This window comes from Lynx rufus, unplaced genomic scaffold, assembly GCF_022079265.1.
Source record: "Lynx rufus isolate CCGP_SWC_20201006 ecotype Redwood Valley unplaced genomic scaffold, mLynRuf1.p SCAF_15, whole genome shotgun sequence".
In the NCBI taxonomy this organism is placed as follows: Eukaryota; Metazoa; Chordata; class Mammalia; order Carnivora; family Felidae; genus Lynx; species Lynx rufus.
In genome coordinates this window covers 33,668,730-33,812,908 of record NW_025814829.1, presented here as the reverse complement: position 1 = coordinate 33,812,908, position 144,179 = coordinate 33,668,730, and the positions used below count along the sequence as shown (strand labels likewise).

Below are 144,179 nucleotides of genomic sequence, written 5' to 3'. Positions count from 1 at the left end.
ACTGACATCTCAATCCTCTCCTCGGCCAAAAGGGCTAAATGACCTTTCTCTCTGAGTGTCTGAGTGTTCTATTTGGAGCCCAGTTTTTGACTCTGAGGCCTGAGTTTTACAACTATCCCCATGCGTTCCCCCAAACCAAATGTGGTAGATAGGGGAGAGCTGGCTACGTCCGACTGCACTTTTAAGAATCTATTCATCATAAAAATCAAACTTGCTGAATTTAGCTCTGTACTTTCATTAAAAAATAAAACCATCCGGCTGTTTTGATTTGCTAGGGTGCTTTACCGTGGACGGACCTCTATTTAGGAAAACTTGGCATCTAAAAGCCCATAGTGACAAAATCGATATATTAAGGGTGAGTATTCACACGTTGTAAAAGGATTCGTTTCAATGTTCGTTTCAACTGCTCTTTCCTAAATTGGTTTCTTTTTCTCTTACTAAGTATTTGGCAGAGTGACTGGGGTGGGGAGAGGGAGGCAGAAAAAGTTCACATGGTACAGAAAGAGCAACCCGGAAAGTCTCTAAATGAGTCACTGGAAACACAGGATCACGTTTACCCAAAGAAATGATTATCTACAACTTGTCAGGAACACGACAGTTGCACAAAGTACACGTGAAGCTTCTTGATGTTTAATCGAAGGTTACAACTAAGACTCAAAGGGCTGGATTTGTGCCTAGTAAGTGAAAAACGGCACGAGATGTGAGTCAGTCGACATCCCTCTCGTGCTGAATGCTACCTTCTGAGTCCCAGTCTGGCTCTCCTGGTCCAGAGATCTGTTTCACAGGAACCTGAAAACCTGCCAAATCCATCACCGGTGATGAGCAGGTGAGCTGAGGAGCCCCTGATTTGTGTCAAAGCATCCTAGGGGCAGAGCTGCCTTGCAAAGGACTGTCAGAACTGATCAATGAATAAATGAAGTCACTGACCAGGGGGACAGCTCACTCTCTTCGTTTTTAGGGATTTTGTAATGAGAGAAATCACTAAGATTCATTTCGGGGCACGATGATATTAGCATACCCCCCCTTTTTTTTAATACTTTTCTTGGGGCTAGGGAGGAGAGAAAAGGGAAGGATGGAAGTCAAGGGATTTTTACCAAGGGAAAATCTATTCACCCAACTGGGGGGGGGGGGTGAGTTTGAGATGCTGCTCAGGGACTTTTTGAAGTTGTGAGGCCCTGATCTGCATGGGAAAAGACCAGACGTGTTGCACAGATACTCATTTGTCAACTTCCTCTGTGACTGGGCTCAAAATGGCTGTGTAAATAACTCAGCCGGGGAGGATGGCAGAGCAAAGCTCTGGCAGTTATTGTGCTATGAAATATGCATTAATTGCATTAAACATTCAGTCTGAAACTCAGCAGTGAGGCCCCTTTTGTCAGTTTTTATGGTGCACAGACAGAGACACCAGGATGCGGATGGCAATGGCCTTCTGTGTAGACCCCGATGCTGCAACAGCCCAAGCTTCTCCTCAGATGCTCCAGGAGAGGCGGGTGGCACCCCGCTCAGCAGCACGGTGCACACGAGGCCAGGGTCACCCGCTCTCACTCCCCAGGAGCCCCCCACCTCTGCTCTGCTCCCTAGACGCCACCCGCCACGTCTTGAATTCCAGCCAGTGAGTCATCTCCTACATGTCCGCCAGTGACAGAAGGGTTGGATGTGGAGGTGGAGGGCTCCGTGGCGTCTGTCCCCATGAGGGGTAAAGCGACTTCCCTCAAACAAGGGAAGGCAGTTCTCGTTTGCAGTTGATTACGACATTTGAAAATTCGAGGAGTGCTTTATCAGGGGGAGACATCATGTCAGAGCAAAAGAGCCGAAAGTGTAACAGATGCTTTTGAAGAGAGATATTGGAGACAGAGAGAGAGAGAGAGAGAGGGAGGGAGATTTAATGTGTGCTAGAGGAGTCAAGCCTTAGGATGTAAAGTGCCTTTGGTCTTACTACTTGCACAAAATGAAGCACAAGAATCTCACTGGGGCATTCAAGGCCCTCTTCAGTTAGGCCCAACGGAACCTCCCTGACCTTGCTGTCTACGGTCTCCCTACGCTGAAGCCACTCTCTAACCAAAGTGGATGACGTGTTTCTTAACTTTGCTTTTCTATCTTCCTGCCTTTGATTACACGATTCTGCCAAGCAACCAGTCAATCACGGTTTGCGGAGGACTGATAGGATTTTAACACCGAGAGGCCCAAGTTCCCGGAAACCCTTCAGTGCTAAGCACACCAGGTCAGTTGGTTCCCCCTGCTGTTCCCTCTGCCTGCAATCAGTGGCCTTCCACTCTGCATTTTCGCTCAGATAAATCCTTCAAAGTCATGTCAAATACCATCTCCTCCATAACCCATTCCATACTTTTCCACATTGACTTCTCTCCCACCACAGACCTCTAACAAACCTACCTCATTAACGCCTGTCGCTCTGTCAGAGCATTCAGTCCCCAACGTTTACAGAGAACCTCGTCCTCTTCCGCCCGCCCACTCGCCACGTCCTCTTCAGGCGCCTGCCCACAAGGAGCGCCCAGTCTGTGGAGGCCACAGAGAGGTCAGCACTCGTAACACGGTGAAATAAACCTTTAACAAGTGGATGTGCAAATTTCATGGTCTAAGGATGAAACAGTTGTCAAGACTGCCAAAGATCAGAGATTCAGGACTAGGGAAATTGCTAAAAAGAGATACAAAGTTCTGAAAATTCTGCAGACTCCCTTCCAGAACAGTTAATTCCTGGGAGATCTAAGGTCTTTGTTAATTTTTTCCCTTCACCAGAATTCTTGGTGCAGTGAGTGGGGATTCTTTTGCGTTTATACATCTAATCTTTATGGGGTGGGGGAATAGAATCTCCTAATTCTATATTTAAAGAAAAAATAACATGTTTTTAAAAAAATTTTTTTAAGTGTTTATTTTTGAGAGAGAGAGAGACAGAGAGACAGACAGCGAGCAGGGTAGGGGCAGAGAAAGAGGGAGACACAGAATCCAAAGCAGGCTCCACGCCCTGTGCACAGAGCCTGACATGGGGCTGGAACTCATGAACGGTGAAATCATGAGCCGAAGTCAGACGCTTAACCAACTGAGCCACCCGGGAACTCAACATATTTTTTTTAAGTGCAATAAAATCAATGGTCATTTTGTTATACACACGCACACACACACACACACACAATGTGTGTGTGTGTATGTGTGTATTTGTGTTTATCCTATGTCATCATCCAAGGATAACCACCATTCACTTTTTGACATAGAATCTTCTAGACTTTGTATAGAAGTGAAGATAGACATTTTAAAGCAGAATGAGATTTTACTACACATACTGTTTTCCACCCCAGTTTTAACAACAAAATACTTCTCCACATATTTGTGTATGTGCATGTGTGTGAATGTATACACACATCGGCCACATCATTGCTACTAGTCGTATATATTGTATTGGGTAGATGTGCCTTCATTTATTTAAACAATCCTGTAATAGGATCTAGTAAGATCATTTTTTATTTTTACCATTATGAATAATACTGTAATAAACCTCCTTAAAAATGCACATTTTCATAATTATCCAATATGATCAGACAGATAAAACCCTCCCAGTGGAATTACTGGGGCAAAGGATGGACATAATTTAAGGCGTTTGACGCATATTGCCGTTTACGCATCTAACTTACATTTCGTAAAAATCTGTTTTTCTGTACATTTTTGCCAGCCAACATATATTTTGTCGAGCTACAATAGCTAGAGATCCCAAAGAGCATTTTTTCTAAGCGAATGCCAACTTCCGTGATCGCCACCACACAAAATAAAGGAGAAATAAATCCAGGGGTGGCGTAAGTGAAGGAAAACCCCAAACAAGCCTACTCGCAAGGCAAAGTAGTTAAGCTGTCTTCTTAAGCTCACTCTATCAGAGTTATTGCCACTTATTCATAAGGGCATCCAGCAACAGCTGTTCACCTGGCCAAGCAACCTCTCCAAAGAAAGATCCCCATATGTTGCAGGGAGATGCACGTGAGCTGGTTCTTAGAGAGAAAATGACCTTGTTTCCTGGTTCTGTGTGATGATGCTTCAATCAGAGAGAAGGGGCGGGGGGGGGGGGGGGGCGGGGGAAGAGCCCAAATTCAAGGCTTGTGGAGGAGAAACTTGTCATCTTCATTATTTTATTGGGTTCAAAGGGCTCACCCGTGCTTTGTTTCATCTGGAGGTGGACAAACAAAGCAGGTCTGTTAGTGACACTTTTATCACTGGGCTTGCCCAGAGCCCACAGGCAGCAAGTGGCAGAACCAGGCCTGGAACCCAGGGCTTCTCGAACAATCTTGTCACTGTAAATCTCAAAAAAAAAAAAAAAAAAAAAAAAAAAAAAAAAAAAAAAAGTTCCGTGAAGTTACAACAGAGAGAAAACAGGAGTAGAATTCTGACATTTTTGCAAATATTTATATACGTAATCACAATATGTTTGGGCTACTTTTAATTTCTTTTTTAAATGTCAAAGGTGGTGCGGGACCTCTGCTGCAAGGGACAGGTGGGTATGGAAGTTGTACAATCGTGGTTGTGTAAGGACTATGGGGAAAGGATTGGTCATGTACTTAGCCCCACCTTGTGTTGCTAGATAGGTCTCAGTTTGGTCATCTGAAAAATGGGGATCTACCTCCCAGGGTTTCTGTGAACATGAAAATGCCTCAGAGCCAGTAAGTACCCAATGACACTCTATCCTGTGCTTTTTATTCTTTGAAGCAATTTCATCCCCTCTCCTGGACTCTAAGCTCTTTAAGAGCAGGAATAACGTCTTGTGGCTCCACTGCTGAGACCAGGGTCCTGGATGACATTCCTCCTACACACCCACAGACGTATGCAGACTACATGCTATCTTCTGAAATTGTACTGAAACATTATTTTATGTTATACACAAGGTTTAATGGATATTAAGTAACATTTCATAGTAATATATGGAAGTTTTTAAATACATGGGTTCATAATATGGATTTTTTTTCTTTAACTTTTTTTTTCCCATTTAACACTACAATTTGGACATCTTTTTATGTAGGTGCATGTAAATCTTCCTTATTCTTTGTATTGGCTACATAATATTTCATCGAAATATTGGACTAAAATATCCAATGGACTAAAATATCATAAGTTTATTTTAACTTTTTTTTGGTAGATTGTTGGATATTTCAAATTTGTCACTTTCACAAATAATATTGTCATGAAACATTCCATATATATGCCATTGTCTACATACGTAAGTGCTTCTTGGAGTCAAACCTGGAAGTCAAAATTGAGGGTCAGAATTCTTGTATCTTTCACATTTTCATCAATATTGTCAAACTGACCTTCAAAAGGCTGCTCTGAAATATTCTCCTATGCATCTGAATATTCCTGTTTTCCTGGGTTTATAGACCAGCCCTGGGTTTTATCATCTTTGACAATTGGGAGAAAAATTCTATCTGTTGTCATTTTAATTTCTTTTTTAAATAGTGAAGCTGAACATTTTACTGGCAATTTGTACACTCTTTTGTGTTAATTGTCTGCTCCTGCTTGTCAATTTTTCTATTGATTTTTTTCCTTATTGATTTATTTGAATGCTTTGTGTATTAAGGATATTAACTCTTTTATCTACAAGTTTAGGTACTTTTGTTATATTTTTAAATTATTTTTAATTTTGACATAGAGATTGTCTCTTTACTCTTTCTGGCTTGGTATTACGCTATAATTGTCTGATTTTGTCCTGACCTAATTAATGCATTCTCCATTCGTAAAATAATAGGACTTGAACAAGGTCATTTTTAAAGATGTTCTATAGAGTCAGGATTTTACATGATCTAGAACTGCATTGATTCAGACAAATATATGGCAGCCAGTGTAACTTTCAGAAAACACTGTATTGAAAAGATATATCTTAATAAAACATTTAGTCCTTCCATATGTAAAATGTAACCATAATGTTGGCCAGAAAATATTGCACACGAGGGGCCTTCAATGGACATTTTTAATTTAAAAAATAAAATTAATTCATGCAAAATTCAACATATTTGACGAACTCCAAACTAACGATTCAATCATGACTTGCTTTCCGCAGCTCCACGACGGGGCATCCCAGGAGTCCACGTTTTATGCTGAGCGGCTGTGTCCACTAAAGCTCCAAATGATTGGACCCGAATGGACACCTGACCCAAAAGCAGCCAATCCATTGGCTGGACAGCAACCAATGACCTATGTGACTTATTTATTTATTTTTAATTTATTTTTGAGAGAGAGACACCCCCGCCCCCGGCACAAGTGGGGGAGGAGCAGAGGTGGGGGGGGACAGAGGATCTGAAACAGGTTCTGTGGGACAGCCCCAGAGCCCGATGTGGGGCTTGAACTCACTAACCCACTAGCTATGAGACAATGACCTCAGCCAAAGGCAGACCCTTAACCAACTGAGCCACCCAGGTGTTCTTATGTGATTTATTTTTTAAAAAAAAGAATAAAGAGAAACAGTGGGGCCAGTCAGATTTCTATTGCGGCAAATTAATTTTGGGAAACTGAAAGAATAAACCAGCTTGCGGTAGAAGGTGCAACCCCAAGAGTCGTCAGATAGAACTATGCTCTTCCGTATGTATGTTGACCCCTTTAAACTCCGAAAAGGGCCAGCTTCATGGACAGGCAGCCAGTGGTCAAACAGGGCCCCATGCTTGGATTTAGTGCTGAATTTTATTTTTTTGAGTTTGGGTTTTGTTGGTGAAGTGGATGGGACAATGGAACATGGACCAGGCACTCGGCTTCCCGAGGCTGCGTCCCAGCCCTGAGTTCTCAGACCTGCTCCGCCTCATCCGTCCCACCTTCTCCTTCCTTCCTCCTCCCCACACTGCCCAGCAGGGAGCCGAGTCTGGGCCGGGGAGTGCTGGACCCCTGTGCCCTGTGACATCTGGAAATGGGGTGCGGTGACAGCTGTCCTTGCCCCAGGCTGGCACACCAAGGTTCATTTGGCAGGTGATTCAGTGGAGCAATCTCTCAGCCTCCCCCAATCCAGGTACTTAGTGCATCATCACCAGCAGAGATTGGGCGTTGGGGATGGCCGTCTGCCTTGGGTTGGGGCAGTGGACTTGTGGGAAGGGGTGATGCCTGGCTCAACTTCTCCACTCCTCCCTTAAGCATGGTGCTCATCTGGTGGAGGGCAGGGAAGGGGAACCCAGCCGTGGGTGCCAAGTTTCAGACTTGGGCCCCTAGGCACCAGGAGAGTCTGCACTGCCCTGCCAGTGTCTTCGTGCCTGGGGAAGGTGGTGTTAAATAGCAAATATAAAACACCAAGGAGGTGGAGACAGAAAGAGAGAAGAGAAACAAAGGGCCGCTGAAGAAAGAAGTGTTACGTTTTAGTTTGCATTTTTTCCTCCGTTTTAAACAAGGGACCCCTCATTTATTTTGCAACGGACCTACCAAATTATGAATAGGTCCTGACTCTAAGTCAGCTGCAGAAGCCATTAGTGAGGAAGAGAGAACAAAATGGATGTAGAGAGAGGAGCTGACACATGGAGAACAAGAGCTACCTCTGGAATGTGATGAGGCTTCACTTCCAGTCTAGACACTTATCATCAACCCTCTTCTCCTGAGGTAACAGAGAAGAGCTCTGTGTCTTGCAAGTAAATAAAACTGATTAAAAGATGAAGGCAAAGACCCCCTGCAAGGTTCTAGAGAATCCCAGCCCTTGTCTCAAGGAGAACGAAATGAGATATAATAACACAATAAATAATAATAGTAAGGACAGTAACATATCACATTTAATCCCCACAACAACCCGACTACCCCATGAGGGAGGAACTATACGTTCACAGATGGGGGAACAGAGATGTAGACAGTCCAGAAGGAAGAGCCGGGACCTGACTTGCTGCCTAGGAGAAATTTTTCTCAGAGTGGTAGAAAACACCAAAATATCAGTGAGAGGGGAGCAGGCTGCTTCCAGCTGGGGAAATCAGGGGATGCTTTTTTCAGAGGCTGTGCCCAACATTTAGCATGTACTTGGTAAAGGTTTGCTAAAAGAACCGAATGAATGAATGAATGAACTTGGATTGGATTTAAGAGGAAAGCTTTGGGGATGGGGGACAAAAACAGAGGTGGGCAGATCATTAGCAAAGGGCTAGAACAGAAAATGGCAAAGTGAGCTTGCAGATGGGCAAGCAGGCCAGCTTGGCCGGAGTTTAGGGCACTTAAAGGGAGCAAGAAGGATGTTTGGACCAGTAGAGTCTCCAGGCCGAGAAGTGTGTGCTGTATTTGGTAGGTAATCTTGAACCACTGAACGTTTATAAGCAGAAGAGATATGATCAAAGTCATGCCGTAGGAAAGTTAATTAGTTGATAGTGAGTAGAATGAATCAGAGGAAACAGAAACCGAGAGCAAGGAGATATCAATAATCTGTGAGAATAGACCAGGCAGGAGGTAAGGAAGGCTCCAAGAAGATGGAGGGAAAGGATCTGATAAGATACTCGTCACAGGAACAGACAGGAGTTGTCATGTAGGTGTGTGAGCAGGGGTGATCAAAAAAGGTGGTTCTCGGGGTGCCTGAGTGGCTCAGTCGGTTAGGCGTCTGACTTCAGCTCAGGTCATGATCTCACAGTCTGTGAGTTCGAGCCCCGTGTCGGGCTCTGTGCCGATAGGTCAGAGCCCGGAGCCTGCTTCAGATTCTGTGTCTTCCTCTCTCTCTGCCCCTCCCCTGCTCATGTTCTGTCTCTCTCTGTCTCGAAAATAAATAAAAACATTAAAAAAAAATTTTTTTAAAAAAAGGTGGTTCTTGGGTGTGTAGCCTGTGTGCCTGGAAAAAAGGAAGCCATACCAGTAATCCCAAAGTCAGATGGTGGATCTATTTCTTATGTTGACAAGGAGGGAAGGGAATGAAAGGCCCTGAAAACACCGGGTTCTTCCTGCGTTTAACTTCACCCTGGGGATGGATATGGTAAGTGCTTTCTTCAAAATTTCAGTCCAGTTCCAATCACATGAACATGAATTCGGTCGGATCTATATTTCAGGGTTTTATGAATACAGATAGTTAGAATCTTAACATGAAAACAGTAATTCCAGCTCCACGAATTTAGAATTTGTGACTCTTCTAACTGGCGAGGCAAAACTTTACCTTCATTTAAGCCAATTCATGCTTCATAAACCAGGACACATGGCACGTTTAAATCTTTCAGGGGGGCAGCTACCACATTTGAGAGAGTCAAACGTTTTCATGTTATTCTCCCACACCCTGACGAGCATCGTTCACGTAAAATGGCGGAGGCGATGTTCTTTATAAATCCCTCTTTGTCGTTTCATTAAAGAGGATCCTTTGGCTCCTCAACAAGACCCGGTCCGGGTGCTTGAGCTACCATCTGCCCTCATAAGTAGTAAACGTGCATTTCTTAAACTCCTCCTCCATTTCAGGCTCCTTCCTGATTCAGGCTGACCTTTACCATACATCACTGCAAAGAAATCCCCGCGGGCTTGGTTATCACGGTGAGCTGCTAGTCATCTGAAAGGCGAGGTCACTGCCTCTTTGTAAGGTCTGCTCACACTGTGAAAAGGGCCATTGGAGGCATGACAAGGAGGCTCGCCCAGGCCGTTCCACTCCGCCGACTTCCAGATCTGGGCCGAGTCGATTGCTTTTCATTTCCCTGTACCTGAGATCCTGCCATCACATCGGCCTCCTTGACACTGGCCCCGGGTTTCCAGACGAGGACATGGCTCCAGCTCACCCAGTTCACGCGCCAGTAATTGGGTCAGTCCTGTAGTTATCGACTTATTTGTAATTTCAAAAAGGCTGCATGTCGGGGAAGGGAGTTCCCATTTGCCAGGGTAAAGAGAGGGGGGTGGCCTCAGCTCTGGGATCTGGAAGCGGGGACAAGATTAACCAGTCGTCTGAGCGACTTCAGCCGTACCTTAAAGCATTTCCCTTCAGACGAAAATGTTCCAGACTAGAAGAGGCTCCCGGAGAAGGCTGGGAAAACAGCCCTCAAGGTTCAAACTGACAGAATGGAGCCTGGCTGCTCAGAGTTGGTTTCTAAAGGCAGAATGACCTCTGAAATCTTGCCGCAGGACTTACAGGCTGCTAATTGGCACAATGGGTAAATATGCTGCATGACCGCAATCGATGAGAACGATTTCTCCAGACCCTGGATGAAGCCGGTGGTGTTAGTGCAGCGCCCTACTGTGCACGCTGTGGGGGAGGGAGAGGCCGGCCTGCACGGCTTACCCCCTAATTTCCTCGGGCCACAGAAGGAAGTGTGAACAAAGGGATACATAAACCACAATCAGAGGACATGATTCTTCATCCCGTCTCTTTTACTATAGTCACGATGCCACCCTTCTAAGCATTTGTGTTATTTGTATAGGCAACAGGCTTCCTAAGCTGCTTAAAATGAACCGCTGAGGGTCACCTGGGTGGCTCAGTCGGTTAAGCTACCGACTTGATTTTGGCTCGGGTCTGATCTCCCGGTTGATGGGATCCAGCCTCCGGTCTGGCTTCCAGCTGACAGCAGGGGTCTGCTTGGGATTCTTTTTCTTTCTCTCTCTGCCCCTCCCCCATGCGTGCTCTGTCTCTCTCAAAATAAATAAATAAATACACATCTAAAAAGAAATGAGCCACTTACAATCTTCTTTGCGGGTTGGCTTTGCCCACAGTAGGTACTCGATAAATGTGTGATTAATTAAATTGAGTCAGTGAGCAATGACTGCTTTTGTTTTGTTTTGTTTCCAAATGGGTCGCGTTTTTCTAAATGGAAATCCTGGGGCTGCCCTCGTAGGTGAAGATCACTTTCTTCCCTTCCGCATTCCAGACATGTGCCCAGAGGCCTTGGGCGGGTGAGGGAGAGGAGGGTCCAAAATGAGCTCACTGACATCAAAATCCTCTAAGGCTTCAGAACCTGGCACTTGACATTTTTCACATTCTCTAGAGATACTGGCTTACGTTTAAACTTCATTCCCTTTCCCGTTTCCTCTCCCTGTCCCCCCAACGAAATGAATTATCTTTGCCTGTCCCTTATACAGTCAACCATTTCAAAACAAACTCGCCTCCCGGACAGAGGGTAGCTTTAGGGACCCTTGTAACCAGGCTGAGGCACCCGGAGCTAATATTAAACCAGTGACCTCGGATCTCCCCGAGAGCACATGGGGGCCACCACACCTGAGAAGCTTGTTCTTTGACCCAAGACACACACCTGCTGTAGGAATAAAGTGGATTTCCCATGTGAAATTGTCCCTGACGCCCCAACTTGAATTGACCCCTTTGCAACCTGACCTTAAAGAAATCAGTTAAATGCTTAATTGGTGGACATATTATCAGGTGTAAACAAGGGATGGAGGAGATAGTTTCCCTGAAGTCAGATAAACTACTTCCCCTTTCCCTATCGTTTTCTTTTTTAAAACTTGATAGACTCCAAGGTATCCGAAGGTATTTATTTCTGAGAGATGTTGTGGACGATACGCCTTTACAGGCATTTATGTGCCTCTGGCATAGTCACAGGTAATAACCGTCTCCAGAATAAACGTTGAGAAAGCTTCATTGTAACAGACGGAAACTTGAACATTTGTGTCAGTGAGAAGTTAACCCCCCACCCCCCAAAGGAAGCAAGATTCTTAAATCAGTAACGTGATCTGTTTCTGTTCGAATTTAAAGATTGTAGCAACTTTCCTTCTGACCACTAGTAATATAATAATTGTACCCGATTATAACTCATTTCTTTCTGAGAGAATATTCTTTGGTACCTCGTAGTCATAGAAGACAGTCAGAGAAGCAGAAATGACTAATTGGTTTTTTGAATCTGTATTTTGTATTGTTGGAATGGGGTCTAAAGGAAGGATTCTCAGACAGCATAGGGCACGTCACCCCTAGCAAAGCTTGGAGGAGGACGAAAATGTTATGTTTCCCCACATCCCACTCCCACCCAGTCCTACTTGTCTATAAGAATATCATCTGGATGAACGACTGTTACTAATGCACCTTTGTTCTCGCCGCGTAGGGCCAGCAACAACATACAGAACCAAAGTCAAGGTGAAATGTGAACACAAGCAACGAGAAGAGCTGGGTGGAAAGAGACAGGGAATGGAGACATCCTAGCAGGTATCTCCCCCAGTTTCCTTGGTCAAACACCACCATTCCCTTTTATCGCTGAGTTAATCGCCTTTGACTTCTTCACAGTCCCTCTATTTATGCAATCCAGAATAACGTTTGATTTCTTTGCTTGCTCCAGATCCTGGTGCCAAAGGCATTAAAATTTTATCTTCCTCTGCCTTCGGATTCCTCCTCTCAAGTCTACTGCCTGTGGCCGTGGAGGGTCTGTTTGACCTCCGAATTTCTTGTCCCTAGTCTCGTTACCTTCTTTGTCACTACACTGAATTGGATAATCAAATTACCCATCTCTCCTGGTGGACCGCTTAGAGTTTTATTGTCCTTCCTGACCGCCTTTGTTCCTGCCTCAGACACTTCCGTGCTCTTCAGCTCCCGCCGGGGCTTCCCCCACTCTGTGTGCGGGACTGGGGGTCCCCTAGACGAGTATGCCCAGCTCAGCCCCTATACCTTTTCCCTGTGGGTCGAACACTCACCCCTGCTCTAGTCCCCAGGTTCAGCGACACAGTCATCACTCACCAGCCTCATCCGGGAATGGATTCCCCAAGCTTTTGCAGAAATTACCGCATATAATGTGATGGAAGGGGCTCCTCGAATATCTACCCCCGGATAACCCTTACCGCCAGCACCTGACTTCATGTGAAACCTTTCAAGTCTATACAAAACTAAACAAAACCCAACACTCTGGGGCCATTATTCTTTACTGTGATTCTAAGAAGTATTAATGTGATTCATTTCCTCCTTCAGGTGGAATTTGATGGCCTCAATCCAAAATGACCACCCAGCTCTCTTTTCCTACCCAAAATGACCACCCATAGTTCTGTGGCTTCTGTCTACATCCTACAGCTGCACACTGAGCATGTCCACTCCGCTGAAATGTACACTCCCTGAGGCAGGGACCACAGACATCTTATTCGTCTACGCACCTCCCCAAATAGAAAGCATAATGCCGAGCATGTAGCAAATCTTCAACATCTACGAAAGTTATATATATTCCAATATATATGGAATTCCAATATATATATTCCATATATATTCCAATATATATGGAAGGAACATAGGTAAGGAGAAGAGAGAGGACTCAAATATGAGGTGGGTCTAATGACGTAAGACAGCTAGGAGCCATCACTGACCATTTGCTGATGGGATTCCCCCCCTCCCCCACCAAAAAAAAAAAACCTTTTGCTTTTCAAACTCTCCCTTCTTACGTTCCTGTTATTTATTATTCAGGTGTGATAGTGTATGTTCTTCCTTGGACTGAAGTCTCTAATGGTTCTTTCCATTTTCCGTGCTTCATTTCTGAATCTGTCAAAGTGACATTTTCTCGCTAGTCTTCGATCTTTCTTTGGTTTCCCCTAGAAAATGTATGTCAGTTTCCAACGTTTGTTCCCCATCTCCCTGAAAGTTCCAGGGCAAAAAATTTATTTAAACCTTTTTAGTCACCTCTACCGCTTTTTTTTCTCCTTTCAATAAATTACCCTTCCCCGTGTCTTCGCCACCCAGCTGTCTAGCTCAATGACCCCTGTGTTCCTTACGCACTAGGGAAATTTTCCCATGATTTCTCTTAACCTTCAGTGCAATCTTTTTCATTCGCTCCCTTTGCCTTTCTTATCTTTTTTTACACTCTCTGGACTTTGTTCGGTAATCCTCCCCGGCCGCCTCTGTACCTGATGCTTAATGCCTCACATACGCCTCTTTCTTACCTTTGATTACTTTTTTTTAACTTGTTCATCCACATTGTGGATTCTCTTATTGCCGGGACTGCATGCAAGATGACCCCTGGGTTTATATTAATTTATATTTGAATACTTTTCATTTCCAACCGTGTTCTCCGTTTCTTCCCTCACCTCAGCCCCTGTGCCTTTACCTGGCCCCTCCGATGCTCCTCAGAAATGCAGGGGCGTCTTCATGAAATGGCATAGTGACAATGAACTCTGCTTCCAGTCTCAGCTACATCGCCCACTCCCGAAAAGTAACACGAGGGAGAGAAGAGGATGCTCCCAGGAAATGTGTCCGTGAGGAAATAATCCTTGTAGACGTAGGACAAAAATTCTCCTCCATGAGTCGTTGTCTACCCAGATGCCACCCGGGGAGCAAACATTTCATGAGAAGAACCACAGACAGAAGAAGGCTTCTTTGCACTGAGCTTCCTCCCGCTCCCTCAGTGATTTGGAGCCCACAAGGAGCCCACAAGGCTACTTTCAGAGGAGAGGGCCCCGGATCTAGAATCAGGGCAATGGCGCCCCGGTCCTGGTTTTGCCACTAAGCGGCTGTGAAGTCTCAGTACCTTCTTTTCCCTTGTCCTAAGTCTGTTCTCCCAGCCTCAGTTTTCCTTGGCTGTAAAATGAGGGATTGAACTCCACAATGAAGGGTCCTGCCTGCAGTTGCAAGGGCATCCACTGGGACAATTTTCTCTCAGCTGCTGCCATAATGAAGACATAGGCAGACTTTGTCCTCATTATTCACACCCTCCCTTTTGTTCTTTTTGCTCTCTTTTAGGCTTCCCTTCCTCCCCAGTGTACTTGGTGCACCTGTTTCCCCCCAGTGCTACCCTGTTCTGTAAGATGTAACTCCATTCATCCTCCCGGCCTTTCCCTAAGGAGGAAGCCTCCTGAAGCATGCAGACCAAGGGGCCAACGAGGCGGCAAGGTGCAGAAAGAAAGCCAGGAGTCAGACTTCCTGATTTCACACATGACCCTGGGGCTTCTGACGTCCTCATCTGCAAAATGGGGACGACATTCGCACTTAAGTCAGAAGGTTCCTGAGAGGATTCAGTAAATTACTCCTCATAAAGCCTTAGAAGAGTACCTACCAGGAAGTAAGCACCATATGAATGTTAGCCAAAGGGAAAAGAAGTATTTGTGTTACAGAAGTCTCCAAATCTTAAAACAAGAGACTGAATTCTAATGCACCAAGTTTCAAGAAACAGTAAACTAAATGAAAGGTTTGGAAGCTAGAGAGGACTATTGCGTTTCCCTAAAATCACAACACACAGGTTGGCGTCCCTAACACACACACACACACACACACACACACACACACGGCAGTATTCCAGGAACTGATTTTGGAGCTCAGATTTCAGATTTTAACCTAGCTGCATTACTTTATATCAAAACTTCAGTTTCCACAGAGATATTCAGTATATATTTTTTTATTTTGAATGTAACAAACCAATTAAAGAATGTTTCACAGTAGGCCCCTTTTGGGCTCCCAACCAAAGACCGCGTATGATCTCCGAGACCTTTTAGTTTCTGTTATAGATACAACTTGTAACCATGAGGTGACCTAATTTTAAATTTCTCTCTGCCACCAGAACCTGAAATGTATCTTCTCCAGCAGGTAAACTCAGTCAACTCATACAATCTAACACGTTTTAGAATATCCTTCTCTACGGGTAAGAGGATAATGGGTGAGGGAGATGCCTTCAAATAATAAAAAGCTCACGACTCCCAGCCACTTTATTGTCAGATGTCTGGACACAGGACGGATACAGCAACTGTTGGGGTCTCTGGTGCCATGATTCTAGATTTCAGGGACACTTGGGAAACATATCATCGTCCTCAAAGGCAAGTCACGCTATACTGCAAGACTGCAAGACTCAGGCAGTTTATTGGAGATCTAGCCCCATGAAAAGTGATTTTTTTGTAGGACTTGGCTCTAACGTACCCAGTGGGTGAAAACTGTCTCTTGAAATGAAGTTGATGTAAATGTCAAAGTCACAGTGGAGGCACCTCAATGACCTTGTTCTTCTAATATCTAAATACTAATGTGTGGAAAACTACAGACTGATAATTTGGAAGGAGAGAGCTCTTACTTGAGGAAATAATAATGAGAAAGATGAGAGAGGCAGCAAAGATTGAGGACACATTTTAAGGCTCACTGTTATTAGAAATATGACTTTTCTCAAATATTAAAAATAAACCTTTAATTCCCCTCATGCTATCCAGAGTCTTTTCTACAAACATCTGGATAAAGGAATCACATCAAATCCATGGCGTTTTGAGACATTCCTGGAGCATAGATGTTCTTGAGATTATGTTTTTGGATTACTTGACTAGAAATAATAAATACTTTCAGTACTTAAAGCTGTAATGCTTTGGGTTGGATTTGGATTTTTGTTTCATTTTAGTAAAAGGTGGAGATTCAAAGTCAGCTCCTTAACCAGAATGATATATTGGATGTGAATATAGTTTATTGCTTTCTGACCTACATTTCCCCCTTTTTTCATCATTTGAAAAGTTACTTGACAAGTTGAACGCCTGCAGCTCAGCATTTCCAAACATCTGCCTTGAAGGAAGCACTTTGCTTCAGATTTTCACATGATGATCAAAAGTGGGTTTAACTTTCTCAGGTTAAATGGGAACAAGGGGGATGGTCTGACGAGGATAGAAATATATTTGAGAGCAACATGAAAGAGAAAAAAAAAACACTTGGAGCTGGCAGAAGCTTAACCCTAGAGCCAGCTTGGACTCATGAAGACAGATTTCAGCTGAGAGATGAGTCATCTGTGGTCCGGCACTGGCTCTGGCCCAGTTTGCCCATCTGTACGATGGGGACTTCAGAGTCTACCCTTTGGAAGAATGTGAAGTCAGTGGATGACGACCATGTGACCTAATGTCCCGACTCTGCTGTAAACCAGCTGTGTGACCACGGGACATCCTGCTATCCTTGGAATGTCCTTTTCCTATAAAAAAAAAAAAGGCCCCCTGCCCCTGCTAGCATTCTGTAATTGAGAATTTGAAAAGGAAAGCTCAAACATGTAGATGAGGGCTTAATACCAGCCTAAGGAACCCGGAAGTTAGGATAAATTAAAATTCACATTTTTGGGGCGCCTGGGTGGTGCAGTCGGTTAGGCGTCCGACTTCAGCCAGGTCACGATCTCGTGGTCCGTGAGTTCGAGCCCCGCGTCGGGCTCTGGGCTGATGGCTCAGAGCCTGGAGCCTGTTTCCGATTCTGTGTCTCCCTCTCTCTCTGCCCCTCCCCCGTTCATGCTCTGTCTCTCTCTGTCCCAAAAATAAATAAACGTTGAAAAAAAAATTTTTTTAAATAAAAAATAAAAAATAAAATTCACATTTTTAATTCAGGCCATGGAATAGTACGTACTGGACTCCTGATATGAGCCAGAACAAGGGCTACAACCATGAGCAAAACGAGACGGGGTCCCTGACCTGTCTGAGTTCATAGGAAGACCCACATCAATCAAATAATCATACAAACAAATATAAAATGTCAAGGTATGGGTTGCAGAGCCTAAAAAAAGAAGAGAACACAAAGGATAAAAAGTTAAAATGTTGGGGCGCCTGGGTGGGTCAGTCGGTTAAGCGTCTGACTTTGGCTCAGGTCACGATCTCACAGCTTGTGGGTTCGAGCCCCATGTAGGGCTGTATGCTGACAGCTCAGAGCCTGGAGCCTGCTTCGGATCCTGTGTCTCCATTCCTCTCTGCTCCTTCCCTGCTCAAGCGCGCGCTGTCTCTCTCTCTCTCTCAAAAATAAATGAAAACATTAAAAAAAATTTTTTAAGTGTTAAAATGTCAACAAGTGACTTTATAACCTATTCTCAAACTGGGTCAATAAGGACTTGAAAACAAGGACAGAAAATTAAGAGTGCCAGTGTTTTGAAATGATCATCTGTTCTGGTATTCCACAGGGCATCACGTGGAATGGATTCCATAACGTATTGTATAGCCAGCCACCATCTTTCAGGGGTCTCCGTGGTTCAATCCCACTTCTGTTTATTCACTAAGTCGACACATTTTTGCCATGAAAGCACAATGGACCAGACATGTTGCCAGGCACGAGGCATACAATATGAGCAAGACGGTTCTTGCCCAGTTAGCCTTTGCTGTGCGACAGAACTTCTCAAAACTTAGTGGCTGAGCACAACCATGATTTATTAATTTGCATGATTCTGTGGGCCGGCTGGCTGGTTCCCCTGCTGACCGCCTGGCTGGGTCATGTGCTTGCCTTCAGCTGGAAGCTTGGCTGGGCCACAAGGTCCGAGATAGCCTCACTCTAGCGACAAGTCCAGCGGTGGGTGCAGGCTGTTGGCTGGAGTGTCTCTGTTCTCCTCCAGCTTCTTTATGCAGTAGTCCCAGGGCAGCATTCTGAGACACACACACACACACACACACACACACACACAGAGCAGAAGCTGCAAAGTCAAGCCCTAGCCTTGGAAGTCCTATAGCATCACTTTTATGGCATTTTGCTGGTCAAAGCAAATCACGTGAGCATCCCAGATTCGAGGTAGAGAAACAGAATTCACCTCCAAGGAGTGTACAGACCGAGATGGGAGGACTCTGTGGCCATCATCATGGTTAAGAACACTTGGGTGGCTCCCTTGGTTAAGCATCCAACTCTTGATTTCAGCTCACGTCATGATCTCACAGTGAGGTCATGAGATCAAGCCCCTCATGGGGCTCTGCACTGGCCATGGAACCTGCTTAAGATTCTCTCTCTCTTTCTCCTTCTCCCTCTGCCCCTTCCCTGCTTGCGTGCACATGTACACAGGCTCTCTATCTAAAAGAGAGAGAGAGAGAGAGAGCGTGCATGGATTCTGGAACCAAAGACCCCCTGAGTTCATATCCTGCTCTGTCACTCGCTCAAGTGCTAGTGAAGCAGCATCGGGCAAGTTCCTTTAGGTCTCATTTATCTGTAAAATGGGAACACTAACAGTTACTATTGCAGAGCCCTTGAGAAGATTAAATGAGTTAACATATGTAAAACCATTAAGAGAGTGCCAGGATTGTAGGAACCAGTGAATAGAGGTTAAGTATCGGTATTAGTATTAATCCAGTCTATGTGGGACACAGAGATTCATCAATAAATTGCACGTGAAGATTAGCATTGGTGCAAAGGGCTCTGAAGGAAGGATGGAAACTAACAAGAACAAATAGTACAGGGCGAGCCGGGGAGCTGCCCCATGAAGTGGCTGTTGGCTGAAGCCTGAATGGTATGCACACGAGTCCAGATGAAGGCAGGAAGGCATCTTCAGGAGGCAGGAGCTGTGTCAACACAAGTTAAGGTGGAAGGAGCACAGGACACAAGGAATTGAAACCCACTCTGTCCTACTTCTATTCCCTCGGCACTTAAAAGAGTTGAATATTAGTAACTCCACGTTTTGCTGACCCTTCCTTTAAAGTGCAGTAAAACCTTGGTTTGCGAGTGTCCTTCGTTCCGGAAACACGCTTGTAATCCCAAGCACTTGTGCATCGAAGTGAATTTTAAGAACCATTGGCTCGGTTGTGATCAGATGACATTCGGCGTCACCCGTATTGCAAGCCATCGCTCGTTTATCAAGTTAAATTTTTTTTAGAAACACTTGCTCGTCTTGTGGAGCACTCGCAGAACAAGTCACTTGCAATCCAAGGCTTTACTGTATTCTTAAAACTATCATGGACGCGGTGGAAATGAGCCAGAAATGGTTTGTCTTCAGAGTCAGACAGACCTAGTTCCCAATTCTGCCCCTACCACTTACCGGCTGGGTAAACTTGAGCAAGCTGCTTCACCTCTCTGAATCTCAGGCTCCTCACCTATAAGTGAAAACCAAAGTACTTTACCCGTAGATTGCCGTGCGTAGAGTACGATATGCAAAATATTGAGCCGTCAGAGCAGACAGCGGTGGGCTTGTGTACCTGTGCTCACCACAGCTCAGGCCTGGGTGGGAGGATGAAGTGATGGAGACTGGGAGCCTTCCGTGGTGCCTATAACTTAGGCACCAGTAAACAGTTGCTCTTATTATTATTATGGTCAGTGTTCCCTTTGTCTCCCAGCTCCCCAGTGGGGCTCTCTAAGCACCGTGTCCCCTCCCTTCTCCCAAGCCCCCTCGGTGTGACCAGCCCAGGGCTCTGCAGCCAACTGCTGGCTCCCCGAGTGGGGTTAGCATGCTGGGACTCAACCCGCTCCAGTGCCGTGGAGATGGCTAAAGATGAATCACACAGACCAGTGCTGAAAGGAGAGGGAGGTTTAAAGCTGGAAGGTTTTAAGGGGCTGGGGCTCCCCTTCCTGGGGGCTCCTCGGTGCGCCCTACCTTTCTCCCCTCTCTGTGCCCCTCACTCCCAGAGGCACCCCCTCCCAGGGCAGTGCAACTTCAAGGATGCAGCCAGCCTTTTTCTTTACCCCCTACCACTGTTCTCTCTCTCTCTTTCTCTCTCTGTCTCTCGCTCTCTCTTTCTCCCTCCCCCCCCTCTTTTTTTTTTAACATGCAAGTTGCCATGAAAAATTTGTTAATGAAATATTTGCTCAGAAGTCTGCTCTGGTCTAGACTGATAACCTATCTGTGTTTGAGTTTGGCTTCCCATATTCTAAATACTCATCTTCTGTCTGTTTAGCTTATTGATTGGTTTGGCAGGAAAAGAAGCCTTGTCATCAGTGACCAAGGTCAAACTAAACAAAAAGGGAAGGGTGGGGAGGAGGACGAGAGCTGAGGGGCTCTGAGGATCCAGGAGACTTCTCCAAGTTTCCCGGAAGGGCCGACCCCCTCCCGTCGCCCCACCCCAGCCCCGGGGTTCTGTTCCGCAGGCCACAGGGAAGCCCTGCAAATGCTTCAAGGTGGGAGGTCGGCAGCTGGTGTCCACGAAGGGGACTTCTTGGACTGTCCCAGGCAGGAGTGTTAAGAGGGATGTTCACGCATACCTTGGTGAACAGAGCTGAGGGCTTCTCAGGCTGCCATTGCTGATAGTTCTGGTAAAGTCTAATTTCTCAGTAAGGTGCACTTGTTAATTAAAGGAACGAGAGTTGCTAAATTAGCAAAAGTAAAGCACAAATTCATGCCCCCAAACACTGATAACCCACAGCACTTAGGACTCTCTTGGGATCTGAATGTACTACTTACCGGTTTTGCTTCTGCCCCGCCGTCTTAATCCTGTCTCTGGAGGCTGACGACTGAGGTGGCGGTCCAGGAGCCTAGACAGGCTGGGCCATGGAGGGGTGCCTGGGTGTGTGGAAAGGCGCCGGGGTGGGGCGGGAATCCTGCTTCCACCGCTATCAGCGGTGTGACCAGGGCAAGCTTACTTCGACTCCCTGCGCCTCAGTTTCTTCATCTGTCAAACATAGGTCATACTACCTACCTGAGAGTTGCTATGAGGAAGAATGAGATAGCTTCTAGAAAGTGCCACGCATGCTCAGAGATCTAGAGGAAACCCTCTGGGATCATGTATCTCCTACAGGGACGTCACGAGGCAGACCCTCCACCCCACCACTGCCGTGTGGGGAGACTGAGTTACCAAACCTCATTCATGGCTCGCTGCCTGGGGGTCATGGAGATGCACCAGGTATTCTGGGCACTGGAAATGCAGGTACAATTAAGGCACAATCCTAGCTCTCCAGGAGCTTCTGATATTTGCTGGGGGGGAAAAAAGCACAGAAACATGGAAAGTAAATGGTCACAGACACTGGGACTCGAAGGACAGCTGAAAACACAATGGAGGAGTGACCATTTCTCCCTGGTGGGCGGAGGAGGGAGGGAGAGTCCGGAAAGGCTTCTCAGAGGACGTTTTGAATTAAGTGGTGCTTACCAGGTGGACCAGGGAGAAAGTGAGCGTGGGGAACAATGACATCAAAAAGTGGCCTGCACAGCCTCTTCTGAGATGGCAGGTGGCTCCTGCGGCTGGAGGGCTGGGTGGGGACAAGTGAAGTGACAGGCTGAGGCTGGAGAGGGTAGTGAGGGACTGGGGCTGCCTGCAGGGAGCGCAGGAGTATGTGGGGGTCAAGAAATAGAGGCAGTGAGTACGGACTCCTCGCCAGAAATGCGTCTGCTACTGCAAGGAGGATGGTCAGGCACCAGTTATCGAAAGGATGTTGTCAGAGACTTTTTTTTTTTTCCAAGTATGAGACTTAAAACACACTCATAGGCTACATGGAAGGAACCGGCAGAGAAGGGGAAGTTGAAAACACCACAGGGAGAGGAACGACTCAGTGGAGCCAGATGCAGGGCCAGGAGTCACGGGAAGGGAGGGGATCAAGGCCCCAGAGCGAGGGTCTGGCGCGGGGGCGATACCTCTTCCTCGAGCCTGGAGGGACAAAATGAGAAGGTGGGTTGCAGGAGGGAAGGCCTCGTGGAGAAGGCCTCGCAGAGAGGCCGGAGATTTGGTGCTTGCTTCTCAGAGCTCTGCATTGCTCTGAGCTACAAGGTTATCTGCTGAGCAAGAGAGGCTGGGATGAGGGAGGAGAGTGGAGAAACCAGGCAGTGTCTTACTTGGGGGGCAGACAGGAAGGAGCTTATCTGGTTGCATTAAAATGTGCCCTGGAACCTAAGGGCCCAGCTGAGGCCACAGATCACCACCCGCCGTGGCCCCAAGGCACCCATTTGGGGGACTACTTCCTCTGAACTCAGTTGAGAGAAGGCGTGACGCAAATGATTCGTTGGACTGAAGCAAGGAGGAGCTTCTGCGGGATTGTAAGCCACCGAGGGCGCTGGGGAGAAGATGGCGGAAGGGATAGATCCTAGGGCTGGCCAGAGAAGTGAAGCCCCCTCAGGAGATTAACAAGAAAAAGTCAGGAGACAGCGGGTCTCCATGACTTCAAACAGCAAGTGGGCCGGGAGCAGGGACGGAGCCCAGTGGTGGGCAGGAAGATGGGACAGCAGAGTCATTTCCTGGGCTTTCAGAGGAGGGTGGAGAGTTCCAAGGGCTAACAAAGCCCAGCATGTGCCCTGGGAGCAAGCAGGGGCCACAGTGGAGTCAGAATGAAACTTGCCCATCTCTGGAATGTCAATGCCCAGCGCTGGGACACGGGGAAGATCACCCTGGGTGATTCATTATTTAACAGGGCAGAATTCAGAGAGGGAGTGCACTCAATTTTTGAAAAACATCTCATTCTGTGCTTAGCCCACGGATTTCAAAAATGTCTGCCACGGGGAGGTGCCCGTGGTACCACTGAAAATGGGAGGGAGACCTTGTACACGGATTAAGGCCATGGTTCCCAAACCGTGCACCCAGGCACCCCAGGGCGATGCCGCAAACTCGCCAGGGACTCTGGGAGATTTCTGATTTTCAAAGAAGCGCAGCAACATCTGCCAGACGCTACACAAACCATATAGTTTGAGGTTGTTCACAGTTTCAAGATAGATGGTGCTATGCTCCTTTCGGTGACATCATAGCTGTGAAAAGCTAGACTTTAGTGGTTGCTGCAATAAAAAGCAAATACTGAGTAAACAGCAATGCAGAACAGGAAATGACAGTGCTGTGGTCCAGTCTGCCTTGAAGATTTGAGAAGTTGGGCAGTAGTCGAAAGTCACAAGCACCTGCGAGTAAGTGTGGTTATGTAGGCGTGAAATAGCTTCCAATTCATGTCACTTCAACTCATGTGTATTATTTTTTCAAATGGCTACTAAATGATTAGGACATAGCTATTTATTGTTTGGACCATTGAACAGATGGAACTTTGGGGTATTTATTTCGACCTCAGGACACCATGAACCATATCACTGAGGCCCTAAGGATGCTGTGAACCTTCAGGTTAATGGATTATCCACACTTGGGTTTCCGATGCAACTTTCTTAAATCACAGAAAGTTAGAGTTGGAAGGAACCTGAGAGCTGATTTAGAACAATCTCCCACAGAGGACACGGCCAAGCAAGGATACGGAGTGTTGTCAAAGGTGATCAGTTTCGGGTATACGTAGAATAAGAACTCCAACGCAGGTCTCCTCCCTCCCTGTCTGACGTGCCCTCTGCTGAAAACAAGTAGCTTAATCCACTCATACCATTTGTGCAATAATAATCACTCATTCATTTTCTCTCGAAACCCGATTTATAGAAGTGAAAAATGCCAACTCAGGAACATGCAGATTGTTCCTCGCTGGTGTGAGCCATTACTGATACCCGTTCTTATTAACAGGGACACGTCTTCCCTTGATGACACCCTTCAGGACCCTGTAAGTTGAAAGCAACCTCTTTTGATGGAGTGAGACTGAATTCTGGAAATGAAATCGATGGACTCTGTAGATTCTAGAGGGCCACCTTCCCAAAACTTTTCTAATCTTCCCAGTTTGGGATATTGTTAAAAATAGAACCCGCCCAAGCACGTAGAGAACAATGAAGCTGCACAGGACACGAATGTAGGCAGTCAGCGGGGCTCAATCACTAGCTCCTGCACAGGAACTTCAATGGCTCTCGGATTCAAATTGTGCTTCAGAAATATTACGAATGTGTGGCTTGTGGGTGGCTCAGTAGGTTCAGCATTCGACTTGGGCTCAGGTCATGATCCCACGGTTCCTGGTTTCGAGCCCCTCAGTGGGCTCTCCCCTGTCAACACAGAGCCTGCTTTGGATTCTCTGTCCCCTTCTTTCTTACTCTGTTCTCTCCCCTGCTCATGCTCTCTCTCTCTCTCAAAAATAAATAAACATTTTTTTTAAAGAGGGGTGCCTGGGGGGCCCATTTGGTTAAGCATCTGACTCTTGGTTGCCCATTTGGTTAAGCATCTGACTCTTGGTTTTGTCTCAGGTCCTGATCTCAAGTTTGCGAGTTCAAGCCCCCCGTCAGGCTCCGCACTGATAGTGTGGAGCCTGCTTGGGATTCTCTCTCTCTCTCTCTCTCTCTCTCTCTCTGCTCCTCTCCTGCTCGTTCTCTCTCTCCCTGTCTCTCTGTGTCTCTCTGTCAAAAATGAATAAATAAACTTTTAAAAAATCTTAAAAAAAAAAAAGAAATACTATGAATGTGAACACATTACTCTGAGTCACATTGTCTAAGCCGATGAACTAGCTGAAGTCCCTCTCCCATGAACCGAGGGAGATTGGTTGCTCTCTCCAGGATCCCTGATGACTCCTGATGACTCGGTTTCCGTCCTCTCCCCCCTTCCTCCTGCCCGGGGCAAGGGTTGTGCGCCCGCTGCACCTTGCCTCCCCTCCTGCTTCTCTCTGTTGTGTCGTCGGCCTGATAGCCCCGTCTGGAAGACACCCCTTCTAATTAGCTCCCCAAGGCAATGCCTGCATCAGACCCAGACTAACAGTAAGGGGCCAGGGGCCCGCACAGAACAGGAACCAGCTGAAATGTGTATGTTCGGAATCACTGGCTGGAAAAGTCACCAGCCATTCCTCCCCACAAGGCTTTCTCGCTGGCCTGGTCCCCAGCCTCCAGCTTTCTACCACCTTCCACATCTTCCCCTGGTCTGCAGGCCCCTTCTGCTACCTTCTCGTCCCCAGTGCAGTCTCTCATCCCGCGCAGAAAATTCCACGTTGCTCTCACTCTGATAATTAGAGAATGTATTCCTTTTGTCACTAAAGTAGCTCGGGTGCCTGGGTTCCCCCAACCAAGTGGTTGCATCCAAACAAAGTAAGGTACCGACACCGCTTCTTGGAGTTGTTGTTGTTCTTCCTTTTTTCTTTAAATCTTTTAATATTTATTTATTTTTGAGAGAGAGAGAGAGAGACAGAGCGTGAGTGGGGGAGGGGCAGAGAGAGAGGGAGAGAGAGAGAGACACAGAATCCGAAGCAGGCTCCAGGCTCCGAACTGTCAGCACAGATCCCAATGCGGGACTTGAACTCACAGACCACGAGATCATGACCTGAGCCGAAGCCGGACGCTCAACCGACTGAGCCACCCAGGTGCCCCTGGAGTGGCTCTTCCTTAGCGTTTACCGCAAATCATGGAACAGGGTTGCTTTAAAATATTCAAAATTTCCCGGGTTAGAGGCTATACTTCGCAGGCTAAAAGCAGCTGTATGAGAAACAAAGGGATTTTCAAAACCCCAGCTTCCGGGGCCGCTGCCTTTGTTTCTCCCTCAAGCTACCGGAGCCCCTGTTTGCGAAGACTGACGGAGTCGTCTCTGACAGTCTCAGACCCAGAACCGACCCCCCGGAGTGTGGGCTCATTTCTTTCCAGTTCAAGATCGTGGGAGGTATGAACCGGAGGCTGCAGCGGCCGGCCAGGCATCTGGGAGCTTTATTTCGATAAGTCGGTGCTGCTGTTGACACATGAAGCTTCAGTGGCCTGGCCAAATTGCTCAAATATAAACCCAATTTCCGATTTGCAGGGTTGGGTGGGCTAACAAATTGTATCAGAGGCTTTGCACCGAAGCCTTTAAGAAAACGGAGCTATTGCCATGAACCCGTGACTCCCTACCCCTCCCTCTGCCTCTTCCACTTCCTTGCCGCTATTAATACACAACCTGGCGAGCAACAAACCTTACCCCAGGCAAGCGGATGACACAGAGGCGGGGCGACTACTCGGGGACAAAAGCTAATGATAGCAATACTGGATACATTTTGAGGATGCTCTCTCTTTGGTCCCGGCACCCTTCTGCACACGGTCTCAGTGAATTCTCACAACAGGCCTAAAAGGTAACTACTGTCATTATCCCTGTGTGTCAAGATAATTTTGTGAAATGCCATTTACCACTGGAGTTTTCGCCCGTTAATGGCTTTTGTTTAGCTGGTCAGCCTCCACTTGCTTCTAAAATACACCTTGCCGGGGCGCACGGTGGCTCAGTTGGTTAAGTGTCTGCCTTCGGCTCAAGTCATGATTTCGCAGTTCGTGAGTGAGTTCGAACCCCGTGTCGGGCTCTGTGCTGACAGCTCAGAGCCTGGGGCCTGCTTTGGATTCTGTGTCTCTCTCTGTCCCTCCCCCGTTCACGCTCTCTCCTCCTCTCTCTCTCTCAAAAATAAAATAAAAGTTAAAAAAATTTTAATACACTTTCCCATGCAGAGCACTTGGAATGAGATTGCTAGAGCAAAACAAAAACAAAAACAAAACAAAACAAAAGCAAAAGCAAACAAGAGAATGTTCTTAGGATCTGAACTTTATAACTTATGTCTACTCCGAACATAAGATTTGGAATTTAGATATGACTACTTTCCCTTGTAGTTTGAGAGGAACTCGGGACAGAGGGAAGTCTAAGGGACCAGAAGTGGCCTCACAGCTGGGTTGTGAAGGATGGAGAAGGGCAGGTGTAGACCGTCGACCAGTGAAGACTGTGGGTGTCCCTGCAGCTACCAGTAGGATGGATGCTAATGTGTTGGGTCCATGTATCTTCCTGGTTTACTAATCACCGGGTAAAATTTCAGTTTTTTTTTTTTTTATTTATTCTAAAATTTCCTTCACGAGCAAGCCCCTCCGCAGCCTTGCTACTCAAAGCGTGGTCCGGGTATCAGCATGGGCATCACCTTGTATTCCATTCAAAATGCCAAGTCTGTGGCCCAACCCCAGACCCACAGGACCAGAGTCTGCAATTTAACAGGCTCCCCGGGTAATTTCAAGTGCACATTCAAGTTGATGAGGCACCTCCACGGTTTTCAATTCTCCACCAGAAACAAAACCCAGTGTGCCAGCCTCAGCCCAAGAGACTCTGCTTAGTTAGTGGAAGAATGGGCTGGAGAATTCTGATGTGCCCTCAGATCTGAACACCGCCTCTCTTTTCTCTCTTTGCCCTTAGTCAGTTTAGTTATTATTCTTTGTGTTATGCTGGTTAAGAGAAGAAACTTGGAATAGAATACCGTTGAGTATGAATGTTGGCTAAAGTGGAATTTCTTGTTCTGACACTTTCTCTGCTTCTGGGCTCAGCACCCACCCTCTTCTTCTGGGGAGCTGTTCCTTGCCCCATTCACACCGTTTGCTTTCAGTGGAAGCTGCCAATCACAGTGCCATTCAAAGAAGATGGTATTAGTTCCTCTCTGAAAGCAAGGCTATGAGACGTAAGGCCTGAGCAACTGGCTGCCCCGAGCCCTGATAAGCAGAGAAAGCTGCTCTGAGAAATGAGGCTGACCCTCTGGAGGAGCAAGGAAACCTCCAAAGCAGTTTCTGCTTGTTCTGGAGGCCAGCCGCTTCTCTGCCTCCCCAAAGTTCTGCTGGCCTAACTACTGAATTCCCTGTCCAGTTGAAACTAAGTCTTTCGGGTTTCTACCACTTACAATCACGATAATACCCAGTCTGTGATCTTCAACAGTTAATGAGGTACAAGCCCCAGTTTCCCCATCTGCATAACATGGACACAGAGTATTCTCAAGATTAAGTAAGATATTTACATGAAATACTTTGAACAGAGGAGATACGCACAATTGTGAGCTTTTACTTTTCTCGGTTCTCCTTGAGATGTATTTCCAATGTAAGTTCTATGAGTTTACTAATGGAATAATGGATGCTTTTTCATTTGTTTTCAATTTTCTTCTTAATGTCCAGAATTTACATATGTAATATATATATATATATATATATATATATATATATATAAACATTTGGCCAAGAATATGGAGGGTATGGACTGTGGGAGGAGGTGAAGAGTATATCTTTCTTATGTTGCTTTGGTCTTGCACTATTGAATGGACCTCATCTGATAAGTTCATCATGTGACAAATAGAGGTTAGATTCTTGTCCTCTGAAAAGGCTTATGTATAATTGTTTATACTGGCACTCTCCTGTTTTTTCTGTGCCCCCCTCTCCTTCCTATAAACCCAGCTTCGTGAGACCTTTCTGAAAACTACCCGTCTAATCTTAGGGCTTGGGGCAAGGGAGTGAGCATTGGCTGTTTTAGTGACAGCACCGTTAAGACACCTCACGTTTCTAAATCTCAGTGGCCCCATCTGTCAAAGGGAGGCATTGGATTGGCTGAGCTTCACGGTTACTTCCTACTCGAACTTTCTGTGATCCGGCTACTTACTTGGTATCGGTGAGATCCCTTGTGCTTACGACGTCCTCCCTGCCACACTGAGTAATCATCTTCTCTTTCAGTTCAGTCATCTTAAGCATGTGCTCTTAAGCATCCAGATAGGAAAAGGGAAGAGGTTAAAGGTCTAAGAAAACAAAAAACAAAAAACAAAAAAACAAAACAAAACAAAACAAAAAAAGGGCAGTGGCTAGCTGAGTCTACACCCACCTCCCTCTTAAACTGCTTTGTTGGAAGCCATACTCCATGACTTGTTTTCACATCTCATTGACAGAAACACGTCACATTGTCACCCTTGTCCATAAGGGATTCTGGAAAACGTAACTAGTCACAATTCTCTTTGATAAGAAGACTACAAATGAAAATTGTAGTAAAGTACCTGTTTTCTCACCCATCAGAGTGCCAAAAATCAAAATGTTTGATAACACTGTGTTGGAAAACAGTGTGAGTAGAAAGGAAACCTCAAGAATTCTTGTGGGCATGTAAATTTGTACCATTTCTATGGAGGTCAATTTAGCAATATTTATCCAAATCACAAGTGTCTTTTTTTTTCTTTTAACATTTATTTATTTTTGAGACAGGGAGAGACAGCATGAACAGGGGAGAGTCAGAAAGAGAGGGAAACACAGAATCTGAAACAGGCTCCAGGCTCTGAGCTGTCAGCACAGAGCCTGACGCGGGGCTCGAACTCACGGACCATGAGATCATGACCTGAGCCAAAGTCGGATGCTTAACCGACTGAGCCATCCAGGCGCCCCATCACAAGTGTCTTTTGACCCACCTCTAAGAACTTATCCTACAGATATCCTCACCTGTATGTAAAATGATATATGTAAGTATTTACGCCTTATAGAAATACTTGCGGTTGTCCACCAGGAGTAGACTGATTAAATAAATTATGCTCATTCATACAATGGAGTATCATGAGGCCGTTTAAAAACTCCAAATGAGGGGTGCCCGGGTGGCTCAGTCAGTTGAACATCCAACTTCGGCTCAGGCTATGATCTCACCATTTGTGGGCTCAAGCCCCGCATTAGGCTCTGTGCTGACAGCTCAGAGCCTGGAGCCTGCTTCGGATTCTGTGTCTCCCTCTCCCTCTGCCCCTCCCCCACTTGTGCTTTGTCTCTCTCTGTCTCTCTCTCTGTCTCTGAAAAATAAATAAAAATGTTAAAAAAAATTTTTAAAAACTCACATGGAGGAAATTCTTTTTCTACTGAATATGAAATGCTCTGACAAATATATTTTAAGAAAAATCAGTAAATTAAGGCACGCATACATAGGAGACATGTATGTACACAGAATATGTAAGGGACATATATGCACACATATATACATCTGTTTATAAAAGCGGAGAAGATAAAATTATATGTGTGTGTGCATTTGCTTGTATATGCTTAAAGTATCTCTAGACAGATACATAAGAAACTGATAATATTTATTCCCTGTGGTAATAGAAATTTTGATATCGATACTAGACAAAAACACTTACAAGAAAAATTTTATAAGCAATTTCATTTATAAATATAGGTGTCAAACTTCTAAATAATTTATTAGCAAATTAACTCTTTGTTCAATTCAACATTTCTGTGTAAAAAGAAAAAAGATCACCACGACATAGTAACCTAAGAGAGCAAAGATGGTTCCATTTTAGAAAACAATTAATAGGTTTATGCAATCTGAATAAATGCTGAACAATCGTTTGATAAAATTCAATATCCATTTGTAATTAAAAAAAAAAATTATTACCCAGGGTACCTGGGTGGCTCAGTCAGTTGAGCGTCCTACTTTGGCTCAGGTCATGATCTCGCAGTCCATGGGTTCGAGCCTCGTGTCGGGCTCTGTGCTGACAGCTCAGAGCCTGGAACCTGCTTCAGATTCTGTGTCTCCCTCTCTCTTTGCCCCTCCCCTACTCTCTCTCTCTCTCTTTCAAAAATAAATAAACATTAAAAAATTTTTTTCTAATGTTTATTTATTTTTTTTTTTAATTTTTTTTTTTCAACGTTTATTTATTTTTGGGACAGAGAGAGACAGAGCATGAACGGGGGAGGAGCAGAGAGAGAGGGAGACACAGAATCGGAAACAGGCTCCAGGCTCTGAGCCATCAGCCCAGAGCCCGACGCGGGGCTCGAACTCCCGGACCGCGAGATCGTGACCTGGCTGAAGTCGGACGCCCAACCGACTGCGCCACCCAGGCGCCCCTAAAAAAATTTTTTCTAATTATTACCCAACATAAATAAAATCACCTTCCTGAACTTGACTAATACTATCTACTGGAAATCTATAGCAAGCACTACACTTGATGGTGAAACGTTAAAAGAATTCCTAATGAAATTGAAATAAAACAAAGATTGTTTCTCTCTTCTCTACATTTAACATTATACTGGGACTCCTAGTTAACACAAAACACACACACACATGCACTAAGGAGGAAAAGAGAGAGATGGAATAAAAGAAATAAAAAGTCATTATTTATGGAAAATATGATCACATACCCCATAAATATATAAAGGTTTAATTAAAAAACTGCTGGAGCTAATAAATACATTTAGTAAAACCCTGGATACAAGATAAGTATAAAAAACTCAATAGTATTCTCATATATCTACAATAATCAAGGATAAAATAAAAGTAGAGGGGCGCCTGGGTGACTCAGTCAGTTAAGCGTTGAACTCTTGGTTTCAGCTCATGTCATGATCTCACAGTTCATAAGATCGAGTCCCACATTGGGCTCTGTGCTAACAGCACAGAGCCTGCTTAAGATTCTCTCCCTCCCTCTCTCTCTGCCCCTCTCCCACTCATCCTCTCTCTCTCTCTCAAAATAAATAAACTTAAAAAAACTAAAAATATTGGAAACAATACCCTTTAAAATATCTATAAAATTATACAATATCTGGGAATATATTTCATAAAATGCCCACACATCTCCATGGAGAAAAAGCTATAAAGCTTTCCAGGAGAACATAAAAGGAGACTTGAATAAATGAAGGTATACACCATGTTCATAAATAAGATGACTCAAATACAGTATTTATAAAAATTCTCCCCAAGTTAACCTATAAATTTAATGCACTTCAATATCCCCCAAATTGGTTGATTCTATAATTTATATGAAAGAATATAAATGCCAGGAATATTAAGGGCAATTTTGAGAAAGAAAAATGGTTAGGAAAGTCACTGACCTATTACTTACTAAAGCATATTATAAAACCACATTCATTAAAATAATATAATATTTTGAAAGAACAAACGAATAGGTCAGTGGAACTGAATATAATTATAAAACAAAGCATTGCTGGGGGTGCCTGTGTGGCTCAGTCAGTTAAGTGTCGATTTTGACTTAGGTCATGATCTCCCAGTGAGTTCGAGCCCCACATCAGGCTCTGTGCTAACAGCTGAGAGCCTGGATCCTGCTTTAAATTCTGTGTTTCCCTCTCTCTGCCCTTCCCCCACTCGTGCTCTGTCTCTCTCTCTCAAAAATAAACATTAAAAAGTTTTTTAAACAAAGCATTGTGTATACAGAAACGTAGTAGTTGATAAAATCAGCAGATAAAATGAAGTATAATAAATGGTGTTGGAAAAAATGGCAACATATTTAGGAAAAAATACTAAGCTGCATCCCTAACATATATCATTCACAAAAATAATTCTAGTGAATAACATGTGTAAATATAAGAAAGCAAACATATGAGTATTAGAAATAATAGGTGAATATAATAGTGACCTTGGAGTTAAAAAGCCCATCCTAAAAAAAAAAAAAAAAAAAAAGTTACCAAAAACAGAAGTCAAAGGAAAAGGTTAATAAATTTGACTAATTTATCAAATTTATATTCTTGATTACATTAAGAACATTAGCTATGAACAATTTAAAACCAAAAGCAGGAGGAACTCAAGGGTAAAACGTATTTGTCACATAGAAAATAATCAAAGCCTTCCGATTCAGTATAAAAATCTCCTACGATTAATAAGGGGGAAAAACCTAGGAATTAAAATAGTCATAAGATATGAATATGATTCACAGAAGAAAATACGTGATGGGAATTGATAACGTGAAAAGGCACTCAATCTCACAAATAACCATAGAAATGTGCATTCAAACAACAGTGAGGGAGCCAGTTCCAGGTAAGATGAAGTGAGCACACACCATACTTTCGCTTCCATTGAATGCAAGTATAAAACCTGGACAGAATACATGGCCAACTACTAGAAGACTCTTAAAAAGTAAATAGCAGTCAACAGCCGAGGTGGAACACCAAAAATAAAGTATCTTCAATCTAACAGTCACCTTACTAATTTTTTCCCTTCTGTGTCCTTCTAGCCCAAGTTCGTTGGAAAACCTACACTGAGCACCGGGGTAGACAAGGAAAACTCTAGGAGAAACCCTCCAGTTCCGGTTTCAGAAGTGCTAAAGGGAAGTTCTAAAGCTCAGAGAGACTGGGGGAAATTATCCAGCTTTCCCTCATTCTCTTGCTCCCTCCCAGGCAATTCTGTGATGGTAGCCTTCAGGAGCCAAAATTCCAAGGGAGGAGAACTTTCCTCACCATTCTGTGAAGCCAGTGCTTCCATGGAGGTGTGGCCAAATCTCACTGCTGTTTTTTTGGTTTTTTTTCTTTCTTTCTGTCTTCCTACCACTTGGCCACAGACAAACTGCAATTATATGGGAGATGGAAAAAAAAAAAAGTGAGTCCTAGGGAGCGGAGAGGTACCGGGGAGATCACAGAGATGGCAGAGTGATGACCCAGTGAATTTCTGGGCTCACCCCCCAACCTGCATATGTGTGCACATGTGTAGATCTAATCCTAATGAGCATATCAAAGACATTAAGAACTATACTAACAAATATATTTCCACCCAGGTCCTGGAATGGCTACTTGGTGGTTACTCATGAGACAGATCTGGATAGTATTACAAAGACTGAAAGCGGAACTGACATTGTAGCCTCAGCCTACAGAAGGCAAGTAGAAACTTGGGTCTAAATATAATCATCAATTGTCCACTGAAACAAAAATATCAGCAATACTCATATGATTCAAGCAAGACCCAAAATCTCATAACCTAATAATCATAATGTCAAGAATACAATCCAACATTACTTCCTATGAAGAATCACAGAATTCTCAAGTCAAGTGGAAAAAAACAGGTAATAGACACCAACAAGGAAATGATGGAGATATTGCAATTACCTGACAAAGATCCTAAAGCATTAAAAAAAAAAAAAATCTTGAAAGGGCAATACAAATGCTCTCAAAATAAATCTTAAAGAGAAAGAATCAGGGGCGCCTGGGTGGCGCAGTCGGTTAAGCGTCCGACTTCAGCCAGGTCACGATCTCGCGGTCTGTGAGTTCGAGCCCCGCGTCGGGCTCTGGGCTGATGGCTCAGAGCCTGGAGCCTGTTTCCGATTCTGTGTCTCCCTCTCTCTCTGCCCCTCCCCCGTTCATGCTCTGTCTCTCTCTGTCCCAAAAATAAATAAACGTTGAAAAAAAAAATTAAAAAAAAAAAAAAAAAGAGAAAGAATCAGCAAAGAAATACAAGACAAAAAGAAGAACTAAATGGAAATTTTGGAACTGAAAAGTACCATAACTGAAATTTAAAAACCAACTGAGTGGAATTATTAGCAGATTGGAGACGACAGCGGAGTCCATGAACTTGAAGACAGGTCAACAGAAATATTCCAATGTGAACAACAGAAAGAAAAAAGATTGATAAACAACAACACAGCCTCATTGATCTGTAGGAGAGCAACAAAATGTCTACTGTTTGCGTTGTCACACTTCTAGAAAGGGATAGGAAAGAGGGAAGTTTTGAGGGGCACCTGAGTGGCTCAGTCAGTTAAGTGTCTGGCCTCGGTTCAGGTCGTGATCTCACAGTTCATAAGTTTGAGCCCTGCATCAGGCTCTGTGCTGACAGCTTAGAGCCTGGAGCCTGCTTCAGATTCTGTGTCTCCCCCTCTCTCTGCCTCTGCCCTTCTCACATTCTGCCTCTCTCTCTCTCTCTCTCAAAAATAAACAAACATTTAAAAATTTTTTAAAAAGAAAAAAGAAAAAGTACTTGAAGAAATAATGGCTGGAAACCTCTCAATTTTGGCAAAAGACAAAACCTAAAGTTTCAAGAAACGAAATGTATCCCAGACAGGATCAGTCTAAAAAAATCCATACCCAGACAAATCATATTCAAATTGCATGAACCAATTCCTATGATAAATTTCTTCTTAAATCTGTTTATATCCTATTGGTTCTATTTCTCTGGAGAGTCCTAAGAGATATAGTTATTGTCAGGATACAAATCTTTGATGGTAGCTGGACCGATGGCTTCACTTCCTTTTAGATTATTGGCTCAAGGACATCTCAGTTGTTTGTAATAAAACCTTTCCAACATAGCAACTTGCTTCATCAATGCTAGAAAGGGAGGGAGGCACTCTGGTAGCAAGACTAATCTTCTGTAATCTAATCATGAATATGACATCCCATCACCTTTGCTATGTTCTATTGGTTGGGAGCAAGTAACTAGGGTCAACCCATACTCAAGAGGAGGGAATTACATAAAGGCATGACCACCAGAAAGTGAACTTCACTGGGAGTCATTTTAGAGTTTGCTTAACCACAAAGGTTATATTAATATCAAAGTAGGTTTCAGAGCAAAGAAAGTTCTCAAAGGTAAAGAGAGATATTACATATTACTAAAAGTGTCGATTAACCCCAAAGGCATAATAATCTTAAATGTGTGTACACCTAAGGAACAGGCTTTGAAAATACATGAAACAGGGGCGCCTGGGTGGCTCATTCGGTTAAGCGTCCGACCTCAGCTCAGGTCACGATCTCACAGTCTGTGAGTCCAAGCCCCATGTCGGGTTCTGTGCTGACAGCTCAGAGCCTGGAGCCTGCTTCAGATTCTGTGACTCCTTCTCTCTCTGCCCCTCCGCCTCTCACACTCTGTCTCTCTCTGCCTCTCTCTCAAAAATAAGTAAACATTAAAAAAAGAAAATACATGAAATGAACATGGACCAAAATGAAAGAAAAAGTAGACAAACACATAATTATAGTTGCAAACTTGAACACCCTTCTCTCAGTAATAGTACTAGTGAGTAGAAAAAAATCAGCAAGAGTATACAAGAATTGATTGATATCATCAACCAACTGAACCTATTAACCCAAAACAGTAGAATACACATTTTTTTCCAAGTGAACAACAGGAAAGTCTCCAAACACTTGAAAATTCTAAAAACTTAAATATAATCCATGGATCAAGGAAAAAGTTTCCGTGAAACTGCACAAAAAAGAAAATGCGATATCTGAAAATCTGTGGGACACAGCTAAAGCAGTGCTTGGAGGGAAATTTATAGCACTAAAAACGCCTATACTAGAAAAGGAAAAAGGTATCAAATAAATAAGCTAAGCTTCTACCCTAAGAAACTAGAAAAAGGAGAGCAAAATAAGCATAAATCAAGAAGAAGAAAGTAGGGTGCCTGGGTGGCTCAGTCAGTTGGGCATCTGACCTTGGCTCAGATCATGACCTCACAGTTTGTGGATTTGAGTCCCGCATGGGGCTCTGTGCTGACAGCTCAGAGCCTGGAGCCTGCTTCAGCTTCTGTGTCTCCCTTTCTCTCTGCCCCTTCCCTGCTCACTCTGCTTCTCTCTCTCTCTCTCTCTCTCTCTCTGAAAAACAAATAAACATTAAAAAAAATTTTTTTAATAAAAAAAAGAAGAAAGTAAATAATAAAGGCAGATATCAATGAAATTGAAGAAAAAAACAATAAAGGAAAATCACTAAAACTAAAAGCTGGTTCTTAGAGAAAAAATCAATTAACTCGATAAGTCTCTAGAAAGACTGACAAAATAAGAAAGAAAACACAAATTACTGCTATCAGGAATAAAAGAGGCAGTATTATTGCAGAAGCCACAGACATTACAAGGACAGTAATAATAAAAAATACTACGAGCAACTCTGTGCACAGCTATCAATAACTTAGATTAAATAGACCAATTCCTTATAAACCACAAACTAGTAAATGTCATTCCAGGTAGAGTAGATAACTTGAATAATTCTATAACTATTAAAGAAATTAAATTTGTAGTTAAAATCTTCCCCAAAAAGAATCTCCAGTTCCAGATTGTAGCCTTTGTAAAATTCTACCAAACATATAAAGAAGAAGCAACACCAATTTCTACATACTTTCTTTCAGAAAACAGAGGGGAATAATTTTGAACTCATTTTATAAGGCCAACATTTTACTGCTACCAAGCCATAAAAATACAATATAGAAAAAAGAAAACTACAGATCAATATTTTTCATGACCATAAATGAAATAAAAATCCTCAACAAAATATTAGCAAATGAAATACAGCAATATACAAAAAGAAATAGTCACCATAATTAACAGAGATTCATCCCAAGAGTGCAAGGCTGATTCAATATTCAAAAATCAATAATATAATTTACCACGTTAATCGTCTAAAGATGGAAAACTAAGTGATCTTATCAAGACATGCAAAAAAGCATCTGACAAAATATAACATCGATTCATGATAAGCACTCATAGCAAGTTAGGAAGAGGGGAATTTTTTCCAAAACTTTCAGCTAACATTATACTTAATGGTAAAAGATTTCTCCCTAAAATGTTTTCATCCTAGGATCAGAAAGAGGGCTAGGATATCCATTATCAATGCTCTTAATTCCACATAATACTGGAAGTCTTAGCCAGTGCAATAGTGCAAGAAAAAGAAATTAAAAGCAATCAATTTTAAAGAAGAAATAAAACCATCCCTATTCACACATGACATGATCATCTATATAGAAGATTCCACAGCTCTACTAAAAACCTTCTAGAACAAAGCGTGGCTAGCAAAGTTGCAGGATCCAATGTTGACATACAAAAATTTATTGTATCTCTGTATACTAGTGATATGCAATTGGAAACTAAAATTACAAAAACCATTCCATTTATAACAGCTAAAAAGAATGAAATACTTACAAGGGCATAAATCTTAGAAAACATGGACATGTTACAAATGCATGCATAAATCTTATAAAACATGCTAAAAGCTATAAAATGATGATTAAAAAGTCAGAAGACCTAAATAAATGGAGACACATCATATTCATAGAATAGAAATCTCAGTGTAATTAAGTTGTCAATTCTCCCTAAATCTACATATGGCTTTAGTGCAATACAAACCAAAATCTCAGTAGGCCTTTTTGCATATATTAATGAGAAGATTTCAAGTTCATATAGAAATGCAAAGGACTCAGAACATCCAAAGTAACTTTGAAAAGAATAGGTTAGAGGAATCTAACTACATGATGTTAAAACTTACTATAAAGTTACAGGACTCAAAACGGTATGGTATTGGTGAAGAGGTAGGAAAATAGATCAGGAGAACATAATAAACTCCAAAAATAGACACATAAAAATGTGCATTTAATCTTTGGCAGCCACGCAAAAGCCATTCAGCGAAGAAAAGAGAGTCTTTTTAACAAATGATTTTGAAACAATTGACCATCCATATGCAAAACAATAAGCCCTGCCTCATACCTCAAACCTTATACAAAAATTAACTGAAAATAAGTCATAGATCTAAGTGTAAAATGTAAAACTTTTAGGAAAAAAAAACATAGGAGAAAATCATAATGACCTGGATTATGCAAAGAGTTCTCCGACATGACACCAAAAGCATATTCCATAAAAGACAAACATATAGATTGAAGCCTATCAAAATTAGAAACTTTTGCTCTGAAAATGAAAAGGCTACAGACTGAGAGAAAATACTGGCAAATACTGTGATTGCAAGTCACAATTCCAACCATGGACCTGTTCCCACAATATCTAAAGAATACTCAAAACTCAACAATAAGAAGCCAAACAACCCAGTTAAAAAGTGAGAAAAATATTTGGATAGATCACCGAAGAGGATATATAAGGATGGCCAATAAAAGATGCCCAGCATCATGAGCTATTAGGAAAATGCAAATTGAAATCACAACGAGATATCCCTACACACTTACCAGAATAGCTAAAGTAAAAATACATTGACAATATCAAGGGCTGGCTGATGAGGACAGGGAGCAACTGAAACTCTCGCGTACCTGCGGGTGGGAGTGCAAACTGGTATAGCGACTCTGGAAAACAGTTGGACAGTTTTTTTAGAGTTAAACATACACTTACCATTCGACCCGGACATCCCACTCTGGGTATTTACTCTAGAGAACTAAATGTCAATATACATTGACATAATTGACATAATGACTTGTGCACCAACGTCCAGAGTAGCTGCATTCATAATTCCCCCAAATTAGACACATGCCACGCGTCCTTCATTCAGTGAATGTATAAACAAAACGTGGTACAACCGTATGGTAGAACACTCCTCAGCAATAATAAAGGCAAAATGATCACTGTTAGGTAACAACTCTTGTGAATCTGAAAAGCATTGCGCTAAGTAAAAGAGAAAGAAGGCGGTGGACATCACCATAGGAACAGGTGGTCACGGGCGCCAGGAAGGCTCAGCTACTGTAGATCTGAGAAGTCAGGCCTTGGCTGGGGAAGTCCTGGAAGAACTGCATCTGCCCCATGTCTGCAGTAAGCGGGGAAGCCCCGACTTTCCTCCCAGACCCAGAAACCTTAGTGAGAAGCCCTGAAAGGGCTTCATAGAAGCCAGGCGAGAACGGGTAGGGAAACAGACCAGTCTCCCCAGTCTTTCTTTATTCTGGTCCTGGCAGCTTCCCCACACCCTGCTGCCTGCACCCAGCTCCCTGACTGACCTTCACCGTTAGGAACGTTCACATGCTCTTAACACCATCAGGGGCCTCTGACTCCCTGCCCAGCACCCCCTGTGGCTCCTCTGCGTTGCTCCAACCTTACAAATGACAGCGCACAGAGCAGAAAGCCCTCAAGCCTCCCTTTGCCTTTGCTGGCATGTTTTCTCCACCTGGAATTCCCTCTCAGGAGTCAGGACAAGCGGTGCTTTCTTGGGAAAGCGCTTCCTGGCTCTCTATCCACTCCAGCCTCCTCCCGTGTTCCTCCGGCATCCTAAGGGACCTCGGTCAAAGCCCTTGCCGGTTGACTTTGCCGTCGATTGGTGCCCTTTTTCCTTGCCACTCACTGCGTCACACTCATCTTCGGCTCCCTGGTGCCAGCAGCACAGCCTCTAGGTAGGGAATGAAAAGTGCCTGTTTTTGGAAATGAACTCTTGAACTCTGGGTTGGCATGTGAGATAAAAATAAAATCTGAATTAGATCCAGGTTGAAAAGGCTCCTCCCGGAAGTGGTGATTTGGTTCTCTCCTTTCCCAGGGGAAAACGGGTCAGGGGCAAAGCGTGGCTGATACGTCAGAAATCCCGGGGGAAAGAAATTCCCAGGTAAGAAGCATTTACGGATGTCTGCGGTGTAAACGGTGCCGTTTGGGTCCATTTCAAGCTACCCGCATGATGTCACGGGAAAGCAAGTTGAGAAGAGATACACAAAGTCGGCTCTCCCAAGCGTGTGCGAGCCAGCTCCAGAGCACCACTGGCTCAGACCACACCCGTACCGAGGACAACAGGTGGCTGGGGCTAATAGCAACCTACAGGCTGAGGCAGAGGTCCCCTGCCTGCCCATATCGGACTGGCCAGCTTCTCTCTCTCTCTCTCTCTCTCTCTCTCTCTAGCGAACCAATGTTTTACTTCTAAAGCTCTGCCACATATTTCTAGTAGTGCTGATGGTCACCTGTCTCACTCACACCAGGTTATCTGTTGAAGCCAGCAAACAGAGTCTGGCCATCAGCAGACCAGGCCAGACAGGGACACTGGGGTGACTCCGCCTTGCTGCTGGTACTGATTACTTCCTGCTTCCGTGCCTCTACAGTGACCTTGCCTTCCATGTCCCAGATCTTGATGCTGGGGCCCGTGGCAGCCCAGAGGCAGTATCCATTAGACTGAAGCACAGGGCATTGATGATGTCCCCACCACCTAGTGTATAAAGGTGCTTGTCTTCGTTGAGGTCCCACAACATGGCCCGGCCATCCTTCCCTCCAGAAGCACGGAGAGATCCAGGGAGAGACAGTCACAGTGTTCAGGCAGCCTGTGTGGCCGATGTGATTGGTCTTCAGCTTAAAGTTAGCCAGGCCCCATACCTGGACCAGCTTGTCCCAGCCGCAGGAGACAATGATGGGATTGCTGCCATGGGGTGAAAAGCAGACACAAGACACCCGCTCTGAATGGCTCTCATCCTGGACAGTATATTTGCGTGTACCCAGAATATTCCCCAGCTTGATGGTTCTATCTCAGGAGCCAGAAACAATGTGGCAGTTGTCAGAGGGGAAAGCCACACTCAGCACATCCTTGGTATGCCCTACAAATCTGCGTGTGGTGGTACCCATTGTGAGATCCCAGAGACGAGGCGGCCAGGAGGCTCCCAGGAGCCTGAGAGGGCAAACTGGCCAGCTGAGGAGATGACCACCACATCACTAACAGAGTGGGAATGACCCCTAAGAGCACTCTGTGGGATGCCAGAGTTGTTCTCAGCCCTGGTCAGCTTCTGCCCGATGACGGTCTTATCTCGAGGGGCAGACTGTAAGTACCATGTCTGGGAACTGGGGAGCGGTGGCGATCTGAGTCACCCAGCCCGTGTGGCCCTTGAGGGCGTCACCCAGTGTCATCGGCTCAGTCACGGCAGCCGTGAGTGCGGGTGTCGCTGCGGCGACAAGGATGGGGTCAGATAGACTATCACCACAGCCGCGGCCCTGCGGAGGAGAAGAGCCCGACCGGCCACTCTTGGAGGTCTTGTTCAAAACTCCCTTCCTGGGCACGCTTCCCGTGACTTCCTAGCGCAACCAGGCACCCCTTCCGTACCAACGAGGTGAGTCTAGACTGCGGTTAACCTCTTCCCATTGCCACGACTCATTCACACTTTACATGCACACTCTCACAATTGTTCTCGTGTCACGACCCACTTGTTTCTTTTCCATTTTTCCTCCTTTGTTCAGCTGGATTATAAGCTCTGTCAGGACAGAGACCACCTCATGTACTTCTCTTGGATCTTTCTCTCACCCGGCACAAGGCTGTGCATACAAGTAGTGCTTACTACAGAATTCGTGCCTGGCCTAAATGCCCCTCCGGAGGTTGCGTCACAGAGACTCAGTGAGCACATCTGGGGTGCCTGCACGCGGTCACCTCATCTGCTGGCCCCGTCTCTGGCCCCTGGCCCAGGCTTTGGGTTCTACCTCTGCCTCCTTCCCCATCTGCCACCGAACGTCAGGCCCCCGTTCCGCCGGTCCCCGCTGTGATCCCACTTCCTATTCTGCAAATGCTTTCTAGCTCCTACTCACTGCTTCTGCAATGTCAGTCGTCCCCCCTGGTTTGTCCCTCACTGCCAGTGTGACGTCATGGATGGATGACTAGATGGAGAGGATGGTGATGGATGAAGAAACAGAACGGCTGGCTGCCCCCCTAGACTCATCAGACCGGCTGCGAGTGGCACCTGTCACCCACCGTGCCTGTGCCTCGCTGTCGCTTCTGCCCGTGAATTCTTAAACCAGCCTTCCCAGGCCTGCACCCATGCCCACCTTACTTAGCAGTTCCCAGCAGGTACCTATTGAATACCTAAAGTGTCCGGTAATGAGTTCCTAATCAAAAACCGCATTTTGTCATTTTTCCGACTCAGCAAGACAGGTCCCTTTGCAGAATCCCTGGCACACCTCCGGTCAGCTTCCCTTGTTGCATTTATCACAGTTCCCCTGGCCGAATCTATTCGTGCCTTTGCCTTTGCCGCTTCCTCCGTCAGGTGGGAGGCTCTCGGGAGTGACTTTTTATACATTACTACCTCTGTATTTCCGGCATCCCTCGAAGGCAGGGTTTGTGGTTAGTAAAGCTCAGTGGGTAGTTCTGATTTGGTTTGATTCACGAAATTGAATTAAATGGCTAAAGATGGATGAATGAGCTATTAATACACGGTCCTGCAAATTTCCCCGCAGTGCCCCGTCCACACTTCTTCACAGAATAGACCTTCAGTCAATGCTGTTGACACACCTTTTGATGTGTTTGAAAACGAAGAGTGAAGATTCCTGGTGAGTGAGAGGTTTTCATTTGCCCGATATGTTTTGGCTTCAAACCCTAAAACAGTCCTAGCCCCCGAGGTTTCAAAACCAGAACTGAAACAATCTTCCTTCTAGAGCCAGGTTGCCACAGAGAAGGGCCTAGAGAATAAAGTGCTTCTGAATGGCTCCATCCGAGGCATATCTGAAGACAGAAAATTCCAAAGGCTTTCCCGGACGGCCTCTAGGATGGGCTCTATTATTAACCTCCTGCGCGAGGCCGAGCTTCTCCCTGGCCTTGCGTGACTGAAATGAGCTTCTCCCGGGCTCACGCCGTGGCTTTGTGGGCCACAACCACTTCCTAGAAGCCAAGTTCATCTGAGAAATGAGGGAGGCCCTGGTGGTTTGTGGTTACAGAAGGCGTTTCCTTTGACACTCAGCTGGGGGAAGGACAAGCAATCCACAGCAGGCCCGAGAGAAGGGGAGCAGAGCCTGCTTTGGGATGTCCAGAGGGCGTCCAACCCTTCTAGCAAGAAGAGCCCTCCCCTGCATCAAGTGCTTATTGGGGGGTAGGGGGGCAAAGGCCCTGAGACACCGGCAGCCACCTCGGGGGTGTCCCCGGTATTCAGAGGGTGTCAGAGAAAGGACAGTGCAGGCCTGCTGAGAAGTGAGCTGTGTCCTTTGGAATTGCTGAGTGGTCATGGAGGGGTAGGGGTGGGGTGGATGAGAGACAGACGACAGGTGTATAACCAAAATGCATCTCAGCCTGTAGACAATTCCCAGCCTGTGGACAGTGTCTAAGCATGTCCTACCATCCACCCTTTCGAGAAGGGTCCTCCCAGCCCCGTTCACGAAAGACGAGGCTGACACTCGCACCCTCCAGGATAAACGCTCCTGACAGCAGAGAGCCACAGCCCTCCACGACTGCCAGAGTGAGTGGAGGCCTCTCACAGCGTGATCTCAAGGCTCTGGGCAAACCTCCCAGCTTATTAAAAAAAAAAAAAAAAAAAAAATTAATTTTCCCATGAATCGGATAATACCTGAAATTCCATCATCGCTTTGCCTGAGGCTTAAACGTCTGGAAAAATACAAACACGTAGGGGGAGCACTCCAAATAGTATCATTTACACCCTAATGTCTGGAACCCTTCTGGATCCTCTCCTGCCCGCAGGTTTCCTGAGGGGCGGGGCTGGAGCAGGGGAGAGAGCCAGAGAGTCATGGGTGACTGAGGTAGGAGGAGGCCTGGAGGGGCGGAGGAAGGGGCGCAGGCTGGAAACCAGCTCCTAAACAAACTGGCCCTGCACAGTTTTGCCTGGGGCCACCCCGCAAGTCACTGTCGGATTCACTCACTGTTGCTGAGCTCTAGAGAAATCGGGCACCGGCCTCTCCCAGCAGGGCCCGCGTCTTGGGCACAGGCCCGCATCGTGGCTCAGGGCCTCCGCACTCAGAAGGGCCCCGCGCTTGTGTGGTTTAATGCTTTGTTACCACCATCTTGAAGATTGTATTAAATGTTTTTTTTATTATTCATTTTTGAGAGAGAGAGTGCACAAGCGGGCGAGGGACGGAGACACAGGGGGACAGCGGATCCCAAGCGGCCTGTGCACTGACAGCAGAGAGCCCGTTGCGGGACTTGAACTCAGGAACCGTGAGATCGTGACCTGAGCCGAAGTCGGACGCTCAACCGACTGAGCCACCCAGGCACCGTTTAATTTAAAGATTTTTAAACAAGGGACCCCACGTTGGCATTTCACACTGCGCCCACAAATTATGTAGCCAGTCCTGCTTAGCAAATCGCAAAAGCCCTCTGAAGGGAGGTCAGCCTAACCTCGCCATACCCCTTCATCACACACATTATTTCCTTGGGTCTATTTTTACACATCAGGGGATATTTGAAGAAATGTCCTTAATTCCGAGCACTTTAATTCACCTCCACCAACTAAGCCTCTTTCGAGGTGACTTAGGTGTCATGTGATCCGTCCTATTATTAGCCCATGCCCAGCCTTTCCCAACCCCCAAACTCCTGTTTCCCTTGCCCTTATATATATCTCTCTCTCTTAGCAGAAAAGTGGCACATGACCTCGTAGCCTCAAGAATACTTGGCACAGGTCCCTGTTTCTCAGCCGTATCTATTGTCCTCGTCCAGAATGACACTGGCTTCTAAGAGTCTCGCTGACATTTCTGACTTTTAGTGGGGAATGCCATTAATCAATCGGCTGCATCTGTTTTGGAAAAATTAAATAGCTCAAGTCAAGGCAAACACAGTAAATAATCCGTCAACAATCCAGGGGAGGAGTGGGGGCAGCGAAGGCAGGGTTTTGTCTTCTCATTATTTGAAATGCATTTAATCTGCTGCTGGATCCTCCACACCCAGGCTAGGGTTACTGGACACAGAAAGAAGAGATCAAAAGCATTTTAAAAATGTGGGGCCCCAACCAGGGCATTAAAAGTATAAGTGGGCTATTCAACACGTGTGTCGTGGAGAATGAGTTCGCCAACGGGAGGGCCATGAAATGGTTCTTCAGAGAAAAGGAGCGGTAACCTTCCTTGTGGCTTAAAAATATAGAAACTTACTCTGTCTAATTCTTGGTAAGTGTGGCCTTCCTTAGGGGAAACAGTCATGGGGCAGTGGTTAAGTACGAGTGCTGGAGCCAGACTGATTGAGTTCCAATCTTGACACTTTCCCTTACTAAGCGCTGACCTTGGGCGAGTTACTTAACCACATCGGGCCTCCATTTCCTTATCTGGAAACTAATAATAACCACCTCAGGGTTATTGGGGAAATAATGGATTAGTGTCTGGTAGGTTAAAGATTGCCCGTAAATTCTTTGACATTCTTCCCATTACAAAGTGGGATCTTGTCCCCCTTCCCCTGGATTCCGGACTGGTCTATTATGACTTTAACTCAGAGCGTAGGGCAGAAATGAAATTTGCCAGTTCCGGGCTTAACCTTCACAAGAACTGGTAGCTTCCACCTTTAGCTCTAGCTGATTACCTCACTGGAGAAGCCACACAAAGAGGCAATAAGACTACAAGGAGAGGGAGGGGGGGATTGCCAGGCGGAGCCTTCTAGCCACTCTACCAAGCCACCAAGCACGTGAGCCCAGCCATCTTGGACCCTGAAGCCCAGCCCAGCCACCAGCCTGAACACCATTGTGCTGACACCGTGTGAAGCCGAACAATCGCCCAGCAGAACCCTGCCCGAATTTCTGACCCATAAAATTGTGAGAAACAATAAAGGGACTGTTGTTTCAGTTTTCTAAGTTTTAAAGCAGTTTGTTGAGCGGCCATACAAAAATGGCGCAATCTACACACCGTCCAGGACAACAGATCTAGAGAAACAGGACGACACCTGCAGCGGAACCTGTAAGCTCTTACAAATTCTTCAGGGACATCACTTTTCCTCTACTACCTTTGTTCGTGAGGTCACCTCTCCCATTTCCTAGTCCCGTTCCATTTTCATACACTTTTGCTCGGCCACCTCCTGTTCATGCCTCCTGTTTATATTGGGTTTCTCAAACCTCAGTGTGTTATGCTGTTCACCTGGGCATTTCTTACAAAGGCAGATGCTGATTCAGTAGGTCTGGGACAGACCTGAAATTCTACATTTCTAACAAGCCCCAGGCCATGTCCACGCTGCTTGTCCATAGTCCCCACTTACAGTAGCAAGGCTTTAGTCTCAGCCGAGGAATCACCTCCTCCAGAAAGCCCTCCTGATTCCTAATCTCTCACCCTGAGGCTGTTAGATGCTGTTGAGGGCTCCTTTGGCTGCCTAGCTCAACTTTTCTTTAGGGCTGGCCAAGCCTGTTTTATTTCGACATCTATTCCCTCCCTCTCCCCCCATGGCTTGGGTAAATTTTGACTGATCTAAATGTCATTTTGGCATTGCCCTCCTTCTCTTTATTGTGATTTTTCACAGGTGTCTGTCTGGTGACTTGGTTAGACAAGGTTAGGAGAAGTCTGCTGTGGTGAAGGAGGGACTTTTCAGAAAGTTTTCTTCATTTTTTAAAAATTTTTTAAATGTTTTTATTTATTTTTGAGAGAGAGAGAAACAGAGCACGGGCAGGGGAGGGGCAGAGAGAGAGAGGGAGACACAGAATCCGAAGCGGGCTCCAGGCTCCCAGCTGTCGGCACAGAGCCCGATGCGGGGCTTAAACTCGTGAACCATGAGATCACGACCTGAGCCGAAGTCGGACACTCCACTGACTGAGCCCCCCAGGCACCCCAAGTTTTCTTCATTCTTAAAAGGAGGTGCATGTGGAGATGCCTGGGTGACGCAGTCACTTAAGCATCCAACTCTGGATTTCAGCTCAGGTCATGATCTCACAGTCATGAGACCGAGCCCCTCGTCAGGCTCTGAGCTGAGCACAGAGCCTGCTTGGGATTCTCTCTCTCCCTCTCTCTCTGCCCCTCCCTAGCTCATACTCCCTCTCTCTCTCTCTCTCTCTCTCAAAATAAATAAATAAACATTTTTTTTTTTAAAAGACAGAGATGCATGTAGAAGAAACCAACCCGTATCTGTCCCCAGGTGTTAGTCTGTTGATACACGGTGCCTTTGGCTACTGCAGCCACCTTGCGATCACAAGGGGATCTGCACAGCAGGCTGAGTGACAATGGCAGTAGGGGAAGGTGAAAAGCACCTGGGTCTGCATCCAGTCAGTAAACGAACCAACTCTGGCCTCTCCTCCATTAGGACTTCTTTTTATGGAAGATAACGCATCTCTTTATTGTTTAAGCTATTTGTAATCGAGCTTTCTGTCACCGGCGGCCAAGAGCATCCTATGGTGGATTCCTATGGCCCCCTGGATTCCACTCGCAAGCTGCCTACATCATCTGGGTATCACTGCACTTCTCGCGTTATCCTGTGAGTACACATCTGCCTCCTCTGGTCGGGCACCTGTTGAGGCTGATTCCTCGAATTCCTCCCGGGACCCGGTATGGAGTAAATGATATGAACTAAAGTGAACTCACCTAAGGGTCTTCAATTAGAGAGAAAGCAAGTGTTTGCCACTCCAGGTATTTTCCCCTGTCAAGGTTTAACCTTGAAGAACTGTCTCTTGGTGCTCTGCACTCCTTGGCCTTACCTCCCACCAACATGGGTAGTTCGGGAACACAATCTCATTTTGATATTAACCTGAATGAAATATCATTAAGAAGGTTGCAGAGAGGCCACATGACTCATTCTAAGGCTGAAAATAATAAAAAGAATCATTATAATGATTATAGTAATGCCTCGCTTTTGCATAATAATAATGGTTACCATTAGCTGAGTCCACCATATCCCAAACGCTCCTGGATACGCATAACCTCCAACTGACAGGGATAAATAACTTGTTAAAGGTCACAGGGTCAGCAAATAATGAACTCAGGATCTGAACCCAGGTGTCTGACCCCTGAGCCTGGGCTCTTCCCTTTTAGCTCCCAGAAAATGCCTCTCTGAGCACAGCAGACTCATCAAAGTGCTTTCACGCACGTGATCTCATCCAGTGTTCTCGAAGGAGCTGCGGGGACGATCAGCCGCATTGTTTTGATATTATTCATGCTGCTAAACTAAATAGAAGTTACAGTGCGGTCACTATCGAGCTCCCCCAGCCATTCTCTAGCGTATTGGTTTAAAACTCCACTTCAAATAAAGAACCACTTTTTAGAACAGAAAGTAACCTAATGTGACCGAATTGGGGGAACTTTTTTCTAGTGCTAAAGGCAAAAAAAAAAAAATAAGTTGGCCCAGTTTTTCATAGTGGCATGTTGATGAAATGCCGTGAATGAATTGTGGGATGAATGAATGAAATATTTCAAAGTGGGAAAATAAATCACGAGGAAGAACCAATTCCCCAAAGAAACAAGGCTGCAGATAGCAATTCCCTAATTTCCAGCCCCTCTACATTTTTCATTCCCGGGAGACCTCCCTGTCAAAACGTCTCTGATGGAGACACGGAACCGGAGCAGTAAGGGAAATCTCATTCTGTAGAGCATCTCTTTGCTTCCACCCCAGGCCTTAGGGCGGTGGAATTTCTTTGTTCCAGGGAACCAAGCAGTCAGCACTCATCATCAGCCGGCCACTCAACAGGTCCCTTGGAAGTGAAGACAGAGTAGGTATCTCCCGGGGCTTGTGGGTAAGGCGATCACAGGGACATGGTTTTATCTCTCCCAAGGGCACGTGAGTTTCCCCACTCACCATTCCCTTAAAACTAAAACCCTCCCTTCACGAATTACCTGAAGGATAATATTAATGCGTTCTTAACTCATAACCTCCGATATGTCATTATTGGAATCAGTGTTTGAGTGGCTCTTTCCCCAGTAGAGGGGCGCATGGTAGCACCGGGCGAAGCACAGAGAAGGCACTTGATGTATTTTTTTTTAACTCAACAGAATGAGATCAGACTGATTTTCTTCCTTCTGTCTCCCCATCCAGGTCACTGCCTTTCCCTGCCCCCTCTTACCCTCTGGTATCAGTTGCGTACGTTTGGTTGGCACAGACTCAGTTTATTTTAGTGGGAAGCCTGGAGGCGACACCCAGCGAATCACAGCTGTCATTCTCACTAGATGTGGGTGATCCCCCACCCCCCGGCACAGAAGGGGAATGGTGCCAGGCGGTCACCACGTGGTGAGCTCCTGGGACGCACGCCTGGGTGACCCCTGGATATAGGGTGAACTTTGTAGCAGCCTGCCATTTTGCATTAAGAGGTAGGGGCCAGCCTAGAGAAACGGAAATGGAGGAATAAGAATAACTATCTTTATTGAGGGTTTCTCCGCCCATTGGGCTGCTGAAACAGAACACCACACACAGTGGCTTCTACGCTGCAGAAATTTACTTCTCATGGGTTCTGGGGGCTGAAGTCCAAGATCGGGTTGCCAGCATGGTCTGGTTCCGGTGAGAGCCGTCTTCTGGACCGCAGATAGACTGGCTTCTTACTGTGTCCTCACATGGTGGAAGGAGCAAGGGGTTCCGTGGGGGTCTCTTTTATAAGGGCACTAATCCCATTCGTGAGGGCCCCACCCTCATGACCTAATCACCTCCCAAAGGCCCCACCTTCAAACGCCATCACATTAGGATCTCAACATATGAATCTGGGGGGGGGGGGAGGGTGGCCATAAACATTCAGACCAAAGCATGCATTTGGTCCAGATGATTCCTTCCCTCCGAATTCATATGTTGGCTTATGAGTATGCCAGACTCGGCACACTGATGTCTGATGGGTGACCTACAGGGACTACTGTGCTACCTCCGTTATTACCAACAAGGACACTGAGGCCCACAGAGGTTACCTTCACCTCAGGGTGCCAGGTTGGCAGAGCAAGGGTATGAACGCAGGCCTGTCTGCTTCCGGAACCACGCCCTGCCACCACTCACAGATCTGTCCTCCTGGGGTCAGGGACTCTCAGTGGCCTCAGCCTCTGGCAGTTTAGCCCAGTCCCAGCAGATATCCTACAGCGGCTGCCTTGCCACAGGTACCCACTTCCCGCACTGGTGTCCACCTCGTGGTACATGCACCTGCTGCGTGGGCCGTATATGCCACCAAAGGATAAAGGATCTAGATCGGGACATTTATTAGCCAAGCATCCAGGGTCTGCAGTGACTGCTTCACCCTCCAACCTGACGCCTCTGTCCTCCCTCCCCGCCCAGGCACCTGCAGAGCGCATCACCCTGGTCTCCCTTCTTCCCAGCTCCAGGCCTCTCCCCTGCTGCCTCCCCCCGCCCCTTCCTTGGATTGTCTCCTTCCCTCCTCCTTCCCACCCTGGCCTGTATGAGAGCCTCCTGGTGGCCCAGCCCCCACGTGCCACACACCTCCCCTTCCCTGAACCCCTGCAGGTACGTCCCGCCCCACTCAGCATTTGCTTACATTCTCCCACGTACTGTGCATTAATAGCTTTCTGGTTTTAATATCCTTTTTCTGATTGGATTGTAAGCTCCTTAAAAGCCAGGACCATGCTCGCACTTTGCTTATGCTGCTTTTCCAATCCTGTCCTTTCCAAAGTCTCCCTGCCCCCTGCATCGGGCGGGGGTTGGGGGGGTAGTGGTGGGGGTGGGGTGGAGAGGACACATAATGTAACAGGATTCCTTTAAGCACCTGACCCCAGAGGCACTTTGCTCACTTCGGGTGTGGAACTAGAGTTGGTCGAATAACCGGCTAATTTTGCTTCAGCCCGTGACCTCCCCCATCCCAGAACCGTCTCTGCAGCCTTCTGCGCCCACCTCCAAGTTGCCCTTTGCAGAGAGTGGCCGTCTCTCCCCACAGTCCCCACGGAGATTGGCAGAGCCCGGCTCAAAGGGAGGCAGGCTGGATGCCTCCCCTGGACTCAGTGTACATTCTCGCAGGGACACATTCTGTCTTAGCAGCAGCTCAGCCGCCTCCCAGAGTCCCAGCCATCTCCTGCAGCAAGGCCCCCAGATGGCACGTTCTGTGGAGCATGCGGCGATGGAAGGAGCCACCAGCTAGGGAGGAGAGCAGCCTGGGGGCTCAGTGCCACCAAATCACTTGTCCCTTCGTCCTAGCCCTTCCACAAGGTGTCTTGCTCATAACAGGCATCCGGGTGAGGAGAGAAAGCCTTGGCCACATCCCGCCTGTGAGTGCCAGAGGCATTTTGGGCAGAGGGGGCTGCTTTCTTCCTTCTAATCAAGCCTGCCTCCCTTCCTCTCTCAGGCTGAGTTGGAAAGCTCTTGAAAGGTAGCAGATTGCAGGCACTGGAGGCTCGTGTCTTCTGTTTATCCACAGAACGAGGACATTGGCCGATGCAAGAGCCCCAGTACTGTTCCTTCCATGTGCTCCTGGCTCCAGAGTCCCCCAGAGCAGCCCGCCTGGGCTGCATAAGACTCCAGGTCCCCTACCCCCAGCCTCCCATCCCCCATGATGTTTCAGAGGGAGCTGTGTTCTCGGAGGCGGCGGGTTTTCATATCGTGGGGTCGTGACCCATCCGTGGAACACAGTATCAGTTTACCAGGTCACAGCTAGCAATTGTTTTCACGAAATAGAATGGAATGGAACATGTCAGTGCGTCACACATAGGGGTGGTACCGTTTCACCGGGTTTTTGTCAAACACACACAAACACACACACACACACACACATGCATGATACAAAATGCACTTCCTCCTGTGAGTCACAATCCCAAAGGTTTGTGAGTCCTTGTTCCGCGGGCTGGATAATCCAAGTCTTATCCCTGACCCTGGTTCTCACATGGTGAATTTTCTAGGAGAGTGGGGGATGCTTTCTCCAAGCTGACCAGCCCTCTCCCCTCACCACCAACCGAAAGGAAACATCTACTGACCGAGAAATGATTAAGAAGTGATTTCTGCCCTCCGAGAGTATGAATTGGGAATAATGCTTGAAACGAAGCTGGGGGGAGTAAGATATACAAAACATCGGGTAATAGGGTGGAGGGAGATATTAATTCCCACTGCCAAAGAGACCCTCGGACTTCTGGTTTGACCAAAAGCAGTAAAGAAGCTTCGTGGTTGAGGAGCACTGCTGTCTACGGGGTGGTAACTTGCCTCTACATACCTAAATTTCCTTAAGCTGGGTTATTAGCCCTCAACGGCCCACCCTCTGGAAAAGCAAAACTGGTGCACAGGGCTCTCAAAAGATACCCCTAAGGGAGTATCTTTCCCCTTCTGGGTATCTCTATGCCCATCTAATTCCTGGAAACACTAGCATGGGGATCAGGAGACCAGACTTTACGCCTGGGACCGACGTATTTTGCTCCGTGACTTTGGGTGAGCCATTTCACCTCTCCGGGAGGCAGATCTTCAGCTACTATAGTGGAATGTGCACAAAAATGGCCAGGCTCAGTCAATGACTTTGTGACCCGGTAAACTTGGCTGGGGACAGCACATGTCCAGAAAGGATGAGGGTTAAACAGACCCACACTGGTCTTTACATAAGAGAAGACCTTTCCTCCAGGCACTCCCAGCCAATTCCCTGCCGTCTCGGACATGTGTACCCTGCAGCTGTGAAAAATGCCTGTTTATCTAGTGAATCACAAAGGATAATTGAGCACAACTGTCTTGCATATGAACCGATGTTCACGAGTGAACCAACCACACTGGCCTCAGGAGTGGCTTTGCTGGGTGAGAGCAATCCCACCTGGGAAAGTGGGGTGGTGTCCACCGTCTGGCCTTCTCGTGCTTTGCCCAGAGGTGTGGTTCCAATACAGAGACTCTGAGGCACTCGGGCTCCACGGGCAGCAGGCTTAAAGCTATCCCTAAAGCCCTTCTTTGCAAATAGAGCTTCCCTGCCTTTAAGGTCACCATTAGGGAATCTATACAAAAGCAAGGGGAAGCCAATAGATACATCGTTTTACTGCATCGCTGTCCCACTGCCAATTATCATATCGGTTCTAAAACCAAAGATAGTCTTTCACGACTATCTAGCTAGGGTCTAGAGCTCGCTACTTTCCATTTCTGGACAATTCCCCCATGCTTTTGTCCCAATTCGTCTTAACTAGAGCCTGCACCCTGATCCAGGACTCTGAACTCTGACCCTTCCTGTCGCTCTAAGCCCAAAGTCCAACTCCCTCGCGGAGGTAGGTCATGACTGTGCTGTTTTCATCACGGACAGTAAGGAGTGACAAAGGTGAGCCTGTAGGATGAGGGGTCTGGTGGCGGAGAGCCCAGCACAGTGATGGTGGTGCAATTTGGGACAGAGAGGATCATCTCAAAAGTTCTGCCCAGGGACCACCGAGGCAACTTGGCTAATCCTGCCATTCATAATTATGACTAGCTGAGTGAAAATGTGCTGATACCCTGATGAAATCAAAAAAGGCTTTCTTGGGTAGTTGGGGACAGTGGGCTGGGAGAGAATGAGTTATAACTGCTGAGGACATGGGCAATCTATGCAATGGCAGAAAATACAGAAGTGATGGACAGTCACCGTCCCGGAGGAGAGGCGTGCTGATTTCCTCAACCCGCTCGCAGAGGGCTCCGTTTGGAAAATGACATTGAAAAGTGGAAATTACTTTTGTTTGTTTGTTTGTTGTCGTTGTTCCCTAAAGGAGAAGCGAAGATTCCATCACGAGTAACTTGATAAAAATAGTACACACCTTCCCTCTCCAAAGCAAACAGACCCCTTAATGTTGTGTTGGAGGAAGAGGCTCTCCCAACATGGTCCCTAAACCCCAAGTGGTTATTCGAGGGTGAAATCTTGGAGTAAAGGCCAGGCCTGAATCCAAAACAGCTTTGGATTGGCGCTGAGACTGTAATTATTGCCAAAACCGGATTCAAAGACTCTCGACCCACTATTGGCCTCTACACATGTGAAACACCTTAACTTTTGTGTAGCAACTTTAGTTACATGTTTCAATTACTGTGTATGCAGCACCCTGAGCCCCGCAGGGCGTTCTTAGACCCTCTGTTTTACCCTGGAGGAAAACAAAATGAATTTTTGGAGGATCCTCAACAGAGGTTCTAGTCGGATCTCCTACCTCAGTCATGAAGTTCCCCCAGTTTCCGAGGTTTGTTCATTCACACAATTCATCCGGACCCTGGTAGTGACCAGAGTAACTGATTACAGAAATGTCTGATGCTGACGCTCTTAATCAGAATGCAGACGTGGGTATTACATAAAGGGGGTTCTGAAACTTGAGCGTGCATCAGAATCCCCTGGGGGCTTGTTAAACCACTAAGCCCCAGCCGGGAGCGTCTGATTCAGTAGGTCTGGGGTGGGCCTCATCTCCCAGCACCTCTGCTGCTGAGGTTTCTGCAAGAAGGAGCCTGTACTGGGAATGCCGTGGGCCTCTTTCCCTCCCCACATTTCCAGTCTACACCAGGGATGACTTTTTCCCATTGCGGTGAGATTCCAGCTTGACGCCCACAACTGTAGACCCTTCCCTTTCACTGTGGGTTCTGGGAAACATCAAAGACGTTAAGACGGAAATAAGGAACTCAAGCTTCAGCCTCGGGAGCAACTTTGTTCCAAAGGCTAAATACCATCGCATATCACACAGTCCCCCAGCACCCCCATAAGATCCAAGATGCACATTAGTACACTCAGCACTCTCGGGAAGTCCTGAAGGGTGCAAACCAGTGTAACCTTGTTTAACGTGGTTCTTCCCGATTTTACGTGACTACGGACCCCTTGACTTTCCCTGATAATATCACACTTCTCATTTCATGGAGTAAAAGCGTTCTGATAAGTACTGGTTAGGAAACATTCCATTAAGGTCCTATGGCGTTGGCTGGATAATTCCAGTTTCGAGTTTAGTCCTCAACCACCTCTCCCCCGACGGGCCTGTCCTGTGAAACCCAAAGCGTGGAGGGTCAGAGCAAAACCTGTGTTTCCTGTGGGCAGCTGGACCCCAAGAAGGAGGAAGGAATTTCTCTCAAGTTGACCAGGCAGATGGGTCATTTCCTCTTTTCTGGAAAGGAGCGCGTGAGGAGGCAGGGAGAGGCCAGGGAGTGACACAGATGGAACCTGCATGGAACGAAAGAAAACAAGGCAGGGAAGGAGCATTCCCTGTGGCCCCACCACCAGCAGAGCTGAGCAAGAATCAGAGAGACAGAGACCAGCCCCTGAGGAGCCTTCAGTATGATCAGGGAAGCTTCCTGAAGAAAGCAATACTAGACATTGTAATATGAGCGTTTCTGGTGTCACTGCCTGCAACCCAAGAAGAGTGTTATCATTCACGGACATGCTTCAGACATCGGGATGTCACTTGTGTCAGTGCAGCCGGCAGATGGGCCCCAAACAGGAAAGAGGTTAAGTCGCTTCTGCTGGCCAGTGCAGGTGACTCCAGCTGACTTGATCTGTTGAGTCCTTGCACAAACAGATCTGTTCCACGGAAGCAAATTAACCCTCAGGGGATGACGTTTTCCTACCTGAACTGTCCACACGTGTTAGCCGACAAATGTCATGTATTGTTTTCCTGCAATCCAGGATGAGGGGAGCACTTAATTCCTGTCCTGGGGAGCGTGTTTCAGACCACAGTCACCCTCCACGATCAGAATACACGTCAAGGTCACAAGCCAAATTGTATTTTCCTGCGGGAGAAGGACTGAATCATTATATAGGAAGCCCTAAGATGGCCAGGGGTCAGGAAACGAGTCCACGGCGTTTCCTCTGTGGAGACAGATCTCATATCTCTGACAGTGGGGGCGTCCACCCCATATCCTCCTGGCTCTTCTGGGGCCCCTCTGGGGACTCCTCCGTGTCTCAGTGCCCTGGGGATGGGGCGCCCCCGACTCTTCGTCCGTCACCGGCCCACCCCCATCCCTCCTGTCTTCAGGCCTCCCAAAGCACTGTTGCAACACCTTCAGTAAACAGGCCAACGACGTGAAAGGACGACGCACCCAAGAGAAAACAAGCTGGCTCAGAATGTACGCAGACACGGTCAACCTCACGAAGAATCAACAGTAAATGTCACCTTTTGCTCATGGCATCGACAATTAGACAAATGTTAAGATGCTCCCTCGGGGCAGGGTGTGGTTTCAAAATAAGGTACTGACAGTGAGAACGTAAAACCTTACTGGAAGCCACGTCACAAGATCTTAACGAAAGTGTTTGCGCCTCTGCGTTTATTAATTTGGAAATACGCTCACCACACCTCTGGGTTGTTTTAAAGAAGGTTATAAAATAGCTCAGACAGAATAATCTTATTTGTGGGGGGGTGTGGGTGTGAATGTGGGTGCAGAAAAGTGTCTAAAAGGATAAGTTCCCAACTTTTATTTCTGATTTTCTTGGAATCCATACCACCCATAAGCCTGTGCCTTCCTAGAGCCCCATCATCTGGAGGGTCTCGCCCTGGCCCTTCTCCAGCCTGCTTCTCTCCCATGGGACAAGGACTGTCAAGGCCAAAGCGATGAACTCCCCTGAAGGTCTGGCCCATCCTCCTACTACACAGTCCAGGACCCAGGACATTGGAATTCTCATGCCTAGGACCCCACAGGTTTATCCCTGGTTCCCTCTGCCTGGGGGTAGATTGTGCGGCTGGTGTGCATGCCCAGGGCCCGAGGAGGTGGCCAGAAGGAAGCTGTTTGCAGGGGTGTGGATGGCGTTTGCACATGGGACAAGATTGTCCACACGTGCACACAAGGGACCCTCAAGGTGAAGGCTGGAGTCATGGCCGAGACAAGAAAGGAGGTGGCCGGGCCCTGAGGTCAACTCTCCCCATGCTACTGCACTCCGGCCCAGAATTTCAGGGAGTCCAAGAATTCTAAATTTGGGCCTAAACTTTCAGATTGTCACAAAAGGATGGACAGGACATATTTCATGTAGCAGTCAGCTGGACTTATTACTTCTAAATATTTAGATATAAAGGAGGTGGGCCTTTGCTTATACTCTTGCTACAGACCATAAAAATGCTAGGGAGGGACCCACTTTGCGGAGAATTAAGGATCATTTTATTTCTCTTTATTTCTCTCTGCCTCCCCTCCCCTCTTTCTCCTTTTCTCTCCCTCTTTCTCTCCTTCCTCCTTCTCTCTCTCTATCACTTTTAATCCCTCCCCATGTTCCTTTTTTTTTTTTTGCCATATACTAACAAATTGATGTTCTTTGTTTTAATAGTTCCAGGCCTATGAATCTAATCTTAAAAAAAAAAATTAGAAATGTTGACAAATATCTGTGCACCTAGAAATGAAAATAACCTAAATGCTAAACAATGGGAAAACAGTCAAATGAATTATGATATATTCATACCATGTGGATAAACATTTTAAGATTTCATTAGTGAAGCCATTTTACATTAATAAAAAGATTTAATGAAAAAATGCTCAATATGAATTGAAAAGCAGGGTACAAAATTATATAATACAGAATCAATATAAATTTAAAAATATAAATATGTGAGATTTTATACACACACGTAGTAGAATAAAGATATTCACTATGTGTATGTGGGATGAAATTTTTAAAAACATTTTTGGCTTTTTTCTACAATGGTTAAGGATTACATTTGTAATCAGGAAGAACATGTTTAAAAATCTAAACACGTGCCTTTGTCCAGTTTGTGTTTCCATGAGGAAGCCATACCCCGGTGGCCTTTGACGTAATCCACAAATGGGCCCTCCGTCCTGTCGCCACTGTGGAATCCTGATTTCCAACTGCTGCTTCCCTTCGGTGCCTTCTGACATTTGGGTTCCTAGAGCAGCTCTGGAGGCCTCATGCTAACCGTGAGGCTGCCTCCTTGATGGGCCACCGGGAGGGTAGCTTCTACGGCAAAGCAGCAGGGACGCTCTTACAAAAGGAGACCCACCTGCCTTCTCTCCGCAGGGCCCTGGCCTCTGTGGGCTGTGAGGTCCTCGCTGCCTTCACCCTACACACGCTGTCATCACCGCCCCCTGGCCGTGCTCCATGCTGCAGCACCTTTCATTATTTCTCTCCTCTTGCAAAATGGTCTGCTCAGTTAGGGCGCACAAACATTTCCCCTTCTAAAGGTCTTCACTTTAACAGGGAGATGAGACAAACTCAGCCCAGGGAGGAATCCCCAAAGGCAACATGTCTGCCACATGTAGAAGATGTTTGGGGACAGCAGCGGGAAGCAAGCTTTCTGGTGTCCCGGAAATCCAACCTTGTCCATTACCTCCTTTCAACAAAGCCCACCAAGACCAGAGGATGGAAGGACTGAGAAAACCTTCCAGAACTAAGCATTAGAAAATGCAAACCGGAAGGAAAGCCGGAGGAGCCCAGATATCTCCTACTCAAGCCGGACATAAAGCCTACAGAGTAAGATGAGAAACTTCTGTGAGCCACCACCCCTCAACATGTACCCAACATTTCTACAAGTTGAGAGAAGACAGCTATTTTTATTGTTGCTGCTATTGCATTGTTCTTGAAACTCTTTCAAGTCACAGAATGCCACCTTAAATGCTTTCTGCTGGTGGGGGCTCCCTCCTGCCTGGTGTCCCCCATACCACACACAGAGCCTTGGCTGAGGGTGGTGGGAGAGGGCTTTGTTGGTCCCATGATCGCCAGTGCTAGGCAGGCGGGCGGGGAGCCATTAATTAGTTTAGAAGTTCATCGTCATTGCTGGAATACAGACCACTAGAGACAGGGGTCTACCAAAAAAACTATATAACAACCATAAGGGCCTTAATTTTCTTTCTTTTTTTTTTTTTAAAGGAGGATTATATTAAATTTCCAAATCCTTTATTCTCCTAAGACTATGTAGTTCCATGTAAATTTATGTGCATTTTTTTTCTAAAATCTAATGTACTTTTCGAATTTGTAATGCTATTGCCACCCCCCAAACTTTCCTGAAATTGTACTTATTTCCAACTTGGCTTGCAGAGGGCAGCACATCTTACTCTTTTGCGCAAGGCCTCTTCGATGCTGAAAACACTGCTCAGCACATAATTCAGGTTCTGGAAGACTAACTGGACAGACTGGATGGTCTCAGCATCACTTCCTGGCGAAAACCTAGGCTTTGCAACCAAGCTGGCCCCGGAGTGAATCCTGCTCGTTTCCTCATCTATAAACAGAGATAATTGCGCCCCCCCCCCAACCACCCGCATCGTTGTTTAGTGAGCTTTTTTTTTTTTTAATTTTTTTTTTTTTAACGTTTATTTACTTTTGAGACAGAGAGAGACAGAGCATGAACGGGGGAGGGTCAGAGAGAGAGAGGGAGACACAGAATCTGAAACAGGCTCCAGGCTCTGAGCTGTCAGCACAGAGCCCGATGCGGGGCTCGAACCCACGAACTGTGAGATCATGACCTGAGCCGAAGTTGAGCCGAGATCGTGACCTGAGCCGAAGTCGGACGCTTAACCGACTGAGCCACCCAGGCGCCCCTGTTTAGTGAGCTTTAAATGAGATTATACACAAAGCGTTTATTACAATGCCTAGCACAGAATAAGGGCTCAGTAACACCAGCTCTTATGTTTGATGATCATCGTGAGAATTTCTTTTACTCTCCTGGAAGTACAGAGTTTAAAAAGCATCATCCCCACGATGAGGAAAACAGTTGGTGTCAAATATACCTCTGATGGCTCCAGCGTCTCTGGGAGGCCTCCCTTCTTGGTTTGGATTTCCACCTTGGCGTGTCAGCAGGGGCTCCTTGGGAGTAAGAACAGCTTGGCTGCTTGCCTTGAAACTTATTGGCACAATAATAAGAGATAATGATTTCCCTGTATGCACTCCCTCAGAGCACTTATTGTTTAAGTATTTCCCTTATTCCTCCTTTGCCGGAAAACAATACCTTATAGAAATCAGCTGAGGAAGACACTATTCGCAACTTCAAAAGTGCAGCCTTCTCCCTGCCCGGACTTGGCGAGGAAACCTGTTTGGAGCAGTTCACCTCAGACCCAGGAACAGAATGTGACAAAATGAGTCCCCGAGGACTGATGTGGGCACCAAACACTTGGCAGCTTTGGGGCCAGCGAGGCCAGCGATAAGAGATTGGTTTCCTCAATTGATGTCCCATTTGGACCATTTGCCAGCCCCAGAAGGTCACAGCCGTGCTATGGAAATAAGGGTTTTTTTTTTTCTCTTTTCCACTCACCCTCCATGCCTTCCACGATATTTCTTCTCCGTCCCTCGGGAAATTTGTGTCTTTGCGGGATCTGTCCTCTGCCCTGCTTTTGTGAACATACCAAGGCAGAGATCCATTTAATTTTCAGAAACTGTGTCTGTCAATAAATTGCTTTTGCTCTATCTTGGAGGGGGGGCTGCCACCGTCTTCCCCGAGCGGACATTCCTTATGTACGGGAAGCATTTCTCATTATCTGTCTTGACCCCTTGTGCAATCTTCTTTTCATCCTCTCCTTGAGCTTTTCTTATCATGGCTCACACTCCCTCCACCTCATTCTGTAATCGGCAGCATCCTTCTTAGCACCTGGCGGCATATCCCTCGCATATGTCCTCCGCCACAACCTTGATTATTCCCCCTCGTCATCCGCCGAAGCCTCTCGAACCGGGAGTGCCGTCCTTGATCTCACCAAACCCAGCACTTCAGCGCCTTTGCTTCTGAATCCTCCAGACCTGCCTCATGAAGGAGATCGGGCATGAGAAATTGGAGGGCTCTATGGGGCGCCTGGGTGGCTCAGTCGGTCGAGCTTCCGACTTCGGCTCAGGTCATGATCTCACGGGTCCGTGAGTTCGAGCCCCGCGTCGGGCTCTGTGCTGACGGCTCGGAGCCTGGAGCCAGCTTCGGATTCTGTGTCTCCCTCTCTGTCTGCCCCTCCCCCGTTCATGCTCTGTCTCTCTCTGTCTCAAAAATAAATAAATAAATAAATAAATAAATATGAAAAAAAAAAGAAAAGAAATTGGAGGGCTCTATTTCTCCACTCTGTGTTTACTGAGCGCCTCCTATGTGCCAAGCACTGTTGTCTACAAACAAGACAGATATGTTGCCTACTCACTGGGCTCACAATGAAATGAACAAGGAAAGAGACAAGTCAACAGACACCGTTGGGTGGGGAGCCCCAAGGAGCCCAGGCCACCACAACAAACTCACAGGCACTCTGTGGGGTATGTGAAGTCTGAGGGTCACATGGCAATACTCAGCGTCTGTCAGATACTACTGGCTTGAGGCAGTATAGGTGTCCACATTAGATCAAAGCGCGTTCCTTTCCACAATGTATCTGCAGTTGCCGTGATAACAAGAAATACTGTGTAAAAATCAGTGCGGTGTCTTATATGATTGCAAAGTTTTGGACAGTGGACAGTGTCCGACAGCTCCACACATCCCAAGAGTATTTAAGAATGAATTTTAGGGGCTCCTGGGTGGCCCAGTCGGTTAAGCATCTGACTCTTGATTTCAGCTCAGGTCGTGACTTCACGGTTCCTGAGATTGAGCTTGGAGTTGGGCTCTGCACCGACAGCATGGACCCTGCTTGGGATTCTCTCTCTCCCTCTCTCTCTGTCCCTCCCCTGCTTGTGCTCTTTCTTTTTCAAAATAAATACACCTTTTAAAAAAAAAAAAAAAAAAGAATGAATTTTAAATACCATATTTCCTTCAGTTTGTGAGAGTTATTTTTCAAATGGCTACTGAGTTCTTAGGGGTGCCTGGGTGGCTCAGTCAGTTAAGCGTTCGACTTTGGCCAGGTCATGATCTCGTGGTTCATGAGTTCGAGCCCCGTGTCAGGCTCTGTGCTGATAGCTCAGAGCCTGGAGGCTGCTTCAGATCCTGAGTCTCCCTCCCTCTCTGCCCCTCTCCCACTTGTGCTCTCTCTCTCTCCCTGACTCTCAAAAAGTAAATAAACATTTAAAAAAAAATTTTTTTTTAATGGCTGCTGAGTTCTTAGGACATAAATACTACATTGTTCAGACCTAACTACTTAATCAAGTAACTGTTCAGGGCTTCTCTGGGCTTTGAAGCTCCATGAAAAATTACAGACACTAAGAACACCGTGTGAGAGAAAATTTGGAAATCTCTGATCTAAGCTGAGACCTGCAGGGCGAGGATTTGTTAATTGGGCTGAAGGAAAGGGAAAGAAATCTCCAGGCCAAGTAACACTATATCCAAGCCCCAGACGTGAGAAAGAACAGGGTGACTTGGGGAACTGTAAATTGTCTCATAGTGCCAGCTTCTTGCTCGCCCGGAGGTGAGCGGTCTGGCCCACCACTGCTGCACGCATGCACACTCATACTCTTGCACACCCCTCCCCTCCCCCAGACCCCTGCCCACCCACCACCTTCCCTCCTATTCTCAGGCCTCCAAGGCCTGGGATCACACTGCAGCGGGGAAAACCAAGACCTAAAGATTTGACAAGCCTACTGGGGTGGGGCCAGGCAGATGGTGGCCGCCCAGCAGTGTCAGCAGCCCTCATGGCAGGTCTGGAAGCAGGTGCCAGAGAGTCAGCCGGGGAGAGACTGGATTTCAGAGACACGACTCCAGTCCCTGGAAGGAACTGAGGCCCTGAGCAGGAACCCAAGCAGGGACACAGTTCCCAGAAATGGGGCCCAGGGTGGAGGTTCAATGACAAAGAACAAAGTAGGAGCCCAGTTACAAAAACGGGCACCAGAGCTGAGAGGGACCAGCCGAGAGGAAGTGGTCTATTCATAACAGGAGAAAATCAGAAACAGCTTTCATGTCCAAAGTAGGGGATTATTAAATAAATTATGGTAAACCTGCACTGTGGAATACTGTGTGATATGGAAAAAAAAAAAAAAAACACGTTCTATAAGACCACGGACAATAGGGGAATAATCAGGTATACGAAGCTGGGACATTCAGTGACAAAATGTCAATGTGGGCTTAGAGACGATAGAGAGGAAAGAAGATACGGAAAAATGACTGGAAGGAGCTATAACCAAATGCTATCTAAATGGGTAGAGCGTAACTGATCTCAATTTTTCTTTTTTCTGCTTCTCTGTAATTTCCAAATTTTCTAAAGTGGGAAAACAAAAACCATCACATCGATTTCTTTAATGAAAAAGAAGCAAAAGCAGAAGCCGCTTGGAGTAGTGACGTGTCCCAACGCAGACCAAAGCCACTGGAGAAAGCCGTGTCCCCAAAGGGGTCAGTTCTCCGTACAAACATGGAAAATCAATAATTAGAAGGTACAAGGTGGGGTTACCAGATGTTTGGTATAACACCAAGGCCAACCTGGGAATTGGGAAGGATGAAAAATAAAAACCCAACAAACTAGAAATGTCACTACTGCTACTTCTTTCCAAAGTTCCCTTTCCTTCACTTCTTTTTTATTTGTATTTAAATTCAACTTAACATACAGTGCAGTCTTGGCTTCAGTGGTAGAACTCAGTGACTAGATATGACACCCAGTGCTCATCCCCAAAAGTGCCCTCCTCAATGCCCATCCCCTCACCCATTGCCCCTCTAGCATCCCTCAGTTTGTCTTCTGTATTAAGAGTCTCTTACAGTTTGTCTCTTCTCCGATTTTTACATTATTTTTGCTTCCCTTCCCTTGTGGTCATCTATTTTGTATTTTTAATTCCACATATGAGTGAAATCGTATGATATCTGTCTTCCTCTGACTTATTTCACTTAGCATAATACATTCTAATTCCATAGACGTTGTTGCAAATGGCAAGATTTCACTCTTTTTCATCGCTGAGTAGTATTCCTTTGTATATATATACCACATCTTCTTACTCCATTCATCCATTGATGGACATTTGGGCTCTTTCCATAATTTGGCTATTGTTGATAATGCTGCTATAAACATTGGGGTGCATGTGTCCCTTTGAATCAGCATTTTTTTATCCTCTGGATAAGACAGTATGGTATTGGCACAAAAACAGACACATAGATGGATGGAATAGAATAGAGAACCCAGAAACAGATCCACAAATTTATGGCCAACTCATCTTCAACAACACAGGAAAGAGTATCCAATGGAAAAAAGACAGTCTCTTTAGCAAATGGTGCTGGGAGAACTGGACAGCGACATGCAGAAGAATGAACCTGGACCCTTTCCTTCATTTCTGTTCATGACCAGGTATGATATCTGTTTCCAGTGACAGCTGTGGCTGTAACTGCTTTCAAAGCCCTGAGCATCTGATGAGAGGAACCCAGGAGGTGAGGTCAAAAGTTACGGTGGTAGCATCAGGACAGCACTCTCTGGGCAAGTGACATAGCATGGCGTCCGGGGCAGCAGCCCTTGCTCTGAAGCTGACCATGTCTTCTGCTGGCTGTACGACTTTGGACAACCCATGTCTGAGTCCATTGCCTCATCTATCAAATAGGGAGAAATAGGGCCAAGTAATATTGGCCCTACTGGGCTACTGGGGCTTAAATGAGATTAATCTGCCTGGCTGTGCTCTGGGAACCACAAAGTGTCATGCGTGTATCAAGTTTACTATTACTAACTGCTAGGTGGAGGGTCTACTCACACGGAAAGACACATTTCTGGAAAGTGTTACAGACCTCACAAACTCCATAAAACCCATAAAACACAAACTCCATAAAACACCTCATGTTTACATACTGCAGCTAAGCCATGGTGCTTATACGAAATCTCATCCAGACAGACCCGTGGCTCTGATCTTCGTGGGGAAAATGCAAATGAGCATTCTTCTATCTCCATTAGGGAAATCCCATAAAATAAAGGCCCCGAGCCTGGAAGGCTACAAGGGAGCTAGAGAAAAGTTAATGAGAAAAATCTTTGTCATTTTTGTTTGGCATCTAATATTTCTAGCCAAGACATCAACATGTCTCTGCTTTCCAGTGACCCTAATCTTGATCTTAGCTTCAAGTCATGACCTAGGAAGTAGAGAGCTTCAGAATATTAATTGAAAAATCAAGTCTGACATAACCTCTTCTCCCAGAGATCCTACGAAACCCTGAAGAAGGTCATAAAGTATTATTCTTTCATTGAATTCAGAGATTTTTACGTTGAAAGATGAATGAATGAATGAATAAATGATGAGTGAGTAAAGACTCAAAGTTTTATTACAAGGAATGAGAATTATTCTCTAGCTTCTCAGGAAAAATACAGTGTTAAAAAGATATGGCCAGGGGATCCTGGGTGGCTCAGTCAGTTAAGTGTCCAACTTTGGATCAGGTCATGATCTCGTGATTCATGAGTTCGAGCCCCACGTTGGGCTCTGTGCTGACAGCTCGGAGCCTGTAGTCTGCTTCGGATTCCGTGTCTCCCTCCCTCTCTGCCCCTTCCCTGCGCTCCGTCTCTCTTTCTCTCTCAAAAATAAACATTAAAAAATTAAAAAAAAAAAAGGATATGACCATTTTAACAACCAAAGAACCATAGAGAAAGGACAGAGTCCGATATGGAGGCATGGAGTTCTAAGAATACTTTCAGAGAAACCACTCCGTTCTGAGACACCATTAAGTGTCCCATCCAAGGGAGCCCCAGACTCAGGGAATAAAACTGTCACTGACACAATAGACCAGAGTCCCTGTCCCCTCCCCCTCTCCTCCTGCCCCACCTTTCCTTCCCAGAAGACCCACGATACCCATCCCTTTCCTCAAATTGCAACCTGTCAGATTTGGACTATCTTCTAAGCAGCCTTCTACCCATCCCTGTCTTTTCCCACTTATGCGGCACACCATGCTGCTGCCTGATCAGGGTACCCCATGCTGCTGGCCGGAACCCTGCCCTGATACCCCAACCCCAGGTCAGGCATGGGAGCAGCACAGTCTCAGGGGTTCCTGCACCTGGAAGAAGAGGTACCTTGCTCCTACTCCTGTCTCCTACGTTTAGAGGAGTCAAGGTCCTGGAACCTGTGACTATCTTCTTAGTCCTTGACTATCTGACACCTTTTCATGTGTCTTAAGGACTTTTTTTTCCCCTTACAAACATATTCAAGTCAAATAAAGAGAAATACGAACCGCTGCCTTGAATTGAATTTGTTTGGACTGAACCAGACGTTTGTTGTGGGAAAAGAAAATCAATTCATTTTGTGGATTTTTTTTCACCTGTTTCTGAGAACCCTGAATCTGGCTGCATGCCAGGGTGCGAGGGGTCAGGATGTGTCAGCCTTCTCTGTCTCTTTGTCCTTGCCTCCGGATTTCCTTCCGGCTGGCAAAACACCGCTTCACCAAGAGTGCTTCATGGGCAAGTCACAATGCCTCATCCACCCTCCAGCCTGAAAGGCCACGGATCTTTCTCCAGCTTCCCCCCAAATCAGCCAGTATTTGGGGCCACATAATGCCTTACCACTTACTCATTCATTCACTTAACAAATATTACTGAAGAAGTAGTATGTGCCAGCGATTCTGTTTGAGTCTATCTCATCAAGCAATTTCATCAAAAAGGTACCCATTATGACGGCTTATTTTTTTTTAATTTTTTTATTTCTATTTTTTATTTAAATTCAAGTTAGTTAACATACCCTGTAGTCTTGGCTCCAGGAGTAGAACCCAGTGATTCATCATCTCTATGATTGCTTTTTTTAAAAAAAATTTTTTTAACGTTTATTTATTATTGAGAAACAGAGAAAGAAAGAGCATGAGCAGGGGAGGAGCAGAGAGAGAGGGAGACCCAGAATCTGAAGCAGGCTCCAGGCTCTGAGCTGTCAGCACAGAGCCCGACAAAGGGACCCGAACTCACAAACCACGAGATCCTGGCCTGAGCTGAAGTCAGGCGCTTAACCGACTGAGCCACCCAGGCGCCCCTGATTGCTTATTTTTAATGAATAAAAATTTCAAGTCAAAATGTGGGTGAGTCTCTTGTTAATGGGGAGACGTGGACGTGGTGGGGATTGAGGGCTGACTCCCAGTGATCTTAAGGTGCAGACGGATAGGGAAAGCTCTTGCTTCGACATCTCTCCAAACAGACATCTCCTTCATCGCTTTGGGCTTTGTAGGAAAGGAGAGGCAAATAGGAGACTCAAGAGTTCTACAGACCTGGGTTAAGAGAAGGAATTCAAGTGCACTCAACCTTAACCATGGGCTTGAATAGAAAAACAAGCTATCTTCCCAGAGGAGAATCACCAAAATGATAATGACACCTCATGGCTCTCTGTTTCAAAAGTGACGGTCACAAAGGCAAAGCGGGTGGAGAGGGGCCTGCTAGGTGGTCCTGTGGTGCCTCCTGTCGTGCCCCAAACAGGAGTGACTGAGATGTGTCTTAGCATCCTACACCACCACGGCCGAAATCCTCGGCACCCACACCGGTCCTAGGCTTCCCCAGCCTCTGCTGTGGAGAGGAGGCGATGAGGGAGGGGACAAAAAGCCAAAAGTTCTGATCTGTGTCAAGAGTCACAGCCCCTTTCGTTACCAGGCCCTTCAAATCCACGTTCGAGTCAAGAAATTCCACAATCGGTGCAAACAACAGATTTGAGGGGAAAAGTAATAATGCAGAACCGCCAGCTAGAACAGATTTTCCTGCATTTGAAGATGGCAATAATAAGACAGAAGACAGATTTTTGCCTTCAAGAAACTATCTCTTCACTGCAGCCAAAGCAGCACAAAATTCAAGGCAAACATTCTATTATTTTCCCCCCACTGTTTGGAAATATGGAAAAAGAAAATCTTGCCATGATTTTTTTTTCCCCCTGTTTCTACCAGAAGTGACACTTTGGGTTTTTTGTTTTGTTTTGTTTTGTTTTGTTTTTTATCTCCAGCATTAACAAATGACTGGGGATGATTCTTCTGGTGCTTGGAACAGAGGACAGACCCGGCAAAGAACAGAGCCTGGACGGGAGACAGTCTGCAGGAAACTGTCGAGCCGCAAAGAAAACAGAGGCCCCCTCCACAGGCTGTCTTCACAACACTAGTCTTTTTGAATATGATGGAAATATGATCTGCCTTATTGATCACCAGCTCCCTAAATAGAACAGAAGTATTTGTAGCAAATGCAACCAGCAATCATAAATGTGCAAAACAATAACACGCTACCCTCGTATCTTACCTTCAGACCCACCGCCGAGTACCAAGCAGGGTGAGTGAAACTCCCATGCATTTTGTTCACGTGCAGTTTGGGGAATCACAAGAATCTAAAAATGTCACAAGATGAGTAAGTGAAAGAATACAGCCTGCTTCGAAAGATTGAAATACAAAGTCTCAACAGAAGTTTTTTCCAGGAGAGTTTGGGTTTTTCCTCATCTTTTGACTTCCCTCATTGTGGATTGCTAAAGTAAAATAGGGAATAATTGGTTATCATTTCAGTGAACCCACCCATTGTACGGCTGGGAAAACTGAGGTCCCAAAGAGAGGAAGTAACTCCCCAAGGTCACATAGATAGCCAGTAGCAGAGCTGGGATTAGAATTTGGATACACCTCTAGAAGATTCACTCCCCTGGTTAGGTGAGTCCAAAGCTGGTTCCATTTCTGGACGGGCAGAGTAGCTTTGCCCAGAAAGGGTTCTCTCCGTTAACATGAGATTGTGTGCTCTGTAAGCTAGTTGGTGACTTCCCACAATTGTGCTATTGGATTGTGTGACTTCCTCAGCACCGTCTCGGATCCTTCTATCCATGTCTCGGGAACACAGAAGATGGGTCATAACAGTATCTGCAGCTCTGAAGGCAAAGATACCCTTCCTCTAACGGATATTCTCCTGCCACTGGTACCATTGAATTTTCATTGGTAATTTTGGTAATTTTCTAGAAGTTCTGTTTTGTTTTGTTATGCATCTTGGGACAAGTTATGACTCTATGCTACTTTTTTTTTTTAACAGCCCTGAGATTGATAGGTGACTTCTTAAAGCCTAGCTTCCTTTTAGACTTGGGCTTATAGTCATTACATTTCAGCCCATCTATGTGCTTAGCGGGGTAGGCATTACAGAGGTGCAAGTGCTTCTTTCAATGCCCCCTCGTTTCTTCTGACCGCTGTCTCAGCTCTGTCCTTTCTTTAGTCTTTACATTGTTCATTTCCTCCATTGTTCCATGTGTGTCTTTCCTAATTGACAGCAAAGCAAGTGGGTCCTTCACTCAGAGCAGCCCTGGCTTTCTCAGTATTTAGAAGGTCCCGGAGAAACAGGCCAGCGGGCACCTAAAGCAGCTGACCCTCTGAGTACTCACTCCTGGAGCCTTGCTGAGCTTCGGTTTCCCCTTCCTACATCATCCCACGTGGACGACCTTGCTAAACTCGGCATGGGTTGGGGCGCCTGGGGGGCTCAGTCGGTTAAGTGTCCGACTTCAACTCAGGTCATGATCTCACGGTCTGTGAGTTCGAGCCCCGAGTCGGGCTCTGCGCTGACAGCCCGGAGCCTGGAGCCTGCCTCGGATTCTGTGTCCCCCTCCCTCACTGCCCCTCCCCTGCTTGCACTCTCTCTCCCTCTCTCAAAAATAAACATTACAAAAAAAATTTTAATAAATAAAAATAAACTTGGCATGGGTCTTTATCCCTCTTCCCTCAAACCTCTCCTTGGGGTTTCCGTGAGCTCTCTCCCTGGGTTTTCTTGCCCGGCCTGCCTCCATTTTCTTCTTTGGGCCATCTTCCTCTTGATGCCTTGAAAGACCCCCTCTCCCAGACGTGTGGCCTTGGCCCTGCTTCACTCCCTCCTACACTGGCTGATGAGGCCCCAGCCTGAGAATCTGCATTTGCTTTGCATCTGAGCACCGACCTGCATCTCTCCCTGTCTCTGGAAGGGTATCACCTGGATGTTCCAATATCAGGTTTACTTTTCTTAAACTAGAAGAAAACACAGGTGAACACTCACAGGTGAATTTTCTACCTATATGGATGGCAGATAAGTTTCTCAAACTAAAAGCAATAGAAGAAATCACAAAGGAAAATAGATTTAATTATAAAAAAAATATTGAAACATCCATACGTTAGAAGAAAAAAGTACTCAACAAGCTTCCTTTCCTCTTGGGGAATATGCCATCCTCCTTGGCGCTCGGTCTGTACAGCCTCTAATCAGTACCTGGGCTTTGAACTGTCTATCCTGACCCTGGCTGTGGCCCCGCTTTGAGGCACACCCCTACCCAGCGCCCATCACTGTGATCCATCCACGGGGCTGCTCTGGTTGCTACGGACAGGGTGTCAAACACAAGTGTCGAACCCTTAAAGCAATCACCTTCCTTGATAATTCTCTCGTTGTCTTACTCAATATGTATGTCAATATTTGACTTCACAAGAGCAAAAACTATCTTCTGCTCTGGGCATTGTGCTAGATTTGAGAAAGATGTGCTAAGTGACAGAATGAGAGAATGGACATTTGAAGCCCAATTTGAGAGGAAGTTAATTTAAGGATTTGAATTCTTCAGAAGTAAGGTTTGAGGATCAGCTGTCAATTTTCAACGCTAAGCAATGGTGAGCCAAAATAATTTAAAAGATCAAACTGTGAATGACGGACTTCCCACCCAAAGGTCCCTTTTCTGACGGAGGGGACCCATGTTGATACGTGGTGCACAGCTGAGCTTTGTTCTATCAGAGCCAAGCCCACGTAAAACCAGTTCCTTCGGTGGGGGGATTTACTCTGGCCCCTTCCTCACTTACAAGGCTGGTGGAGAAAGCCCTCTAAAGATAGGAAGACAACCACCTCTCACTGAGCTACTGGAACCAGCCCCTTGTGCAGCCATGGAGCCACCAGGCAGAAAAGCCGTGCTCAGCGCCCATCAGCCCACGGGACAGGCCTTAAGGTGTAAACCCAGAGCATGACCAAAGAGGAAGTGAGAACTCCTTCTTCCTTTTTACTAAGTTGCCCTAAACGTCTTCATTCCCTCTTCATAGCTTATCTGAATTGGCAAGGCTTTCCAGATTACTTTGTGAGATTTTCTTCGTCCTTCTGATCAAGTCAGCCTTTGTCAATTCCTACCATTTTCGGAACTCAGTCTTAAACCACTTGGCATTCAAAATTAATTTACCTCCTACAATTATATTGCCATGTCCCTTTCTCTCTACACTTCTGCCTTTGTTTCCGGTATTTCAAGCACAACACAACAAAACAAAAACCTTCAATATAGCAAAATTCTTGGGGAACTGGGCATTTTGCCATTCGAGCATCACTGCAAAACGTGGAGGTTCCCACTAAGCTAAGGCACACACGGTTTCGGGCATTATTAGGTTAAAAAACAATCTAAGAAATTACCATTTTGACAGATCAAAAATGGTTGAATATTGAGACTCCCATGGTTTAACATCATATGATAAATGCTCCGTTCAACTTTGGCCTCACTACGACTCTCCAGGTAAAGGCTTTTGGGAACACCCAGCAAAAAGCGAGCAGAGTGCTACATGGTGTCCTGAGCAAGCCTCACACTGAGGGGCTAGCAGGATAAAGCCGGTGGCTTCTGAAAGCAGCTGAGGAAGGTGTGGGGGGCTGACGGTCTATGTCCTGGACATTCATGGTCAGGAAGGGGACACCTGTGTACCCGTCTGCTCCCTTCTCCTGCCTGCCTTTTGCAGAGGAAATGCATTTGTAATGTCTTCTCACTACAACAAAGAGGAGAAATGGACAAGAGGCTGTCTCATCACCTTTTCCTCTGCCCTGACGCCCCATGGGGGGCTGGAGAGCAAGTATCAACTGTGTTTTGGAGGTTGTAAGAGGAAGTCACTGTCATTAACCCAAAACAGGTCATTCCATCCAGGGGACAATGGTTGGAGGTGGAAATTTTAGCAGGAAAGCAAAAGAAATTCTTTGACCCACATGCTGTGCCTGGGTCCATGTGTGAGGCCACAGGCCACAGTCGTGTCACCGTGTATGATACAGACCACGGTGGAGCGTCACCTTGAAAGTGAAAATAAAGAAGAGGAAGAGTCTGGGGGCTGGTGTTGGTGGTGTCATTGCAGCTCCAGAATGCGGTCCAATTGTGTTTTCATAAACAGGAAACTTCTCTTTTCACAGCTTCCATGGGAAATAAAGAAGCATTGTTCTGGGATGGCACTCCTCCTTCTTCTACTTGATGTTTCTAACGTATTACCCTACCCTCCCATCCTCAAGGCCAAGAGAGACAAAATTTTTTTCAACAAAGCCTAGCATCGGGCCACTTTTCCAAGAGGAATGGGCTTCGCTGTGACACCTTCCCCACCCTCCACTCACTTCTGTACTGCCTTCCAGTACCTTGCCTCTGGCACTGGGTGCATGCATGGCCCTTCCCACCAAGAGTCAGTCATCCTGCTTGGCCAACCACACCAAAGCAACCACACCTTAATGAGTCTATGAGTCGCATGAGGGTTAAATGTACATGTATCTCCGTATATAGATATGGAGAATACTTGGAACAGCACTACATAAGTAAGCACTATATAAATGCTCATAGTGTGGTAGGAGGTGATTAATTAATGGATTGTTATTATTATAAAGATGAGGGTGGTATAAGCAATCATTGCTTGAGGATCTTGATTAAAAGTCAACTCTAGGGACACCTGGGTAGCTCAGTTGGCTAAATGTCTGACTCCTGATTTCAGCTCAGGTCATATCTCAAGGGTTCCTGAGTTAGACTCACTCTCTCTCTCTGCCCCTCCCCCCTCCCCCCTCTCCAGTCGCTTAAGCACTCTCTCTCGCAAAATAAATAAACTTAAAAAAAAAAAGTCAACTTGTGTGTAATTTTCTAGCAATCACATTTTAAACAAGAGAAAACAATGAAATTAATGTTAACGTACTTTGTTTTACCCACACATCAAAAATATTATCACTTCAGCATGTAATCAATATAAAATTAATTAATGAGGTATTCTAGTGTTTTTGTGTGCTATGTCTTTGAAATCTCTTCTGTAATTTACACCCACAGCACATCTCAGTTTGGATGCTAATTTTTCAACGGTTGAAGCCATATGAAATCCAAAACAGTGGAGTTTTGTTAAATGGAAAAAAATAATATGCATTGCTTCAGTTTTTAGCTTTAAGTTTAAACGAACTGAAACTTAAAATTCCATTCTTCAGGTGCACTGGCCACATCTCAAGTGCTCAATAGACACAGCTGGCTAGTGGCCACCATATTGGACCACGTAGGTTTTTTTTTTTTTTTTTTTTTCAACGTTTTTTATTTATTTTTGGGACAGAGCGAGACAGAGCATGAATGGGGGAGGGGCAGAGAGAGAGGGAGACACAGAATCGGAAACAGGCTCCAGGCTCTGGGCCATCAGCCCAGAGCCCGACGCGGGGCTCGAACCCACGGACCGTGAGATCGTGACCTGGCTGAAGTCGGATGCTTAACCGACTGCGCCACCCAGGCGCCCCTGGACCACGTAGGTTTAAGCTACCTACTGACTTCCTCCACTGACCTCATGCTAGGTCAGTGACCTTGCTAGGTCCTCATGCTAGGATGACCTCACTGACCTCATCCTATCTGGCCTACAGCACACCGTGGCCCTGGTACGCTCTCTTCACTCCCCCACACTAGCTCCTTCCTACACTAGATCTATGCGCACACCTTTCCCTTTACCTGGAACGGCTCCCCCTCCTCTCTTCTAGGGCCCTTGCCCCCTTTAACTGCCAGCTCACCTCCTCCAGGACAGCCTTTCCCAGCCTCTGCCCCCTGAGGACTTATTAGCATCCCTTACAACCTGGTGTGCCCAAGGCTCTGAATATGCAATCTGAACTATTTTATCTGTGTGTTTGCTCTGTGTAGGGGTGTGTGTGTGTGTGTGTGTGTGCATCCTACTTCCCTGACCTGATTTTAAAACCTTCCAGGGAACTACCCCTGACTTTATGAACCATGTTCTGCTTGCCTGGACTATTGCAGTAGCCTTCTGCTCGGTCTCACTGCTTCCTCCCCTGGTCCCCATGAAAGTCCGTCCTGCACACAGCAGCCAGCATTACCTTGTTGAAAATACAAATTAGATCCCATATCTCCCCAGCTAAAAGCCTTCTAGTGTCTTAACCATTTTTCTTAAAATGAAATGCACATTTCTCATCCAGGTCTTCGCAGCTCTCCGGGACAGGCCCTGCCTGCCTCCTGACTCCACCACCACCCCCACCCCCCTCACTGTGTCCAGCCACGCCGGCCATCCTCCTGCCTCCCGCTGCTCAAGCACCTTGAGCCCACACCCACCTCAGCGTCAGCGCCCTTGTTGGACCCTCTGTCATTGCTTGGTTGGTTTCCTCTTGTCACAGGGGAGGCCTTGCCTGACTCCACTCTTAACTCCTGGACCCACACTCTTACACGACACCCTGCCTGACTTTCTTCATCTGTTTTTACAACTTTGTTGACCTTCTAGTCATCTTTTCTTGCAACTGTTTGAAACCACTGTTCATCAATTGATTGGCTCAGTTGATGTCTGCCTACACAATAGAACGTAAGCAAGCAGCTTGCCCCTTTTGTATACCACTGTGCCCCAAGGCCTAGAGGCCCAGCAAAACGGAATTCCTTCACTAATACTTCCAGTTTATGAGTCAACATAAAACTCCCGTGTGGCTCCTGCCGTTGGTAAAACCCCATGATATATTAAAGAAGTGCTAAATTGATATCACAGTTCACAAAGCACCAAAAAACAGTGGTTGCAAACGCAAATCCTGACAGACACTTGACAACTGTACATGAGTAAGGCACAATAGGGAGGGGTGGGGACTGTGGCCACTGGAGAGTGCTCGCTTCATTCAGGAGAGGCAAAAATCACTTAGCTCAATCACTTAGTCCTTGTGCTGCCTCACAAGAAGATTGGCCGAATGTTACCTGAAACTCTGATTTTTTTAAAAAAAGGTATACATTCAAATTTTTAAATAAAATGTTCTAATTATTAAAACTGCTCAACAAAATAAGACTGCTAGATACATTTGGCTATCAGTTTGCAACTTTGGATTTGAATGCCTTTGGATGAATTTTTATTTCTTATTCAATTTCAACTGAACCTTTGATTAAAAAAAAAACCCCACACAACCCAAAACCCATAATTTTCTCTTTTTGCTTTTTCACATTCCTCTTACAGTGCTCCCTTCAATCCAGTAACTCAGAAGTCCTTGGGGTTTGAGGACCAAATCCAATGACTTTTTATCACAATCTTCATTGTCTTTAATCATTTCATACTTTGGGAATAAGTCATGCCCTGGGTGTTAAAATACACCACCCAAGACCCTCTTCAAGAATGAAAGTCTGGTACCCCCAAGCTGCTGGGAGTGTTACATTACCTGTGGACAGCTCTTAGCTTTCAGCCCCTTTGGAGATAGTCTAAGCTGAAGAGAGCTGCCTTGCACAAGGTTATACTCCCTTCTTGGGGTGGCCCACATCTGCTGACTGACACAGGGTAGAAAGTCCTTGCTCACCGCCCCAACTCAGGAAATCTCTGCAGGGGCACACCCATTTTGGACTGTCCCAGAAATCCACTAGGGCATCAGCTAAAACTCTAGCACAGCCCCTCTTCTCTCCCCTGCCTAAACTTGTTTCATTAACCTCTCTTTCAGAGACATTACTCCCAAGAGCATCCCCTAAAAAACCCCCCACCCATGATCTTCATCTGAGTCTACTCCCCTGGGGACCCCAAGTGTAACTGTTGACATAAGAAGTGAGAATTCTGACTGGACCTCCTACAAGCTGGCTGGTGACAAGGACCCCATCCCTGGCGGTGGGCCAAGCACAGGTAGTCCTCCCCACAAGCTTGCAGGGTCATTATCACAACTTTCCCACCTGGCGAAATGGGATGATGTACTGGTAGAGGGGGGACGTGCCAGCTGGGGCAACTTATCAGGTATTTGGGAAACGTGGCAGAAGATATAGTTCTAAAAACAGTGGAATTTGGTCATTTGGGGGAAGCTCAACTGATATTTTGAAAACATAACAAAAGCCTGAGCATGAGTAATTGGCACTTAGGGGTCTTGTGTGCAAGGACAAGCAGTCAAGAAGAGGTCCCCATCTTGGCAACGGGAATGGACCCTGACCTTCAGGAGGAAGTGGGGCTGTTGTTACAGAATGGGGATAGAGAAAATATAGCCAGCACCCAAGTGATGCTCTTGGGCATCTCTTGGTTCTCTTTTGTGGAATTGACAGTAAATGTACAAATATAGCAGCTCTGATCTGAAAACGGTATAGGGTCCAATGGCTCAAACCCTCAGGAATTGGAGTTTTGGTTATGGTACCTGCTAAGCCAAAAAGACCAGCAAAAGTACTAGCTAATAGCGATGGGAATCTAGAATAGAGGGACAGAGGAGAGGAGGAATGTCGATTATGTCTCTGAGACCAGCCACGCTGGTGGGGGCTCTAGCTTGTCCCACTAACTCACCTCTTCCGAGTTTTCCTCAGGAACAGATTCAATTCCCATTGAATCCTAGGGAAGCTGTTCCCAGAACATATATGAAGTGGTTCTGAGAGGCGCAAGGGATGGACCCCAGGGGACACTACCTGGATTCCCCTTCAAGAGTGACCAACCACCACCATCACCGCCATCACACAACTGCCAGGAGTGTGGCCAGCCCTCCTGGGACATCAGTCACCTTTGGGAATAGCCTGAGGCGGTAAGAGCCTTCTTGCCCAAGGTCGTATCTCCTTTCCAGAACAGCCCGTTTGCTACGTCTAATCAGCATGGGGGTATAAAGGCTCAGTCCCCTCACCCCGACTGAGGACATCTCTAAAGTGTGTCAACCCCGTTTCAGACCTCCCATATGTCATCTGAGGCCTCAGTTGGGATTGCATCGTGGCTCAATGTCTCCTTCTTCCCAGCCCTGCTTCTTTCCCTTCTCTTCTATTGAGGTTGATTCCAGAAACATTCCCTAAAAATCTCTAGGACATTAATCTTCTTCTTAGGACCTTTACCCCTGAAAATGCAACTTCTGACATGCTGACTCTTCCTTCTTTCAGTGCCCCTCAGTTCTCAGCTGCTGCATTTCTCCTGTCCCTCTGATGACTTTCACCTGCATCTCTGAATGCTCCCGTTCTTCCTCCCATCCCTTAAATGGAGCTTAACGTAGTCACCTTTCCTCAAAAGAGAGCATTTTCTGATGACAGGACGCTACCTGCTGGCAGAAGGTTTATGCCCACATCTGCATCAGTGGGTAGCTGTGACATCATTAGCTCTCCTACTTTTCACATTTCTTAGAAGTAAAGCATCATTTCTTTTGTCTGCCCCTGGGATCTATAACAGAGGGTAATACACATGGTAAATGGTCTTCCCAAGTCAAGAAGCTACTAGAAGTTTCTCTAATCTTCCACACAAATTTACATTATGTAATGTTATCCTCTCTCCACCATTGCTGGTCTACACACACACACACACACACCTCTTACGACAGAGACGAGACAAAAACATACCCACAAAAATACACATGAGTTCCATCCTACTGCCCATCTTTAACTCACTGCCTGATAACCTCTAGCCTCTGGGAAGCAGAGCCAATTCCTATTTTAAGTTCACAAAGATTCTCTGATTCCCTATGACCAACAGAATCTTTGAAGACTAACAGGTAGTATAATGTAATAGGAAACCCAAGGATTTGAGACCAAAGACACCTGAGTTTTAGGCCACTTACTAGCTGTTCTTAAGCAAGTTCTTTGTTTTCCCACTTTAAAAAGTAAGGGAATAGTTCTTGACCAAACAACCTTCTTCCTCGGACCATCAAGAAGCTAAACTAGGGATGCCTGGATAGCTCAGTCGGTTTAGCGTCCAACTCTTGGTTTTGGCTCAGGTCATGATCCTGAGGTCATGGGATCAAGCCCCAAGTCAGGCTCTGTGCTGAGCATGGCGCCTGCTTGGGATTCTCTCTCTCTCTCTCTCTCTCTCTGTCTCCTTCTCCCTCGCTCATGCACTCTCTCTTTCTACAAATAAAAATAATTTTTAAAAAAGAAGCTAAATTAAAAATTTATATGTGAAAATTCATTGGAATTGGAGACATATCTATAAGGACAAATTGAAATTCAAAATTTCTTTGAATTTTCTTTTCTGATATATATGCTGCCTAAAGGAAACATTTAGATTTAAGTAAGTGCAGGTGAGTACAGTTCAGGGGTCCCGGGCCTCCTAGAAGCCCCCAGACGACTCAAGTCCGGGTTCTTCACTCAAGGCTGCTGACCCACTGGGGAAGGAGATCTCTGCAGACAGTAAGCTTCTGCTGAGACTTCCCCTGTCTACTGTAAGGGGCCAAACTAGGGCCGTTCTTCCAGGAGCTGCTTCCCTTATAATAATATAAGGGAATTATTATAAATCCATATAAATCTGCTTATAGATTTATTTTTAAAAAGTTGCCTGCCTCCAAATCTCCTTCCCTTTTGTTTACTTTTGGGAGCCTACTCTGGGAAGCTCATTCTTTACAAGTCTCATCTGTGTCCCCCAACCTAGGAGCTCATGGAAATGACTACCTACCATGCTCTTCCCTATACTAAGCTGGTTTATGTGTACCTCCTGCAGAGGCACCTACCCTTTACCAGTTTCCACTGAGGGGAAGAGAACCATAGAGGGCCGGTGACTAGGGCCAGGGAGATACAGTTTTGGGCACGGGACATGAGAGACACTGCCACCTACTTAGAAGAGAATTTCCCATCCTATCATTTGGCTGAGCTCAAGGTGGAAAGGAACACTCGACGGGATTTCCAGGGATTAACTTGCTCAGACTTTTGCTCTCTTGCAACAGGGCATCAAAACTCAGACAAATAGGCACTTAATATTTTCTGGATGATCTTCGGAGATACGGTTTTCTCAGTATCCAATGTTTGAACATCTCAAAGAGCAGGAATTTCTACTGTATGGCCAGTCATAGTCTAGGCTGCTTTATCTTAAACCCATTTTATTCATCTATTCTTTTATCTATTGAATATTCCAATGCCTACAATGGCCAAGCATTAGGTGAGCCCGTGTCTTTTTTTCTTTTAATTTTTTAATGTTTATTTACTTTTGAGATAGATAGAGGAGAGAGAGAGAGAGAGAGAGTGTGGGGGGTGGGCAGAGAGAGAGGGAGACACAGAATCTGAAGCAGGCTCCAGGCTCTAAGCTGTCAGCACAGAGCCCGATGCGGGGCTCAAACCCACAAACTGTGAGATCGTGACCTGGGCCAAAGTTGGACGCTTAACCGACTGAGCCACCAGGCGCCCCTAGGTTAGCCCATTTCTTTTGCAGAGCTGTCAGCAGCCATGGATGACAGCAGCTCCTGGTCTATCTCCTGAAAACCCATCACCTTCTTGAAGACAACTCTATGCCTTCGTCCTGCTCCATCTCTGGCCTTTCAATCTTCCCAATGTTTTGGAAGACCAGCAAGAGGCCATGGCAAGGTGGATGCTCCCCTTGCTATTTCGAGCGGCAACCCAGGGCTGCCCACCCTCCTCCCCACCCCCACCCTATTGTGGAACTTTGACTTATTTTCCTCTGAGTCACTGGCACTCAGTAAATAGTTGATATAAATAAAAACATCCCTGTTCCTCACACCACTTCTGTCCCTGCTTGGGGCACTGTTAATCCCTGGGAAGGTCCCAGGAGACATAAAGGTCGCAGACATCAAAGGTCGCAGACAATAAATGGGAGAAAGGCGTGGGATGTGTGAATTCTTGTGAAAGGTTTCCAGGGATACAGAGGAGTGCCCAAGAATTCAGCTTGGAAGTGAGTCACCCCAAAAGGGCTTGGGAGAATGAGGGTGCACGTAGAGACAGATGACAACAAGGAGAGCTGGGCACACACCTTCCTCCCTCCGCAGTCTGAAGCTGTGGGAATGCGGACTGGGTCAACAAGGCCGGGGTGGGAACCCCCCGCTGGGAGCTGAGAACCCGGCCACGTGACCTCTCAAGGCCATCATCAGGACACTCTCACACTGTCACTTCGCACCTGAGTTCCTGGGATCTATATCACCTACTTCCTTGTTCTGAGGCCCAAGGAGGTGGGAGGGGAGAGGAACGAGCCACAAAGCCAGGGGAGTGAGCCCAGGGCCTTAGAGGGATGATGGCCTTCCCCTCATCTGTGTCACTCTTTTAAGTCGGAGTCTCTTCCTTCACTTTGCTAATAATGTAAAGTATCAGCTAAAAATTGCAATGCATGCATTTCATTTGAGTTTTATTGCCCTAACAGACAGCATTAGATTACAAAAGAGGACATTTTTCTTCTCAGTTTTAGCTTATTCTGATGATTTATGATTAGATACAGCAAGAGTTCATAAACTTCCCTGACCTGCTGACAGTTTTTACAGGCTCCCAGATTTATTTCCATCTCAAACTTAACAGCTTTCATGTGACTGATATTCCCAGCGTCGCAGCGTGGCCGAGCCAGGGGCTGAGAGAGCGCCTCTAATCTCCATGTTACTAATTTAAATGAAGTCTTGGTCTGTTGTTTAAAAAAGACATCAGTCATCCCGGGGAGGTTTACAGATCCTCTTGTAATGTAATGTCAGCCCCTTCTGAGATATGAGGTTTATAAAGCCTCACGATGTTGAGTGTTGGCAGACATGCCAAGGTCATTGTGTATGGCAAAGGGAGGGGAGGGGAGGGGAATGCACTTCAGAGCAGGAGCAAAGAATTCCAAAGGAAGATTGTTCTCCTGGAGACGCGAGATGGGACCGCAAGAAAGAAACCTGAGGGTTAGTGTCCGGGGGGAGCAGGAGAGAGGAAGACAGCGTCTCGTTCTGATGGGAGACCCTTTGCTCTCGGCATGCCCCGTCCCCGCCCAAGGGTGGGCAGCCCCGAGAAATCACAGCCACTGGCCCCTAATCTGAAGACTGTTCTGGACACACACTCTTTGTTCCAGCGGCGCCCTCTGCAAAGGGCGGGTTGAGCTGTGCCACAGGTCTGGGGAGAGAGACCTAGGAAAGGGTGCCCAGGCCTCCACCTACAGACACTCTCCCGGGGTTGGGAAGCCTCAGGAGGGAAGACTGATTCGCCCAGCTCTGGGGGCCCCCCAGAGGTGGCCAGAGAGGGGCAGGCTTCCAGCCAGGGAGTGAAGCAGAGCTGGGAGAAGACAGATTCCTTGCACCAGCCTGGGCTGTTCTCACACATTCACACGCCTGGGTGTCTGAAGGTCACTTGCAATCAGACCTTCACGGGGCAGGAGCTGCCTTTGTGTTATTTGGAGATCAGATAAGAAGTGACGAGTAGCAATAAGTTCTGGCTCCCTGGGGAAATGGGCTGAGGGCTGGGGGGAGGGGCACCTTTCATTCCCCTGGGAGAAGAGGAAGGTGTGGAATAAATGCTTCGCCCAAGCACTCCCTCGTCGGCAGGGGACAAAGGCCAGTGCCGTGTGTCCCTGAAGACCCAGGTTCCACAGAGGGAATGACGGCATGATGAGGAGTCACTGTTCACAGCCCTGGACCACGTGGGCCTGGGGAATGAGCACAGGGTGCGTCACTGCTCCTACTCACACTCACTAAGCGCTAACCGCACACGAGGCTCCGGAGAGGACCTCGATCAGTCTTCGCAGCCACCGAAAATTAAGGAGGGTGACTAGACTGGAGGTTATTATTGCCATCTGACAGGTGAGGCAACAGAGGCTTCGGATACAAGAGAACTAGCCCAGGATCACACAGCTAGTAAATGGTGGAGCTGAAGTTCAAGTTCACATCTGATTCTACAGCCCAGTTTCTTACCCCCTGCATCCTAACCCAACTAAGAAGACCACAAAATAAAAACTTACAGAAATACATATCCAGCTTCTGGTTGCTTGTCTATAATCCTTTGGAACACAGACATCGAACCGTCTTTTCTTGCCCTGGAGAGAGACTGAAAAATGGGTTTATTTCACGGTTTCTCAAAGGGAGGTTCGGGGCCCACGACCATCGGCTATAACTGGGACGTTAACCAAATGCAGTTTCCCGGCGGGAGCCCTTTCAAAATCTGCATATTAACATATGCCCTAGGAGATGCTGATGCACATGACATTTGAGAGCCAAGCATCTTTTCAAAGCATATAGCTGGTGTCCTGCAGGACTTGAGCAGCATGGGGAATCAGTCAGTTTCAGTCAGCAGCATTTCCTGCAATTCGGGCAATTCCTGACTGTTCTCCTCCAAATGCAGCCTGTTTATTTGTTTGACATGAATTCTTACAGCACAATATTAGAAAAAATAAGTATAAACATACATCTCAAAGTCACTTCCGAAAGATTTGGAAATTATCCACCATTCGGTGTCATTTATCTCTTTATCTAGAGCATCCATAGATAATGGTGATACAGAAACAGCTGGACCAGCCAGATGTTGGCATTTGTTAACGGCAGCCATTTCCCTGTTAGAATACCAGATGTCCCTGTTTGGGGGGATTTGCTCTGGAATATCCAGTGAACCACCCAGCATGGTTTCTCAAGAGGTGTTCTGTGGACCCTCAGCACCTGAAACTTCTGGAGTGCTTGTTAAAACTGCAAATTCCTGGGGCGCCTGGGTGGTTCAGTCAGTTAAGCGTCCGACTTCAGCTCAGGTCATGATCTCATAGTTTGTGGGTTTGAGCCCAGCGTCGGGCTCTGTGCTGACAGCTCGGAGCCTGGAGCCTCCTTTGGAGTCTGTGTCTCCCTCTCTCTCTCTCTCTCTGCCTCTCCCCTGCTCATGCTTTGTCTCTCTCTGTCTCTCAAAAATAAATAAATAAATGTAAAAAAAAAAAAAAACAAAACTGAAAATTCCCAAGCTCTACTGCAGGCCTACTTACTTAAATACTCTGGGGGTTGGGGTCCTGGAATCTGTATTTTTTTTTAATTTTTTTTTCCAACGTTTATTTATTTTTGGGACAGAGAGAGACAGAGCATGAACGGGGGAGGGGCAGAGAGAGAGGGAGACACAGAATCGGAAACAGGCTCCAGGCTCTGAGCCATCAGCCCAGAGCCCGACGCGGGGCTCGAACTCACAGACCGCGAGATCGTGACCTGGCTGAAGTCGGACGCTTAACCGACTGCGCCACCCAGGCGCCCCTGGAATCTGTATTTTTAACAAACTCCCTGGATGGTTCATACGTACACTCAGATTTGGAAACAGACATGGTACACAGGAGAGAGAAGACCTGAGCTTCACAATCAGATGGGCCTTAACTCAGAACTCACATACACTGTCACTTGGAATGCAAATGGTCCAACCACTTGGAAAAGCAGTTGGACAGTTTCTCATAAAATTAAACCTAGCGATTCCACTCCGGGGTATTTACCCAAGGGAAATGAAAAATGGGTTCATGCAAATGCTCAGAGAAGCTTTATTCAGCTTCAGAGAAGCCCCCAATTTGGAAATAACCCAGAGCCCATCACCAGGTGAATGAATGAACAAATGTGGAACACCCACACAATGGGATACTACTCAGTAATAAAACCCAACAAATCAGTGATACGACAGAGGTGAATCCCAAAAACAACACGTCAAGAAGAAAAATCCAGACATTGAAGACTACATACAGCATAACTCCTTTTAAATAAAATTCTAGAAAGAGGAAAGCCAATCTATAGTGACAGAAAGCAGATGACTAGATGCCTAGGCTAGGAACAGAGGAGTCACCCACAAAGGGGACTTGAGGGAACTTTTGGAGATGATGAAAATGTTCTCTGTATTTTGATTTCGGAGGTATTACAAGGCAAGTGTATTTGTTAAAGCTCATCAAACTTGACACTCATCATCAGGGAAACGCACTGAGCTGTCGCCTCACACCCATCAGAATGGCGAAAATCAACAACACAGGAAACAACAAGTGTTGGCGAGGATGTGGAGAAAAAGGAACCTCTGTGTGCTGTTGGTGGGAAAGCAAACTGGTGCAGCCACTGTGGAAAACGCTATGGAGGTTCCTCAAAAAATTAAAAATAGAACTACCCTATGATCCAGTAATTCCACTACTTGGTATTTACCCAAAGCCTACAAAAACACTAATTTGAACAGATATATGTGCCTTTATGTTTACTGCAGCATTATTTACGATAGTCTAACATGGAATCAGCCCAGGTGTTCATTGATAGATGAATGGATAAGGAAGATGTGGTGGAGGGGCGCCTGAGTGGCTTAGTCGGTTGAGCAGCCAACTCTTGATTTTGGCTCAGATCATGGTCTCACGGTTCGTGGGTTCAAGCCCCAGGTAGGGCTCTGCGCTGACAGACTGGAGCCTGATTGCATTCTCTCTCTCTCCCTCCCTCTCTCCTTCTCTTTCACAATAAATAAATAAACATGAAAATTTTTTTAAAAAAGAAAATGTGATTATACACACACACACACACACACACACACACACACACAGGAATATTACTCAGCCATAAAAAAGAATGAAATCCTGGGGCGCCTGGGTGGCTCAGTCGGTTGAGTGTCCGACCTCGACTCAGGTCATGATCTCGCGGTCCGTGAGTTCGAGCCCCGCGTTGGGCTCTGTGCTGACAGCTCAGAGCCTGGAGCCTGCTTCGGATTCTGTGTCTCCCTCTCTCCTCCCCTTCCCCGCTCATGCTCTCTATCTCTCAGAAATGAATAAACATTAAAAAAAAACTAAAAAAAAATAATGAAATCCTGCCATTTTCAACAACATGGATGGAGCTAGCGAGTATAATCCTAAGCAAAGTAAGTCAGAGAAAGACAAATACCATCTGATTTCCAGCATTTAAGAAACAAAACAAACAGAAGGGGAAAAAAAGAGATAAACCAAGAAACAGGCTCTTCACTACAGAGAATAAACTGATGGTTACTGGAGTGGGGGCATGGTTAAGGTAACACTTATCTTGATGAGCACTGAGTAATGTATAGAATTGTGGAATCACTATATTGTACACCTGAAACTCATATAACATTGTATGTTAACTGTACTGGATTAAAAAAAAAAACTTTAAAAAATGAAGGAGTGTTCAACAATATGCCAAAAAAACACACAGCTAACATATTTTCAAATACTTAAAATAATAAAATAGTACTCCTAGTGCTATAAATGAGCATAAATTTACTTTGTATATTGATATTTAAAACAGTACCCATTTACTAGATTGCATAGAGAGTTTACAAACAATATAATTATACTGAGTTTTTAAAAAATCTCATCACATTCTATATTTCAAGTGGGTACATTTTATCGTATGTAAATTAGAACTCGATAATATTGATTGTCACATATTCTTTAAAGTTCAAATAATTCTCATCATTTATTAGCTGTGTGACCTTGGCCAAACTACTTAACTTCCTGCTTCCTTCTCGTCATGCCAGTCCAAAGTAGTTTTCCATATTCCTCTGTGCCTCTCACCCCAAAACCATTCTTCCCACTTTAAAAACCTAGAAGCCCCATTGATTATGTAAAATTGTCTTTTAAAATAAATAGGGAAGAGTCACAGTTCAAATGTTTATATTCATTTTTAAATGTGCTGGTGTTTTAAGGACATGCTTCCCGTCAATAACGTGATCCCGGCTGATGGAGGTTAGCAGCGACATCACATGCAGTCAGGAAGGATTTTAGGTTCTTTTGGCGAAGAGTAGATAGGGGCCATCTTTGCTTGGGTTTCGTTTTTTTTAGCAGGAGGATCGCAAGCCACTGGAGAACAGGGATTAGCTGGAGGTGTCCTGGGGCTCACATATTTACAGATAGTGCATTACTGCACAGGATTAAGCCATTCACCCAAAATCACCCATGCAGGTGGCACTCTATGCCGGAAATAAGGGTCTGCTCACCTTTCAATGATACCTTCTTTCATGCATTCAATATAACCTCATTTCACACACATTTAGAACATGTGCCAGGCACAGGGAACAGCCATTGGGTATTCAAAAATGAATTTTAAAAATACATACATTTCCTGGGGCGCCTGGGTGGCTCAGTCAGGTAAGCATCCTACTTCGGCTCAGGTCATGATCTCGCAGTTCGTGGGTTCGAGCCCCACGTCAGGCTCTGTGCTGACAGCTCAGAGCCTGGAGCCTGCTTCAAGTTCTGTGTCTCCCTCTTTCTCTGCCCCTTCCCCACTTGTGCTCTCCCTCTCTCTCTCAAATTTAAATACACATTAAAAATTTTTTTTTAAATCCATACATCTCCCATCCTCCGAGAGCTCAAAGTGTATTTGGAACACAGGTACACAAGAAACAAAATTAAAGCAACACGTGTCATGCTGAGATACGGGCAGAGGACAAACGCTGTGTGTTACCGAGGCAGTCAGCCTCAGCTCTTGCCTGGGAGAAGGAAGGAAGGCTTCCCGGAGGACCTCCCATCACCTTCATCCGAAATGATACAGGCGGTGCAGCAGACAGCACGGGGGAACCAGGGCTCCCGAGCACAGGGAGTAAGAGCGTGCGGAACAGGCGGGGCCCGAAGGGGTCCGGTAAGGCCAGGGAATGCGGACAGTTGACGCTGGGAGCGAAGACTGAAGCGGACCACAGAAGGCAAGAGCCTCCTCTGAGGGTGGTCGACGTGCGCACTGGGAGCTGCTTCCTTCCCCCACTTGCAGCAGGTACCACCTTTGAGGGCCTCACACCTGCACTCTTCGCTGGAGGTGGCCCTCGGCTGGCCGCCTCACCCGGAGAGGCCCCCCCGGGGGGATCCCAGCCAACAGCGGACTGACCTGCGGCTGTAGAACCCAAGCCCCTTGGCTCTGGGCGGGACCACCGCCTCCTCGGCCAGCCGGTGCTCCAGAGCGCCCCCTGGGATCAGACAGGGGCTGTGCAGCTCCTGAGCTGTCCTCTGCCCGGCTTCTTCATCTGCCCTGTCCTGCTTCCCTCACCTCCCTGCCTGCCTCTCCTGAGAGCCCTCCCTCCCTAAGTCGCTCGGGTGCTGCTTCAGAATCCAAGCCAGGAAGCCCGAGCTGCAGTCCTAGCACTGCCCTTGGGAACTGCCATTCCCTAAACCGTTGCCTTACAGCCCAGGGCTGCCTGTATTGACTGTGTTTGTGGTTTTCTTTCATTTGTTCCCTCACTTGTGCCCCCTGGAGACTCAACCGCGGAGAGAAAACAGGAACGTCCATGAAATGAGTCTCCTGCATTTTAGAACATGGCTTTCTGGATGACATGGCTTTCTCTCCGTGGACAGATTACTTCTCGAGCTGCAGACCCATCCTTTAACACCATCCCTCCCTCCCTCTCTCCTCTGCTTCCTAACCCCTTGGCTCCGGGCCCTCCCCCATTCATTTCCGCTTAGGGGTCCACCCTCCCCCCCACCCCCTGCCTCCATTGCTGTGGCCCTCTGCCTGCCAGCCCTGCAGGGCTTGAGACCAGCTGGCCCTTCACTTGCACCCCGTTCCTCTGCTTTCCCCGTAACCGTCTCTCCACTGCCCTTTCTAAAGCAATTGTGCGGCCACGTCCTTGTCCTGCTCAAGAACCTCTGCTGGCTCCCTATTGCCATCAGAACAAAGTGACTTGGTCTCTCGTGTTTCTTCTTAATCCCGCCACATCGTATCTTTCCAGACGTAACACCCACCATTTCCCCGATACAAACCATAGAGTGCAGGTAAAGCGGGTAAAGCGGTGAGGGAAGCTGGGGGCAGGTAGGAGCTGTGTCGCCTCAGACCAGACACTGATACTTTCTGTAACTCAGTACAGTTACCTATGAAGTGGAGACAAAATTTCTGTCTTTAGTGGTGTCAAAGGATGAAGAAGAATAGAAGTAAATGGCGAGATCAGTTTAAAGTACTTGGTCAGTTACAGTCCAGCCGGACAGTGCCACTTGTTACTCAGCAAATACCATCCAGACCTGCCACCTCCGTGTTTTCCTCAAGCTGATCTCCCCCATCTGGGATAACGGTGACAAAGTACTTCAATACATAACCCCTGATAAAGGGTTAATATCCAAAATATATAAAGAACCCATACAACTCAATAGCAAAAGAAAAGAAGAAAGAAAGAAAGGAAAGAGAGAAAGAAAGAAAGAAAGAAAGAAGAAAGAAAGAAAAGAAAGAAAGAAAAGGAAGGAAGAAAACCTGATTAAAAAATGGGGCAGAGGACGGGCACCTGGGTGGCTCAGTCGGGTAAGCGTCCGACTTCAGTTCAGGTCATGATCTCAAGGTTCATGAGTTTAAGCCCCATGTCAGGCTCTGTGCTGATTGCCCGGAGCCTGGAGCCTGCTTCGGATTCTGTGTCTCCCTCTCTCCCTGCCCCTCCCCTGCCCACGCTCTCTCTCTCTCTCTCTCTCTCTCTCTCTCAAAAAATAAATAAACATTAAAAAAAATTTTTTTAGTGGGGCAGAGGATGTTAATAGGGATTTTCCCAAAGAAAACATACGCATCGCCAACAAGGTACATGAAAAGATGCTCAACAGCACTCATCATCAGCACTTACTGTTAGAATGGTTAGTAACAAAAAGACAAGAAATAACAAGTGTTAGGGGCACCTGGGTGGCTCAGTTGGTTGAGCATCTGACTCCTGATTTCAGCTCAGATCATGATCTCTCTGTTCAGAAGATCGAGCTCCATGTCTGGCTTTGCACTGACAGCATGGAGCCTGATCGGGATTCTCTTTCTCCCTCTCTCTCTCTGTCTCTCTCTCTCTCAAAATAAAGAAATAAACTTTAAAACAAAAACAACAGTGTTGGCGAGGATGTAGAGAAAAGGCTACTCTTACGTAATCTTGGTGGGAACATAAATTGGTGCGGCCACTATGAAAAACGTCGTGAAGTTTCTTCAATAAATTGAAAACGGAACTACCATCTGATCCAGTAAATTCCACTTCTGGATGTTTCTCTGAAGAAAACGAAAACACTAACTTGAAGAGAGATCTGTACCTCTGTGTTCACCGCAGCATTATTTGTAATAGCCAAGACTCGGAAACAACCTAAACGTCCATTGATGGATGAATGGATATTTAGCCCATGAATGGAATATTATTCAGGCCTAAAAAAAAAAAAAAAAAAGAATCTTGCCGTTTGTGACAATACGGATGGACCTTGAAGGCATTGTGCTAACTGAAATAAGAGGGAGACAAAGATCCTGTGATTTCACTAATATCTGGACTCAAAAAAAAAAAAAAAAAAGAGCTAATCGATACAGGGAACAATTCGCAGTTCCCAGAGGTGAGGGTTGTAGGGTAAATAAGTCCTGGGGTTATAATGTACAGCTAATGATCGTAGCTAATACTGTACTGCATATTTGAAAGTTACTAACAGGCTGGATCTTTTTTTTTTTTTTTTTCAGGCTGGATCTTAAAAGTTCTCAAATAAAAAGAAAAGTACCTTTTTTTTCTGTGTCTCTCCTTAAATAAGTGGCTCCTTCTCCTGCCTTTTCACCCCCCCATAAGAGTCTGTGTCTTGTGAAGCAAAACAATATAGAAAAGAGCTAGTGGGTAGATTCCGACTGGCAACGTAAGGAAACATGCAACATTAAAATGTCATTTTAATGACAGTGGAGGTGGAGTGGGGCTGATTGAGGGGGGAGAGCAGGGGAGAGGGAGCAGAGAAGAGCAGAAGTGGACACCGTGAGGCCAGTTCTCTTTCAGAGGGTGACATTTGACCTCGGTCAGGGGTGCCTCGGAGCTGTGAGCAGAAAGCGAAGGCTTCAGGCACGGAGGCTTCTCTGGGCCCCTGTATTCAGCATGCCCTCCGCTGGGAAAAGTGGTCCAGGTAGAGCCACGACGGTCCAGCTCACCCCACCCCAGCCCCCTCAGCGATCTTCGTCCAGCCCATCCCAGAAGTGCTGACAACCCTTTTCCATCTTGGCAACGGAGAGCGAACAATCCCCATTCCACTCCCGGGAAGCCTGCGGCCTGTACCTCTCCGTGTCTAATGCACGCTGAGCCCATTTCTTTTTATTTTTCCCGAAGGGGGAATATGAGCATGGATTTGAAGACTGGCACCTTCCTGCTGAGGTGGGCACTAACTTCCTCGACAAATATCCAAGGAACGAAGCGTCCAAGGAAAGGCGTCCACGGACAAACACGCAGGCTGCACTGGGTTTCGGCGGGCGCGCCCGTCCTCAACAGATCCAGGAGCCACCCGTGTGGATCTGAACACCCACTCCTGGTCCCATGGGGCTGTGTCACCAGCACGGCGCCCGGGGGACACCCAAGGTCTGGGCTTCCCTTCCTCGCATCTGGATACCAGCCATAAACACGAACACCGAGAGCACATGTTCTGTGCCAGGCACAGACCAGGGCTTCGCGGGATACGTATATACATTTATCTATATGGTTCTATAGGTATTTATTTAGAAACATTGCAATTCACTTCCTCTTTATCAGAACACAGCAAGCTAGATGCCAGTATCACTCCCATCTTCCAGAAGAAGATCCGGTGGCCCAGATAGAATAATCTGCCCAGGGACGCACAGCTCTAGGACGACAGAGCTGGGATTTAAGCAGGTGGTCAGGCTGTAGCGTTGTGCTCCCGACACCACACCCCATCGTTTGGGGGGATTTTCCCCGGTCAGTCTCCTTGCCTCCACCCTCCCACTGCCTCTTCAAAGCCAGCCTGGGGACCGTGGCTTTCTCCAGACACGGGTGTCAACACGTTCCTCTCTAGGATGGAGCCCACGATGGCTCCGTCCTGCCAGGCCTACACTCCAGGCATGGGGATCAGCATCCTCTTCTCCCTTCTGTCATCCAGCACTCTCACACAGTTTATCTGGCTCTGACACCCAGTTGACCTGCATGCCACTTTTGGGGCCCCTCCTCGTTATGGACCTTCCACCATCCGTATCGTAACACAGTCATGACCCGGTTGATCTGCAAATGTTTCAGGTAAAAATTCTGGATCGCTGCTGATTTTCTCCCTTATGATTTTGCAAACTGACCGAGGGAAAGGACTGTTTGTCTTTCCTCTGCAAGGTTAGTAGAGGTAAAATTCTAAGGAAATGAAATTCTGCCCACCAATTCATAAAATTCCACCATTAGAGAGGTTCATTTCTTCGGCTTGACTTTGTATTCCCTTAAAATGAAAATGCTCTTAGCAGGAGTTACCAATTGAGCATTTCCAGCCATTCATTCTTAGAATGGAAAAGTTGATAAGAATCTACTCCTGTGCCCACATTTGAGGGAATGGAGGGAAATAAGAACAAGAGTATGAGAACACCAAATGTAGAGATTAAGAGAGAAAAAAAAAGATGTACTATCAAGGGAGAAAAAGGCACAGAAAATGGGTGTCAGTGATGCCCCAGGACAACTTATCTGCCCAATAATTCTGTTGCCCCAAAGCACACCAACTTGTCCCTTCCCCTGACACTTGCATTTTGAGCTCAACATTTTGGCAAAGATTTTCTGAGGCATGGGCATGGGCTCATGTTCCTTTTTCCCTTCTGACTTTTACTCCCCACCCGCTAGCAGCCGATGCAGCAGGCCTGTAGCCACGCAATCGGGACTCACAATTGGGACCGTCGATCATTGGGTTGCAGTCCAACCGCTTGTCTGCCTACCTGCCCTCCTTCACCAATGCGCCTTGGACTTCTACCCACCTCCAACATTTCCAGGACTGGATTCTCTGAGTTGAAGGCTTTTGTTGCAAGCCAGAGTTTGGGGCATGAAGCCTGGCATCTAAGGTCCTTCAGCGAATCCATTGTTTAGATGCTTTCATTTCCAGGAACAAAGGCTCCCCTACCCCCACCTCTCCGTCCCTTCAAAGGGCACCACTTTGTAACAGCAACAGCAGCACATCACGATATCATTTCTGATATCCATAGGTTTCGGCATTCAGTAACTGGGTTTTATTCCAGGAAAAAGCAATATTCTTTGACAAATAAGCCATTTGCTGAGCAGTTTAAATGACATTGCAAAGAGTGACACTACAAACCAATGAGCCTGTTTTCCCTGCTCCTATTCACTGCAAAACAGCTAATGCCCCAGATAAAGAGTGTAGATCACATGTGACTTATAACGTGAATACAGCGCTGTATAAAGAGCCACACGAAAAGGCTGCCCTGATCAGTCACTCTGCTTCTGAGAGAGCCAACCAAGCTGAATCTTTTCCTTTGAAATCTTGGAATAAGAAAACACCATCACCCCAGATCCTTGAGGGTTTTCTTAAATGGCTTCCATTCCTTAAACCTTTCCCTTCTCGTCACTAGCGTGGCAAAGCCCAGGTCTCTGTTAGTCCTGGGACTATTGTAACCTGCTTTAATGCAGGGCGTTTCCAGGAGGCAGATGTTTTAACTAGCAGGGGAAAGAAAGGTCTGTTTCTTATTGACGGAACCCTAGCATGTGTAATAGAACTTCAAAGATGTGAGGCCAGATTGGGCAGGCAACATCAAAAGCTTTTGACTAGTGCTGAGTAAACCTTGTATTCTGACATACAAGTTCTTATCTATTCTGCTCCAGACTTGAGAGAAGGAGGCTGCATCTAACCAAATCACATTGTTTTTCCTCACAGCTGCCAACTTGGAAAAATATCAGGGCACAAAGGGACCATTAAAAAAAAGAAAGACACACACACACACACAGACGTGTTTTGTTAGTTCCTAAGCAACACAATATCGCCAAGACGGGGGCTCTTAGAAAAAGGAGAAGACATTTGCTACACTTCCCTATTGAGGCCACTGGCTAATCCTAATTTTTATCTTTTTATAAAGAAATTAATCGAATGAACTTGGACAAAGTCTGTGTCTCCCCCACCCATCTACAACCCTGTCACAGTGTCCCTGTTTCTTTGCTAAACCCTCACTCTCCGATGAGGCCAAATCAATGGTTTAATTATATCTAATTCAAACAATGAAGCTATTTCCTGATTTAACATAAAAAAACACTAAATTCATTTATTTTTAAAATGGTTTAAAGGAATTATAGTCACTTCTTCGGATTACCTGCTTTTTCCATTATTAAAAAAGAAAAAAAAAACTTTAAAATGTGTTTCATTTCGACGTAACTGGAACATAATAATATTTCCCCAGTCTGGGAACCAGAGAAAACCGGGATGGCCATCTTTCTATCAAAGTCTGTATGTGTCTGCCTCATGTGGCTTTGTTTCAAAGCACCCAGTTATTTCCTCTGAGAATGTCTATGTGTGTCAGTACTGGGGCAGGGAGGAAGAGCCCCACAGAAGGAAATTAGTTTTAAACCTGGAGTTTTCCTCCTACATGGAGAACACATTTCTTTAATCAATGGGTCCTTCTGAAGGTCTTGCGTGTGGGATCTGTCAGGGATGGAATCCGCCCCAGCCTGCCTTCCGCAGAGCTCGGCCACCGGGAGCTCTCTCTGAAGCAGACAGATCCGCTTGTCAGTCCCTGTGCTTTTTGAAGCACTCTGCCAGCTTGGCCCCGATGGCCCAGCCCCATCCTGATCTCCTGCCCCTCAGCTCTGAGCCTCTGTGTCCCCTCAGATGGTTGTCTCCGTATTTACAGAAGCCTACACAAGAGACCGTGTCGACCAGGGCAATGATTCTCAACCTCGGGTAAGACTCAGGAACCCAGAACCCTGCTAGTCTAAGAGTATACCAGGGACCAGGAGCTTAGCCTCACCTGTATGCCTGCAGGAAATGCAGACTCTGGGCCCTGGGCCCAGGCCTGCATTCACCCAGCTCCTCGGGGGGACCTTTGTGCACATCCGGTTTGAGAAGCACTATCCCGGAGTCTTTCAGTACACGCATGCCCAGGCTCCCACCCGAGGTCTTGGGGATGATTTGGAGTGACATCCTGGATCCCGTGTCTCAAAAGTGCCCCCGGGGGGATCTGCTCTGTCCCAAGGCTAAGAACCAGTAGTGAGAGGCTCAGAAGCATCAGACAGACCCAAGCTGCAGTTTGGGCTTCTCTACTTAGTAGACAGTGACTATGCGTTTGTTAGAAATGAGCTAAAGGGACACAGAGATGCTTAACACTTAGGGAACTATCTGTATTAAGTTCAAAGAGCCCCGGGGGACAGCCATCTCTGAGCCCCCCTGGTTTCCTTCTACCCTTCCCTGTCCCTGCCATGTCTTTGACCCACCCTCTTCCCTGTCTCCAAAGCCCAGCCACCTACAAGGCACTTTGAAAATGCTGCCTTCTGCTGACGCTACTCCTGGAGTCCCTTTCTGCCTCCGCTTGCACTCAGTCCTCACAACCGCTTCCCTTCTCTGTCCCCGTGTCCCCTTCAGTGGCCGGCCCTGTTCCTTACACTGAGCAGACACCCCACAGAAATTGGTTAAGTCTAACTGAAGTCATGCTTTACTGGTCATTCAAAAAAGCTCTCCATTTTACAGATTGAGGCTACCAAAAAAAGGGGGGGGGGGTGGCAGTATTTCTACTGAATATTAGTTTCAAAAGGACACATCTTTCCAGGCCAAAGTCAGCAGAATATTGAGGCAATTCATCTATTCGGTGAAGCAATTATTAGACCAAAAACCTATAATTGGAAGAAACATAAGCATTTAAAGACTTACTTAGCATATTCCACTGTCAAGCCTGAGAGTGTGAATTATCAGAGTATGACATTATTTTAACTTTGGTTTGTGACATAAGTTATTTTAGAGCATCTTTCACTCACGGGTGCTTTAATCAAAGAAATCCAATTTGGCCCGCCCATTCTCATTTGAATGGTTTTACACTGACAAGGAAGGGGGGTTGGCATCAGGGTCGAAGGTTGTTGTGCCGCCCGAAGCAGCATAGGCACGAGGCTAGATCGCCCAGATTCATTACATAATTTCTCACCCCTCCACATCGTTTGACCTGGGTCAATAGATTTTTAATTCACTTGATAAAAAGTGGACCCCTGCCCTGGATGACTCACAGGCCACATGATATTGACCCAATGACCCAGCAGTCCTATTTCAATTATAGAGGCAGATGAAAAGTTCCTCACTAGCAAAAAAAATGAATTCTCCTCCCAGGGAGAATTCGGTTAACAAAGGGTCTTCTATCGTGGGCAGAGAATTCTACCCTCTTCAGGACTCTCCCACAAAATTGGATTCTTCTTTGGGGACCATGAGAAAAAGAGTCTTTTTTCAGCTGGGACACAGGTCAGTAACCAGAGCAAGACGAGACCCTCACACCTCTGGGCTTCTGAGCAGAGTTGGGATGATCCCCATCGTGAGAATGGCACCCCATCTTTTCATGTGGACCTGTATTAAAAGCATCATGGCCACACTTTTCTTTGAGCATCCACTGTGAGCCAGGCATTTCCCATACGATATCTCATTTAATTCTTAACAATAACCCTGAGGCAAATAGTTTCATCAACCTTTTGGCAGATGAAAAAAACAAACAAACCTGGAACTCATTGAGGTAAAGTGGTCCTAAATCATACAGCTAATAAGCAATAGAGCTGGGCTTAGTACCATGACCCCCGGCTCTAACTACGACTTGTGCTGCAGCCTCTTGACCCTATGCCCTCCTACACCAACTTTACAGGTTACCCTTCCTGCTTTTGGTTCCGTGTCCAGCTGTTTTCTAAGAGGGCCCACTTTCCTCGTGCTTACCTGTACCCACCAGACATGGCAATGACTTCATTCAACTCGCTGTGGAAGGGATTTGAGGAAAGTCTTTGGTCTCCTTGAAGCTGTGTGTTTTGCATTTCTTTGTAGCCTTGCAACTTCGATAATGTCCCAAACTCACCTTGGGTTCTCAGTACCTGCTGTTGAATGATTAAGTGAGGGAACAGCTACTGAATGCTATTCAGGCGGTGATTCCACACTTCTGCCCTGACCACAAATGATCTATTTAATTGATTTTAGTGACTCCACAGTAGCTGTTATATTACCTCAGGGCAAAATTACTCATTTCTTGCTTCTAAGACTTAGTAATTTATATGCTGAACATGTAATAATCTATTATATCAAATATCCACTCCAATTTTTTTTTTTTTTTTAATAGCTTGCTGCAGAGCGTAAGAGCCCTGGATACACAAAGTAAGTGCCGGTGACTTATGAGTTTGCCCAGAAGAGCCTTCTGTTCTCAGCACAGCTGTCTCAGAAAAACATAGCAAAGAGTGTGGAAGGAAGCTGGGTAGGTAAATATTAGAAGAAGCCTTTTTTTTTTTTTTTTAAAGTTTTTTTATTTATTTTTGGGACAGAGAGAGACAGAGCATGAACGGGGGAGGGGCAGAGAGAGAGGGAGACACAGAATCGGAAACAGGCTCCAGGCTCCGAGCCATCCGCCCAGAGCCCGACGCGGGGCTCGAACTCACGGACCGCGAGATCGTGACCCGGCTGAAGTCGGACGCTTAACCGACTGCGCCACCCAGGCGCCCCTAGAAGAAGCCTGTAAGAGCAGCCCTGATCACTGGATCCTTAGGATGTGCTCATCAGGCAAGGATGCCCTAATAATGGTTAATATTGATACAGCATTTTACAGTGCAACAGACAGGCAATAGGAAGGCGGTTTTTCTGAAGATAAGCAAGTGGGGGCACGATAGACTAAGCGCACAACCTCAGACCAGAGATTAAGGCACTCAACAGCAAAGAGCAGGCATCAGAGGGTGGGACTGCCCGCATGGTGGTCTATAAACAGCACGGCTGAGGGCAAAGGAATCTTTATCTCCAAGTCCAGCATCCCTGGCCACTCCATCTAACCCGACAGTGAGTAGAAGCATGATGGGGAGGGGAAAAGAAAGAGGGGGGTGGGTAACAGGCAGAGAGCACCCCCATGCTCTCCTGTTCACTTCCCTGACTCTCCCACTGGAGCAGTGGCCACTGGCTGCTTCTTCCCAATAGCAGGGATTGTTTGCGAGGCCATGATAGTTTGCAGAGCCTGCCTCTTTTCCATCTTTCGTCCTTGACTCACAACTCCCTAAATCAGTGCCAGCATAAAGAGCGCTCCTTCCCACCCCCTCGCTGAGGTCAGCTTGAAGGCCTGGCTTCGGGGTCAGGCCCACCTGGGTTTGAATCCAGACATCATCGCTTGCAAACGTGATATTGGGCAAGGAACTCAATCTTGCGGAGCTTCAGTCCCCTCCTCTTCAAAATGGGCCTAACTTGTCTGCCTCTTCAAGTCCAATCAGGGCTAAATTGTATGAAATAGACTAAGCATCTAACCAGATCCAAGGGCCGGGAAACCATGCTCTGTAAATCCTAGTTCTTTTTCCTGTTGCTTCTACTTTTTTGTCCCTCCCAAGCTACTCCATCTTTTGCTGCGATGTAACTAGAAACAGCTGGGAAGTACCTGGTGAGGTTTTGCTTCATTCCATATGTCCTTGAAATGAATCTTCAGTCCTCTGTGCTCCTCTTCTCACCATTAAACCCCTTTCCTTTCATCTCTGGGTAAATCTGGAAACCAGAAGATGCTCTGGCCTCTCATGGCAAAGAACTGGGGCTGATCTGGTTAATAATCCCCCAGAATGGTCTGCAGAGTGACTCACATTTTGGTTTTCCAGGACTCACCCAGTTTGGGAACTGAAAGTCTCACATCCTAGGAAATGCCCCACCCCAAGGGAACCAGGGCATCTGATCACCCCCCTTGTCTGCAACGCAGTTTCAGAGACAAACAGAAAGCTCATCACTCCTCAGATTTGCAAATAAGAGCAAGTGACTCAAATAAAACTCAGTCAAAATCTATATGAGACACACAAGTCCCATGCTCCTGTGCCTGAGTCTTCTTGTCAGTCAGCAGAGGGTCACTTGAGAGTGGCCCCATAAAGGACCTCAAATGCTGTTCTTCCTGACAACCCACAGGCTGGAGGGGACAGGTAATGGGAGAATTACAAAAGCCACCTGCTTCTCATAGTACAAAGAACACTCTTCAGGCCTTATTGCTGAATGAAAGACAGCAAATGCATACCCAGAAGGGAGATTGTTAGAGTACTAATTGAGTGACACTGCTGACCCAGGAAAAGCAATGTTCCCAGGACAGGAAGTAGGTTTCTCCACTCTTGCCACACCAGAGGACAAAAGCCTACATACCCGAATTGTTTGGACATTGAGAGAATCCCAACTTTTCCACATTTACCAGCTTACTGCTTAATTCCCCTATGGCTGGATTTCCTGGACTATATATTATAGGGTTGTTGTGAAGAATTAATAAAATAATCCATGTGAAATGCCTAACACAGCTTTCATTTCCGGTATTATGGAAGATCAAATTACTTGAAGACACTCCCAATATGAAACACCTAGAAAATGCTGAATAGATTATAATGAACATCCTTTTAAAAGCAATAACTGGGTTTATAAGAAAATGAGGGAAATTTCCAGAGACCCAAAATAAAGGGAGAGCTAAACACCAGAGTGGAAAGCCTGAGCAGATGCCCCAGCTGCTTATGGAGGGCAGCCAGATTTGGTAATGCAAGGGCCTGGGCGTGAATGTCCACATCTAATCAGGAGATTGGGCCTTGAGTCCACGTGATGAAGGAAGTGGAATTCACACATCTCTCTTTCCTTTTCCCCCACAGAAGATCAGAAGCCTTGAAGTGCTACCTTAGTTGTAGGAGGGAGTAAGCAAAATCTATACTCTGACTCAGGAAGATGATCAAGAAGTTTAGCTGTCTTAAACTAGGCTCTGGATAAAGAAAAGAAATAATCTCCTCTTGCAATTCATGACCACAGGCTTGCATTCATGTGGGTTTGGGGCTCAACTTTGCTCTAGATGCATGATATAAACAATTAATGTCAGAAGGGACTGAGGCCTATGATTCTTGTGTGCCCTGCACAAAGGAATAAATTTCTCTGGAGGGACAAAAATTTCTTCAAGCTGGAAGAGTCCCTCAGGTAAATGTCTATTACTCTAGTCACAATCCAAATTTATGAAGGACACAAGGAGGCAATCCACAATGAGTGGGAGTCAGGAAATATAGCAAAGAGCAGAATTCTGACCCCTGACAACATCCACTTAAAATAAACTATCAGAATTAAGCTAAAAACTAAATTTGTTTTAGAAGGTTAACTATATAAAAGAATTTTTTAAAAGCACAATACAATGATGATTATATTGAGAAAAGAACAAATAGAATTTCTAGAAATGAAAAACATAGTCATAGTTTAACCAGCAGAATAGATACAGCCAAAGAGAGAATCAGCAAACTGAAAAATGGACAAAAGTATGAAATACCTAAAGGTATAAGGTGAGGGCACCCAAATGCAGCAAAGAAAGGCAGAGATATATGAAAGAGAGGCTAAGATTTGAGGATGATAGAACAAGAAGTTTAAACACACATCTAATGGGAATTTCAGAAAAAGAGGAAAAAGGCAACCTCAATGGAAAAAGGGCTGAGAAGCTTCATAAAATGAAAAAAGATGTCAGCTCATGGGGCACCTGGATGGCTCAGTTGATCTTAAGCATCCAACCCTTGATTTCAGTTCAGGTCACGATGTTACTGTTTGTGGGATTGGACCTTATGTCGGATTCTGCACTGGCAGCCCATATCCTGCTTGGAATTCTCTCTCTCCCTCTATGTCTCTGTCTCGACCCCTCCCCCATGCTCTCTCTCTTTCTGTCTCTCTCTCCATCTCTCTCAAAATAAATAAATAAACTTTAAAAAAAGATGTAAGCTGATTAACCCTAAGTGCAATAAAAATTAATTCACATCTAAATACATTGCAGTGAAAGTGCAGAACATAAAAAACAAAGAAAAGATGTGGAACAAAACACAAGTTCCTTCAAAAATAATTATTATTGGATGGGCAGTAGCCCTTGTGTCCAACATTTTATTATAAAACATACAGCAAGTTGACAGAACTTCACAGTGAGAACCTGTATTCCCACTACTTAGATTCGACCAGTAACATTTTACTGTATTTGCTTTATCATATTTCTATCCTCTATCCACACCTGTCTTCATCCATCAATCCCTCATAAGTTTTTTAAATTTTTTTATTGTTTTTTATTTGGGCATATTTTTTGTATGTGTGCATTTCAAAGACAATTATAGGCATTGCTACACTTCCCCCTAAATGATTCAACAAGGATATTACTAAATAGAGTTCAATATGTTTTTGCAGGTGCTTTCTATTGCTCTCAAATTTACATACAATGAAATGCACAAATCATAAATGTAAGTTTCTATGTGACCCAAACCTTTATCAAATATATAACCATCAACCCCAGAAATTTCCTTCCTGTTTCTTTTCCTTCAAAGTCAACCACTATACTGATATTTCTCTGCCATGGATTAGTTTTACCTGTTCTGGAATTGCACATAAGTGAAATCGTGCATTTTAATATAAGGCTCCATTCACGTAGCACACTGATTTTCATATTGATTCATGATGCTGCCTGTATCAGCACTGTATTCCTTTTTATTGTTGACTAGTTTTCCCTTGTACGAACATACCAGTTTGTTTATCTATTCCCCTACTGATGGGTATCTGAGCTCCTTCCATTTTAGAGATAAGGAAAAAAAGCCTTTATGAACACTCTTGAAAAGGTTTTTTTGTGAACATACATTTTGGGAACAGTGTATCTCCTTGGTAGATACCTAAGAGTGGACTAGCTGGGGTCATAGAGTAGGTGTCCATCTATAAGACATCACCAGACTTTTCTCCACATTGGTTGTATAATTTTACACTCCCAACAACGTATGAGAGTTCCAGTTGTTACACATCTTTGTCCACACTTACTGTTGTCAATCTTTTTAATTTTAGCCATTCCAGTGGGTGTGCACTGGTATTTTATTGTCATTTTAGTTTGCATTTTTTTGATGAGTAATAACGTTGAACACTTTCTCATGGGCTTTTTGGCCAGTTTATATCTTCTTTTACTAAGTGCCTATTCAAATCTTTTGCTGACAACACTCTATTGCACAGCAACAAAATAAAACAGAAAACAATAGAATAGTATTTTATCAGTTAGGGTCAAGTCAGGAGACTGAAACCACACCAGCAGTTTAAACAGGAAAAATTTAATATAATGAATTATCAACTGGTAAAAGGTGGTTAATTACTAAAATGGACCAAACAAACTCTACAGTATAAGAGATAGAAATTACACACACGACACACACACACACACACACACACACACACACACACTGCTACCCTTAGGAAAGAAAAGAAAGTGAACAAGAAAAGAACTTAAAATCTCAGAGGACAGGACCCTGCAAAGTTGAAACTCAGACCTCTGAGAAGAGGGCATGGTTGTCATAGGAACATGATGCCCACAGATATGGTGTCAAAGAAATTGGTCATTGATAAGCCATGAGATCTAAGAGCCACCCTCTAATGTGGTAACAAAGAAACTGGCTAGAGGGTGTCACAGATAAACAAGGATCCTTACATTTGATTTGCTCCCTGTTAGGCAAAAAACCAGAACAACAGAAGAAAAAAAGGTTTCCTTTTTCCTTCTTCCTCTTCCAGCCTTGTAGTGTCCCTCTGGTGCCCTCTCTTGGCAGAGCCTAACACGAAGTCTTCTGGTGAGAGAGAAATGTAATCTAGAGAGCTCAGGTATGATATCACAAAGTAAAGCAAAGAAGGGTGGATTTGGACCTGAGAGGCAATAAATTAATAACAAGCACAAATATCTTCCAAGTGCTGAGGGGAAAAAAAATACCTGTGAACCTAGACTTCTATACCCAGTTAACCTAGCATTCAAAAGTAAAGGCACACCACTGACTAAAAATGGTTTATTTTTTTACATTTTATTCAATACATACAAGAGAAAATATGTAACATATATATAAATTAAGACTTTTTCAGGCAATCAAAAACTGAGAATGTGTAACTTACAAACCCCCTAATGCGAGAACTACCTACCTTCCATCAAGAAGATGAAAATTGAATCCAGAAAGAAAATTTAAAATGCAAGGGGAAAAAATGGTGAGCAAAACAACTGGTAAACGTATGGGGAAAATATAAACAAGAAAGAATAAACAAGAAATATTTAAATCACCAATAATGATATAAAAATAACTAATTTGTGGTATAAAGGCAAAGAGTAATTAAAATGTTTGACAACAATTTGGGAGACAGGAAGAAATGACCAGTTGAAATGTTTTAAGCTCTTTGAATTTCTGGAAAGAAGGTAGAGTTTAAGGCCTTACCACTTAACAATACGGAAAACAATGTTATTGGTGCTCTCTAGCAGTCTACAACACAATCCTGGATGACAGATTCTAAGTCAAGTATATATGCTATTTTATGTTAGGGCTGTCTTTAAGAACAAAAATAGAACAAACAAAATTAAAATCAGTAGAATAGAGAATAAAGAGAGCTTTATCTACTCAAAATAAAGTAGGAATAAAGAGGAAAAAGAAAAAAGCTTAAACCACAACAAATGAAAAACACAAAATCTTCAGGAGAAATAAATTTAAATGTATCTGTGATTCCAATAAATACGAATGAAATAAACTTCCCCAGATTTAAGACAGAGATTTTCTGGCCTTAAAAAATCAGCTATGCACACTATACAAAAGACGTAGCTAAAATTTAAAACATATAAATATTTTAAGTGAAAGGATAGAAAAAAGACATATTAGACAAATACTATCTAATAGAAATCTGATGTCGCCTTATTAATTCCAGATGAAATAGATTTCAAGAATTGTTAGAGGTAGAGGTACTTTATAATGATTAAAAGAATAATTCATCAGAAAAAAAGATAATTACAGAAAGTTCTATTGACATGAGCTTTGAAATATACAAAACAAAAATTAATAGGGTTTCAAGAAGAAATTGGCAAATCCATCCTCACAATGAGAGATAATAATATATTTCTTTCAAATCAGTAAGTCGAGCTGACAGAAAAATCAATAATGATGTAGAAGATTCTACAACATAATTAACAAAGTCTAAAGTCATATAAAGAACCGTTCAGGCAATTTTATGGAATACATTCCTTTCAAGCACACATGAGGCACTCATAACACTTCTCATATGCTAGGCTGCCAAGCAAATTTCAATAAATACCAAAGAAGTGGTATCATACACACCAAGGATCTTGACCATTGTACAAGTAATTTAGAAGTTAATTACAAAAAAGCTTTGAAGATGTTAAAAGCCTACTTCTAAGTAAAGTGAATAACACATGTCCTTTTATAAATGAAATCATTGGCTCCAGAATCTGACTTCCAAGGATATTGAATATGCAATCCTGACTCCCCTAAACCTGTCCCTCCAACAATTGACTTTCAGGATTTTAAAAAGTACTCCTGGGGCTCCTGGGTGCCTCAGTCGATTGAGTGTCCAACTTCAGCTGAGGTCATGATACCATGGTTCACAAGTTCGAATCCCATGTCGGGCTCTGTGCTGACAGCTCAGAGCCTGGAGCCTGCATCAGATTCTGTCTCTCTCTCTCTCTCTCTCTCTCTCTGCCCCTCCCCAGTTCATGCTCTCTCTCTCTCTCTCTCTCTCTCAAAAATAAATAAAAACATTAAAAATAAAATAAAAAATACTCTCACCTGAAAAGTTTGCCTTATCATATTCTTCCTGGGACAGCCACATCCAGGTAGAAAATATCCCTGCCACTCTTCCAAAGGACAAAATAATGGTCTCAAAGCTGAATTGGGCTGTCTGCTCTCCAAAATGCTTGAGAATAAAGGGGGTGGTCACTGAGATTGGAATGTGTAATTGATGGGTGAGGGGACCCTGAGAACAAAAATGCTTCAGTGTTTGTCCAGAGTTCTCCCCAAGAAGAGACTGTGCTGGTGTATATGCCTGGCTACTACTAAAGTTGTAGCCCTAGGGCAGGGTTTGCAGTTTGGCCAGGCAAGAGTCTAGAAAAAAGAGGTAAGTGGGGCACTTCATGCAGCATCCCTAGGCAAATGGAAGTGTAAGTTATTCCACCTTAAGTGAGATACAATGGCAACCTGGTTTATCAGTCTGTCTCTGGTGAGCTTGATAAATGTAACAGTAGTCCTCTAAAGGGTGCGTTCTCAGCCGGGGCAATATTGCCCCCAAGGGGCAAAATTTGATTGGGGGAAGTAAAAATGCTTAAATATTACAATGACTTATGGACTTCCAAAGGGCCAAAGAACATAAATAGATATATGGTATACCTATATACCTCGGTATACCTGTGGTATAAAACTTCACGGGAGAGAGGGAACAATTAGGGGGGAAAAAAGTCTTAAAAGGCTCTGTAAGGGAGCAACGCTTTAAAACACAAAAAAGAAAGTTTGAGAAATACCCGTGAGGAGAGAGGATAACATCCATGAGTAGGCAGATACACAGGAGGCTGGCGATATGATCCTTCCCTTAGGTAATCCCCACCTAGTCAACGGACAGACTAATTAACTGACCTCTCCTTCATTAACAGCTTTTAAACTTCAGGAAAAGGCATCAGTCATACGTCTAAAGGGCCATAGAGCTCAATTCTCAACTTCCCAATCAACCCTCAACAAATATTTGGTGGTTTTTGTATTTCTATCTGTGCTGTACAATATGTTGGGCACTACCCACGTGTGGCTCCTGAGCGCCTAAAACGTGTCTGGTCCAAAGTGAAATGTGCAGTGAGTATAAGATGTTGAGAGACACCCCTTCGTGGATCTCTCTCGCTCTCACGCATTTTGCTCGGTATGAATCTTAGCCTTTTGGGGCTGATGTAACAAAATTACCGTAGACTAGGTAGCTTAAACAACAGAAATTTATTTCTCACAGTTCTGGAGGGTGGAAACCCAAAACCAAGGTGTCGGCAGATTCGGTGTCTGCTGAAGGCCCGCTTCCTGGTTTGCAGACTGCCATCTTCTCACTGTGTCCTCACATGGCAGAGGGGGTGAGGGCGCTGTCTGGGGTCTCTGTTCTAAGAACACTAATCCCACTCATGAGGGCTCCATCCTCATGACCTAATCACCTCCCCAAAGCCCCATCTCCAAATATTATCCCACTGAGGACTTGATTTCAACATATGAATTGGGGGGACACAAACATTCAGTCTATAGCAATATGCCAAGGATATAAGACTCTGATCGCTTTTTACCTAGGGCATGCATCAGAATTGTGCTTGTAGTGAGCATCCTTGAGGGATGTGATATCTGCCTTTGGGACAAAGTAGGCTTGCCTTCTGCTTTCTATAAAAGGGTGAGCTCCCTAGGCTCAGGGTTCTTCAGCAGTCACGTAAACCCATTATATGTGCTACAACCACCTGGGCCCTCCACGTCACCCCCATGGGACTTTAGACACGTATCGGTTTTCTGTTGCAGAGTAGCAAATGATCACAAATTTGGCAACTTAAAATACTACCCATTTATCAGCTCATGGTTTTGTAGGTCATAAGGCCACACAAAGCTCTCCGCTCAGGGTCTCAAAGGCTGAAATTAAAGGATCACCAGGCTGAGTTCTGATCTGGGGATGCTGGGGTACAATCCACTTCCAAGTTCTTCCAAGTTCCGGTTGTTGGCAGAAGTTAACTCCTTGTGATTGTAGCACTGAGATTCCCCCATGTTCTTTGCTGACTGTCAGCAGGGGCCACTGTCAGCTCATAGAGGCCTCCTGCATTCCTTACGACATCATGGTCTTTGTGTCAAAGCCAACAGTGGAGAATTTCTTACCATCAAATCCCTCCCATGTTTTCGATCTCTGTGACTTCTCTGTCTCTGACCTCTACACCCAGATTTTAAAAGGCCATGTGAGTAGATCACACCCACCTGTTTAGTTGCCCTATTTTACATTCAACTGATTTCAGGCTTTAATTATGTCGGCAAAATCCCTTCACAGGGATTGAATAACTAAGGAGAAGCTGTGCATATATAAGGGACTGGGAATATCTGGGGCCACTTTCGAATTCTGCCTATTTCAGGAACCAGGGGAACTGAGGCAAACGTGTTGGTGCTCATGCTGCTGCTGTGCCCTGAGTAATAAAATCCTTTATCTCTGAGCCAAGGATCTCATCTCTTTTTGCCAAAATATGTGAAATTGTGTAAAAAGCTTGTAAGAAAGGTAAAGTCAAATCCCAGACCTGCCATAAAATACACACTGGTTTTCAGAGACTTCATTAATAATTTTTAAGTTGATTACATGTTGAAACAATATTATTGGGGCACCTGGGTGTTCCAGTCTGTTAGGCACCCGACTTCGCTCAGGCCATGATCTCACATTTCTTGGGTTCAAGCTCTGCATCGGGCTCTGCACTGACAGTGCGGAGCCTGCTTGAGATTCTCTCTCTCCCGTCTCTTTCTGCCCTCTCCCCACTTGTGCTTTCGCTCTCTCTCAAAAATAAACTTAAAAAAAAAAAGAAAAAAAAAGTGCTACTATCATGGATATATATGATTCAGTAAGGTACATTATTAAAATTAATTTCATCTCTTTATTTTAATGTTTAATGGGGTTACTAGAAATTAAAATTACATATGGAGGAAGCTTACATTGTATTTCTATCGGACAGTGCTGGACCCTACGTTTGGCTACTACCAAAGTCCTAGGCCTTTTGGTAGGGGTTGCAATATGGCAACCAAAGAGTCAACTGTGTCCTATAGATGTTTTGTTTGGCCTACACAATGTTGAAATATTTTTATTGTTTAGGTGCCTTTAAAGAGGGACATGTATCTTCAGGCATGCTCCAGGCCTCAACATTCCTTAGTGTTTTTCACCTGGCTTATTTGTACATTTATTTTACCTAACTGGATTCTGTAAGCATTTAAATTTTGTGACTCTTATAGACACACTTATATTTTTGTTAGGCATATTAAGCAATATTAATATAGGAGAAATACCAAAGAATAACATTCAACCAGATGTTAACCTGCATGGATGGCCCAAAAGGGCTATTAAGAGTTTCAAAAGGAAGCAGTCTTCATGGGCAGTATGGTGACAATGAGTCAGTAGGCCTGGTTCTAGGCCAAGCGCTGTCACTGATTTCACAGGGAGACCTTAAGCGAGTCATTTGCCCTCCGTGGGCCTCTGTTCCCTCAACAGCAAAGCGAAGGCCTCAAAGTTCCTTCTGAAGATCTAAATGTGATGGTTTTGCTGGCTAAAGCAATTAAAAAGAGCTACATGGGAAAGCAGGGCTTGAAGATCCCAGCTTCTCTGTCCTTTGTACGTGATTTCCTCACTGTGATTGGCCTCAAAGGAAGGAGGAAGGAGTCAAGAAGACCAAACCCTAAAGAGTTTTCCTGTGGTTAGTTTGTCAAAGAAGGAAGTCAAGACGTTGTGTTCCAGTGTCGCTTTGTGTTCTCTACGGATGTAGATCATTCCGGTTGGGGGCCTGTACCCCAAATGGTAGGTAATCAAGAGCTGGCAGCGTCTTGATGCCTGCATCTGCCCCCCACTCCTTTCCACCTCCAACAATGGCATTTCCTGAAATCCTGAAGCAGATGCTCCGTGTTGGGGCTGAGCAGGCACAAGCAGGGGTCTGTGGCTGGCAAGTCCCCACTCTCGCTACCCATGACATCTTCCTCATAACCTGAAATTCTTTAATTAAAAAACATCTGCCAACTCCTGTTATCTGCAAAGATGTGCCATAGCAACTCTCTTTGCAAGCCCCTTTTGTAGCAGACACAAGCAGGTGGAAGAAAAGCCTCCGTGGAGACTCCCAAGTGTAAAGAGACAAAGAGACGGGAAGGAAGCTCCTCAAATTGTGTGTGTGTGTGTGTGTGTGTGTGTGTGTGAGAGAGAGAGAGAGAGAGAGAGAGAGGGTGTGAACATGCTCACAGGCAAACCTCTCTTACAATTCATCCTTCTTCAAAGTTCTCCCTCTCTATCGGAGGGGGGAAGAGGACTTTGGGAACATGGCAGCACACCTGTCGTATACACACCACAACATAAGGACTGGCACCTTGCGACAAACCAAACACACAGAGAGAAGAATTCACGGAGCTTAGCCTTACTTGTTAGGACTCATGTTGCGTTTTGTCCAGAATGAGTCTGATACATCGGTGGGAAAGGGAGGCCAGATCTCTGCTGCCTTCATACCCTGTTGCGTGAACAGTTACTTCCAAAGGAAAATCCTTAACAATAATTGTAAGGAGGAGAGGGAACATTTGTATTCCCAAGGCAGGAATACAAGTGGAGGCCACACAGGACATGTCCAATATGTACCAAGCCAACATACTGCTGAAGAAAACATTTTCGATCTTCATACCTTACAAATACGGCTTCAGATCAACCTGGAAGGCCAGTTTCACATTTAGAATTCTCACACTCAGACTTGTACGTGGGCCAGGAGGTACGGAGAAAGCCAATCCCGGGATTCCGCCCTGCTGCCTTTTCTCTTTCCATTTGTGGCTCTGTCTTGCACAACGTAAGGCTCCCATATAGGCAGATATTCCAGTCCATGCACCCAAACCCCAAATATGCCTTCTATAAACCACTGCTCCCCACAAACCTGCAGGTCCAGGATGTATATGAGAGTGCTTTGTTCTCTGCACACCCTGGGGACAGACACAGGAAAGAGGCTATGCCTGGAAACCCAAGGAATTCCATGTTTCTGAACCCAGAGCATGACTTAGAAAGTAAAGGCCAAGAGGCATGAGCTCAGGGTGGGCACACATCCTTAGTCCATGGATTCTTCACCTCCCATAGAGAGAAGAGTCAGAAAGAGGCAAAGCAGGGCCTTAAAAGTGCAGGACCAGGACAGGCTGAGGACCTTTCTGGCTTCTAAGGGCAGCGTTGATCTCAACCTCTTATTTCCACCCTTGGGCCTCTTGTCAAGATGGATCCAAGCGTCTCTACCTCCCCATCTACCAAAGCATGCTTCTCTCTTCCACTGTTGAGGCCCTTGTGAACGTGCTACCTTCTCTAAAATGAGTGTCCCAATTCGTAGAAAGGAAATAACCCCCATTGGTCCCCATCCCACCTGGATTAAGTCTGAGCTCCATTGCTGGTCCCCCTGAATCTGAAATGGAGGTATTGAAAACAATAATGAATGACATCCTCTGTCTCAGGGTTATCCTCCTGACTTGATAGTTTCTAGAGGGCAAAGTCCTTTGTGCCTGGGGCATTCCTACAGCATATTCCCTAGCATGTCAAGATGCAGGCAATGAGACTTAATCAATCCCTTTTAAAATAATAGTTATTATTCTTTCTGATCATAAAAATATAAAAAATTGATCAATCTTTTTATTTATTTTTCAAAATTTTTAAAAAATGTTTTATTTATTCTTGAGAAGGACAGAGACAGAGCTTGAGCAGGGGAGGAGCAGAGCGAGAGAGGGACACGGAATCCGAAGCAGGCTCCAGGCTCCGAGCTGTCACACAGAGCCCCACGCGAGGCTCGAACTCACAAGCCACGAGATCATGACCTGAGCCGAAGTCAGACGTTCAACTGACTGAGCCACCCAGGCGCCCCTAAAAATTGATGTCTTTTTAGATGGCGAGATGTCTGCCTTGTTTCGTTAGCAATCTTTAAGACAAACCTCTAAATTTGCAGCCAGAAAGTCACTTCTCTCCAGGGCGCCCCACGGATTATCAGACAAGGCTAACCGCTTAGCAATTTCTTTATAGTCTTAATATTTGCCTTCTCCTAAATTCCACCCACTGATGCAGTTCGTCTGCTCCCACGAGCCTGCTCCTTCTGCATGATTTAACAGCCCTTTTTCTTAATTCCTTGGATCGTATGTGATAGCTAGCGCAAAGGGCCTAACACCACGACCATCCATCACATAGTAGACACTTAAATAATTTATTCTTATTATTGCTTAATTTTTTCCAACTTCTTATTAAAAGGTGAAAAAACAAATAAATAAATAACGACGGATAACCCCCACCCTCTACATTTTTTGGCCACCTTTCTTCATTCCTGCTGTGCCTCCCCGCCTACTCTTCTCCACATATTCCAGGTCAGGGCAAAAGAAATGGGGAAAATGAAAATCATATATGCTCCTTTCTGAAAATTCCCATGCTAACCTGGCTGAGGAAAAATATTTCCCCCCCCCAAGTGAAAACATCCATAAATTATGCGAATTGTGTATCACTTTTTAATGTATCTTTTAACTACAAGGTGTCAAATGCCTTCACCTGCTTCTAATAGTCTTGAATAACGTCACAATGATGACATCATAGAATGCCAGGCGGTGTCTAAAAGTTTTGAAGAAGGAGATTAAGTTGTGAGGAGAACGCTGAAGACTTGGAATCTTGTATCCTGTTCTGGCCACTGCGATAAGGAAACTCGTAACCAACCTTCCCAAGCGAAGATCGTAGGAGCCAGGGACAGGGTTAGAAGAGGTAAAACAGTTCAAGAGGAACACATTGTGGGTGAGTAAAAAGAAACCGCTGATTTTCACTGGAGAGAGTGAAGGGGGAATGAGTTTATGGAAAACCCAAAAGAGCATCTCTGTAGATTTCTAAACACCCAGAGGAGTAACCACACTGTACAGGACCCAGCACAGCAGTAGGACTTGTTGAAAGACAGAAACAAGGAAGTATTACCATTCACAATGAGTAATCAACCAAATGTTGGTAAACATTCATAAGAAGTAGCAGTGATGAAATAGTTCAAGCAATCCCCGAAATTTCCCAGAGTTCCAAAGTGGATAAACGGCTTGGCGTGCCTGTTCTCCACAGATGGCTATCTTCACCAGCACTTTCTAAGAGCTTGCACCGCATGCTGCTCCGGCTAACACTGTCTCCTGTCAAGGACCTTGCTGCCAGGGAGGAGGGTGGGCACGAGGGGAACGGACCCCCAGTTTGTTTTGACTCTTTGATGACACTTTCAAGCTGCAGCATTTTCAATTATTTATTTATTTATTTTTAATTATTTGTGGCAGCCCCCTTGAGGATCTTAGAACGACTTTCTGGGCAAACTGTCCCCCAAATTGACCACCTGACTTTATGATGAGATTTCTTCCATGGAAACAGATATGCTCATGAGTGGCCATTATGGGTAAAACATCACTTTCTGCTCCCAAAGCTGGACTCGGGGTTCATTCAGTCTTGCTCAGGTGGGTTATTCCTACACTTTTTAAATCCTATCCCCATATCGCACTTGGCAAGATTATCCTACAAAGGTGAGTAAGAGGATATATTTTTTTAAGTCTATTTATTTATTTTGAGAGAGAGAGAGAGAGAGAGAGAGTGCGCACAAGCAGATGAGGGGCAGAGAGAAGGAGAGAGAATCCCAAGCAGGCTCTGTACCATCAGCGCAGAGCCCAATGTGGGGCTTGAACTCACAAACCATGAAATCATGACCTGAGCTGAGATTGAGTCAGATGCTTAACTAACTGAGTCACCCAGGTCCCTGAGTAAGAGGATATTTTAAATGGCAGCAGTAGAAATTCTGAAAGAGAGAAAATTCACTATGTCCTGGCGAAATGCCTAATGTATCATATCCTAGAGTATGTTCTAGAAAGAGAAACTAAAAACAAAGGATTGAATGAATATTTCTGTGTCAGGAAATGAGAGAAAAAAAAATTTTTTTAATTTTTTCAATGTTTATTCATTTTTGAGAGACAGAGAGAGACAGAGCATGAGCAGGGAGGGGCAGAAAGGGAGACACAGAATCTGAAGCAGGCTCCAGACTCTGGCCATCAGCACAGAGCCTGACATGGGGCTCAAACTCACAAACCATGAGATTATGACCTGAGCTGAAGTCGGATGCTTAACTGACTGAGCCACCCAGGTGCCCCCAGAGAAACATTTTTTGTACCTATAATTAGAAAGGGGAGAACACCAGAAGTTCAGAGACTGAGGACCTTTCAGGAGACACAAAGAAGTCAAGGGGAGAGGAAAGAGGTGGGGGGAGAGCAACAGGCAACATGCCAGGAGAAGAAAAGGTGGCCACTGAGATATTCCGGGTGCTGGGTATGCTGAGAAGCTTTGAAGAATGGCTGTATCCAATACTGTGTTTAAAGTTGTTACACAAAGCCATGCTGTAACCTCCCTCCGATGGCCCATACCTTTAGTGGATCTATAATGCTAGGAAGTAGGGGCCCTGGAGATGGAAGAAATTACAAGAAGAAGAAGGCTACATTCCATGTTTGCATATACTCGGAGGAGAGATAAACAATTCTCTGGGTACGGAAATCTTAGCTAGAAGTAACCAAGAAAGATATAGGCCCTTCCACTTCCAAGAATCTATAAAAGCACGGATAGGAATATGTGGTTTCGTATGGAGATTGAGACTCTGAATCCCATTTCTTTAAAATAAGACTTGTTACAGACAAGGAAATTATATGTGCAAAAGACATATCTGATAAAGGACTGTTACCAAAAACATACAAGGAACATTTACAAGTCAGCAGGAAGGAAGCAAAAAAACACGACTAAAAAATGGGGAAGAGACCTGAACAGACACCTCACCAAAGAAGATATACAGATGGAAAATAAACATAAGAAAATACGCTCAAAATCCTACATCATTAGGAAATTTCAAACTAAAGAACAATGAGATACCATTACATACCTAGTAGAATGGCCAAAATCCAAAGACACTGACAACACAAAATGCTGGCAAGGATGTGGAGCAACAGGAACTCTCAGTCCTTCCTGGTGCGAACGCAAAATGGCGCAGCCATTGTACGAGACGGTTGGGAAGTTTCTTACAAAACTAAATACACTCTCACCATACAATCCAGCAATCATCCTCGTTGGTATTTGCCCAAAAGAGCTGAAACTTTTTGTACACACAAAAACCTGCACACAGATGTTTATAGAAGCTTTATTCATGATTGCCAAAACTTGGAACCAATCAAGATGTCCTTCAGTGGGTGAATGGACAAATAAATTGTGGCACATCTAAACAATGGAGTATTATTCCATGGTCTAAAGAAATGAGCTATTAAGCCATGAAAAGACATGGAGAATGCTGATCCGGAAAGGCTGCATACTATACAATTCCAAATACATGACATTCTGGAAAAGGCAAAACTACGGAGGCAGTAAGAAGATCAGAAGGAGGAATCCTCTGTTCTCTGGAATCCTCTGTGCGTCTGCGTATTGACTCACAGAGGATTTTCAGGGCAGTGAAACTATTCTGTATGTTACCATAATGATGGATGCATGTCCTCACACATTTGTCCAAACCCATAAAATGTCCAACACCAAGAGTGAACTCTGAAACGAACTATGGACTTCGGGTGATAATGATGTGTCAATGTAGGTTCATCAGCTATAACAAATGTACAACTCGGGTGGGGGATGTCGATAGTTGGGGAGGCTGTGTAGGGCGTGGGGAGAGCAGGGGGTCTCTGGGAAGTCTCTGTACTTGCTGCCCAACATTGAACCTAAGACCGCTCTTAAAAATAGTCGATTTTAAAATGATAATTCATATATTTTTATATAGAAAGGGCAACTTGCAAAGTGTGTAGGACCCAGGAACCCCCAGACGGCTGACACCTGAGTTCAGTTGCCAGTACGCTTAGGGCGAGTACAGAAAAACAACCGTCAGTGGTCAAAGTTCCTGAGGAATTAGACTTTGCTCATGTCCAGTGACGTGGACTGTTCCTGCGCTTCCCTCTGGGCTCTCCTAACCTCTGGTGGTTGGGCTGACCACAGGACCGGTTTCAGCCAAGGAAATGTGAAGGGAGCCAGCCTGTGTCCCCTCCTTGCCAAAGCGTGTACTCGTCAGTGCCTGAATCTCCAGGCTTCTCTTTCTCTGTTGCGGCCACAGGAAGACGGCACAGTGGGACGGAGGTGCTCTGAGGTCAAAGCAGCGTGCGATGCCAGGCTGGAGATCTGCAAGGGCAACTGTCGTGACAAACCAGTAGCACCTACAGGGCTTTGCATGAAGAAGGAATAAACACATCTGCTGGGTCAAACCCCTGAGGCTTAGGATGGTTTGTGCCAGAGCCCACGCTGGTCCGTCCTGACGGCTATCCCAGGTTTCGGTTTTCCAGTTCAAGTGCACCGAGGCCTGACTGGTGCAGGAATGCAGAGCAGGAATCCTGGAACAACAGAACACTGAACACGCTGTGGAGAAGACAGTGGTAATTTTTAGGTGAGCTCAGTTTTGCGGTTTTCTCCGATCTCAGCCACGCTTAGGTCAGGTCTACAGTGTCCATTTCGCTTCTTCCAGTTTCCTGGAGAGTGTTGTATTTTTTTTTTTTTTTTTTTTTTTAGGAGAGGGTGAGATGGCTGCCATCCATCATTTTGGAAAGTCACGAGATTTCCAGATAGATGCCTAAACAAAGGACAAGCGTATTAACAAATCTAGCTGTCCAAAAGTCAGGGCTAATGTTAACCAAGATGAGCATTACTGCGATTCCATCAAGATGTCCTGTTATTTATTTAACTTTTCCATTTTCATTTTTTATTTGGGTAAGATAATTGCTTGTGATAAGCCTCGGGTGTGGAGGTCTGGTGCATACAGAGTGGCGAGGCGAGCTTCAGCTCAGGATGCACTGGGGAAAGGAAACCAGGTATTAACATATTAAAATAAACTCCATTCATGTCCTTTCGTGGTCTTCTTCGAAAAGGAGGACCTCTCCAAAGTGACTGGTCTACTCTCAACAGGAAAAATTCTTACTAGGGGGATGATGTGTTGACCTGCTTGAGGAAAGAAAGATCTCTTGTATGCGTGGATTTTATAAGAGACAAAAAATAGTGCTTCTTTCCCTGGGTCTCATCCCACGATGCTACCCGTGCGTTGCAGGTCATCTCACCTACACCAGCACCTCCCATTGCCTCCGGCTGAGACCCAAACACCGGGCAACAGCAGGGTTTTGGTGCCTTAATCCCCAAATGGAACTTTAGTACAGGAGACCTATTTATTTAAATGAGTCAACACGCAACCATAATCCTTTCAATGGAAACACAACCATGGCCCCAGGCTCTCCTGTGCTGCGGTTCCTCCCCTCCCTCTTCTCCCCTGCTGTGCCATTTCTCAGCACCCTCTCTGTTCAGGCCTGAACACCTCAGCAGCTTGAGTAGAAGCAAATGAGGGTGTGGTTCCTACTTCTGTGAAGCTGGTAATGGCCTGAGACATATTCAAGTGCTCCGTTGGGCAGCCATGAAAATAGCCACTGGTTTTTGGTGGTGCTCACACGGAGCCCCAGCGGTGTTGTGGATGCCCTTGTTTTAGACAAGAAACCTGAGGTTTGGAGAGTAGGTAACTGACCCAGGGTCACGCTTCTGCTGCTGCTGAGCCCGAGAGGATGGAGGAGGGGTGTCGCTAGAGGCCTTGTTCCTTCCCTGGCATTCCCTGCCTACCAAAAAAGCTTAAAAATAAAAGTTGTATCCTTGAATTCCTTTTATTTTTTTAAACTTTTTACGTTTTTAATTTATTTTTGAGAGAATGAGAGAGAGAGACAGAGACAGAGCGTGAGTGGGAGAGGGGCAGAGAGAGAGGGAGACCCAGAATTCAAAGCAGGCTCCAGGCTCTGAGCTGTCAGCACAGAGCCCGACGCGGGGCTCGAACTCACAGACCACGAGATCATGACCTGAGCTGAAGCCAGACGCTTAACCAACTGAGCCACCCAGGGGCCCTGCTGAACTCCTTTTAAAAGGAGGATATTTTGGGGTGCCTAGGTGGCTCAGTCAGTTAAGCATCCCCCTCTTGATTTTGGCTCAGGTCATGATCTCACAGTTCATGAGTTCAAGCCCCACTTCAGACTCCTCACTGACAGCGGAGCCTGCTTGGGATTCTGTCTCTCAGCCCCTCCCCTGCCCATGCTCTCTAAATAAATAAGTAAACAAACAAACAAACTTAAAAAGGAAATAAAGAGAATATTTTATAGGTGGTCACCCCTAGTAACCTGTGAGCTAACATTATTGCTTGTGCTCAAATATCTCCTGGACGCTGTCCTGTGCCCATCCCCAACCTCACTCCGCCATCCTGGGTCCGGGCACCACCCCTGTCCTCCCCTCAACTTCTTACAGTTGAAGGATCCCCTTCCCTTCACCCCTGCCAGGCTTCCTGTCCCCTCTCCTCTTGTCAGTCCACCCTTCCACTTAAACTTACGTGACTTGTGTTTTTATTCCATTTCAATCCCTTTCCTACTTTCTTGTTTTCCTTCTCCTTCTTCCCCTCCTCTCCCTCTTCTCATCTTTTCTTCCTTCTTTCCTTTCCTTTCTCCACCCCCTCCTCCTCTTCAAGTGCATGTGCACTCCTGGAAATGCTGCAGACGATGAGCCAGTAGCTGCCGGACAAGAACGCATCCAGATGAATTGCTAAGCCATTCATTAATCATTCCAGCATTACCTGAAAGTTTGTCAGCTAAGTGAGATCCTTTGTAAAATGTGTCCTTGGAGCTTTCTATCTTGCCCATCCCTGAGCAGAGTCCACACCCTGAATCTGCAAGGTCTAAGAGGGAAAGGAAAACAGGAACAAGAAAGATGGAGTCCTACAGTAACTTGCATGTAATAATCACAAAAATTTCCAGCTGAATTAAGTAGCATCAGGATAGATCGATTCTCTATGGGAAGAATTGTTCCAAAACAAATGACTTCCTGGTCTGAAAAGATTCCCACTCTGAAGAGAGAAGGGCGGTCTCCTCTGCTGCTCCTTGGGAATCGATAGACCCTCATTTATCTCGATGCTTTAAATTGACATAGATGGCTAAAGGCAGGAAGTTGGACTTTAGCCTTCAAAGGGCTCCCTGAACCCCTGTTATTAGCCATCACCCCCACCTGAATATTGCCTTCCTATTCAAATTCCATCCCAGGCCGGCAATCTGGAAGCCATCGGTTGAGTTCTCCCTCCCACACAACCTCCGAAGAGTCGGTCAGCAGACTGCTGCGTTGTCTATTGCCTCACTGCGTTTTGAATTCCTCCTTCTCCTCCTCGGTGGCTCTCCTCCGTTTAGCACTTGAGTCACTGTTTATCTGGGGCTTAGTGGTCTCCTCCATGCCCCTAGCATCGTTCCTCTCCAATTCTTCCCTCGCTGCTGCCTCAGTGATGCTTTCCTGCTCATCGTGCCTTCCCACTCACCGTGCCTCCACAGCTTGGCACCGGCCCGTGCACAGGTCCAAACCCTTCAAGGAGACTTTGAGGTCTTTCGTGAATCTCTCTAGCCAGCTCCCCTGGCTGTACCCACGTGAATTCCTTGCAGCTCCTGAATGCACCATTCTCTTTCCTCCCTGGCTTTGCATTTACTGTCCCTCTTCTCTGGAATGCAGTTTAAACCCTCATCAGGTGGCGAATGCCCTGGTTCAGCTCTCCCTGCTCCCCTGCTCCCCTTAGGAGACTGTCTTAGCACAGCCCCTATCACACTGCAGTGTAAAGCCTGGTTTACTGGTCTCTGTCGCTTGTGTGGCGCTTGGGGGCCCAGGCTATGTCTTCCTGTTGAAGTCCTGTGGAATTTGACTGCCTGCTCATGCTGCCACACATGATCATACGCCGCCTAGTAAATACTATCCAAAGGAACAGTTCTTATGCTGTGTCCTGTATTATTATAGAATCTAGACGTGTTAACGTACATCGTTAACATAGTATAATTGCTTCACTCCGTCATGAATGCTTGTTCCCGATGCTCCAAACACATTCCAGGACTCTCAAGACTGAGAACCGTGTGTTTTACTGACCTTCTCTGTAGCCCCCGATGCCTCACACAGGGAAGGCGAAGAGGACTCAATGTCAGAAACTTGGTGAGAATGAGCAGTGTACCAGAGAGAGAGGAAGAGTGCAGCCAAAGACGCGAGGAAGTTTCACTTCTGGGGGTCCCACTTCTGGGTACCTGCTCATCCTAACGGGCCATCCTACCCATCTGAAGATGGAGACACTGGCTCTGTACTTCCTGATCCCCCAGGTGGGAGGGGACTCTGCTGCCTACAGGACCAGTGTGCCCGACGGGGCCGAAGAACATGCGCCGGGCAAGAATGGCAAACAGTCTCCCTGCCTGTGCGGGCAGGTTGGTGGCAGCTCTCTGAAGCACCTTACTGAGAAAGGTCCAGAAGCCGAGTCAGGGCTCAGCAGAAAATGTGGCGATTCCGTCAGCCAATGGCTCCAAAGGAGATGGGGGCCCACGTGCTAGAGGTTTGCCATCCAGATCTAGAGACTTCTGCAAGTGGAGACATCATTCCTCTCAATCCTCCAACACTCTGACTACAAATAGATCAAATGACCTCTCCCCATCCATAGAGGGAAGGGGAATACAGTGGTAGGAGAAGGCGACAAAGTCCCAAAGTCGAGAGCTGAGCAAAAACACCACCTGTACTAGACCCAGAAATCCCTCCGTGAAGCTTCACCCCCAGAACCTGGGGGCCCCTGCTCCACCTGACAAACTACTGCTCACTCTCCGGGACACGTTCAAACTTGCTGGTGAAGTCTTCTCCGGGTCCTCCAGTTTATATCATCTATTCACATGACACTGGCCTAGGCCACTGTCATACTACTTGTACAATCGACGCACACCATTCTTAGTTTCTACACAGCTGTCTCTCCCACTGGACCTAGCGCTCCCTGAACATGTGCCCTTAGTCCCCTTCAAATGTGTGTTCTTAGTGTTTTGCCCAGGGCTTTGAACGGATTCGGTTGTTATTAAATTGTATGCTTCCTCAAAGGACAGTCTCAAGGCATTACTGATGTAAAATATCAGTTAGCATTACGCACATTTTGCTCCTGGGTAAACTGAGACTCAGATCTCTTCATCAGGTTTCCCATGATTATTTGATCCAATGGGGCAGATGGAGCCAATGGATCAATCCAGTGGCTCCAATGTTTTATTGACAGTAACCTTGCTCCCCTCCCCAGTGTCCTTCACTAGAGGTGGCTGGGCGTGCTATGCAAGAACAAGGCTCGATTCATGCTCTACGACGTCTGTTATCGCTTGCTTCGAATTGGACAACTGTAACCTGTCCCGGTGCTCATCTGTTCCCATCTCACCCTGGGGACGCCCCAGGCAGGACCGAGAGCCCAATCCGGAGCAGGGCCCCACAGAAAGATGACCCCCAAAATCCCACTTAGTCTCCAACTGGAATGGCTTGTGAGAAAGAAACCGCTGTGCTTTGGGTCAGGCGAACGGATGGCCCCAACGGCACCAACCCCGGACAGCGACGGCAATTCCTCTTATTCATGAGGGGCCTCTATCATTTCGGAACGGGGTTGTTTTTCTGCAAGGAAACTGGGCCAATTTATTCAACCATTTACAATGTTGCCATGTGTTTGTGAAATGGAAGTTTTCTCTGGGCTCAATGTGACAAAATGCTGATCGCAGACGTTTGGTGGCCCGTCACCAGGAAGCTGGATGGATGTCAGGGTCTGAGATGCGGGTTCCAAGGCTGACAGTTCCCACCGGAAGGGAACAAAGAGAAACAGTCCTGCGTTCATGCAGATCACACGCTGGAAGAGGAGGCCTGGTGGGTAGTCAGGCGCTCGGCGAACATCTTCAATCACCTAACACTGCAGTAGGCAGAACACGTCAGAGGGGAAAGAGCCAGTGGCCGTGTCCTTTGGTGTGTCACCTCAACTTTCAGAGTCCCCTTATCTGCAAAATGGGGATAATGATATCTGCCCTGCCTCCGTCAGAGAGTCGTGGTACGGATGAAACAGTGGATAGGAGTACATCTAATAAACCACAACCCCATCACTGTCTGTGACAGCACCCAGTTGGTTTCCTTTGTGACCTTTATCATAATCTCTTAGTATGTGTTTATATTGGCGCCTTGTTTCATGTCTGTCTCCTCCAGGGGAACACGGGCTCCCCAAAGGCAGGAATCTAGCGGGTAGTACACACAATCAACTCCTCCCTGGTAGTGGTTATCATCTTCCTGCTGTCCAACCTCAAGATACACTCACTCCTACCTCCACAGCTCCGCTCAAGCTGCTCCTTCACTCCAGAAACACCACCCTCCCCCCCATCTTTACGGCAATCCAGAAGTCTTCTTTGAAGGACCACTTCAAGCCCCACTGCTGCTATGAAATTATTTTCTCATCCTTTTTTAAAATCTTCCTTTTACCAGGCAGTTCTTCACTATGAAACAGGCTGTCCACAGCTCCCGGCCACACTCCCTCACGTCCTCACTTGGCCTGGGGGGCACTGTTTGGTAGGTGTTCTCTGTCCTCCTAAACCCCGTGTAGTTAGTACTCGGTCCCGCTCGGATCCTGTGAATATTTCCTAATAGGTGACTTATTTCTCATGCAAAGAACAGGAGAATAGATCCTCAAACAGAAGAATCATAATTTAAAAATCCTAAAACACCCAGGGTTGAAGGAGTTGCTGGGCCCAAGACTTACTCTGCAAGTTTGTCATTTACTGACATTTCCTTCTTTCTTGGTTATCTCGCCACACAGACAGATATTCATTAGCCACCGACTGTGGGAACCAAGGAATTCCCCAAAAGAACTAATTCCTCCTAAGAACTTGGGAAGGACCTGAGCTTTCATCTTAATAGTCAAATGTCCTACAGGGAGAGGACCCTGGAAATTAAAATCCCCCCTGATGTGGCCATCGTCCCCATCTCCATGGATTCCCTCATCCCCAAATCAGAGACTCAGCCATCTCATGCACCAGTTCCCTGCAGGCGGTAACTAGATATACTACAAGTCAACTCAATTCTGACACTAACAATCCAGACTTAGCACAGACCCCAGATTAAGAACCCAGGCCCATAAAACTGCCTTCCCCTACTTTAAACACCAGTCACAAGTGTGGATCCCCAGATTACCCACACGTCTCTCCAGTTTATCTACAAATCGAGACTTCCTACCTCTCCTCCTGAGATTTATAATTTGCCAGAACAGCTCACAGAACTCAGGAAGGCACTTACATCTGCCAGTTTATTGTAAAGGACACAACTCAGAGATGGCCCACTGGAACAGATGCAAGGTATGGTGGGAGGTGGAATGTGGAGCTTACATCTGCTCTCTGGGAACACCACCCTCCCAGCAACTCCATGTGTTCACCAGCCCAGAAGCTCATCAAATTGACTTGTTCAAGAGCTTTTATAGTGCTTCATCTCCAGCCTCCCCACTTCCTGGTGGCCAGTGGGTGGGGCTGAAAGTTCCAACCCTCTAGTCACTTGGTCTTTCCAGTAACCAGCCCAGCCTTAAGTCACCTTATTAGCATAAACTCAGGTCAGGGCTGATCAAAAGATGCTCACTGTGAATAACAAAAATACTCCTCTTATCACTCAGGAAATTCCAAGGCTCTTAGGAGCTCTGTGCCAGGAACCAGGAATAAAGACCCAGTATGTTCACATTACACTACAACAGCTAAGTGTGATCAAGGCAGCTCTCCTGACTTCGAGAAGTTGGGAGCCCTCTGAGGAGTCGTCATGGTTTCTTCTTTCCAGTACTGACAACTATATCACATTCCTTTCCATCTTGCACTGGCTGCCAGGAAGCACAATATAAAATGTGTTGCTTCATCACAACACAACAACTGTGTTAACCTATATGATTGGCAACATTTTCACTCCCTCTTCCTTGTCTCGATCAAGATTTTCTATTTTTATTCTATTCCCATAATCTTATTGTACATGGTCATTTTACGTTCTTCCTGAGAAGAGGTACAGTATAAATAAACTAGTAATTTAGGCATAGGACCATTGTCTAAAGAGGAATTAATAAAATGAGCCTCCAGATGGAGTCTACTGACCTAAGTTGATGAGTTTCCTCAAAGCAGAGTGCGCAAATCCCCACAAAGTCAAGCCACTACCCAGTTTTCGGGGTCAATGGGGCACCACGTAGAACTCCACTCGGTGTTGATATGATACGTCCTCGGTGTGAACTTAGTCAGAGGATTACCATGACTGGGGGGGTGCCAGTGATGCTGAGTAGAGAAGAGGAGAAGGTTATGAGCAGGCCCAGGAACATCGACCAGCCTGAAATCAGGGTCGGCCGTTGCAGGCAAAGACTTCGTGAGGTGGGATTTCAGATGGGCCTTTTCTGTCCTGAGGGGTGAGCTTCTTAAGGACGCTAACAGGGTACTACTTGTTTATTTCTGATGCCTCAGCTCCTAGCACAGTGCCTGGCACACCCTAAACACTCAATAAAGTATTGCTTCTCTCTTAATGCTATTGCTTCCCTTCCAATTTTGATGTATATAGCCATGAATGCTGGGGAGCATATCGGTTTGTTCCCATGGGAGAAAAGAACTCGGCTGGGGATCCGGAGCCTTGGGCTCTGGGCCCCACCACCAAGGAGCTGTATGAGGGCACAGAGCAGAAGAACAGTGGTTGGAGGCTGCAGCTTAAGTCAGACTATTTGGATTTGAACCCTAGCTCCTCTTACTGTGTATTCAGGCAGTGTTTTAACCTCTCTGTGTCTCCTATGTCCTCCTCTGTAAAAGGAGGTAAACACCTAGGAGACGTTCTGAGGATTAAGTGGGTTTCTCTATATGAAGTGTTTAGAATATTCCCTGGCACATACTAAACATTTGTGTTAGCTTCTATTATCTTAAATAAGTCACAATGTTTCCAGGCCTTACTTTTTATCTCAAGGGTCAGGTTTGAACTGGATAAGAGATGTCAGATATGCGGCCCTTTCTATTGCTCTGCCCGTGACAGACATAACTAATTGATCACAGCACTCTCCTACTGAGTCCCGTCAGAGCCTTAAAATCTTTCCCAGGGCAATACTCCGGGCAACCACCTCTAGTCTTTCAGAGTTCACACAAGAAATGAAAGCTATTTGCTATCCTACGAAGAGGTTATCTTACAGATTCTGTGATTCTTAATGAACAGGTGTGAGAAACAGGTGAGGAGGTCATGGTTACAAAACAAAAAAACAAAAAAGCAATGAGTCTGTCTGTAAGAGGACTTCAGTGCCATTCCGGGTACCATCCTTGATCGACTGGCCCCACCAGACACACGGCTTTGAGACCTTGCTAGTCCCCAGCTTCCCTTGGGACAATGACAACTGTTTTCTCCCTTTGCAGTGTCACTGCAGTGATAAAATGGTATGTGGCTAATTGGTGGGTAGGCCACAAACAGAGCAGCCCTGCATGTAATTTCAGACTGGCAGAGGCTGTAAATTATTTAACATGATAACCAAAAGATTATAGCGACGCGTGGAAGTGGAAAATGTTTCAGGGAGACAAGAGGCTAGCTTTGAAGTCAGGCCAGTCAAATACTCGTTCCAAAGTACATGGGGTCAAAATACAAGGGGTTAGAGAAAGCTCGAATCTGGGACAGAGGCGGTCACGTCTCATTCTCCAGGAGCCTCAACTTACCTGTGAGAATAATAAACTGCAACACAAAGTTAATTCTCAGTTAGCCAAAAAAATCCACCAGAGTACAAAATAATATGTACCATGTGGATTGAAATGACCCAGCTGAAAGGCCTTCCCATCAAGACAGAGCCCCCTGCTGACTTCCCCTTCCCCATTAATGGCCCCACTGTTCTGTTACTCTAAAGTCTTCTTTGACTCTTTCCTTTCCCTCTGAGTTTCTATCCCATCAGTGTATCCTAGTGAAGGCCTTCCCACCCTCCTTTCTCTCCATCCCATTACCACTGCCCTCATTTAGACGTGAGTCATCATGGCAGCCCCTGGGCTCTGACTTCCTAACTCTGGCTCTCCCTGCACATGGCCACATTTTCTAGGTTTCTCGGGAAAAGTGCTAATCAAAGTACTTCTCTTCTCAAAACTTTCATGGCTCCCTCCTCTGTTAAACAAAGCCCCAGCTCCCAGCCTGGCATTCAGGGTACAGAATGCAGGTCCACTCACCTTTCAGGCTCGAAAGCTGCTCCTTCCACTCCCTCCACAAACAGACAACACACTGTTCCTGAGAATCCTCTCTCTGCATAGAGGCTTTGCTTGACTGTTCCCCAACTTTGATGGCCTTCCCCACAGACTCTGCAGGCCAGACCTAGGTGGCTCCTTTAAGATGCTTAAACGTGCTGACAATCACCCCCTTGAGTTCCAAAATCATGACACAGTTCCTTGGGAAACAGGAACATTGTGCATCCCCTCTGAAAGGCGGCAAGGAGCCTGTTCCTACTTCCTAAGAACCACTTGCCTGTGCTAACAATCACTCATGGAAAGGGCTCCTCCAGCCCTGGCCTCAACTCTGATCTTGGCCTGGTGGCCAGGACGATTCTGTCAGCCGGGGCTGTTGGGATAGCTGGGGTGTGGTGGAGAAGGGAAAGTGGAGTAGGCAAAGATCTCTTTAGAATCCTCTCGTCTTTCTGTATCTCCTTTCTGTAACTCCTATCTTGAGTTAGTATTTTCCCACATTCCACTTAAGGCCATTAAAGTCAAAGCCACAGTATTCTGATAGGTTCCAAGTCACTTCCCTCGCACCCCAAACAAACTCCAGACAACTAGCTATAGGCTACACCATGGACCCCATCCCCTTTGAACTCCTGTCCTATAAATCTAAGGTAGAGAGGGTCATTCTGACCCATCCTCAATTGGAAATCAAACCCTCACCACCTCTACTTTATGCACCTCCAGGATGGGACTGCTTTGGCTGCTCCCCACCCCTCTGCCCATCTGCTGGGATGGCACGGTGCCCACTCACAAGTTGGTTGGAGCCTACGGAGGTGCCAGGCAACAATGTGTTTTGATGGGCAGCCTGCAGAAGGTGGAAATTGCCATCTCTTGTGAGTGAAGGCCACGAGCAGTGCCAGCCCTGGCGTGCCAGGTCTCTGTACACTTGTTCACACCTGTTGACTCACCAGTGCCAAGAAAAGCATACTTGAGCTAGGGACAGGGTGGGGGGAGAGAACATTCTCAGAGCACCGGCCTCTTTGGGTTTCTTTGTGGAGCCAGACGAGACCTAGAGAGGTCAGAACCACACATGTGTCTGGCACTGGAATTTGTCCTCTAACACTGGTCTGTGCTCACTCAGGTAAAAAGCACCAGCTAGGAGACTGTAGCACAGGCATGGTCCAACATGGACACAAGCCTTATCTCTAAGCCAGAGAAGAGAGGTGACGAGAAGGCCAGGATGAATTTAGGAAAGTTCTTTCCACCAATAGTCTAAAATGCTCTGAACCCTGATAAAATATGTCCAAGCCACCTGGAGGCCTCCCCTTCCTCCCTCCTCCTCTGGTCCTGGAGAATTGCCGTGTTCTAGCTAGGACACGATCCCAGCTCCAGAGTCAGACAGGCCTGGCTCTGTAGCTCGGCTCCACCAACTGACCAAGTGTTCTTGAGCAAGTCGCCGACCTTGCCTGAGTTTGGCTTCGCATCTCTGCAGTGAGGGTAACCACACCTACCTCCGTGGATTGATACAAGAATAAATAGGACAACATAAGTCAGAGCCCCTGTGGTATCTGATACACAGTAAGTACCCATCAAATTAGGGTGTCCTTTTTGGCCCTGCCGTTCCCTGTCTTCCTTCATTCTTTATTCCAAATAGAAAAGGTGTTTCAGGAGCCAAACGGTATTACAAATGTCCGTCTGGGAGTAAGTCATTGAAACTGAGTAGCAGAAGATAAACGCAATGGGAGAGAAAGGGGAAGAGAAAGAGATGGAGACCGGAGAGGAGGACAATGGGGCTCCCTTTCATCTCCGCACCCCGTGTCAGTGCCCCACGTCCTATAACAGGGTGTGCTCTGGCTCCATCCCCGCAGCCCCTCAATATCCTTCCACGCTTTCATTTCAATTCTTCCACAACACCTGCTTAGGAAAATGAAAATTAGGAAGGAAAGTAGTAGTGAATTCTCACCATCCAAAAACCCTTGTACCCAAGACGTTTCTACACAAAGACCTTGACCTTCTCTCATTCCCTATTCTGTGGTGCCCACAGCATGACACTGGCAGTGCTGAGCAGAGTGAGGTGACACGGGCACGAGTCCTGCCCTTCCGGCTCTCAATGCAGGAGGCAGAAAGGAGCTCAAGTAACCTTTAAATAAGCCAGCCTGGACTAAAGCACCAACCAAGATGTAAGCAAACAGCTCTGGGGAAATATGCCTTGAATTTGTCGCCGTTCTCTACGTTTCACTGGTGGTAATGTGCCAGCCTCCTTCCATAGGCCCTCCAGCGTGGGGCCATCACTGGAGGTCTTACTGACCCTTATTTATTGTTTGCATCAGAAAATATTAGGGGCCATGAGGAGTTTATCTGGGTGGTTGGTATGATCCCTCTGGTTTAATGGCTCTACTTTAATGGTGGCCCATAGGATTTTAAGGTTGAATGACATACTTGGGGATTGACCTGGATGCTAGAACTTCATGGGTAGGAACAAGATCTTGAGTCCATAGTTGAGAGACTGCTCAGATCTGCCAGATATCCCCAAGGGATTTCTTCAAGGAACTGTCCTAAGTTCTAGATGAGGGAAGTAAAGAACAAAAGGAAGAACCACAAATGATTTGAAGAAAATACATAGGCACAATGCCACCTGCTTCCCAAGGCAGGGGGCTAGGTAAAAGGGAGAGAGGAGATGGGCCAAATCATGAAAATGGAGGAGTAAGTCTTAGAAGTGGAAGAAAATTCCTATAGGAGCTATTCCTGGATGCTTCAGGACTTTCAGTAGAGTGTAGGCCACTGAAGCTTCAAGGAGGACAAAGGGTGCTTGAACAAAGTAGACAGGATGGATCACCCAGTACGAAGCAAAATCTAGCTTTCATGTCCACAGGAGACCCAGAGGGGAATCAACCCACCCGAAACCAATCAATTCAACTTACAAACTTAATATATCCCTCCTATGGTGAGCTAAAACACCCTCACAGAGCTTAAAAGCAAGCCCTGGAGTCAAGAAGCCTGCATTCAGGCTGGTGTCCACCAGATAAGAACTAAGTGTCAGCAAGGATGCAGAGAAAAGAGAACCCTCATGCACTGTTGGCAGGAACGTAAGTTGGTACAGACACTTTGGAAAATAACATGGAGGTTCGTCAAAAAATTAGAAATAGAGGGGCGCCTGGGTGGCGCAGTCGGTTAAGCGTCCGACTTCAGCCAGGTCACGATCTCGCAGTCCGTGAGTTCGAGCCCCACGTCGGGCTCTGGGCTGATGGCTCAGAGCCTGGAGCCTGTTTCCGATTCTCTGTCTCCCTCTCTCTCTGCCCCTCCCCCGTTCATGCTCTGTCTCTCTCTGTCCCAAAAATAAATAAATGTTGAAAAAAAAATTTAAAAAAAAATTAGAAATAGAAATGCCATGTGGTCCAGTAATTTAATCCTGGGTATATACCTGAAGAAAATGAAAACACTAATACAAAATGATATATGTACCCCTGTGTTTATCGCAGCATTATTGATAATAGCCAAGGCATGGAAATAGCCCAAGTGTCCATCCAGAGATAAATAAAGAAGATATGGTGTATATATATATATATATGTATATACATATATATATATGCAATGGAATATTACTCAGCCATAAAAAAGAATGAGGTCTTGCCATTTGCAACAACATGGATGGACCCAGAGAATATTGTGCTAAGTAAACCAAGTCAGACAGAAAAAGACAAATACCGTATGATTTTGCTCATATGTGGAACCTAAAAATCAAAACAAAACAGAAGCAGACTCAGAAATACAGAAAACAAACTGGTTGCCAGAGGGGGTGAGATGGGGCAACGGGCAAAATAGATGAAGGGGATTAAGAGGTACCAATTTACAGTCATAAAATAAATAAGTCACAGGGATGTAACATATAGCACAAGGAATATAGTCAGTGATACTGTAGTAACTTGGTATGGTGACAGATGGTAACTACACCTATTGTGATAAGCATTTCATAATGTATATAATTGTCAAATCATTATGTTGCACACCTGAAACTAATATAATATTCTATGTCAACTATACTTCAATTTTTATTTATTTATTTTTTTTTAATTTTTTTTTTCAACGTTTATTTATTTTTGGGACAGAGAGAGACAGAGCATGAACGGGCGAGGGGCAGAGAGAGAGGGAGACACAGAATCGGAAACAGGCTCCAGGCTCTGAGCCATCAGCCCAGAGCCCGACGCGGGGCTCGAACTCACGGACCGCGAGATGGTGACCTGGCTGAAGTCGGACGCTTAACCGACTGCGCCACCCAGGCGCCCCTGTGTCAACTATACTTCAATTTTTAAAAAGGCGGGGGGAGACCTCTACATTCAGAGCCTAGCAACTCCACTGAGGAGATGAGCGAGCCTGAGAAAGTGACAGAAGTTCAGTTTTTCCATCTGTAAATGGGAATCTAAAGTACCACAGGGGTGCCTGGGGGACTCAGTCAGTTGAGTGTCTGACCTTTGTCTTCAGCTCAGGTCATGATCCCAGGGTCATGGGGTCGAGCCCCGTGGCAAGCTCCAAACTGAGCGTGGAGCCTGCTTAAGAGTCTCTCTCTCCCTCTCTCCCTCTCTCTCTCTCTCTCTCTTTCTCTCAGACCTGGGTGGCTCAGTGGATTAAGCATCTGACTCTTGCTTTCAGCTCAGGTCCTGATCTCACAGTTCATCAGTTTAAGCCCCGCATCGGGCTCTGTGCTGAAAGTGAGGTCCCTGCTTGGGATTCTCTCTCTCCCTCTCTCTCTGCCCCTCTTGCGATCTCTCTCTCTTGAAATAAATTAACTTAAAAAAAAAAAAAAAGATTCTCTTTCTCCCTCTGCCCCTCTCCCCTGCTCACACACTCTCTCTCTCAAAAAGATAAAAAAAAATTTTTTTAAATTTAAGTAATACATAATTCAAAGCGGTGTTGTGGGAATTAAATCAGGTAGTCCGTGGAAAAACTCAGCTTTATGCCTGGAACAGAGGCTCAACGAATGTTGGCTGACATTATTGTTGTCGTTGTTATTCTTACCATGATCTTTATTACCACTAGTTTCAAAGTTTAGTTGGGGAGATGGAGATTAATCAAATGTAAGCACAGAAAATGTCATTTCAAACTGTGATAAGTGGTAAGTACAGAAATTGCTTATGATGCCTTGAGAGTGAACCCCTGGGCCCTGAACCAGCCAGGTGGATCAGGAAGGGCTGCCCCGGGGAAATGACCTTGAGGTTGAGAACAGAGAGCTGCTTCGCTGTTAAGTGTGGCAAAAGGGGCAAGAGGATGTGCGTGGTGGGGGAGACAAGGGTTCTAGGCAGGGGAGACCGCCTGTGTAAAGTCCCCGAGACAAGTCCAAAGTCGTGGCAAAGAGCTCGCTCCCAAAGAGCACAAGACGAAAACAAGAAGGGGGTAAGAAAAGGCTGAACTGTGGTCCTTATTATGTCAGGGCAAGGTTGAGAAGAGACTTGGGAAAACCAGCTTCTCTGCCCCCACCAGGCTGATGGCGGCCGGAGACACCCAGCATAGCTCCACTGAGGTCTGGAACACACATGCCACCTGCGTGCCAGGGGAGCTCAGGCACCTGCCAGGACCGGGGAAAAATAGGACTGTCCATTATCCATCCCTGCTCTTCCTCATCAGCCAGGGAGCAGAGTGCCCGTCCCGCCCCAGGCCAGTCAGCTCCACAGTGTGGTCACTTCTGTCTGAGAGGGTCATACAGCTCTCATGGGCCCGGTCTACTGCTTCCCTAAAAGGAACAGCCAACTCCAGCCCCAGCCCAATGGCACCAGCCTCTGACTCAGCAGATCCACTAACCTCCCTTCTGAGAGAAGATACCCTCGTTGTATCCATCAGTCCGCTGGGAAAGCGTGGGCTTAGAAGTCTCAAAGACCGAAATATAAAGCCCATCTCTACCGCTTACCATGAAGCAGCCTCAGTCTCCTCATCTGTAAAAGGGGACTAATGGCACCTATGCACAAGACTACGTCAAGAGGATAAAGGAGATGACGTATGTGTATTTCATGCACTGCCTAGCACACACACTCAATAAAGGGTCAATAGCCCAGCTATTTACTACAAAATTGATCGGCGCTGGCAAAGAGATTTAATCACTTCGGGGAGGTGGAGCTACCCACCCCCGCTGAGCCTGTCACAACTACCACCCACCAAATTTGCTACTAACCTGCTTGCTATGTTGCCTGAGGTGGGTTATTTAGCAATTTTCTGCCTTAGTTTCCTCATCTGCAAAACACTTAGGATAATAAGTCTTATAGGTAAGATTGTTATGAGGATTAAATATATAGGTACAGATATAGATATAGATGATATATAGATATAGATATAGATATATAGACATATAGACATAGACATGGATGTATAATGCCTGGCACCTGGCAAATATTTTATCATGATAATCGTGATTATTATTGTAACTTGGGTTATTAAAAGGTCACTCTGGCTGCTATGCAGGCAAAGTAAAAACACAGAGACCAGTTAGAAATGTATGGGGATAAACCAGGCAAGAGGTAGCGGCTCAGATCAAAGGGGCAACAGGGTTGGAGAGAGGTGCTTGAATTTTGGACATTGTTTGAAGGTTAGAGAGACAGTATTTGCTGGAAGATCAACCGTGGGGGTAAGAGAGAAAGAGAGGAGTTAAGGATGAGCTCAAAGTGCAAGGTTTAGCGACTGGAAGAGTGGAGTTGTTTAGTAGGAGTAAAGCGGGTACAGGGAGGAAGTCAGGAGTCCCCGACTACAGGTGCAACTAGCCATCCAACTGCAGGTGTCAAACGGGCAGCTGTCTGCAGGGGTCTGGAGTACCAGCTGGGGATATACATTTGTATTTAAAGCCAGGAAACTTCGGTGAAAATATTAGAGACTGGGAACGGGTAAAGAGAAAAGACCACAGACTGAGCCCTGGGACTCTCCCATGCCTAGAGATCAGAGGTGAAGGGAAACTCATCAAGAAAACCAAAAAGGAGCAGCTTGGTGGCAGGAGGAGATGTCTTAGGTCGCAAGTGAAGCAAGGGTCTCATGGCAAATGGAGCAACTGATTAGCTGTGCTGAATACAGGGCTCATGGTGAGCTCAGCTGGAGCTGGGACTGACACTGCATTTGGCAATGTGGGGCCACTGGTTATTCTGAAGGTGTCTTCTTTGGTGGAGTGGCCGGGGTAAGCCTGAATAGAAAAGGTAAGCCAAGAGAAAACAAGAGGACAGAAAATAGAAACGGTGGGCATGGATGACTTTTTTTTTTTTTTTAAATGAAGTGTTGCTGACACATTGTTATATTAGTTTCAGGTATACAACATAACGATTGGACAACTATATGCTCACCACAGATGTAGCTCCCATCTGTCACCATACAACGCTATCACAATACCGTTGACTACGTTCCCTATGCTGTGCCTTTTATTCCCAGGACTTACTCATTCCATAACTGGAAGCCTGTATCTCCCGTTCCCCTTCATCCATTTTTGCTCCGCCCCCAGGCCCCTCCCCTCCGGCAACCCACCCCCCCCACCCCCCCCCACCCCCCGCTGGTTCTCCGTATTTATGGGTCTGTTTCTGCTCTTGCTTGTCTGTTTGCTTTGCTTTTTAGATTCCACATCTCAATGAAATCATATGGAGTTAGTCTTTCTCTGTCTGACTTATTTCACTTAGCATGATGCCCTCTAGGTCCATCCGTGTTGCAAGATTTCATTCTCTTTTATGGCTGAGTACTGGTCCATTGCATATTTGAGTATGAATGACTTCTTTAGGAAATAGTGCTGGTAATGGAGAGGAAAGGGATGGGGTCATCCTGGAGGGAGATGTAGGGTCCAGGGAAATTTTTAGTGCGTTGTTTTTTCTCTTTTTAAATGGGAGATATTATGGCATGTTTGATTGCTAGCAAAAGTAGTCCAGTCGAGAGGGAAAATCGCAGGAGAAAGAAAGAATGTCTCTAGGAGTGATGGCCTAAAGCAACCAAGAGAAGAGAGTGTAGATCACCTGGGGCAAAAGCAGAGAAGTTGAAAGGTGTGGTAGTCCAAGTGTTCATTCTTTTCTGTTCGCAATTTTTTCTCAGTGAAATATGAAGCTCCTCACCAGAGAGCCCAGAGAGGATGTTGGAACGTGGAAAGATAAGAATTAGTGTGACCTCGTCAACTAGGAAAGGTCAGGGATGAGCAAAGTGTAGGACTGTAGGATGGCTGGAGAGCACTGAGAGCCCACTTGAGCTTGGTCAGTCACGACCTTAAAGTAAGGCAGTCAGTACGGTCCATGTTTCTCTCTAGAAGGGTTCAGCTGTCTAGGTGAAGCATGGGAGGGGAGGAGAGTTGAATAACTGTTAGGGCTCGATTTTGCCAGGCAAGCATGATGGGGGCTGGGGAGAGACAGGGGTGAGGAAGATGAGGGTATGCCAAAGAATGAAATCTCTTAAAGAGAATGAAAGCTTACAAATAGTCCTGACACCGCAGTCAAAAAATCCAAATTCGAACACCAACTGTGAGAAACCGAGTTACCTCTGCTCCCCGAGCCCCCATTCCTCACCTATAAAACAGGGATGATAACCCACTTCACGGGACAGCCACGAAAGCGATATGATGCATGTGAGGGTAATCTATGAAATTGCAACGAGGTACCATTTGTAAGCCAAAACCCTGCTCCAAATAAAGTAAAGCCCCATTTGAGTTACTACTTGTTCCTGAAAATAATACAAATTCCATTTCTTTAAAACTGTAGTTTAGAATTAAAAATATTGCCTTAATGCAGACCAGCAGTCCTTCTGAATGGCACAGTGAGGTCTTCTGGTACCTAGCTAACTCATCAGACGCTGTGACTGACACCCACTCACCAAAAAGAGATGCCTTGGGCAAGCCATCGGGGAAGGGGGAGGTGCTGTAAAGATGAATAAAACTTGGTCCCCAAATGTAAGAAGCTCAAAATCTCCTGAATGTTTTGAAAGTCTGCATTTGTAAAAAGCTCCTAGAGGTCTGGAACTACGTCTGTTTAACTTGCTTTGGCTGGCGAATACCACCACACAATGCAGAAGAGATAAATACCTATGGACCACTCCTGCTGCTGCCTTCCAGACTGCGGTGTTTTGCGGCTTATAAATCACTTCAAATTGTGGTCTTGTTTGTTTTGCAATAAGCTGCAAGGGTGCAGAGTGGAGATGCCTATCCTACCTCACCAACAGGGAGACTGAAGCTCGTCCAGGGACCCAGAGCCAGTAAGTGACAAAGCCTTCTTCCCAGACCTCCTGATTCTCCATACCTCATGACACTTGTGGCCACATGGAACCAGATCCCAGACCTCAGGCACACAAGCAGTGGGCGGGTATTTCACACGCACAGAGTAGACAGCAAAGTACCAAGGAAGCCACACTCTATTAGAGAAGGCAGAAAGTGCTTAATAGAAATGGAGCACAATTCCCAGAACATTCCCCCTCTGCAAAGCACGGCTTGTCCTCAGACCCCTCTGATGTCCTCTTGACATCTGGAGAAAAGAATAACAAGAGCGTTGTCCCCAGACTGAGACACTTGAATCCTCATTCTGCTTCTGTCACTCACGTGGTGTTTTCCTCTGTCCTTGCCTCAGGAGCCTTGTTGGTAGTATGAAGAGGTTGGCTTCATGCCACCCCAGATCCCTCCGGTCATGACTCTGTGGGTCATCTGTGCCTGCTCCCCCAGGGTTCGACAGGCTTCTACCCTGGGTGTTCTCAACGGCCTCATGACTGAGAAGCATGGACAACAGAGAAACTACAGTAGCTCTCGTCTACTGAAGTGATGAAGGAAATAACTTTGGGTACTGATTATCCATTAGTCCTTTAGAAGACCTCTGGAAAATACGCTGGTGTTAAGGGTATAATTAAAGTAACACATTCACTCACTCATTCCAGTTATATACAGAAACACTTTGGACTATGGACCAGGCGCGAGAGGTAGGCATTAGAACCACATCAGTGAGTGAAATCAGGCACAGTTTTTGCTTTCCCGGAGCTTATGGTCTGCTAAAAGAGACAGGCAGCAGCCAATCAAGAGCAGAAGTGTGTGTAAAGTTACAACTGTGGTTAAGTGTAATGAAAGGGAAGAACATGGCGCTTTGGGAGTGTATAGTCGGGGATTAATCTACTTGGGGTGGTCAGGGTAGACTCTTCTGCGGAAGTGATAACTGGTCTGCTATGCAAAAGGAGCTAACGAGGCAAAGAAAGGAAGAACGGTTCAAATGAGAAGAATGGAGTGTGCAGTCTCTATGATTGGGGGAAGCATGAAAAATTCACGGTGTAAGAGAGGCTAGAGAAAAGGAATTACTGACTGCAAGGGAGAACATGATGCAGGGTGGGGCTGGGATATGGGAGCCAGACCAAGAGTACCTGTAAAAAAGGTTTAACGTGTACATTTTTGACCTAGCAATTTCAGCTCTAAGAAGTGGTCCTCCAAATACTTTCACAAACCTACAAAGATGTTATATACGCACACACACATACACATATATAATTAATCTTGGTATATAATTAATCTTGGTACAGCAATGAATACTGTCGAGCTGTTAAAGAATAACGAGGTAGATTTACATCTAATATGGGAAGATAGGTTATTAAGTGAAAACAGTAAATTGCAGAATATATAAAGATAATTTGCTTTTTAAAATGCATATTCATATTATATAATGGGTGTATTATATACAATTCACTAAGCAAGAAATGAACCCAAGGCAATATACATCAAATTGTTAACAACGATTACCTCTAAGGAGTAGGAATGGACAAGGATTTTATTTTTTCTTGTTATGTGTCTGTCTTGCTTGAGTTTTTTTTTTTTAATAAACAGTAACCATTTCTTTGACAATAAAAAAATGCTATATTTTGTTTTTTAAGAGAGAACGCACCCACCCATCTCTTCAAAAATCCCCCAAGGAACCCGTGGCCTAAGTTAATCCTAGGTCCGTGCATCCTTGGAGCAGGTAGACAAACATCCTAGATCATCCCTCACCACCCACCGGTCTTCCCTCTTACTTTATCTTCTCTTGGATTTAGTGGAGAACGAAAGGGAGTATATAGGTCACACCGGATTAAAAAGAAGGAAGAAACGAAAGAAGGGATAAGAAAGTGAGGGAAGAGAAGAAAGGAAAGAGAAAAGGAATTCTTCTATCCCCCTCCTCCCCATAAGTCTCTCCAAGAGTCATGGAGCAAGAGCCACTAGGAGCAAGAAAGAAGAAATGCCACCAGGTGTAAGGGTGTCTGTGCCAAGGAGGCTGGCAAAACAGCACAGGGTTGGGACGCAGAACAGTAAGAACTACAACAATGATCATCCCTACCATCACGCGCAGACGCTTGGGTTAGATCCTCCGTCGCATTATCTCAAGGATTTCACATACATTAGCTCCTTAATTCTGCATTTAAAACCCTGTGACTTCTCTCGGCATCTCAGTTTTCTCATCTGTATCATGAGGAAAACTTTCCAGCTTGCAGGGCTTTTTGAGGATCAGATGAGATCCCCCATAAACAAAAGTATTATTCATCCCATAATTGATATTATTGTCACTCCAGCTACTGAGCCAGAACAGAGAATGCTCACTAGCATGAAGTGCAGTAATCCTGATATCCAGTGGTTACCATGCGGTTGCTCTTTAGATCCGCTGAAAAATGGTGAATGTGGAAATAATTTTAGTCCCATTCACAGATTTTAAATAACTGACTGTATGCTGGGGAGAGGATTTGGCTGTGGGGAGGGGTGGTCGCTAATACCACGCAGCTGCTATGGCTGTGAAAATTTAACCTCAAGCAGCCTAAACATTCATTTTACAATGTACACGGCTGATTACTTAATTATGTCTAAAATATAAGTCAGACACACTACAAACCCCAGGGAGTAAATTACACAGATCTATGAAGCAACATCTATGCACTCATTCTGGTCTCACATTTCTGAATTATCTCTTCCCCCCCAGTGAATTTGAAACATTTCTTCCTCCTCTGTAAAACGTAGGGCTACCGCCGACAAATGATCATTTTCTCAGGGTTATCAGCTTGGTAGAGGAGAGCCCATCTTCAACCTACCATTTCGGACTCTTACCAACAGGTTCTTATCTTTATGTATATTTGAACTAGGAGATCTACATATGCTTGATCTCAGCATGAACCTCCGTATGACCTGATTTTGTTACCATGGTCACCAATTAGATGAGTCTTGTTGACTGCAGAACAACAGTCAAAGGATTTCTATTAAGTTCCAGGGCGGAATAACAGTCATATTTTGTGAACACACTTTATAGATTATTTTTCCCATTTGCTTGCCCCAAGGTCTGCCTTCCTCTATCTGCTGAGAATGCGGCTGTTACATAAAATTCAAAGACAATGCTTCCTGGGGCCAGTAATTAAATGTTCTTACAAAACGGATGGATCAGCTGGGACTCCCATTCCCCTCTTCTCTCTGGGATATAGCAGTGTAGGTCCTCCTCAGAACTCACCTATAACCATCTTTCCCTAAAATAACTTCACCCCCATTCCATGGCCTCCCATGGGAACATGTATATGAAAATACACTACACCCTTTACTGATGGCAGCCATCTCATAGACGCAAAACAGTTTAAGGGTATTTTTGAAAGGTTCAGCTGGGTGACATTTTTCATACAATCATTACAGCCAATGAGTGTGGTCCAGTGATTCAATGACCTCACGACAACCATGCCTGATAACTTATGGATGCTGACATTAACAGGTAACATGTAGGTACTGAATGTTTTACAAATGTATTAGTTTCCAGTGGCTGCCATGACGAGTTAACACAAACTTGGTGACTTAACACAACAGAAATTAATTCTTTTGTCATCTGAAGGTCAAAAGTCTGAAATCAAGGTATTGGCAGTGCAGTGCTCCCTCCAAAGGCCCTAGGGGAGAATCCTTCCCTGCCTCTGCTAGCTCTGGTACCTCCAGGAATACCTTGGTTTGTAGTTGTGTGACTCCAATGTCTGCCTCCATTTTAACACAGTCTTCCGCTCAGGGTCTGTGTCTTTTCCTCCTCTGTCTCTTATGAAGATACTTGTTATTGGATTTAGAACTCACTGAATAATCCAGGATTATCTCCTCTTTTAGAACCTTAATCACATCAGCAAAGACTCTTTTTCCAAACAAGGTCATATCACAGCTTCTCGGAATTTAAGACGTGGACATATCGCTTGGGCGGCCATCATTCAACCCACTCTAATGACATGCTTTTCTGAAGGTTTTCTGAAATTAAGCTGAGAATTTTTGTGTGTGCGATATCAGATACTTATCACCAACTTGGGACTTGATACAGTGCCAAAGACTATTTACAAGAATATGTACCTCCCTCAACATTTATTAATCAAAGGCTAAACGTTTGCGTTTAAATTCGTGATTCAGGTATGAGAACGCTGAGACGTCACCTAAAATCTTGATGACATATCTTAAGATTTTTCCAAATGGCTCTAAGACCAAAATAAAGTCCAAACACCAAAGGCATTCTGAGGATGCCTAGAAGACTATCAAAACGGGTCAGAAGTAACCAGAGAGAAGAACTAATAAAATGGGTGAAAATAATCAACAAGCCATGAGCAGCATGGAAGGACTCAGCACAGGCAGTACATGTGAGCGCTTCAGTGCAAGATACCAGGAGCAGGAGCCATCACAGAAGCTGCTTTGTTGATGGGTATTAGGACAGCCGGACTGTGCATGTTATGCTGATGAAGCTACTCACCAGTATTACTTTGTGTCATGGCGCCTTCACCACGCGCTTTGTGGAGTGGTGGTTGCTTTTGACCACGTAGCTTCACGTTTCAAGCTATTTCAGGTAACAATGCATTTATCTATCCTCCTCTGTGCATGCCACGGACTCTGGAGTGGAAAGTTTGGGGGCTTCTTATCTGGTTTTGTTTTGTTTGTTAAGCTCCTGCTAAAGTAATGTATTAAGAGTGGAGTGAACTTATGTGGATCCTGAGAAACTTAACAGAAGACCATGGGGGCGGGGAAGGAAAAAAAAAAGTTAGAGAGGGAGAGAGCCAAACCGTAAGAGACTCTTAAAAACTGAGAACAAACTGAGGGTTGATGGGGGGTGGGAGGGAGGGGAAGGTGGGTGATGGGCATGGAGGAGGGCACCTGTTGGGATGAGCACCGGGTGTTGTATGGAAACCAACTGGACAATAAATTTCATATTAAAAAAAAGAGTAGAGTGAAGATTAAAGTTTATACTCTTCATATATTGTTGTAGAGAACCTGCTTTTTGTGCCTATTTTCTGCCACCTCGATACCTTCAGGGAAGGGATTATGTTCTCTGTCTCTTCAATTGCCCGATCACTAAATCCACTGACCGTCTTGGGTAATGCATTCGTTTCCTATGGCTGCTGTGACAGATTTCCATAAACGTGATGGCTTAAAACAATAGAAACTTATTATCTTACAGTTCTGGAGGTCAGAAGTTGGAAATATGTCTCAGAAGGCCACGGTCAAGCTGTCAGTATTGCTGTGTTCCTTTCTGGAGACTCTCTACGGAGAACTCATTTCTTCGGCCTTTCCAGCTTTTAGAGGCTGCCTACATTCTGTGGCTCATGGCCCTCCTTCCACGTCTTGGAGCAGCAAAACACAGGGATAGCTTATCATGTGGTATCACCCTACCTTCCTCTTCTGCTTCCTTCCTCCACACTTTTTTTAAAGCTTATTTATTTTGAGAGAGACAGTGACAGCATGAGTGGGAGAGGGGCAGAGAGAGAGAGAGAGAGAGAGAGAGAGAGAGAGAATCCCAAGCAGGTTCTGCGTTGCCATCTACAGAGCCCCACGCAGGGCTTAATCTCACGAACCTGGAGATCATGACCTGAGCTGAGACCAAGAGTCAGATGCTTAACTGACTGAGCCACCCAGCCCTTACTCTTCCACATTTAAGGACCCTTGTGATTACATTGGGCCCACCTGGATAATGCCAGCTTATCTCCCTATCTCAAGGTCCTTAATAACTTAATCACATCTGCAAATTCCCTTTGGCTGTGCAAGGTAATGCATTCACACTTGGGGGGGGGGTGGCTGGATTCCGATATGGTCATCCTTGCAGGGGGGCATTATTCACCCTACCACAGCAACAAAACAGATCAAGTAACAAGTCAGGCTAACTCCTTGCGGTTCGCACACAGGCTACCACTCTAGGTTGGGGCACATCTCTTCTGATCGCTGGGGATTTGCATTAACTCCTGGGTGGGTGCACGTAGCTGGCAGGGGGAGGGGAGGGCAATTAGATACAGGAGGCTAACGGCCAAATCATCAGCAGCCGAGTGTCTGCAGCTCACAAGTATAAAACTACCCCTTTCCGAACGATTGCCCTAAAACTTCCACCCCAGAGGGGGAATGAGGTACAGGTGCACCTCATTATAAATAAGCGCCACATAAGGAAACCTGCTTGCTCAAGCAAGGAACCCTAGCACTGACATCAGCCAACCCTCACCCTGCTGGAACTCCCAGCAGTCTGTCCCACTTAAATGCCCGCTAATGGGCCAAAGCAGTTGCTAATGGGCTAATAAGTTGGCCATTAGCAGCTTCTTAAGTAGCAGGCTGAGGGAGGTAGGTGACTGTAGTTATAGCCACTGAGAATGAGCCGCCTTCTCAGTTTATGAAAGACGCTGAATTGGGGCAAAAATTGTTTTGCCTAAAGGTTGACTTACTTGGCTCCAAATATGGAGGCAGCAATTGTTACCAAAAAATGTCTCCCTTAATAAAGATATTCACTCTGAAGTCCCCTGCTATGTTCTTCCTTTGCGCATTGAACTATTGGTTTGCTGACTATGAATTATTTCCAGAGACACTAAGGAACAGACAATTTTAAGTGAAGCCTTAAGACATACGAATCTATCAATCAGAAATGAAGACAGAGCCCCATTATAATTGTAACGTGAATGTCCCCAGCTAAGAGTGCAAATGAAGTCAGGGACACATTAAAAGCTGTCTCTCACTACCACTAATCAAGACTCTCCTGCTCCTTCACTTATCCAGTAAAGACCCGCTCAGTGCATGGTAGGTAGTGAGCTAGGCTCAGGAGGACCTCAGAGAGCAAATGGACAAAACCCTGGGCCCTCACGGAGTTTATATTCCGTAAGCGGAAAGACTGCAAATCCACAAAAAGTGAGTGAATTATAAAATATATTGGATGGCAACAAGTGCATCGAGAAAAAGCGAGGGAAGGGAATGCGGAGTGCCAGGACAGAGGCCGGCAGTAGTGAACAGGCATCTCCTTGTGCAGGTGACATTTAAGCAAATGCTTGAAGGAGGCGAGAGTAGTAAGCCAGGGGAAATCCTGGCACGGGTGACAGCTAGTGCAAAGGCCTTGGGGCAGGACAGGATCTAGCTTATTTGAGGACAAGTAGGATGCCGGTGTGTAGCTGGAGAAGGGAGAGTGGATGAAGTCATTGGAGTAACAGGGTCTGGACCTTCCAGGCCGTTTTAAGGACCTTGGCATTTCTTCCAAGAGAAATGAAGAGCTTCTGGGCTATTCAGAGCAGAGGAGTGAAGGAAGTGCATTCCTACGTCAACTCTTTCCAGGAACCCCAAAGCAATGGCTGCAAGTTGGCTTTTTCTCCCACAGTACCCTCCTCACCTCCTCCACCAATGCCCTCTATGAAATGCTGATGCCTGGCCGGACTGCTGCTCCCTGATGCTCCTGAACAGCCAGCCTTGGCATGCCACAGCAGAACCATGCAGGCGTGACCTTCCCAGCCCCGTCCTGCCCTCAGAGAGTCCATTCCCAAAGCCATACACCTTTGACACAGATGCTCAGAACCTTTCAGAACAGCTCCTCTAACGTGTGGCCTTTATGCCAGGCTAGTAAGACATTCCTATCTCTAAAACAAAACAAAACAAAACAAAACAAAACAAAACAAAACAAAACAAAAAGCAACAACAAACTTTTTTCAATTCCTAACAGACATCTTTTCATTGAAGATTTTTCTTGAATTATGTTATCCCGTAGCTCCATTTTCTTAAGTATACTATTCCTTTGAAGACTAGCTATATGATTCTGAAATCCAGCCTTTCTCCCCTCTCCTTTGGATTTATCCTATCTTGAAAACCCTTCGGATGGAAGGGAATATCTTTTTTATTGTATTTTTCCCCAATTCTGAGCACCAAGCTTTGCACACAGTATGTACTCAATCAATATCTGCTACATTCGTGTTTATGAGTCCCCTTTGACCTCAGCCATGTGCGAGACACTAAGACAATCACAGGAGTGAAAGGGACCCTCCTCCCTTCCCCGCCCCCCTAAAAGCTTATAATATATGTCATAGAAGGAAAATCGGGAAATGTCATCAAATAATGGTAGAATGTGGTTAATTACAAGAACTGGACGTTACAAACTCTGGTCCTATGAATTCAAGGAGGAACCGGGATCAGAAGAGTGGAGGACGGTTTGCCAGCAAAAGTAGGACTCGAACCGAAAACCTCAAAGGATGAACAGAATCAAAACTCGCAGAGCCACCACACTCCATTAAAGAGGCAGATATAGAGTACCTAGAAGCCACATTTGTGTTGCTTGGGCTATTTTTACAACCTACCTTGTTAATGCCTATGATTTGGCCAGTAAACCCTGCCTGGAGTTTTACAACATTACGTTAGGGAATGTAGAATAGACCTCAGCAGAAATCCTGTTAATGTTCCATCAACAACAAAACCAAACTACACTGTACTTGCCTCCATCAAATGAGCTTAAAAGACAAAGATAAAAGCGTGGTTAGCTTTGAGATAAAAGAAGTCAGACGGTTGGGGACACCAAAGAGTCTGTTGTAGGTATTCGGGATCTGGTGACTGGCACCAGGAATTAGCACATGTATATAATGGAAGAGAATTGTTTACGGACAGGTGCAGGTAATGTATGGGCTTAGGAGAGACAGAGCACATAATTGAAGGGGGAAACTACCTTGGCCGCTGAGCATTACACCATCAGGCATAATAATGCTGTTCGATGTCACTGTGGCAATTAGTCTCCCCTTGTAAGCAGAAACCCAAGAAGTTGTTGGGAAAGAGGCCATCCAAGACACCGGAGGCAGAGTTGTGAGAATCCGTCTGCCCAGATGGGAAAGAGACCAGATAAGCTGCTGTTTGATAAATCTATAAAACGACTAACAAACTGATATCCCAGTTTTACCAATGAAAAACGTTTCAGAACACATGCTTCAGTAAAGGAAATACATCCATGGGCCTAATAAAAGAGTTCAAAAATGGCTGTAGGAATTGTGAAATGTCAGTGTAGAAATCGGTTGTCTAAGAGATGAAAATGATTTTTGTATGCTACCATACAAAAGTTTGTCATCTCTGGATGCTGCCTGTTACAAGGGAGGAGATTATAAAATTTATTAGCCAAGCGCCTGCATACCCTCTAATACATAAGAGTTAGTACTTACTGATTTGGCACCACGTGCGAATTCTACGCATCATCATTTCACTGTGTTGGCCGAGTCAAGTCCCTGCTAAGAAGTTAAAGTTGTGTTAAGCGTAAAGACTTTACATTTGTGTAAAAGGCATTCTTTAGGCAACACTTGAACAAATTAAATCACATATAAATACAGGTTACTGGCTTGGAATCTGGTAAGTTTTTTCATTAAGGAACAGTCATTTTGAAAAGTAAACCATTCACGAATCCATCTAATGTATAAAAATAGACTTTTGCTTGTCTGTTCTTTGAAAGTTGAATTTACTGCCTTTGAGGATTCTAATTACTAAAATAAACAAAATAAATAAGTTATTTTTCTTCTAAAATAAAACACTAACCCACCTCAAAAGAAGGGTGTAGTCAGACCCCTGAGTCACTATTTTTTCATTCTCCTTCCTTGCTTTACATCTTAGCAAATTTGGTTTCCAGCCATGTGATTCTAAGGTGATTATATGTGCAGATTTACCCAGGACAGTATCGGTTTATACCTGATGCCCTGACATAATTATTTAGCACATCTCACTCTCAAAATGTCCCAGGTTGTCTGACAAATTACCTGGTTACCCTATATATTACAGATTCTAAGGAACTTGAAATCTATTGTATTTTGAAATCAATTAAGAAGGCAGTATTTGGGACATTATTCACATTACCTGCACGGATGAAATCAAAGCTCTTCTACAACCCACTTGGGATGTTTGGCTAAGTACAAAAGCCCTCATCCATGAATTTTCTGGGTGTGCATTTCCAAACCCGAATCAAAATCCTGTCATCACCCCCTTCTCTCGAGCACCCACCCCTTTTCCTAAGCACAGTAGAGACTATTTGCAGGTTAGCAACTAAAATCCATCAACAGGAATTTATTGAGCCCCCCTCCCCAAACATACGTCAGATAATGTAAAATCCCCAGTGGGCATCAACCATTTGAATGGACCACGATTCTTCATCGCTCAAAATTTTGTCTTCCTGGTTTTTATGTGGAAACTGAGGCTTAAGAGAAAAAGGATCGACTCATTGGGAACATAGCCTAGTAGGAGTTCTGAGCTCTGCCCCTACAAACCCTGCCCTGATACACACACATTCCCCTCCCCAGTGATAGCAGAGTACCTACAAAAGGGACACAGATTCATTCAACAAATGCCCTATTTTCTGGCTCTCTATCTTTTATATGCTGAATTGGTAATGGAGCTAATAAAGGTTCAAGATTGCTCTTTCTGGGGGCCAAATTTTTCTTTTCTCCATGTCATGTTTTTTATTCAGAAAATAATTTTCTTTGCATTGTTTTCACAAAAGCTTTCCAACACCCCCAAATAATGCAGAGAAATTGGCTTTTATTTTGAGCAGGCTTTTTCAATGCACACTGTATCTCTCAGCACATCTATTATATTAATCTAAGCCCTAATGATACAATGGGTAAAAACAGTGTACGGATGTGTATAAATGAAAAATTTAATAGATTTCCCTCTTAATGTAATAGAATTGGCATGAGGCACTGGGAACGGGAGTGAAAGTAGTCACTCAAGCATTGTGTTTACATGATATTTAAATACAAGTGGCTGGGGTATAAGTACTCCTAAGTACACCTGAAAGGGATGCTGCCTCCTAATCATTGTTTCAGCAAGTGACAGTTGTTTACACAACAGCAGCACATTCGCTGCTGATTTGAATAATAAACATGCTTAAATACCAGCTGGATAATAGAAGGATAATTGAAACATAGTTTAAAGCTCTGATTTACAGGCATTGTAGCAACACTTTTATTTGCTGTACAATGCCACACTTCTGTGCAGTCTCCGAAAAAAAATTTTTTTAAGGCATTGTTTCAAACGTGGGGGTCTATTAAACTTGATTAATGCACACAGCATATGTATCCATAGCCCAAGCCATGCCCGGGCGTACTTGAGATAGCTATTGTGCCGTGTGTTTTAGCAAAACACTCAAGGCTATAATAGAAGCATTCGGGAGGCCTGAAATGCACTGTGTCCACCAGGGCCCGGAAGGTAGTACCTGACGCAGAAACAGAGCACAGAACCTGGGTCTCATGATGCACAGGTGGAAAACAACGGGGTTGACCTGAATAATCTCTAACTGCGACGTGTCAGAAAGTTACGATTCTAAACTCTATCAAATCTTTCTCGGTTTCTTCACATGTTCTTTTCCTTCTTTGCATGCCCGTTGCTACTATCTGCATTCAGGTCAGTTTCATCTCTTACCCGGTCAACTGCATGAGGCCTAACCTGGCACCTGTTCCCAACCGGCCCTTATAGCATCACCGGGTCAAAAGTCCCTTTTCAGTTAAGAGCTCAGGGGTGAGACTGGCTGCCTGCTCAGATGAGTCTTTCGTGGGTGGGCAGTAACTGGCAGGTGTGAGTTACCACTCAAGTTCTCAAATTCGGGGATCCTGAAACATACTCGAAGCTGTTCACTCGGAATAGGTCACACTTGAGGAAGTTACTTCTGTAACCAAATTGGCAGGGGCCTAATCTGCCAGCCAGAATCCCAATATCTTCATGGATTTATCAATTTAGTATGGGAAATATATCTTAGAGGATAATTCACACTGGTCATTCAGAACACTCTCTCCTGGAGCGATGGCCTCAGAGGAGCAAATTATGTGTCAGAAAGTTGCTTAACGAACATAAAGTAAGAGCAAAAGGAATGGAATGAATTGCCACTTTTCACTCCAGGGAAAATGCTGCCTAAAAGTAATAGCACTCAGGCACCAAGCCAGACATCTATTATCTCTAATTCTTCTAAAATCTCCCAGGAATTATTATTCCCTTTTAAATACAAGAGACTGATCGAAGGCCACATCGTTGCTGAGTTATAGCATCAAAACCACACTATTTGCTAACTAATTACTAATCATCATATTGATGACCAATAATTATTACCAGACATTAATAGTCAGACCTCATTCATTCTCTCTCTCTCTCTCTCTTTCTCCTTCTGTTGCTCTCTCTCTCTCTCTCTCTCATTGGGCTGAATAAAAATGAACAGGTGTTTATTTTCTGACTCTTCTTTCA

At 45.6% G+C, this 144,179-nt stretch overlaps 1 long non-coding RNA gene and 1 pseudogene across 1 annotated transcript; one reads left to right on the top strand and one right to left on the bottom strand.

Moving 5' to 3' along the window:
• Window positions 1-40,276: 40,276 nt before the first annotated feature.
• LOC124509847 (receptor of activated protein C kinase 1-like) lies at window positions 40,277-41,327 on the bottom strand (annotated as a pseudogene).
• Window positions 41,328-41,378: 51 nt separating this feature from the next.
• Window positions 41,379-43,338, top strand: LOC124510430 (uncharacterized). Its single transcript, XR_006961690.1, has 4 exons — window positions 41,379-41,470; window positions 41,988-42,198; window positions 42,585-42,677; window positions 42,783-43,338. It is a non-coding gene; the product is annotated as an uncharacterized LOC124510430 (long non-coding RNA).
• The last annotated feature ends 100,841 nt before the right edge of the window (window positions 43,339-144,179 follow it).